Source organism: Adiantum capillus-veneris, chromosome 25, assembly GCF_014529385.1.
Source record: "Adiantum capillus-veneris isolate H3 chromosome 25, ASM1452938v2, whole genome shotgun sequence".
NCBI classification, from domain to species: Eukaryota; Viridiplantae; Streptophyta; class Polypodiopsida; order Polypodiales; family Pteridaceae; genus Adiantum; species Adiantum capillus-veneris.
This window is the reverse complement of record NC_140955.1, coordinates 27860287-27982182: the sequence shown is the minus strand read 5'-3', so window position 1 is coordinate 27982182 and position 121896 is coordinate 27860287. Positions and strand designations below refer to the sequence as shown.

The following is a 121896-nucleotide window of genomic DNA, read 5'->3' as shown; positions in this document are numbered from 1 at the left end:
TGAAACTTTTCAAATAGATAATGGTCTACTTAATGTGTACAAGAATCATACGATAGAGCTCTTGAAGATCTAATATATAGCCGATAGTAATACCAATCAGGTCACTGTAAATAGCTCAAAGTGTCCAACATACCAACTTGCGAGCTACCTACCAAGAGATACAGCCATGGTCTCATCATGACGTGTGGAAAATAAATGTTCCCAACATCATGGTACATCTATCTACCAAAGGGATATGAGTTATGCTCAATATTGAGACCTACACATATATAAAGATGCACCAACACAATTAGTTTTGCAGAGAACATAGAGTGGACTCGGAGAGAGAGTTGAGACATTGTGAGGCATGACATCATCTTGTATAGAGAGTTGTTAGCCCGGAAAACACACTCATTGTAATCAAGGTTTTATCCTTTGGCTTGGGTTTAAGGGTTAACCATTCAATCTCTCAAGAAGCATCTATATTGTGTCATATGTTGGTGACCTCATAGATCAGGTCAAGTCTAAGCCGTTGGCATAAGGTAGGCTCCCATATACCTAATAGAAACCTCCAACCAAACATTACACCATTCGGAAGTAAGTAATTCTCAAAATGTTAATCAATTATTTCACAAAAAAGTGCCCTTAGGCAAAAATCTATAATAGAGTGTTGATATAGAGGCAATGTACATATAACTTTGCTTCCAAAATGGGACATTCAAGTAGCCTTCTTCTTCCGCAAGTTACACAACCTTCCACAAGTAACCTCCTTCTTCACAACCTACAAGTTTCATCAAAGGAGATGTAAGGAGACATTTTCCCCTTCCTCATACAGATTTTTTTAACTTCCTCTACCAATACTCGAGTTAGAGAATAAAGAGGGGGTCAAAAAGAGTTGTTAGGAGAAGTTAGAGAGTTAGATTTTTGAGGGAGGAAATAGCATCTTCCTCTAAGCATTGGGTCCATAGACCATGCCTTTAAGGTTACCATGTAGAGGTAAGAGAATTGGTGAGTTCTTCCATCTTAACTTCCTCAAGCGCCTCCAGCATCATAGCCCAAAAAAGCATGAACCCGATGTGGGTAATCACTAAGCTCTAGGCTCACCCAAGAAGCTAGGATCAAAAGAGGTAAAATTTTGATGGTTTATCTAGGAAGAGTAGCTCTAGATGATTAAAAGCATACCGCCCTACTTTTCTAAGAAGTTAGTGAGTTATGCACCCTAAGATGAGGAAGAGCCCAGTTCTTCATGGATGTTTTTCACCACCACCATCTTTCTTACTGATCTCTTTCATTGCTTTTAATCCCTCTAGAATCCTTGTCCATAGTGGCAAGGAGCCTAAACCAATCATTCAAAGTGAAATAGAAACAAGGACTGAGAATCATCTGCGATTTCCTTAGAACCCTCAATATCTGAGATACATCTAATAACCAATAAGCTGGCCTTAGAAATAGGCTCAATAGGAAGACCAAGTCCTTGTAAAAGCAGGATTATCTAAAATTTACACATCATATACATCAAGGTATTGATTTAGGCAGCTATGTCCTACTATAGGTTTTAAATAAAGCTCTTTTCTAGCTCGAACTATCTTTTCAGAGGTCTTTTTATGCTCCACATCATTGGAAATGATTTTCATCCTGACAATCAATCTGTAACGAATAAAATCCTAAAATAGTGGGAAAGAAAAGGTGAAGGTGAAAGTAGGAATAAGTGTCCAACTAACTGACATAACCAACCTATCAACAAAAGATATTATGGTTGTGTGAGGGATACTTTCTCAAGATTAGCAAGAACCTACCTTAAAACCAATCATCTCTTAAGGCACTATGGTTGTCAAGTATCAAGGCCAATCTAGAGAGAGCCTGGATTTCCAGTATGACAATCGAACTCGTCAACCTTGCATTCAAGAATGCATGTTGCTCTCTTCTAACTCAAATATAACTAGCACAAAAGAACATATACTGTCCAAAGAAACCATAGATCAGAGACTAATATTAAAAGTGTTTGTATAAAATTCTTAGTATCAAAGAGTATTGTAAAAGGTAGTATGAACGAACTATCATTCTAAGTAAAGAGGGAGCATTTCTTGTCCATCCTACTAGGGGTACTTTGTATAACAACCATTATTTCAGGAAAAAGGTGGACTCTCACTTGCACCCATGCAACCAAACAAAACATTCAGATAGGCTGGGCTACTTACGAGAGGTGTATGCAAATCCACTCCAATTAATATCCTTCACTTTTAAAAATGACAACAGCTCATCAGTTAGCCAACCACCACACAGGTTAGTAGTAGAAATCAACAAGGTACCCTACCCTGCACAAGAAGTTAGTTTAGGCAGAAAGTTTCAGATCCAAAAGTCTATGGGCAGCTTTCAAAGCTAAGCAATGTAGCCAATACCTGTGACAACCAATGGTTAGAGATAAGCAAAGAGGGGATTTAGCATCAGAAAACATATCCCTCCATAGTGTTACCCACATCTATATAAAAGGGTGTCATGAGGACATGGCAACTACCAACCTTCGTTGTTGGTTTCTTTCTGATGATTTTCGCTTAATTTTTGAGACCCTCTATTTGAAGTTGCAAATGGCCGGACATTGTATGGCCGGTGTGAAACAGTAGTTTCACCCGCAATTCGAGTAGTAAAAGGGTGTCTAGGCTCAATTCAAAGTCATCTAGGTCCCCTCGCCGCACTTAAGAACCATAATCCGCACATTATTTAACAATGGGCCCGATAAGATAATGGAGGATAGAGAGTGTTGTTAAGTGTTTCATTGGGAGAAAAGCCTATAGATTCACACTACTCAATACGTGCATAAGAATTTCCAAGATAAACAAAAGGGTCTGTGTGAATTATGGCATTGTGCACGGAGTGAAGATGAAGCCATTGTTGCATTGATGTTGGGGGTACCATTGTAACATAGCGCTAATGATCAACAATAATTGTCAATCCAAAGGGATAAGCTATCCGACTAAGGGATGGAAACACTCACCATTTAGCGAGCTAATCATGGAAATACGAATGAAAACTCTATGAAATGGGATTCTTGGTCTATGAAGGAGCTAAGCCATGATGTCTGACAATCTACACATCCACTTCTCTTCACCTCAAATCAACCCAATTACACACGACACACACATCACTAATCATATCATGCATGGTCCCAGTGGTAAAAGATGGTCAGATGACCAATGAGAGTTCAATCAAAGCATCTCCTAAAAATTAGGAAACTGCTATTTTGAGCCATGAAATCTGTTCGCGTCATTAGCTCCGGAATGACAAGAGGAACATTTCATTACTCTGCTTCTAAGTCAACTGAGCAACCGGTGAGATATTTTTAGACCCAAAAGTCCAAAGCAAGGAATTAATGCATGAGTGCCACTTGGCACGTTTTTGGGCACTTTCCAACTTAAGAGAGAGAGAAGCGTTAAAATAAAACGTGGGCTGCATTTTTCAACCATACGGTGGATTGTTGCAGGTACCAAAGCTACTATGTGCAAGCTTTCCCTCTTATGTACAGTGTAGTGCAAGAAGTGATGTCCTACATACACACTCTACACTGCTCTCTCTCTCCCTACGTACAGTAATGTGATGCCCCACAAGAGGGCTGTTCATTTGACCTATGTACAGTTGTGTGGTCTTATGCTTCTGTGCCAAGGCAAGAACCTCTTCGAGTAGGAACAGGAGTAACTAACTGCTACTCCAAAAGCAAGCACCCGTGAGGGTGATAAACTCACTTCATAGGTCCATTTTCAGCGCTGGTTATGCGCTGTTTTTGGACTGTTTTGCAGCCGTATGGATGCCAGAAGCATTGGGAACAGTGCCCCACTGTTAGAGGACAGTTATTGGACTGTTTAGGGCTGAAAACAGGGTAAAAACCAATAAATACAGCGAGCTGTAATTACTGTTTTTGGGTTGAAAACAGAGGGTTTATGTCTTTGGAAGCGAGTTCTAGCAGGGGATTTGTTCAGGGCAAGTTTTGGGGCCGTTATGCTACCGAAATTTTGCCAAAACAGGTGTGATCTAGTTGGATACAGGTAAAGATCCCAAGGACTCTAGTTTTGTAACTTTAACCTCTAAAGGAATAAAGAAATACCGAAAGGGGCACCAGTTTTTGGGGCCTACAGGTTGTCGGCGTCTGCTCGGAGCATTCTAGCTTCTGAGCCGTGTGTGCTTTGAAGTGTCTCATTACAAGTTTTTATTTGCAAAGTTTCTCTTTGTCCTAAAGTCTAAAGTAAAATTGCGGGTGAAAGCCTGCGTCTACCGCCCTACGGCCGGTTTCATGGTTCCGTTGCCCGAACATAATCGCTTTTTCCTCAAGAACTGAGCCTCAGTTGGTTTCGTGAAGACACAGAGTATAGGAACGCGGGATTACACTATGGCCGACAAAGGGAAGGGCATTATGGAAGAGGGTTCCTTTTCGAAGGACAAGCAGGATATTCCTACAGTGTTTGAGGTTGGCGAGAGTTCACGGCAACCCCGGTATGTTGATGTGAATGCTCGACCAGTACAGGGCTTTATGACTGGGCAACTTGAAGATAATGCATTTAAGACTCAGTTAGTTGCCACCGTCAACGTGTTTTCCCGACTCGTGCAGAACCCAAGGTTTAATGAGTTTTTGCAAGCGCCACCACTGCCACAGCAATCAAGGCAACTTACACAACCCGTAGAGCCTGTTGAGGCTCAAGCCCAGGTACTTCATGCGTCCCAGCAGAATAAGGAGCACTGGCATGTTGCGGAGTCAGGGGCTCCAAACGGGTTCCTTCCGTCCATGAACAGGTGGTTAGGACGCCTATTCTACAAGCTTTGTCAGTTCAGCCCGCCACCTTTCCAACCCCGCATGTTGCGTTACAAGGACAGGGAACCAGTTTCCAGGAAATGCATCAGGTTTTTCCACCACCCACCGTACATCTTGGGTATCTCGGAGGTGGATCAGTGTTTCAGAGCATGGTTGGTTATATGCCTATATGCTAGGAACAGTGTTTGGGGGTATGATGCCAAACCCCATGTATGGTAGCATCAGCATGCAGCAAGGCTTTCAGAGCAACCAAGGCCAGTTCGGGCTGCCACAACGTAATTTTGGCATGGCTGGTTTTTCTGGACAACAGCCAGATATGGCACCTATGATGCAAAATGTCAATGGCCAAGACGCAGCGATGACCCTATCACAGTGCCCATGTTGTAGACAATTCCTTATGACAACTTGGGGGTATTGGAAAAGCCGAAAGCTTACAAAGAAGGTGGTGCAGCTGTAAAGTTTAGCACTTTCAGCGGCTTTGAGGATAAGGCAAAGGCTCTTACTTTCCTCCAGCAGTTTGATACAGATTATGCAGGAGGGAATTTTACAGAGGCCTCTAAGGTCACGAAAGTTGTCACTTTCTTGAAAGACAATGCGCTTATATAGTGGACGACCCTCTTGATGCAAGGACAGGCACCCGCCACATGGGTATACTTCAAACAAATATATGCATCTGCCTGGCTGTCAAATGAATTTGAAGCCGATGTCATGACGGATTGGCACCAACTCACTGCAGCTACTTGCAAGAGCCTACAGGAGTACAATCGGAGGTTTTGTAAAGCGTTGATTTCAGTAACCTCCTACAAGTTTGTGCCACTGACAGAGCAGATTGAGAAGTATTGTTGTGGGCTGCCTAAAGGGCTTCTTGATTACTGTACAAAGAACAGAGTGGCTACTCTCACTCAGCTTATGGAAGTTGTAAACATTGGTCTTGCCTTGTTAAAGGGAGAGGACAGTGGGTTTCCAGGCAACGTGAAAGGGAGGCAACAAAAGAAAAATTCAGCGAAGAAGCCCTTTGTGAAAGCGGCTCTTGAAGCATCAGAGGGGTCAAAAAAGGACAACAAGAATAAGGACTCAACCAAGACTTCTGAAGTGCCGCCAAAGAAGCCAAAAAGGAAGCCTTCTGTGCGCAAGTCGCTCGAGGAAAAGGAGGTCTGGATGGCTGAAATTGATTGCTTTTACATGCAAGCAGCCTAGAAGCCCTTTGTGAAAGCGGCTCTTGAAGCATCACAGGGGTCAGAAAAGGACAACAAGAATAAGGACTCAAACGAGACTGCGGGCAAAGAAGCCAAAAAGGAAGCCTTCTATGCGCAAGTCGCTCGAGGAAAAGAACGTCTTGATGGCTGAGATTAAATGCTTTACATGCAAGCAACCTAGTCACTTTGCTGCAAATTGCTACGGCAGGTTTGGTGCCAGATATGGTGGGTGATAGCCCAAACACAGATGCCAGCGAGTTATGCAGAGCATGGATAAAGTCACAGATTAGACAACACTCATCTTCTTTGATCCAGGTGCCAAAGCAAACTTTATCTCACCAGAGTTAGCTATGAAGCTAGACATCATAGTTGAAGAGATGGGATACACGACAGAGGCAAGGTTGGCATGTCCTGGCTACTCAGAGTGTGTTACTCCCATCATTGGAAAGTTGCATCTACATATTTAGTCGTATGACACAGAAGAATTCTATATCATGCCATTGGAAGGGTGCGTTGCTAGGAATTCCGTGGATGTTCCGAACACATGGCGTATTGGATGTCTGCGACAAAACAATCACCCTTCAACATAGGGGCAAAACTCATGTTTTGGATGTAAAGCTCAAAGGGGAGTCTGTCCCTATTGTATCTGCTTCGGCTATCACTTCTGTAATTAAAGATCATCTTTCTGTGTACTTGATCTTTGCAGGTGATGTTTCAGATAATTGTCAGTCAAATTTATTCTGTGTTAGATAAAGAAAGGTCAGCATTTTTGCGAGAGTTTAATGACTGTTTTTCTGATTCATTGCCGTAGCAATTGCCGCCGGAGAGGCCTCAAAACCATGCAATAGATTTGGTGTCAGGGTGTAGCCCACAAAACAGACCTCCCTACAGGGTTAGTGCGGCGCAGCAGAACGAGATTATGAGCCAAGTAGAGGAGCTTTTAGAGAAGGGATTGATTCAGCCTAGTTCTTCACCTTTCTGCTCCCCAGTGCTTTTAGTGCAGAGGAAGGATGGCTCTTGACGCATGTTGTGAGATCCCCAACCCACCATTACCAAAATTGAGATGGGGTCCTTGACAGGTCTCTAGGCCTAATAAAAATCAAAGTCTCTAAACAAGAAAAATTCAAAGAATAGACCTTTACCATTGACAATGGCTTGAGTCTATAGCCCTAGAAGAAGACCTAGTCCTGTCTCGCAGCAAAAACGGGACAACATTTTAAAAGTCCAAAACTATTTCAGCCCTATAACTTCCACAAGTTGGGCCGAGATATCCTAAACCAACGCTTTTTTCCCCCTAACATATATGAGGGCACAGCCGCTGGTGAACTCCTCTTCCAATTAGAGGAGTTTACTAAATGCTTTTAGTGCGCCGGAATGGATAGTTACCTGACTAATCAGGTCCTTCCGTCCATGATTGACAACCTTAGTCAATCCCCACTTACCACCCCGCACTCACACATGATCCTTTTCTTTTATAATTACTATCACATTGTTTTAACATTTAAAATAATGGTTTCTTTTAACTTTCTGGCATAGTGATTCCTTCAATCAAGTATTAAGACAGCATTGAAAAGCATTTCTTTTACCAAACAGACATCTTTAAACTTAAAACAGGGTATTGTCCATCAAAAATATTGACCATAGTAACTATGACCAATACTCTTCTTGTCTCAAGACCGCCTAAGGGTGAAAAAACGGCACCATTCCTTGTTCACAATCCGGGGTGGATAAACCCCCACCCAAGGTTCGCGGGCGGCTCCCCTAGGATAAAAACGGTATCCTAACTTATGTAGAAACATCAACTCTCACCAGTAGGCCTACTACTAGCCCGGCTTCGTCGTCGTGTGACACTCTAGTTCTTTTTGGAGCTCCGCTCTCATCATCAGATGTAGGATTGGCTCGGGTCATTTTAGGTGCCATAACTTCTTATCCGTGGATAATCAGCTAGAGGTTTGCTCTCTAGTGATTTTTTAGTAGAGTTCTCCCTATGTGAGAGAGAAATGACAAGGACTGTCACAAAGTGATGACGTGGCGGACAGTAGAAACCCTAATTTCTGCCAAAAACCCTAAAATTCATGCAAACCCTAATTTTTGCCAAAAACCCTAATTTTTTTTTAATTTTTTTTTTTGGAAAATGATGAGCGACGCGAATTTTGCTGTTGCTTTTTTTTTATAAAAAAAAGAGAAAAGACTCTCAAGAGAGAGAGAGAACTGATGCTTTTGATTTTAAAAGCTTTTGGGGCTCTGCTTTTGGGCATCCCTTGTAACCTTTAAATTAGTGGTGAGGGCCTCACTTCTCAAAGCATCTGGACGCAGAGTCTGAGAGTGAAACCCTAACCGCTCTCTTGTACTTTGATGATTGATTAATATAAAAAGAAATACCGAAAGGGGCGCCAGTCTTTGGGGCCAATATCTCTAGGCACGGAACTCCACCGGGCCAGTGCAAATCTATTGTGATCTATGAATTGTTTTGAAGTGGTTATTTGGTGCTGTCGCGGTTGATTCTTGACTTGGAGTGTCCAAGTTTGTTACAGTGGTATCAGAGCACGGCCGATTTCTCTTCTACGGGAAATCCGATCCCCGAATTTTTTTTTCCGCGGCACCTATGGCTTCAGGCAATGATCAGTCGACTCCCTCTGCATCTGGAGATGCGGGCTGGGATCACAACGAAGATTCAGGCAGAGAGTATGGCCCGCCTTGGCCTACTTAGGCGGAGCGGCGAGAGATAGAGCGTCGCCAGTTGATCAGCGATGCAACAATGATGATGCTCAATTTTGCCAAGGAAGCGAAGATGGCAAAATATATGAACCAGACCTCTTTGGAAGAGGTACAGATGGAGTGGCAGAGAACCACAACACCACTCCCGAAACCCGCTCTCAAGAAACCTTCTGCCTCCAAGAAATATACGGAGAAGGAACTGGAGAACGTGGTTGATGCACGGATTGCTCAGCTTTTTGACACGCAAAAGAAAGCCAAAAAGCACGGCAAAAAGCAGAAGAAAGGCACTGACTTCCCGAGATATTTGGATCGTCGGTCGACATTTGACAAGGCAAAGAAATTGAAGAAGCGCGTCAAGTTTGAAGACCTACCCAGTTCTTCTTCTTCTTCTTTTGACAGTTCTTCTAGCTCCTCGGATTCGAGCGAAGAAGACAGAAAAGGTAAAAAGCGAAGCAAGAAGCAACGCTTTGGAAAGGGCAAGAGAAAGGCAAAGAAGGCTAAATCTCGCCCAGAGACTGACAGTTCTACTGAGGACTCGTCTACAGACAGCTCAGATTCCGATGACGGAAAGTTTTATGCGAACAAGAAGAATTTTTACAAAGCCAACCAGTATGACTTTCTCGAAGATAAAAGCAAGAAAGTTCGAGAGTTTAAGGAAGGTGGCCACTCGATCAAGTTTGATACTTTTCAGGATACTCAGATGCTTCGAAGGCTTTGTCTCTTATACAGCAGTTTGACATCGCTTTCGCGGGAGGACGCTATTCAGAGCACTCCAAGATTCGGAGAGCTGCCTCTTACTCTGAGGGGAATGCTCGTACTTGGTGGTCCACGCTTCTATTAAGCAAGACTGTGCCAGTTACATGGCTGAAATTCAAGAGGCTTTTTATTTCTTCTTGGTTGACTCAAGAGTTTGAGCGAGATATACGAGCTGCTTGGAACCATCTCCGGATGACCAAGAGCGATACAGTGAATTCTTATTGTGAAAGATTCTGGAGCTCTTTTCTACCCGCCTCTTCATTCAAGAAGATCTCGTTCAGAGAACAAATTGAGCGGTTTACCTTGGGTCTACCTACAGAGATCCGAGATCACTGCTTGGAACAGAAGTCAGCTTCTATTCAGGAGTTGATGAGTCATGCGAAGCGGGGCTTTGCCATTCACTCTGGCAGTCTGACCTACCCCACAGATGAGGCCATGACACAACGAGCCAAACAGACTTCTGGGAATGAAAGTAGAATGAAAAAGAGCAACCCAGAGAAAAAAAAAGGATGCACGACCCAAGCTTACTCCTGAGGAGAGAGCTCGCTTCATCAGAGAGGGGAAGTGCTTTGGATGCGGGAAACATGGACATATTTCCGCAAAGTGCCCTGATAAGGCACAGAAAGAACAGAATGATAAAGACAACGACAGGTCTGAGAGTTCGAGAGCAGCTGAGGAATGTGGCAGAAAAGGCAGATAGAAAAGCAGAACTGGTACCACATGGCATGGGACTTGCACCGAATCAAATGAATGAAAGTACAAACTTTGCCGTTTTTTTTTGGGGCAAAGTGAAGGATCAAGAAGCTCTTTTGAAGGAGCCAAGGCCAACTTCTTTTCACTTGGAATTGGCGGCTCGATTTGGAACTGCGCCCGACAGACTGACGCCACTGGCGGAGGTAGTTCGACTGGCACCCGGATGGGATGTTGCCATTACACCGAGCATTGGCAAACTTCGTTTGCAATGACAGGGGTGTTCAGGGCACGTGAGTGACGTTCTACTCGGGATCCCTTGGTACCACAAGAACTACGCCGTGGTTGACTACCGGGCCGAGAAAGCGACTTTGATAAATGAAGGGCTTAGAGATTGTACTTGATGAACTTCAGTTTTCTTACTCATTCTTTTGGGAGAACTGAACCATGGATAAAAGTTGAATATGTTTTGACCTGAAGAAAAGAACGCCAAGATTTTTTTCTCCACGCTCATGCCGATTGCTTTTGAGAGGGCCTGAAGATCATACCATTGATCTGATATCTGGAAGCACACCACCGAATTGGCCACCTTATTGTGTGAGCCGAGTACAGAATGAAAAGATTATGAACTCAGTGAAAGACCTCTTGGAAAAGGGTCTTGTCCAGCTTAGTACTTCACCGTATTGCTCTCCAGTGTTGTTGATTTTGAAGAAAGACAGATCTTGGAGAATGTGCATCGATTATAGCACTCTCAACGAAATCACCATCAAGAACAGATTTCCGATTCCTAGGATCGATGATATACTCGACAGGTTACAGGGATCCTCGTGCTTTAGCAGGATTGACTTGAAGAGTGGATATCATCAGATCAGGATAGCGCCAGGAGATGTCTACAAGACAGCTTTTCGGACGACTTTTGGGTTATTTGAGTTTTTGGTGATGCCTTTTGGCTTAACCAATGCTCCTGCGACATTTAACCGGATGATGGACAGGATTTTTCGAGAGTACAGGCTATTTGTTGGCACTTTCTTTGACGACATCATTGTTTTCTCCAAGAATGAGGCAGAACACAGAGATCATCTGCTTCAAGTCTTTCAGGCATTACGAGATCACACGTTAGTGATTAATGCAAAGAAAAGTGAATTTTTTTCCTACTAGAGATACACTTTTTGGGACACATTGTGTCAGCAGCAGGAGTGCAAATGGACCCGGCCAAGATAGAGACTATCCGTGATTGGCCCGATTTGAGGAATGTCCATAAAGTTGGAAGCTTCTTGGGACTGTGTTCGTACTACAGGCGGTTCATACGAAAGTTTGCAGAGGTTGCTTCCCCTTTGCATATCTTGACACAGAAAGGAGTACCTTTTTCGTGGGGACCCACAGAGGTGACTAGTCGCCTTTCAGACATTGAAAGAGAAATTGACTACGGGACCTATTTTGACTTTGCCGGACTTGCAGAAGTCATTCGAAGTATATTGTGATGCTTGTGGTCGTAGTCTGGGTGCGGTCTTGATGCAAGAAGGCCATGTCATAGCTTACGAGAGCCGTTTGTTCTCTAGGCCGGAGATGACAGCACAGATTTATGAGAAAGAGCTTTTGGCGGTTATCCATGCTCTTACTCAGTGGCGGCATTACCTACTCGGAGCGGATTTTATTGTCTTTACAGACCATCAGAGTTTGCGCTACTTCTTGTCACAGAAGCAGCTTTCGGAAAAGCAGATGCGGTGGGCGAACATCTTGTCACAGTTTCACTTCCAGATTGTCTATATGCAGGGACAGAAGAATGTGGTGGCAGATGCTTTGTCTCGGAAACCGTTGGTTCTGGCTATTTCCGCGATACATCATAGGAGCTTCGAGGATATGGTCGATCAGTGTGCCACAGATACAGATTTTGCAAATATTTTCACACGGATACGGGATGGGGAGACAGTAGCTGGATACTCCCTTCGGGAAGGCTACTTGATGAAAAAGACTATGTTGTGCGTTACACAGCCGTTGAGGGAAAAGGTTATGACTGATTGCCACTGTCCACCTTTGACGGGTCACCGCAGCATTGCTACCACCATGAAAGGGGTAGAGAGAGATTTCTTTTGGCGGAGACTGAAGAAGGATGTGGAAGAGTTTGTGCGCAGTTGCTTGGTATGCTAGAAGGTCAAGTTTGACAGGCATAAGGCACAGGGATTGTTACAGCCTTTACCCATACCCACCCACCCGCCCCTGGGAAAATATTGAAATGGATTTCATTTTTTTTTATCTCCCGAGAATACAGAATGATCACGATGATTTTCCGATTACATGGCACGCCTGAGACGATTGTCTCCGACAGAGACCCCAGATTTATGAGTTTGTTTTGGAAGGCAATTTGGGAGAACATTGGGACGCGGTTGCAGTTCTCGTCATCGTTCCACTTGCAGACTGACGGGCAATTTGAGATTGCCAATTCAGTGATTTTAGATTTATTGAAGTCTTGTATCTCGCATCAGAAGACTCAATGGGAAAAGAACTTACCTTTGGTGGAATTTGCCTACAATAACACGATACACTCTTCGACGGGGAAGACGCCATGAGAGATTGTTGAAACTGCTGCGAAGGTTCCATCCTTCCTGAGCACGAAAGATTAGAAATTTGAAGCGGATGAATATTCGCGAGATTTGGATACGGCTTTTGCCAAGGTTCACGAGACTTTACAGAAGTCTCAAGAACGACAGAAAAAGGCAGCAGATCACCATCGTCGCGACTGGAAACTGAAGGAGGATGATTGGGTGCTCTTACTTTTGAGAAGGCACGCCTAAGAAAAAAAAAAGGGAAAGGAGAGGCTTTTTCCAAAGCTTAGTATGTGATACTACGGACCTTTCCAGATTACTGACAAGATAAATGATGTCTCCTTCCGATTGGACCTGCCAGATACTTGGAGGATTCATAATGCATTGCATGTGAGTCTCTTGAACCCTGTTAAGGGTGATGTGCCTGATGATGGGGAGCCTGATGAGCAACCCGAAGTGGAAGAAAACGAGGAGATCCTTGTTCCTGAACAGATTTTGGCACATAATGATACGAAGAAAGGTAAAGTCCGAAGGCGGTTCTTGGTTAAGTTCAAGAACTTTCCTGCATTTGATGCGAAGTGGATGGAGGAGGAGGACCTAGCAGATACTCCTCGGATTGTGAAACTTTACCTCGATGTTTTGGTTTAGCATAGTCTACTCCAAACGGAACCCAGAAACTCAGCTTGGCCGAAGATCTGGTGCAGTGGGATGCACAAGAGGGGAGTCGCTCCACTCCTTTGTCAACAGATGCCTCGATTTTGATACTAAAGTCACTGATGTCTCTTTGAGCTTCAGGGATACTGAGAGCTGACAGTATTCTCCTGGATGACTTTATGAAATGGAATTCCTGATTATGATACTGATTTGTTCTTGACTTCTTGTGAGTGCAGGAACTGATAGCCGAAATGACTGCAGCATTTTGGTCTGATTGATCTCGAATAGACATGGTTGCAATAGGGGTTAGTCAATCGGACATCGTTGAGGTCCCGATTGGACCTAGATGTGATTGCTAGCTACATTGCCGATAAATCATGGTCTAAGATCCGAATGAATGTTGAATGTCATGTGATGTCCTGTGATGTCCTGTGATGTCCTGTGATGTGACTGTCGATTTTGTACATGTGCTAGATGTGTGTTCCTAGTACGTAGGTACTAACAGTCAGTGTCTGCTAAGACGGTTTATGGCTTTTGTCGGTTTTGCAGGCGTAATCGCGGTCGATTACAATGCTTTCAAGAGGGGGGTATGTCACAAAGTGATGACGTGGCGGACAGCAGAAACCCTAATTTCTGCCAGAAACCCTAAAATTCCTGCAAACCCTAATTTTTGCCAAAAACCCTAAATTCCGGAAATCGCGGAGGCGGATTATTTAAAAAAAATATATATTTTTTTTTTTTTGGGAAAATGATGAGCGACGCGAATTTTGCTGTTGCTTTTTTTTTATAAAAAAAAGAGAAAAGACTCTCAAGAGAGAGAGAGAACTGATGCTTTTGATTTTAAAAGCTTTTGGGGCTCTGCTTTTGGGCATCCCTTGTAACCTTTAAATTAGTGGTGAGGGCCTCACTTCTCAGAGCATCTGGACGCAGAGTCTGAGAGTGAAACCCTAACCGCTCTCTTGTACTTTGATGATTGATTAATATAAAAAGAAATACCGAAAGGGGCGCCAGTCTTTGGGGCCAATATCTCTAGGCACGGAACTCCGCCGGGCCAGTGCAAATCTATTGTGATCTGTGAATTGTTTTGAAGTGGTTATTTGGTGCTGTCGCGGTTGATTCTTGACTTGGAGTGTCCAAGTTTGTTACAAGGACTCCGAGTCTGAGTGAAATTGTAAAGTAAGGGGTCCTACTTATAGGTTTTTGGGCACTCATAGGCTAGAAATGGTAGTAGCTTACATCCCAAGGCAGCCCGACATCTCACCTACCACCCCCTGCTGCTATTCATGTCCCTGGCAGGTAAGTGATCACCCCTCCCATCACCTGTCAGCTTTAAAAATCAAATTTGCTAAATTTTGACCTATTTTTTGCGTACTTGGTAAATATCTGAGAGACCTTAGTAAAAGTCTATGATTGAATGTTTACTACAACCATCCAATTTTTATTGGTAATTTAATTTACATTGAATCTTCCGAAGGGACTAACGGGGTGAGTTTTGGTCCGAACTTAATTCTGAAAATTTCTAGCCCTAGGTTTGTTGTGCTTAAGATTCCAAAAATACTATTTTTAACTGCTTTTAAGATAGTGCTTTACCTGTTTGTATGTCCAATGCTTTCCACTAGAGCTTTAAGTTGATTCCTCTCTAGCTAGAAAAGTGGAGACCTTACACATGTCTATTGATTACCGTGCATTGAACAAGAATACCATCAAGAATAGATTTCCTATCCCAAGGATTGATGATATTCTTGACCATTTAGAGGGTGCTACAATTTTCAGTAGGATAGACCTTATGAGTGGGTACCATCAGATTCGTATAAGGCCAAAGGATGTGCACAGGACTGCGTTTAGAACGACATTTGGTCTTTATGAGTTCTTAGTGGCATTATGCCATTTGGTCTTACAAATGCTCCTGCCACGTTCAATAGAATGATAGACGGGATTTTCCGCTCGCATCAAAAGTTTGTTGGCACATTCTTTGGCGACATGATAGTCTACTCGAAGAATGAAGAGGAGCATAGGCATCACTTGACCATTGTGTTCGAAGAGCTGCGCAATCACAGATTGCTTGTCAATCTTAAGAAAAGTAAATTCTTCTTAAAAGAAATCCAATTTCTTAGCCACATAGTGTCAAAGGATGGTGTCTGAATGGATCTCGCAAAGGTTGAATCTATTAAGACATGGCCAGACTTAAAGACTGTGCATTATGTCCGAAGCTTCTTGGGATTGTGTTGATACTATAAAAGGTTTATCAGGAATTTTGCAGAGATAGCTTCAGCTCTTCACGCTTTGCAAAAGAAAGAGGTCACTTTCAGATGGACCCAAAGAGAGATTTCAACTTTCAATCTCTTAAAGAAAAAGTTGACTTCGGATCTCCTGATTCTTTTACTAGATCTCCGGAAGTCATTTATGGTCCAGTGTGACGCGCGTGGCAATAGCAGTGGAGCAGTGCTAATACAAGATGGTCGGGTAGTAGCTTATGAGAGCAGAATCTTGCAAGGGCCAGAAAAGACTATGCAAATCTATGAGAAAGAGTTATTGGGTACTACGCTCAAGTTCTCGTCTTCGTTTCATCCACAAACTGATGGACAGTCAGAAAAGGCTAATTCTATTGTCTTGGATCTGTTGAAATGCTATGTGTCAGATAACAAAGGCAAGTGGAAATAGTATTTGCCTATGCTTGAGTATGCATACAACAATACGGTGCATTCGTCAACTAGCAAGGCACCTTTTGAGATTGTTGAAGGCGACAGAAAAGTTCCTCCCATTTTGCATACAAAGGACAAGATTTTTGAGGCAGATTAATATGTTGAGAACATGGATGAAATGTATAAGAAAGCAAAGTTGCCCTGGAGAAGACTCTGGCAAAACAGAAAAGGGATGTTGATCGTCACCATCATGAATTACTGTTTTCACCTGGTGATTGGGTGCTTTTACAGTTTGACAAGCAAGGTTAAAGAAGATGAAGGGCAAGGAAAGGTTATTTCCGAAGCTCAGCATGCGTTAGTATGGGCCTTTTCAAGTGCTTGATAAGATCAGCGATGTTGCTTATAGGCTAAAATTGCCTGACGCTTGGAAGATTCATAATGCGTTTCACGTGAGTCTTCTAAGACCCTTCGTGGGTGATGTGCCAGAAGATATGTCAGATGAGGACCAGCCAGAAGTTAAGGAACTTGATGAAATTTTGGTTCCTGAGCAAATTTTGGCACAAAAGGAAAGAAAAGGTAAGCTACAGGTTGCAAGACGCTATTTGGTGAAGTTCAAGACTATGGATGCAAAGTGGATGGAAGAGCATGAGCTGTTACAGTCACCAAATGTATTGCAGCTTTACCTTGAGGCCTTTAGGTTACAGCCTACGTATGCCCCCACAACGTGTGCAAAGGAGGGGTAATGACAGAGCTAGTACATCAAATATACATATGGATTCAATGTAATAGAAGTGTGCATTGCTCTTTAAATGTTCACTTCTATCATAAATGGAAATGCCAAAAGTTTGAAGGTCTCATTGAGTCATTTGTATCTATTTCCTGTCATCTTTCTTGCGGATGCATGCGATGATAGAAGAGTGCTGACAACACAAGATCATCAATGGCATGTATTTATGATATGCAATCGAGAACGTTTGCGATTTCAAGAGGGGGGTATGTCACGAGGACCTGGCAACTGCAAACCTTAGTTGTTGATTTCTTTCCGATAATTTTCGTTTAATTTTTGAGACCCTCTTTTTGAAGTTGCAAATGGCCAGACATTGTATGGCCAGTGTGAAACAGTAGTTTCACCCGCAGAAGGGAAGTTGGTCGGCACTAGAATTCAAGTAGTAAAAGGGTGTCTAGGCTCAGTGCAAAGTCATCTAGGTCCCCTCGCTACACTTAATAAGTTGATGGATACTAGGAAATTAACTCCATAGAGGCACACTGACAAGGTGGGGTCACCTAGAGAAAATCACCCGAGAACTAGGCTACGTTGCATTTTTGGACGTGGTCCCAGTGGTGAAAGATGGTCAGATGACAAGTGAGAGTCCAAACGAAGCATCTCCTAAAACTTGGGAACTGCTATTTTGGGCCATGAAATCTGTTCACGTCATTAGCTCCGGAATGACAAGAGGAACATTTCATTACTCTGCTGCTAAGTCAACTAAGCAACCGGTTGACATATTTTTAGACCAAAAGGTCCAAAGCGAGAAATTAATGCATGAGTGCCACTTGGCACATTTTTTAGCATTTTCCAACTTAAGAGAGAGAAGCGTTAAAATAAAACGTAAGCTGCATTTTTCAGCCATATGGTGGATTGTTGCAGGTACCAAAGCTACTGTGAACAAGCTTTCCCTCTTATGTACAGTGTAGTGCAAGAAGTGATGTTCTGCACACTCTACACTGCTCTCTCTCTCCCTTACATGCAGAAATGTGATGCCCCACAAGAGGGCTCTTCATTTGATCTCTGCACAGTTGTGTGGTCTTATGCTTCTGTGTCGAGACAAGAGCCTCTTTGAGCAGGAACAGGAGTAGCTAACTGCTACTCCAAAAGCAGACACCAGTGAGGGTGATAACCTCACCTTACAGGTCCATTTTCAACGCTGGTTATGCTGTTTTTGGACTGTTTTGCAGCTGTATGGATGACAAAAGCATTGAGAACAATGCCCCATTGTTAGAGGACAGTTCCGGGACTATTTAGTTCCGGGACTGTTTAGAACTGAAAACAGGGTAAAAACAAGTAAATACAGCGAGCTGTAATTACTATTTTTGGGCTGGAAATAGAGGCTTTATGTCTTTGGAAGCGAATTCCAGCAGGAGGATTTGTTCAGGGCAAGTTTTGAGGCCGTTATGCTACCGAAATTTTGCCAGAACAAATGTGATCTAGTTGGATACAGGTGAAGATCTCCAGCACTCTAGCTTTGTAACTTTACCCTCTAGAGGAATAAAGAAATACCGAAAGGGGCGACACTTTTTGGGCCTGCAGGTTGTCGGCGTCTACTCGGAGCATTCTAGCTTCCAAGCTGTGTGTGCTTTGAAGAGTTAATTCCCGTTACAGGTTTTATTTGCAAAGTTACTATGTGTCCTAAAGTCTAAAGTAAAGTTTCGGGTGAAAGCCTACGTCTACCGCCCTACAGGCCGGTTTCAAAGGGTATTATCAGCTTTAAAGTCCAAGGGCAAGAAAAAATTGCCAAATATTATAAAATAATAGCCTATAGGATTTGTTCAAGAGCTAGCACCCTGTCTAGCAAGCAGCTATCCAACATGGGTTGCAAGTTCCCTTGTTTGAGGGCCACATATGCATTTTGGTGAAGTCCAGAAAGGAAAATTGGAGATAGCCCCTTTGTACCCATCTACCCTCAGACAGAGTCCAACAAAACAAAGCAGTCCACCATATATCAATAGGCCAAGGAAGTGTCCTCATCAGAGGAGTCGGCAACCAGAAACGAGACAAAAATTTGCAGATATCACATCACATCCATGTTCTTGAGTTAACCTTGAGTAAACAAAAGCTGAGATAAAGGTTCTGAACCACAAGTTAGGGGTAATGGTCAAACATATGAAACCCTTTAGACTGTATCCTCAGTTGTATAAGAAAATATTTATGGTCAAGTATTCACACCTCAACACCTCAAAAATCTGTGGGCATCTTCTAATACTAGGTCAGGTGCCTATTGTTCAAACTATGCAACACCCAACATAGCCAAGTCCAGGTTCATCAAACACCACAAAGGAAGCCAGAGTCCCTAGGTTCCTCAAGAAAACCCAACCATAAGTAATGGTTATTCACAAAATACCTAACGAGTATAGAGAGGAATCTTCACAATTATGAGGTAAAAAGATCCACTCAACACAAATCTGGTTCATAGCCATCCAACAACATGAAACACCTCCATTATGAGATAAGTAGACCCATTGAGCACAAATCAAGTTCATAACCATCCTAACATATGAAAATCATCCTAATGCAAGGGACAAATAGTGAGTATCTAATTAGTAGATCTAGGAAAGTTAAACCAGAATCAAACAATGCTTAGCCAGTTCATGCATACCTCATGCTTAAGTGAAGCATTATGAATTGTAAGTGTTTATACCTTTGGCCAAAAAACAATCATCCAACTCTTCACTGTCAAGGTACATCTATCTAGAGGAAGCCATCATTTGACAGGGCTAAAACTGCCTGCAACAGCAAAGAGTGTCCCATGAAGAAGCGACCAAGTATTTTAAGATTGCAGTTTGCGGCATGAAATCGAACCCATTCTCTTATGATAAAGGATAATGAGTACACCAGTACATGATTGTAAATCTAGAATGGGGCTACCATTACTATTCTTACCATTCAAACCAGCCTCAAGCACAGTGAAGCTCCATTGTCTTTTTTCAACTACTACAAACAGTACTTTTTCTAAAAATTCGTAAAACAGTTAAACATTCTCGCATCGGTGCAAATTAATGTAAGAAGTTTAAGTAGGTTCTGTCATTTAGAGAACAAGGACAACAATATCAAGAAACCTGGAGTACCTGAGCATTGGAGCAGGCCACCATCTCTCCATGTGCTTCCATGTGTACAAGCAGTAGTGAAGTGAAAGGAGTGAAAAGAAAACAAGTCTAAGTGAGTACTAGTGTAATCACAAAAATAGGGACAGATTTTTGTAACACATCTATAGTAGTCATCAGAGAGGTGTCGACTTGCAGGTAGAGAGAAGGCCGCCTTTGTAGCATAAAACCCAGAAGACAAGTGAGAGAGCCGATCCAGGAGGGACAGAGCCAGTTTGGTCAGAGTAGGAAGGGCAAGCCCGGTGGAAAATAAGGGCAAGTGAATAATTCACACCAAATAAAGGCCCTAAGGCAAAAGGCAAAGAGCGAGTGAAGGGCATGTTCACACAATGTGAGGACCACAAGCAAGGCGTCCCACTATTAGAAATTTATCCAATTCTGATATCCTCAGTTAATCTTCCCAATTGAGTAATAATTTTATGTGAAGTCCAGATTGTAAGAATATGTGTTGTACGTTAAGAAGAGAATAAGCATCTCCAGTTTGGGGAGGGGTGTGTGTGTGTGTGTGTGTGTGTGTGTGTGTGTGTGTGTGTGTGTGTGTGTGTGTGTGTGTGTGTGTGTGTGTGTGTGTGTGAGAGAGAGAGAGAGAGAGAGAGAGAGTCAACCTCACATGTCCATCTAAGAATACACCTTACTCGCAAGCCAAAATCCAATTGTGACTGATGCAAGAGCTATGAGTATGTGAGCCACATAATGGCTTAAGCTCTGGACTGGGTTCTGTTGAGACTTGTGGGCTGCTTTTGTCTTCGAGACCGTATCTGTCTCCCACGTCACCCCTTTTTTCTTCCTATTTCGTACTCTCCCTGGGCTTTGCAGATCTAAATCGAACTCCCTCATCTTGCTACAATCTGAAGGCTGCTGTTCAACAGCCTCCATTTCCTTCAGTTTATTCGGATCCTGCACATTGCAATTGGAAAAAGAGAGAACTCAAAACCTATGTTTGTCAAACAAAGACAGACTAATGATTAATACTCAACCCAACCAAAAAAAGAAAGAAACCCTGCAACCCGCCATTGGGTATGCTAGTTCCAAGCTTACCAGTTCTCTCACCAGGGTCTCTGGATCGTTCACAGAATTCTGGGTATTCTGCACCTCCAACTTTGACTTCAGCAGCTTCCCCTCAAGATCGGCTAGTTTGCTTTCAGATAGCCTTGAAGCAGCTAGTATCTGGTCAATTTGTCTCTGGAGACTCCCAAAACAAGAGAATAAGCAATCTAAGCTTCCTCTTTATTATAAAACTCTGATTGTTCTACTTCGTCTTATAAGAACCTAATTGCCAAAATAAACTTCAAGGGAATTAAAACCTGGTGTTCTTCACTTGTGATAGAGTTTTCCAAAGTTTGCTCAAGTTGAATTTTCAGATGCCTAATTTCAGCATTTGAAGTCGTTTCTTTCAACGAGGCTTCGCTAGCTGAAAGCTCTGCAGCTTCAACCATCGCATGCAGCTTCTCCTGTGCACTAGCAAATTTCTGTGCTAAATTTACCTTTTCTTGCTCCAAGGTTTCAGCATTGACACAAGCATCATGGGCTTTCTTCAGTTGAAATTTTAAGTTTTCGACTTCGTCCCTTAAAATTGACTCTTTCAAGGAGCATTCTTCGACCTGCTTGGCTGAAATCTCTGCAGCTGCAAGAGCCACGTGCAGCTTCTCCCGTGCACCGGCATTTTCCTTTCTCAAGTCTTCATTTTCTTGCATGATTGTTGTTGTCTGACCGACATTCAAAACCAAAGTCAATATCTTGCCCCAAAAAAGTATGCATTTTCAACAAACTTGCAAGCTAATCAGCATGTGTTCGATGAAGAAATCTAAGCATGTGTTCGATGAAGAAATCTAAGGCAAAAACCTGTTGCTGTAGCTGTAGCCGCTCTCCTGCAAGTTGATCATTGAGTTCATTTAAGGTCCTCATTGTACTCTCAAGCTGACTAGTTGTTGCATGCTTCTCTTCCTCAGTTCGAATCAACAAAGCTTGCAACTCAGACCTGCCTGCTTGAAGGTTCGTAATCATACCTCTCAGCTCCTTTTCTAGAACAAAAGCTCCATGTAAATCAATTTTTCCCTTTTCCACCGAAGACTTGTGTTGATGCATGCTGGATTCTAGTTCACTTCTCTCTGCTTCTAGCTTTAATGTAAGAGCTTCCAGCTTTACCAATTTCTCTTCCACAGACGTTTGCTCTTTACTCACCAGCATCTCTCTTTCTGATGCACTCTTCAAATCAGACTCCAATGTTCGAATGGACAATGTCAGCTCACTTATTTTGTTGGTGAATCTATTAATCTCCTCTTGCCTCTCTGAAAGCACCCTGTTAAGCTCATCGATTTTTGCAACATACTCCTCAGAGCTCTTTTCCAGTTTGGCAATGCGCGTATTTTCTAGCAGCAGACTACCGTCTTCAGCTAGCCTAAGCTGCTTCTCCAAGTTAGTAACTTCGTTTTGTGAATCCACTAGGCCAGCCTCCAGTGTGGCAACCTTAGCATTCACAACAACTGATTTACTTCTAAATTCTGTGATCAATCCCTCCAGCTCCATAACTTTCACACTCAAGGTGTGTGCAGTACTCTCCTGTTGAGAGCATTTATCTTCAAAGAGCTTCACTTTTTTAACAAGTTCACCTTCCTTGTGCTGTAGGCTTGCCAACTCAACCTCTAACTCACTCACCTTGTTCCTTGCACCATCACCGTCAAGTTTGGCAGCAGATAGTAAGTCCTGCAGCTGTGCAACCTTTTCCTCCAGTTGTGGCACAGTAGCTTCCAACGTTTCCAGCTTCAACTGAAGTTCAAGCTGTATCTTCTGCGAGCTATCTTCGACTTCTTGAAGGTGCTCTGCAGACCTTGCTTCTTTGATTGTCAAATTGGCCACTTGCTGCTGTAAGCTGACTGTAGCCTCCTCACTTGCTCTCAGCTGCTCCTCTGTGGTCTTTAGCATACTTTGTAAGTGTTCAACTTGCAGTTTTGCTGTGTCTGCATTCTCCTCTGCTATTTTGAGACTGTCTACCTGTTTGCTTATCATGTCCTCCATGCTCCTTAGTTGTGCTTGGAGTTCCGATGCACCCTGCTCAGATTTGCTTTTCATCTGTTGTAGACTCTCCATTTCAAGCTCCAAATCAGCAACCTTCCCCCTAGCTACCTCCACTTCAGACCTAGCAGCCCTTAGGGAATTCAGCAACTCTAAGTTTCTCCCTTCTAGTTTGGCTGAAGATTTTTCAAGGGCCTCACATCTCTTCTCGTGATCCTTTAGCGTTTCCTGATCTTCAAACTGTTTCTGTCTCTCCTCCGAAGCTGTTGAATGTTCTGATATTTTTAATTTTAGGTTGGTATTCTCCGTCTGCAAAAGCAAAGCTGCTGCTTCTTTTGCTTTGATATTGTCTTGAGCACTCTTGAGCACTCCCTCTAGAGTAAAGACATGTTCCTTCAATAGCAACACACTTTCTTGACTCTTGCTCTTTACATCTTGCAACTCTAGCTGTAGACTGCTATGCACCTTACTGAAACTCTCTAAGGCCTCCACTTTTGTGGCAAGTTCAGCCTGGCAAGCATCAAACTGTTTTGAAAAATTTTCCTTGGTCTCCTTTGCTTGATCATTCACATCCTCTACCTTCTTTTCGAGCACACCAATTGTTTCTTTTAAGGCATCTTCCTGGCTTACGAGTTCTTCATAGTCCTGCTTAGCACTTCGGAAGTGCCTTTTCAGATCAGACACTTCGTTTTTTGAAGCATTGAGTTCCTTGACAAGACGATCACCATCAGACTCTAAAACCTTTATCTTGTTTTCACCAATCGAAATAGCACTCTGTAATTTGGGCTCAAGAAAAGAAATCTCTCCTAACTGTTCCTTTTCACACTCTACCAATTTCTTCTCTGCAGCATCTATATCAATTCTTTCTTTAGCTCCCGTTTCCACATTTTTAGGCTCAACATCAGGCAAATTGACCAAAGGCAACTTTGTATGACCATCATGAACTTCTCGTGGTACTTTTTCTCCATCTTTACCAACCTGATTCGATACCTGCAGTACTGAATGTACTCCCTCAACTGCTTCCGACTTTGATTGCTTTTAATAGACAATGAAAAGATCAAACCCAAAAAGAACCTACTGCCATGGTAATTTGATTGAAAAGAGAGGCTTACCTCAACTGCCCCATCATCAATACAAACTGCAGGAGGCACGCTTGCAGCTGAAATTTCATTCTCGGATTCCATGGCATAGGTAATGGTAATACGATTCTCTGTTTCACTCACACACACACACACACACACACACACACACACACACACACACACACACAAAAAAAAACAACGTACATAAATATAAGCTTAATTCAATGAGTCCTGCTTTCTGTACACATAACACCAACAGGGTAAACACAATCACTCAAAACATTCTAGCAAGAATTATTACCAGATTTATTGAACGTGAAGAAACTCAGAAAAGGATCTTCCAATAATAAACACCTCAGGCAACAAGATAAAAGAGTAACCCATCTACTCTCAAAAGCTAGCGTTGGGATCTCCAAAAGCAGCCAACATAATTTGCAGAAATCCATACAGCCTGCACGTGGCACCAATAGCGCAAAACGCAAAAATTCCGTTTTGTCCTACCACGTCCGCATGTCAACGCATTTTATGGAAATCCTCCTTAGAGTTTTAGGGTTTTAGGCCCCACGGCCAATGCCCAGAAGTTCTTCGAAGTTCAGCTCTTCGGTTTCTCTTGTCCACTCAGCCATTTCTCTTCTAGTTGGGCATGCCACGTCATCACTTTGTGACATTCTGTCACAAAATGCTGACCTGTCAAGCCACTAAAGAACGGAGCCAACCTCCAGATCCCGATCGAGGGGCCTAAACCCTAAGAAAAAGTAGAAGCAGAGGTAGAAGAAGCAGTAAAAGAAGTTTTACCAACTTGCAAAGTCTTGCCGAGTGGCTTATTTTAAAGAAGAGTTCCCACCAACTTATGGGACCCTGTCTGATTGGGCCTAGGGGACCTAAAGGCATTAATATAAAGCAAGACCACACGCACACGCACACTCAATCTCTGCTACTAATGTGGCACTATAGGGACGCCCGCAATTTGCAATAACATGCTGACGTGGTAGCTGTACGGTTTTCGCGTTTTGCGCTGACAGGCGTTGACGTGGCAGTGTACGGAATTCCTTATTTTGTGCTGGCAGCTTTTGGGCAAGATGCTTTTGGACCATATGCTTTTGAGTTTGAAGCTTTTCATGTAGCTATTTTTCATAAGCCAAAGGCCTTTAAATATGTGCAAAGGGCTCAATCTCTAGCACTCTCCGAGTGAAGGTGCAGAGCACGAGTACCGGCGTTGTACCTTGTTCAAGCAATACTGAGAAATACCAAAAGGGCGCCAAGGTTTGGGGCCAGTGCTCTCTCAAGGTGGAACTCAGTCACTCCCCATCTCGTGTCGTGCATCTCTTTCAGTTCGATTGTTATTTGAAGTGCTTAAAGTTATTCAGTCTATTATTTTCCATTGGCACGTGGTGCCCGTCCTCGTTACAGATTCCCCCCTCTTGAAAGAATTGTAAATGCCTTCAATTACGACTGCAAAAACAACCAAAGGACAAAAACTTTCTTCAATAGACACTGACTCTATGTACTCATGCACCAGACTCCACCAATCCAGCAGTTCTACGAAGACATCAATCACCGATCAATCACATTTTTGTCCAGGGTCTCACATACAAATCTTGATCATTGTAACCATTTAGCAATCACATCCAAACCACACTGATCTTTTCACAAATGTCTTGATCTACTAAATCTTGTTACTATCAGATTCATATCTTTTCTTTTCACATTTCAATCAAGCAAACCATGCCCATGACTATCCCCACAAGACAGTACATCCACATAGCATGGAGTCCACAAAGTCACACACTTAGTTCACACTAAACACCATGTTTTCAATCATTCAATCTATCCATTTCATTTCGTCTAGAACTCTTGATGCACCTAGGTCACTGTGCAGTCATCTCATCCTTGTAGAACTCTTGATACACTCACAACAATATCGAGTCATCTCATCCAGATAGACATCTTGATGCACTAGAAACCCATTCAATTCATTTCTCATTCACTTAGCCATCACGTCCAGGTCTCCGATCTCTAACAAATGTCTAGATGCGCTAAGTTCAAATCATTCATCAGACAAAATGTTGCAGACATTTCATCTTTCTCTACATGTCTCTAACAATACACATATAAAAGAGCACATGTTTTTAGTTCAATCAAGGAAATTTCCAATTCAGTGCACACAATTCTTAAAGACATCCCGCATAATACTGTCATCTTGTCAGTACCCTAAAATCTCAATGAAAAATTAGTGATTTTATTCAATCTAGGCAATTTGTGACAAAGGAGTGGAGTGGCTCTCCTCTTGTGCAGTTCACAACGCACCAGATTCAACTTGCTGATTCATCGGTAATTTTTGGCATAGACACTACTAATTGCCCAAAAGCTCCAAGGTACAGCTCTCTCTGAAGAGAATTTGCGAGGTTCCCTTCATCCACTTTGCATCGTGGGCCAAAAGGTACCCTTGACCATATTATCCGGTGGACCTAGCTTACCTTTCTGTTCTTTTCTCGTACCCTGTGACCTATTGGTAGCCCTGCGGGCCTCCCTGTCCTTGGCACCTCAATCTGATCCGAGGAATTCTCTGATCTACCAGCTCATTTCTTCTACTTTCTTTCCTTGTGCCCTAGAACCTATGGCTACGTAGCCTCACTAGCCTCCCTTGTTCATTGGCACCTCAATCTCAATCGTCGCACTATCATCTGATCCCCTTTCTTCTCTTGAATCCTCTGATAAACTTGCATCTGGTTCCCCTGATTCATTCTCTTCACTAGAAGACTCTTGCCCAGGTGAGGTGGATACTATCTTATCCGTAGGATAAGTCAATGAGCCGGCATGCATTCCAAATCCTTGCTTAGCATGTCCCATTGTCTCTAAATAGAGTCGAACTTCTGCTCTTACACAATACTCTCAAATCTCTTTTGGCAAACCACAGCAAAACCACTCAATTTGGTCCCTCAAAGTAATCTTCCGAAACGAAGACACTGGCAAATAAGTATCCCTCTGGCAGTAATCATCCAATGTATCTTTCTTAGTCATTCTCAAATGATGCCAAGCTGTGATGACATCTCTTTCATATTTGTTTGATATGCATGTTGACGTGAAAATTTTCTTGAACTTTAACCACGTCACAAGTGCTTCTCTCCGTAACAACAAAGTAGACCATCGTGTCTATGCATTTCCTTTCAAACAAGATACTGCCCTTCGCAACTTGGAGTGTTCCGTGAATCAACCTCCAGAGAAGGCGACATCAAACTGTTGTACTGTCACCAGCCAGTGGCAATTCCATTTTTGTTTATTTTCTCTTTCTTTGGGGAATTTCGTTTGTTTTACCTTTTGGAAACACCCCTCTGGAAATCTAACTGCCCTGCATTGCATAGCCAGTGTGGAACCGTTCAGAGAGTCCAGGCCTGAGGGCTAAAGAGCACTAAGGTTGGACAAGGACTATGGTTAGCCAAAGTGGGGGTCATTGGCCAGCCAAAGCGGAATCCTTTGCTACATAGGCTACATTTCAGTTCTGGGTGTGGCTGCAGTGTACAAAGAGGGTTAGATGACCTAGAAGAATGTAATGGCAGAAACTCCTAAATTTTAGGGACTGCTATTTTTGGACGGCAAAATGTCTTCGCGTCATTACGTGCAGTTTGACATGGGGATCATTTGGTTACTCTGTGGCCAAGTCAACAGAGGCTGCAGGTGAGATATTTTTAGACCCGAGGGTCTAAAGCGGGAAAATGCACAAATGAGTGACACTTGGCACTCTGAGGCCAGTTTACTACTTAAAGAGAAGGCAAAAATGTGATTTTCAGCTGTGAGCTCGTTTTTGAGTGTTGTCACAAGTGGGAGAGCTTCAATGGAGTGCTAGCTTACCCTCTATGTACAGTGAGGTGCAGGATGTCATGACCTGCACACCTCTCACTGCTCTCTCTCTCCCCTATTCTTTATGGTTATGCCCCTCTAGTGGGCTCATCAGATTGACCAATGTACAGTTGTGTGGGTTCATGCGCGATTGCCGAGGCAAGAGCCTCTTGCACAGGTACTGGATTAGCTAGCGGCTAATCCCCCGCAGGTACAGGTGAATTCGGAGAAGTTTCACACCCGAAATCTTGTCCGATTCAAAGGGCAAGTAGCCCTACAGGTGCGGGAGCTCGAGGTCTTGCTACGGATGCGACCGGCACGCGAAACGGAGCCCGCAACAGAGAATTACAGCCTGCTGTGTATTTTTGCAGGTTTAGGGTTTTGGCCCTAAACGGACCCTAATACCCCCATGAGGTTCGGGGACGCAAGGGGACCGTTGTACAAGTGATCTGGTGCATTTTCAGGGCAGAAAACAGAGAATTCAGCGTGCTGCAGATTCTCGCCAGGTTTTGCAAAGTGTCTGTATGCGTCAGGAAAGTCATCTAATGCGTGGGGATACTGACTGTGAAGGGTCATAGTACAGTTATGCTGCCGAAATCGGGCCAGAACAGAAGAAATTCAGCCCAGATTGTGCGGGGCAGCTTGTAGGGAACCACAGCTTTTATTCCCTTTGTTAAAGAATAAAGAAATACCGAAAGGGGCGCCTAATTTAGGGGCCAGTCTGGTGTCGGTCTTCGCATACAGATGCATTCTAGCATCTATATCCCATTCCCCTCTCTTGTGTCATTATAGCACAGGTAGAATAGACGACTAATAATGGGTGAAAGCTACTAAATCAAGGTTTGAAGTAAAGTCTACCGCCCTTTTTGAAGTTAACAGGCCGGTTACATGTACAAACTCAAGGGCTCGATGGGTGTCTTGGTAGCCTAAAAACGTCTCAAACCTCACAGCCTGACCCCCTTCCTTGAACTCCCTGGTCTTCTTGCTCATCTATTCACTGTCACAAGAGGACGAGCTCTCCTCCTCCGAATTGCTAGATGGCCTCCCATGCCTTCTAGACTTTTTCAGAAATCTGCTTTTCTTACTTTTCTTGCTTTTTCTCCGCTTGTTCCGCCTTTTCACATCCTCACTGGAACTACACGACGACGAACTGTCGGAACTCTCTGAAGACGAAGAAAGATCTGAGCCATCCTTGAAACGAGCACGCTTCTTGGATCTACTTGCTACCTCGAAACTCGACTTTCGGCTAAAATAACCGGGGAAATCCACCGATTTCCTCTTCTTTTCCAAGAGTGCTTCAAGCCTTTCATTATCAAGTTCATCTTCTTGTCAAGAGCTTTGTCCAACTCTTTCTATGAGTACAACTTCCGCTTTTCCGTACTCGTTTGTCCTTTCAACTTCCTTCTCGACCTCAAAGGACAATCAATGGCCTCTCACCATCTCGCGTGAATCTCATCTATTGGATAAGCCTTCAAATGCTTCACATATTTCAGGTTATGGGAGAACTTCATTAATCTTTTCACACGTGTCAACCTGCAGTTGACTTTTGTACTCCACTCTGACAAACTTCCTCGCCGAAAACTTGTCCGAGTCTTCATTCTTTTCTTCAGTTCCACGCCCGATTTCAAACTTTTCTTCACCTTCCCACTAAGAGGTGTTATCTCTGTCACATTCTCCACAAGAACCCACGTGTACTCTTGGGTTCTTCATTCTTTTCTTCAGTTCCACGCCCGATTTCAAACTTTTGTTCACCTTCCCACTAAGAGGTGTTATCTCTGTCACATTCTCCACGAGAACCCACGTGTACTCTTGGGTTCTTCATAGCTTATGCCTCTTAAGACAAAGTGATGAAGACGGGAGCACGCCCGATGCGCGATGAACTAAGGGTAGAAGCGGCTAATAAATCCAGGGCAAGAACATGAAGGTTCTTTTACAAATGAAATCTTGATTGCTCTGTTAGATTCTCCTCGAGAACCTGTGTGTGATGTTGTCACGGGGACAAGCACCACGAGCCAACAGTAAAGAACAGACTGAGCAACTTTAAACACTTCATATAACAACTAAACTGAAAGAGATAGACGACACGAGGCGGGGAGTGGCGGAGTTCCGTCCCAAGAGAGTATTGGCCCCAAAGGTTGGCATCCCTTTCGATATTTCTTTATATTGCTTGAACTTAATACAACACCGGTAGTACTCCAAGGCTCATATTTGAAGGCCCTTCGCTATGAAAAGCTACAAACTCAAAAGCATCAAGCCCAAAAAGCGTGCAGCTTAAAACATGGAAATCCGTACACCTGCCACGTCATCAACAGCAACGCAAAACGCAAAAGCCGTACATGCTGCCATGTGGCACTATCAGCGCAATATGCGGAATTCCGTACAGGTCCACCACATCATCAAGTCTTTATGCAAAGAATTTGGTGTGGGTCCTGCTTTATTTAGGTCACTTGGTCCCTATCAAACGGAGTCCCATAAATTGGTCGGAACTCTTCTTTATAGACGGGCCACTCGGCACGACTTTGCTAGTTGGTGAAACTTCTTCTTTTGCTTCTAGGGTTTAGGTTCCTCAGCAAGAATTTGCATGTTGGCTCCGTTCTTCAGTGCCTTGACACATCAGCAGTTTGCGACATCTATAGAAGGGATTGGATCCTCCGTAGAAGACGAATCTTTCTAAGCTCTGATACCGCTGTTACAAGCTTGGACACTCCAAGCGAGAAATCAATAGCTAACAAGCCGTACACTCCAAGGACTTGGCATGTAAGGTGCAACGGAAGTGAATGTTGAACTTTGCTCAAGATGAGTGCTCCGAACTGTGCTCAAGGGTTCCTTTTACTTACGGAAGGGAGAGCCTTCCGTTCCTTTAGTAAGAGAGTGCAAATGATCACAAACAAAGTGAATGACACTGTGAATGAAGGTGCATGAGACTGAGAGATAGAGAAGAGAATACGACACCGGAGATGTTGGCAAACCCTCTTCCAAAGGCCCCACCCTCGATGGCGAGAGCGATCTACTTATTGATTGCAAAATCTGGTACAATGGCTGATGCAAATCTAATGGGCTATGTCGAGGTCGACGCTGTGGACGATGAGGACGAGACTAGGGCTGAAAATTGAATGCTTCGAGTCGGTAATTGTGGCACCAAGTCGAAGGATGATCTGCGAAGGAAACGCCAGCTGTTGGGTTCTTGTTCTTGCTGAGAGTGGGCCTGTTGAGCAATGCTCCTGATGCCTCCTCTACCAGAAAGTGCTAACTCGGGGTTGCTTATATATTATCTTAGCAAAATTGCCCTACCTAGTTCCCAACAAAAGTCACTTAATAAATAAGTGAAAAATGTCAAAAAATAGGGAAAATAGGTTTAATGCTCTCGAAAATTCCCTTGATGGATTCTGATGGATTCTGATGGGGATGTTGATGATCATGCTGTGTGCAACCGGAGGATATGCATCTACTCTAAGTGACTGGTCATGCACGGTCTACGAACAGACTCACAAAAGTGCTAGATCACTTCCTATCCTAGACTGACTTGACTAAACTGACACATAGGGTTGGATGTGTCACGTGACATCCCCTCCTTTTCAAAGTGAGGTACTGGTACCGAACTATATGGCGTTGCGGGAGATCGCCAATAGCATCCGGAATCCTGGAAAGGACTCTTCGCGGCCCACTCTGATGTGTGGGTCGTGCGGTACTTGAACTTCATAAAGGTCTGCAATGCTTGGTTCTCTGGGCCGTGCCGAAAGCGACACAAAGTCTTTTGTGGCTCCTTCAATGCTTCAACTTCGTCTGGAGTCATGCTTCTTCCTTCTTCAAGAATCGTCATGGCTGAAAATTCCTGAAACCACTTTCAACACAAAAACATGAACATACCTATTCCATGTAAAGTGACTGGAAAAAATCTTGTCTTCCTAAAAGACTGTACATGCAATGTAGATGAACAAATAGACGGAGTGTCAAACTGTTCACCACACACACGCAAACAATGAGATCGACTCTTGTCTTGCTGATCTAAATCAATCAACTGTGGCAATTCACAAGGGAAATGCCCATGCTTGGTGCTCATACTTGCTTGTGCTCTTTCTACGACTGTGTCGTGCCAAAGAAGAGACATGGAATGTGACTTCCTTGAATGCATACTTTTCAACTTTTCATGGATAATCCGCATACATCCGTGCTCATTCATGAGTGAAACGTGCTCAACGTACAAGATGTCATGCCTAGAAAAAGGGATTATAGAAAGACGCTGACTAAAATACAGGAAACGATCACGAATGAAACACTCAAACAATACGTGTTGACTAATCATTCAAACACATAGTACTTCCTGTAAGGGTTCTTTGGACCTAGGCTCGAGAGCCAAGATCGATTCGTCGTGTTTGATCGAATCTGCCTGGGGGTTTGCTGTGGACCTCGACTCAAAAGCCAAGATCGATTCTTCATGATCGATCGAATCTGCAACGAGGTTATCTTCGCTAGAAAAAGCATCAACTAAACCATCATCCTGGTGAACAATCACGTCTTGATCATACAAATCATCATGCTTGTGAGAAATCACATCTTGATCACCATGCAAATCATCATGCTTGTCCTTATCATCCAAATCAGCATGCTCATCGTTATCATGCAATTCATGTGGGTCATGCTTGGGAGAAGACGAGACCAAAAGCGTCTCCTTTTCCTAAATCCGTTCAATCTTCGCCTGCACATTAGAAATGAGAGATGGAGAATGAACAACTTGCTCTCCACGAATGACAATGTGAGTCACTTTTGGCATTGAGAGTGTGTAACAGACTTGGACACTCCAAGTCAAGAATCAACCGCGACAACACCAAATAACCACTTCAAAACAATTCACAGATCATAATAGATTTGCACTAGCCCGGCGGAGTTCCGTGCCTAGAGATATTGGCCCCAAAGACTGGCGCCCCTTTCGGTATTTCTTTCTATATTAATCAGTTCAAAGTACAAGAGAGTGGGTCGGGATTCACTCTCGACTCTGCGTCCAGATGCTCTAAGAAGTGAGGCCCTCACCACTAATTTAAAGGTTACAAGGGATGCCCAAAAGTAGAGCCCCAAAAGCTTCAAATCAAAAAGCAATTGCTCTCTCTCTCACAAAGAGTCAAAACTTGAAAGCGAAAGCATTCTCTCTCTCTTTCTCACTGCGTAGAGAAAAAGCAAAATTTGTGTCGCCCATCATTTTTATTTTTTAAATTTCAGCCTCCGCGATGTCCGAAAATTAGGGTTTCTTGCAGAAATTAGGGTTTTTGTTGTCTGCCACGTCATCACTTTGTGACATACCCCCCTCTTGAAAGCATTGTAATCGACCACGATTACGCCTGCAAAACCGACAAAAGCAATAAACCGTCTTAGCAGACGCTGATTGTTAGTACCTACGTACTAGGAACATACATCTAGCACATGTACAAAATCGACAGTCACATCACACGACATCACAGGACATCACATGACATTCAACATTCATTCGGATCTTAGATGATTTATCGGCAATGTAGCTAGCAATCACATCTAGGTCCAATCGGGACCTCATCGATGTCCGATTGACTAACCCCTATTGCAACCATGTCTATTCAAGATCACTCAGACCATAATGCTACAGTCATTTCGGCTATCAGTTCCTGCACTCAATAGAAGTCAAGAACAAATCAGTATCATTATTAGGAATTCCATTTCATAAAGTCATCCAACAGAATACTGTCAGCTCTCAGTATCCCTGAAGCTCAAAGAGACATCAATGACTTTAGTATCAAAATCAAGGCATCTGTTGACAAAGGAGCGGAGTAACTCCCCTCTTGTGCATCCCACTGTATCAGATCTTCGGCCAAGCTGAATTTCTAGGTTCCGTTTGGAGTAGACTATGCTAAACCAAAACATTGAGGTAAAGTTTCACAATTGGAGGAGTATCTGCTAGGCCCTCCTCCTCCATCCACTTCGCATCTAATGCAGGAAAGTTCTTGAACTTAACCAAGAACCGCCTTCGGACTTTACCTTTCTTCGTATTCGTATGTGCCAAAATCTGTTCAAGAACAAGGGTCTCCTCGTTTTCTTCCACTGTGGGTTGCTCATCAAGCTCCCCATCATCAGGCACATCACCCTTAACACGGTTCAAGAGACTCACATGCAATGCATTGTGAATCCTCCAAGTATCTGGCAATTTCAATCGGAAGGAGACATCATTTATCTTTTCAGTAATCTGGAAAGGTCCGTAGTATCGAATACTAAGCTTTGGAAAAAGCCTCTCCTTTCCCTTTTTCTTTCTTAGGCGTGCCTTCTCAAAACGTAAGAGCACCCAATCATCCTCCTTCAGTTTCAAGTCGCGACGATGGCAATCCGCTGCCTTTTTCTGTCGTTCTTGAGACTTCTGCAAAGTCTCGCGAACCTTGGCAAAAGCCGTATCCAAATCTCGCGAATATTCATCCCCTTCAAATATCTAATCTTTCGTGCTCAGGAAGGATGGAACCTTCGCAGCACTTTCAACAATCTCAAATGGCGTCTTCCCGGTCAAAGAGTGTATCTTGTTATTGTAGGCAAATTCCACCAAAGGTAAGTTCTTTTCACATTGAGTCTTCTGATCCGAGATACAAGACTTCAATAAATCTAAAACCACTGAATTGGCAATCTCAGATTGCCCGTCAGTCTACAAGTGGAACGATGACGAGAACTGCAACCGCGTGCCAATGTTCTCCCAAATTGCCTTCCAAAACAAACTCATAAATCTGGGGTCTCTGTCGGAGACAATCGTCTCAGACGTGCCATGTAATCGGAAAATCATCGTGATCATTCTCTGTTCTCGGGAGATAAAAAATGAAATCCATTTCAATATTTCCCCACGAGAAAGGGACTCCTTTCTGTATCAAGATATGCAAAGGGGAAGCAACCTCTGCAAACTTTCGAATGAACCGTCTGTAGTACGAACACAGTCCTAAGAAGCTTTCAACTTCATGGACATTCTTCAAATTGGGCCAATCACGGGTAGTGTCTATCTTGGCCGGATCCATTTGCACTCCTGCTGCTGAGACAAAGTATCCCAAAAAAAGTGTATCTCTGAAGCAGATGATCTCTGTGTTTTGCCTCATTCTTGGAGAAAACAATGATATCATCAAAGAAAGTGCCAACAAATAGCCTGTACTCTCGAAAAATCCTATCCATCATCCGGTTAAATGTCGCAGGAACATTTGTTAAGCCAAAAGGCATCACCAAAAACTCAAATAACCCAAAACTCAATCCTGCTAAAGCACGAGGATCCCTGTAACCTGTCGAGTATATCATCGATCCTAGAAATCGGAAATCTGTTCTTGATGGTGATTTTGTTGAAAGCTCTATAATCGATGCACATTCTCCAAGATCCGTCTTTCTTCAAAACCAACAACACTGGAGAGCAATACGGTGAAGTACTAGGCTGGACAAGACCCTTTTCCAAGAGGTCTTTCACTTGGTTCATAATCTCTTCATTCTGTGCTCGGCTCACACGGTAGGGTGGCCGGTTCGATGGTGTACTACCAGGCATCAAATCCATGGTTTGATCTTCAGGCCCTCTAAAAAGCAATCGGCATGAGTGTGGAGAAAAATCTTGGCGTTCTTTTGATGAGGTCAAAACATATTCAACCTTATTCCATCGTTCAGTTCTCCCAAAAGAATGAGTAAGAAACTGAAGTTCATCAAGTACAATCTCTAAGCCCTTCATTTATCAAAGTCGCTTTCTCAGCCTTGTAGTCAACCACGGCGTAGTTCTTGTGGTACCAAGGGATCCTGAGTAGAACGTCACTCGCGTGCCATGAACACCCCTGTCATCGCAAACGAAGTTTGCCAATGCTCGGTGTAATGGCAACATCCCATCCGGGTGCCAGTCGAACTACCTCCGCCTGTGGCGTCAGTCTGTCGGGCGTAATTCCAAATCGAGCCATCAATTCCATGTGAAAAGAAGTTGGCCTTGGCTCCTTCAAAAGAGCTTCCTGATCCTTCACTTTGCCCCAAAAGCGGCAAAGGTTGTACTTTCATTCATTAGATTCGGTGCAGGTCCCACACCATGTGGTACCAGTTCTGCTTTTCTATCTGCCTTTTTTGCCACGTTCCTTAGCTGCTCTCGAACTCTCAGGCATGTCGTCGTCTTTATCATTCTGTTCTTTCTGTGCCTTTTTAGGGCACTTCGCGGAGATATGTCCATGTTCCCCGCATCCAAAGCACTTCCCCTCTCTGATGAAGCGAGCTCTCTCCTCAGGAGTAAGCTTGGGTCATGCATCCTTTTTCTTTGGGTTGCTCTTTTTCTTTCTACTTTCATTCCCAGAAGTCTGTTCGGCTCGTTGTGTCATGGCTTCATCTGTGGGGTAGGTCAGACTGTCAGAGTGAATGGCAAAGCCCCACTTCGCATGACTCATCAACTCCTGAATAGAAGCTGACTTCTGTTCCAAGCAGTGATCTCGGATCTCTGTAGGTAGACCCAAGGTAAACCGCTCAATCTGTTCTCTGAACGAGATCTTCTTGAATAAAGAGGGAGGTAGAAAAGAGCTCCAGAATCTTTCACAGTAAGCATTGATTGAATCTTTCTTGGTCATCCGAAGATGGTTCCAAGCAACTCGTATATCTCGTTCATATTCTTGCGTCAACCAAGAAGAAATAAAAAGCTTCTTAAATTTCAGCCATTTAACTGGCGCAGTCTTGTTTAAAAGAAGCGTGGACCACCAAGTACGAGCATTCCCCTTAAAGTAAGAGGCAACTCTCCGAATCTTGGAGTGCTCTCAATAGCGTCCTCCCGCGAAAGTGATGTCAAACTGCTCTATAAAAGACAAAGCCTTCGAAGCATCTGAGTATCCTGAAAAAGTATCAAACTTGATCGAGTGGCCACCTTCCTTAACTCTCGGACTTTCTTGCTTTTATCTTCGAGAAAGTCATACTGGTTAGCTTTGTAAAAATTCTTCCTGTTCGCATAAAAGTTTCCGTCATCGGAATCTGAGTTGTCTGTAGGACTGTCAGTCTCTGGGCGAGATGTAGACTTCTTTGCCTTTATCTTGCCCTTTCTGAAGCTTTGTTTCTTGCTTCGCTTTTTATATTTTCTGTCTTCTTCGCTCGAATCTAAAGAGCTAGAAGAACTGTCAGATGAAGAAGAAGAAGAAGAAGAAGAACTAGGTACTCCTTCAAATCGAACACGCTTCTTTCGTTTCTTTGCCTTGTCAAAAGTCAACTGACGACCCAAATATCCCGGGAAGTCAGTGCTTTTCTTTTGCTTTTTGCGGTGCTTTTTGGCTTTCTTTTGCGTGTCAAAAAGCTGAGCAATCCGTGCCTCAACCACCTCTGCTAATTCCTTCTCTGAATATTTCTTGTGAGCAGAAGGTTTCTTGAGTGTGGGTGTAGTGGTTTTCTGCCACTACTCATGCACTTCTTGAAAAGAAGTCTCGCTCATATATTTTGCAAATTTTGGGCCCTTCGCAAAATTGAGCATAATCTTCGTTGCATCGCCGATCAACTAGCGACGCTCCATCCCTCACCGCTCCGCCTGAGTACGCCGAGGCGGGCCATACTCTCTGTCGGAATCTTCGTTGTGATCCCTGTCCGCATCTCCAGATGCAGAGGGAGTCGACTCATCCTTGCGTGAAGCCATAGGTGCCGCGGAAAAAAAATTGGGGATCGGATTTCTCGTAGAAGAGAAATCGGCTGTGCTCTGATACCACTGTAACAGACTTGGACACTCCAAGTCAAGAATCAACCGGGACAGCACCAAATAACCACTTCAAAACAATTCACAGATCATAATAGATTTGCACTAGCCCGGCGGAGTTTCGTGCCTAGAGATATTGGCCCCAAAGACTGGCGCCCCTTTCAGTATTTCTTTTTATATTAATCAGTTCAAAGTACAAGAAAGTGGGTCGGGATGCACTCTCAGACTTTGCGTTCAGATGCTCTGAGAAGTGAGACTCTTACCACTAATTTAAAAGTTACAAGGGATGCCCAAAAGCAGAGCCAAAGTACAAGAAAGTGGGTCGGGATTCACTCTCAGACTTTGCGTTCAGATGCTCTGAGAAGTGAGGCTCTCACCACTAATTTAAAGGTTACAAGGGATGCCCCAAAAGCTTCAAATCAAAAAGCAATTGCGCTCTCTCTCTCTCTCACAGAGAGTCAAAACTTGAGAGCAAAAGCATTCTCTCTCTCTTTCTCATTGCGTAGAGAAAAAGCAAAATTTGCGTCGCTCATCATTTTTTATTTTTTTTTCAGCCTTCGCGATTTTCGGAAATTAGGGTTTCTATTGTCCGCCACGTCATCACTTTGTGACAAAGTGAACATATTTTCCGCCCAACCAATGAGAGGGTTATGCTCACAAAACCATCGAATACCCAAAATCATATCACATCCTGAGAGAGACAAAAAAAATTCTACGAAAAGCAGCTTGTTGAACTGTATACAACACATCAAGGCACTCTTTCGTGATGAGAGAGTCCATACCGGGAGTGAAGCCAGAGACCTCGAGAGGAGATTTCTGACTAACCTCTAGGCGAGCTCTCTCAACAAGAGAGGGACTGATCACATCATGCATACTGCCTAGGTCAAACAATATGACAAAACGCCGCCCCCGTCATATGACCATAACATTTAATGAGAGGCTCATCAATGGGAGGGTCATGAGAAACTTGTGGCACACTCGTGTTGTCATTGATTGCATTGACAGAGGAAGGGGGTTCTGTGAATTCTTTAGATTCATTCGATTCAAGCTTAGGACATGCTCTTTTAATGTGACCCTTAAAGTGACAATGAAAACAACGACCTTCCTTAGAATAAGTGCTTTGCTCTTCCGACATGATGTATCCTCCTAAAATTCCTTGTGCTACCTTTTCATATGGAGTGAGCTTAGGTTTAGCAATTGTGGTAGCTTTACCCTTAGGTTCATTTTGAGAGTTCTTTTCTGAGAGACTATTGGAAGATTGGTTAGAAGAGTTACCGTTCTTACCATTCTTACCCTTCTTACCGTTCTGAGGGTTCTGAGAAGTCTGAGAGGTACTTGTTGAAGTCTTGTTTTCCTTAGGCTTTCCCTTGTTATGCTTCATCTCCTGTGCGAGAGCAATCGCTACCGCCTTGTTGAGATCGATTGGATAGAGCACCTCGACATCATACTTGATATACTCGTCCAATCCATAAAGGAATGCCTCCTTGCGCTCCGCATCCGATTTGCGTAATTGAGTGCCGAGCTGCAAAACACGATTAGAGAAAGATATAACTGGCATACCATTTTGCTTGAGACCGCGCCAATCGTCCTTCAATCGTGCAAGATACTGAGGTGGCATAAACCGCGCCCTGAGCTTGTCTTGGAAATCAGCCCAACTGAAGGAAAGGGGAGTGAATTTGTCGGCTTCCTCTAGGTGCGTGGCTAATTGTGCCTCTTGCAAGCCATGCGTGGTACCAATTGATGGCATCACCGGCAAGGTACATAGCTACTGTCAAAACCTTGTTATTTCCTATCTTCTTAGTTGTCGCAAAATAAGCATTAAATTGATGCAACCAAGAATGAATAACCGTAGCATCCATCTTACCATCATACTTACTGAAAGTCAACTTCTCTGTGACTTGGTTGTTGGAGTCCGAATCTCAGCTTGCGCCACTTGAGGAACTACCAACATCTTTGGCTGGTTCGGACTTCGAGGCAAGAACCTGTCGAACCAATTCTTGCGCACGTAGGTCTATCTGAATCTCATGATCGGCCTCCAAGGCCACTCGTCTTTCTTCGGCTGCCTCCTTTCTTTATGCTTTTCTTTCTTTTCGTGCATCACACTCGCGTTCCAAAGTAAAGCAGAGTCGCTTCTCGTTGTGCCAGCGCAACGCGATTTGCTTCTTATTGATGTGCCATCATGTCCATCATCGACTTGACCAAAGCCTCCATAGGATTTGGTGCAATCCCTAGCGTAGATGGCGAAGGGGGAGGGTCAGGAAAACCTCCATGGTGAGGAAATTCTTCTTCACTACTTTCATGCCCATCACCTCCATGCGAAGTATCCATTCCGCTTCGGGTGATGACCATACACTGTGATCTTTGGTTCTTAAGTTCACAAGGAACTTGGGTTCTTGTGGGTCTTGGGTTCTTGGGTTTTTGGGGGTCTTGAGGATCTTGAGTTCTTGAGGTTCTTTGAGCTTCTTGGGGGTCTTGAGGTTCTTGAGGTTCTTCTTTCGCTTGCAATCTGTGTTAGAGAAGAATCTTCTCTTCACCCAAGTTCTTCTCTTTTCCGCGGGCTCACCCCTTGGCGGCCTTGCGCTCACACCAAGGTTGCTTTTTCCCACCTCACGTCGATTGGCCCGCCGCTAAGCGCACAGTCCGCTCTCAATGAGTGAAACGAGGCGCAAGGGGAGGCTCGACAAGCCCTTCTTTCTTTGAATTCCTGTCACTCTTCAAAAACACGATTAGGAATCGACACGCCCAAGAAGTCTTGGGTTACGTGCGACCGCAACAAGCAAAAAAAAAATATTTGGTTCTTGTGGTTCTTTCCTTGAATGATACAGAACACTACCAAAGCTCCGATACCAATGTAAGGTGCAGTGGAAGTGAATGTTGAACTTTACTCAAGATGAGTGCTCCGAACTGTGCTCAAGGGTTCCTTTTACTTATGGAAGGGAGAGCCTTCCGTTCCTTTAGTGAGAGAGTGCAAATGATCACAAACAAAGTGAATGACATTGTGAATGAAGGTGCATGAGACTAAGGGATAGAGAAGAGAATACGACACCGGAGATGTTGGAAAACCCTCCTCCGAAGGCCCCACCCTCGATGGCGAGAGTGGTCTACTATTGATTGCACAATCTGGTACAATGGCTGATGCAAATCTAATGGGCTATGTCGAGGTCGACGGTGTGGACGACGAGGACGAGACTAGGGCTGAAAATTGAATGCTTCGAGTCGGTAATTGTGACACAAAGTCCAAGGATGATCTGCGAACTTGATGGCTGAAAACTCGCTGCTTCCTATGGCTGAAACCGCTGTTTCGTATGGCTTAAAAACACTGGACAGCAAGTGCAAAAACGCTGCCCTGCTCCGGTTCCAAAACGATAGACAGGCTATCATGAAAACACTAGGCATGCTGCTATAAAATGCTGGTTGTTGCTGTTCCAAAAACGCAGGTTCATGGCTGAAATTGTTGGTCTTCTAGGGCTGAAATCGCTGATTCACCAATACTGAAATGCAGAGGTTCTCTCTTGCTGAATTTCCTGGCTGAAATGCTCAAGCAAGAGCCAAGTGCAGGCTGAATTTGATGATGCAAAAACGCTGGTATGGCTGCTTGAAAAACGCTGGGTTGCTTGGTGGGAAACGCTAGTTGCTGGGTTCTTGTTCTTGCTGAGAGTGGGCCTGTTGAGCAATGCTCCTGCTGCCTCCTCTGCCAGAAAGTGCTAACTCTGGGTTGCTTATATATTACCTTAGCAAAATTGCCCTATCTAGTTCCCAACAAAAGTCACTTAATAAATAAGTGAAAAATGTCAAAAAATAGGGAAAAATAGGTTTAATGCTCTGGAAAATTCCCTTGATGGATTCTGATGGGAATGTTGATGATCATGCATGCAACCGGAGGATATGCATCTACTCTAAGTGACTGGTCATGCACGGTCTGGGAACAGACTCACAAAAGTCCCAAATCACTTCCTATCCTACACTGACTTGACTGAACTGAACCCTGGTCATGTTGTAGCTTGTCCACGGACACATAGGGTTGGATGTGTCACGTGACATGGCAAGCTTTCAAGAAACTTTTTTCCCGGAGCTAATGACATCCTTCTTTGAAGTGCAGCTTTTGATAGAGTGGGGCATCCTGAAAATGCTTACCACAGAAACCCTGCTAGATTACAACCAAAAATTACTAGACATCTATCTTCAGGTTTCTCTCAGTAACGGGAGGGCACAGCCTGCCAATGGGAGAAAACAGACGCGACAACTTTAAACACTTCAAAACAACCGAACTGAGAGAGAGACATACAAGACGGGGAATTGTGGAGTTTCACCCTAGGAGAGCACTAGCCCCACACCTTGGCGCCTCTTTCTCGGTATCTCTTTATATTGCTTCAACACAGTACAATACCGGTACTCGTGCACTGCACTTCCACGCGAAAGACTGCCAAAGTATGAGCCCTCTGCACATATTTAAAGGCCCGTGGCCTGAAAAGCACTTACATGAAAAGCTACAAGCCTAAAAGCATCGGATCCTCAAAAGCCTTGCGCTTAAAACTGTCAACGCAAATTTAGGAAATTCGGGTGCACGTACCACGTCAACAGTGCAAAACGCGGAAGGCCATACAGTCTACCACGTCATCAACCAACGCAATTTATATATCGACAGTACAACTGCCACACCAGCATGTTTTATGCTAATACTTTGTGTGTGTGTGTGTGTGTGTGTTGGAGTATTAATCTATATACTTTATTCACAATTTGAACAATACATTCAAAAAGAGACATGACAAAGATAAGTAAAAGTGATAACATACATATTTTTTTAAAAAAAACCTATGTACATTTGAAATAGAGTTTGATGTTTTATTACATCTAAGAATAAAAATGAAGTAGCAGCAGTAGAAGAAGTATCCCTACCAAAAATTATTCGAACAGCACTTGAATTCAACGATTAAAGAGGTCGGAATCTTTACCTGCAACCATCATGCAAACAAAAAATTCATCAGTATTTTTGTTTAGTCATGGAATGCAGGTATAGGACGAACCCGACAGTCATCCATGTCCCTCTTATCCAAGCATTCAAAAATTGTTTAATGATGACAAAAAAAATCTATCTAGAGTCGAGTTTGCTTATGGTAGCAAGGATAAATACTAGGATTGTTAGAATGTGATAGATAGGATTTTTACAAAAGGTTCTATTTTTTTTCCAAAACTTTGTCGAGTGTAGGGCAGGAAAAGTTACTATCCCTCATGGCAAGGAGATAATCCTATAAAGCATAGTGTATAGCTTTTTTTTAAAAACTATTAGCTCACGTAGTTCAAAATTGAACAACTATCTCTTATAAGTTTCTTTTAATGCTAGCAGATAAGTCGTACTCAGCAGTTACTGTATGAACGTTTCTTTTTTGACAAAAGGAAGATTCCCCCTTTTTTTGCATAAAGACATGTTTATGATAGCAAGCAACTGTTATCTCTCTGAAAAACTAACAGTAATGAAAATATTGGTAAATGATGCGTAAAGAAATTATAGTGTTATTCAATTAGAGATGTACACCTAAGTTAGTTAATTATTTTTCCTCAAAAATTAATGCAAAAAAGATGACGTCCTACACCTGAGAAGAGGAGGAGGAAAAAGCCAATGTTTTAGAATCCATTCGTTTTTCCTCCATGAGAGTTTGAAAGCCGCCGGTTCAGAGACCGCGTGCTTACCCACACCTTTGCCAAGTGTTGATAGTTTTTAGAGGTTTATGTAGTATTCGACTACTTAGGAATGATCGGCCTCTTCGGAAATTCTAAATCGATACTTTCATTATGGACTTAGTAATGATATGCCTAGCTTGGAACGCTACTCTCAAAGACTTGAGCATATATTACTACGCAGTAATGTGTATGAGTAAGCAAGAAAGCACGAGCCTGTAGCTATTGCAGAGCACAACATTATGTGTAGCTCTTTAAATAGCCTCACGAATATGTATACATTTGTGTGTGTGTGTGTGTGTGTGTGTGTGTGTGTGTGTGTGTGTGTGTTAGAAAAAAAAAATCTTCAATGCTTCCAAAAGCTATTTCGCAAAGCAGCACATTAGTCCATATGCCAGCTAAGAGATGTTGTTGCGACCTTGTGTGTGTGTGTGTTTGTGTGTTGGTAGTAGCAGTTCATGCATTGACTCATTCTGTAAACAACGGTTGCATATACTACATCCCGGCACGTTCAACCTCGCCAAAATGAGAAGATTCCAAGTAGTGTGTGTGTGTGCGTGTGTGTGTGTGTGAGCGCGCAGAGGGAAAGCGCTGTTGAAAGCAATTCCATAAAGTGGTTATCACCTACACGCAGGTCACAGAAGAAACGCCAAACCTGGCTCACTTAGTGCAGCTCGCCTATAAACCATGGCTTGTCATAGATCCAAAATTAAAAACTCATGGTCGAATAAGTACTAGTTCTATTGTGTTTCTTATACACTCCTTTTTTAACCATCAACCGTGCTCGGGAAAATTGTGTCTGAGCTTAATATCGTGCTGTTTTCAATTTCAAAAAATTGCCGGTTGAGGGCAAGGAGAAAGGAAAAAATTCCACCCCAAAATAGGGAAATGTCACAAACTACTGACGTGTTAAAGCCCTGAAAAATGGAGCCAACTTGCAGATCCTAGCCGAGGGGCCTAAACCCTAAGAAGAACAAGTAACAGAAGAAGAAGTCCTACCAACTTATGGGGACCCCGTCCAATGGGGCCCCATTGACATAAAGGAAGTAAAATAAAGCAGGACCCACACACACACTAACGCAAAAACTGATGACGTGGCAGCTGTACGGACGCTCCGCGTTTTGCGTTGACTATTGACGTGGCAGTTGTACGAAATTCCGTGATTTACGTTGACAGCTTTTTGGCATTGCTTTTGGACCATAAGCTTTTGAGTTTGAAGGCTTTTCCTGTAAAGTGCTTTTCATAGGCCAAGGGCCTTTAAATATGTGCCAAGGGCTCATTCTCTGGCATGCTTCCTAGAGAAGGTGCAAAGTCTTGAGTACCGGCTTGTACTGTGTTGATGCAACATAAAGAAATATCGAAAGGGGCACCGAGGTTTGGGACCAATACTCTCTGGGGTGGAATTCCGCCACTACGTGTCGCGTATCGTCTCTCTTTCTGAGTTGTTATCGAAGTGCTAAAAGTCTGTCAATCTGTTCTTTTCTATTGGCACGTGGTGCCCGTCTTGTGACAGTGGTATGAGAGCATCAGGCGTGTGCTTTTCTGAAAGCATATCAGTCCCACAAAAGAGCAAAACAGAGCAAATCAGAGTCTGTTGAAATCTTATTTGAAGGTCCCCACCCCGGACTTATTAGGCACTCCCACCCTTACTTCATCGCACATCGGACGCGCTCCCATCTTCATTGCTCATGTATTACAGAGGGCATAAGCCAAAAGATCACTTGCAACAGAAGGATCCAAGATTTGTTTCGAGTCACTGTTTTTCTCAAAAGCAGTGCCATATAGATGTTGATGTCTATAGCTACCAAGCTACACACTCCAAGGACTTGGCAAGCTTTTAAGAAAATTATTTTGCCCGAAGTTATATGGTTTCTCACATCTTCCTTCGGAGTGCAACTCCTGGGAGAGTGGGGTATCCTGAAATGCTTGCCATGGAAACCCTAGCATATTATAACTTGAAATTTCTAGTCATCTCTCAACAGGTGTCTCTTGTTGATAACCTCAGAGGTCCAGTGTGACTGCTATGTCTTGGGACTACCATCACCGCCACAGGAACACTGTCTGTCCAAGAGCTTATGGACCATGGTGCGGTCAGCTACGACCTTATGGAAGGAACCTTGTAACAGACTTGGACACTCCAAGTCAAGAATCCATCACAACAACAACACTTCAAAACAGTTCACAATAGATTTGCACTGGCCCGGCGGAGTTCCGTGCCTAGAGATATTGGCCCCAAAAACTGGCGCCCCTTTCGGTATTTCTTTATGTATTAATCAATGTTCACAGTACAAGAGAGCGGTTAGAGTTTCACTCTCAGACTCTGCGTCCAGATGCTCTGCAGAGTGTGTGCCCAAACCACTTATTTAAAGTTGACAAGGGTTGCCATAAGCAGAGCCCCAAAAGCTTCAAAATCAAAAGCAAACTCTCCTTCTCTCTCACACAAGCTCTCTCTCTATAGGGCTTTAAAATAAAAGCAAAGTCTTTTTCTCTCTCTCTCACATACACATTGCGTAGAGAAAAAGCAGGAAACTGCAGTCGCCCAAAAGCTTGGCAAATCTGCCGCAAAGCAGCCAGTGCAAATTTCGGGACTGCCGTACTGCCACGTCAGCATGCCAGTGCGTTTCACGGAAATTCAGCTGTTGCTTTTTAGGGTTAGGGTTTTTGGCACAAATTAGGGTTTGTAGGTTTTAGGGTTAGGGTTTCCAACATCAGTCAAGCCCTATTGGACAAACACGTCATCACTTTGTGACACCCCCCTCTTGAAAGCATTGTAATCGCCCTCGATTACGCTTGCAAAACAAACAGAGGCCATAAACCGTCTTAGTAGACACTAACTGTTAGTACCTACGTACTAGGAACACACATCTAGCACATGTACCAAATCGACAGTCACATCACACGACATAACAAGACATCACATGACATTCAACATTCATTCGGATCTTAGACCATGATTTATCTGCAATGTAGCTAGCAATCGCATCTAGATCCAATCGGAATCTCATCGATGTCCGATTAACTAACCCCTATTGCAACCATGTCTATTCGAGATCAATCAGACCAAAATGCTGCAGTCATTTCGTCTATCAGTTCCTACACTTAAAAGAAGTCAAGAACAAATCAGTATCATAATCAGGAATTCCATTTCATAAAGTCATACAGCAGAATAATGTCAGCTTTCAGTATCCCTGAAGCTCAAAGAGACATCAGTGACTCTAGTATCTAAATCAAGGCATTTGTTGACAAAGGAGCGGAGTGACTCCCCTCTTGTGCATCCCATTGCACCAGATCTCCGGCTAAGCTAAATTTTGGGTTTCATTTGGAGTAGACTATGCTGAACCAAAAGCAACGAGGTAAAGTTTCACAATCTGAGGAGTATCTGCTAGCTCCTTCTCCTTCATCCACTTCGCATCCAATGCAAGATAGTTCTTGAACTTAACCAAGAACCGCCTTCGGACTTTACCTTTATTCTTCATATCCTTATCTGTTCAGGAACAAGGATCTCCACGTTTTCTTCCACTTCAGATTGCTCATCAGGCTCCCCATCATCAAGCATATCACCTTTAAAAGGTTTCAAGAGACTCACATGGAATGCATTGTGAATCCTCCAAGTATCAGGCAGTTTCAGTCGGAAGGAGACATCATTTATCTTTTCAGTGATCTGGAAAGTTCTGTAGTATCGCATACTAAGCTTTGGAAAAAGGCTCTCCTTTCCCTTTTTCTTTCTCAGGCGTGCCTTCTCAAAACGTAAGAGTACCCAATCATCCTCCTTCAATTTCAAGTCGCAACAATGGCAATCCGCTACCTTTTATTCTGTCGTTCTTGAGACTTCTGCAAAGTCTCGCGAACCTTGGCAAAAGCCGTATCTAAGTCTCACATATATTCATCCGCTTCAAAAATCTTATCTTTCGTGCTTAGAAAGGACAGAACCTTCGCAGCACCTTCAACAATCTCAAATGGAACCTTCCCCGTCGAAGAGTGTATCGTGTTATTGTAGGCAGATTCCACCAAAGGTAAGTACTTTTCCCATTGAGTCTTCTGATCTGAGATATAAGGCTTCAATAAATCTAGAACCACTGAATTGGCAATCTCAGATTGCCCGTCAGTCTGCGGGTGGAACGATGACGCGAACTGCAACCGCGTGCCAATGTTCTCCCGAATTGCCTTCCAAAACAAACTCGTAAATCAGGGGTCTCTGTCGGAGACAATTGTCTCAGGCATGCCATGTAATCTGAAGATCTGGGCCACAAACAATCTCGCTAAGTGATCCGGCTTGACCGTTTTCTTTACTGGAATGAAATGAGCCTGTTTGCTAAATCTGTCAATAACAGTCCAGATACCATCGTGACCACTATGTGTTCTCGGGAGATCAAAAATGAAATCCATTGCAATACTTTCCCAGGGGCGGGTGGGTATGGGTAAAGACTGTAACAATCCCTATGCTTTATGCCTCTCAAACTTGACCTTCTGGCATACTAAGCAATTGCACACAAACTCTTCCACATCCTTTTTGAGTCTCGGCCAAAAGAAGTATCTCTCTACCCCTTTCATGGTGGTAGCAATGCCGCGGTGACCCGTAAAAGGTGGACACTGACATTCAGTCATAACCTTTTCTCTCGAGGGCTGTGTAACGCACAACATGGTTTTTCTCATCAAGTAGCCATCTCGAATGGAATATCCCGCTACTGTCTCCCCATCCCATATCCCTGTGAAAACGTCTGCAAAATTTGTATCTGCAGCATATTGGTCGACTATATTTTCGAAGCTCCTATGATGTATCGCGGAAATAGCCAGAACCAACGGCTTCCGAGACAAAGCATCTACCACCACATTCTTCTGTGTCTGCACATGGACAATCTGGAAGTGAAACTGTGACAAGATGTTCGCCGACCGCATCTGCTTTTCCGAAAGCTGCTTCTGTGACAAGAAGTAGCGCAAACTCTGATGGTCTCTAAAGATAGTAAAATCCGCTCCGAGTAGGTAATGCCGCCACTGAGTAAGAGCATGGATAACCGCCAAAAGTTCTTTCTCATAAATCTATGATGTCATCTCCGGCCTTGAGAACAATCGCCTCTCGTAAGCAATGACATGGCCTTCTTGCATTAAGACCGCACCCAAACTACGACCACAAGCATCACCATATACTTCAAATGACTTCTGCAAGTCCCGCAAAGTCAAAACTGATCCTGTAGTCAATTCCTCTTTCAATGTCTGAAAGGGAGTCACCTCTATGGATCCCCACAAGAAAGGACTCCTTTCTGTGTCAAGATATGCAAAGGGGAAGCAACCTCTGCAAACTTTTGAATGAACCGCCTGTGATACGAACACAATCCCAAGAAGCTTCTAACTTCATGGAAATTCTTCAAATCGGGCCAATCACGTATAGTCTCTATCTTGGCCGGATCCATTTACACTTCTGTTGTTGAGACAATGTGTCCCAAAAAGTGTATTTCTAGTAGAAAAAAATCACTTTTCTTTGCATTAATCACTAACTTGTGATCTCGTAATGCCCTCAAAGACCTGAAGCAGATCATCTCTGTGTCCTGCCTCATTCTTGGGGAAAACAATGATGTCATCAAAGAAAGTGCCAACAAATAGCCTGTACTCTCGAAAAATCATGTCCATCATCCGGTTAAATGTCGCAGGAGCATTGGTTAAGCCAAAAGGCATCACCAAAAACTCAAATAACCCAAAAGTCGTCCGAAAAGCTGTCTTGTAGACGTCTCTCAACGCGATTCTGATCTGATGATATCCACTCTTCAGATCAATCCTGCTAAAGCACGAGGATCCCTGTAATCTGTCGAGTATATCATCGATCCTAGGAATCGAAAATCTGTTCTTGATGGTGATTTTGTTGAGAGCTCTATAATCGATGCACATTGTCCAAGATCCGTCTTTCTTCAAAACCAACAACATCGGAGAGCAATACGGTGAAGTACTAGGCTGGACAAGACCCTTTTCCCAGAGGTCTTTTACTTGGTTCGTAATCTCTTCATTCTATGCTCGGCTCAGATGGTAAGGTGGCCGGTTCAGTGGAGTGCTTCCAGGTATCAGATCAATGGTATGATCTTCAGGACGAGCAGGTGTTAACTCGCCTGGTAGGCCCTCTGAGAAGCAATCGGCGTGAGAGTGGAGAAAATCTTGGCGTTCTTTATCAAGTTTAAACATATTTGTCCTATCCTTATCGCTCAATTCTTTCATAAAGATCGAGTAAACAAACAGACTAGATTTCATTAATTTAGAAATGGCCGAAGCCGATACAATAGGGATAGATTCGCCCTTCAGTTTAATATCAAGTACAATGGTTCTGCCCTTCTCTGTAGTCAATGTCGCTTTCCTCGCACGATAATCGACCACAACGTTGTTCTTGTGGTACCAAGGAATCCCTAAGAGAACATCACAACCCTCCAAAGGCATTATGAAAAAGTCCTCATGCCCCAAATACCCCTGACAATGCAACTGAAGTTTGACAATGACAGGTGTAATGGCTACGTCCTTGCCGGGTGCCGCTAGAACAGCCTCCGCAAGTGGTCCCATTTGATCGGGAGTGATCTCGAGCCGCGCCGCCAATTCCGGTGAAATGAAGTTGGCCTTGGCTCCTCCATCAAAGAAGATCAGGGCCTCTTGATCTTTCACTTTGCCCCAAGCTCGACAAAGTTCTGTACTCTCGTCCATGGTATTGGAATCGGTACCCACACAATCTGGAACCAGTCCTGTTTTCATCTTGCCTTTTCTTCCACGTTCCTCATCTGCTCTCGAACTCTCAGGCCTGTCGTCGTCCTTATCATTCTGTTCTTTCTGTGCCTTTTTAGGGCACTTCGCGGAGATATGTCCATGTTCCCCGCATCCAAAGCACTTCCCCTCCCTGATGAAGCGAGCTCTCTCCTGAGGAGTAAGCTTGGGTCGTGCATCCTTCTTCTCTGGGTTGCTCTTTCTCTTTCTACTTTCATTCCCTGAAGTCTGTTCAGCTCGTTGTGTCATGACCTCATCGGTGGGATGGGTCAGACTGCAAGAGTGAATGGCAAAGCCCCGCTTCGCATGACTCATCAACTCCTGAATAGAAGATGACTTCTGTTCCAAGCAGTGATCTCGGATCTCTATAGGTAGACCCAAGGTGAACCGCTCAATCTGTTCTCTGAACGAGATCTTCTTGAATGACAGGGCAGGTAGAAAAGAGCTCCAGAATCTCTCACAGTAAGCATCCACTGTATCTCTCTTGGTCATCCGAAGATGGTTCCAAGCAACTCGTATATCGCGTTCATACTCTTGCGTCAACCAAGAAGAAATAAAAAGCTTCTTAAATTTCAGCCATTTAATTGGTGCAGTCTTGTTTAAAAGAAGCGTGGACCACCAAGTTCGAGCATTCCCCTTAAAGTAAGGGGCAGCTCTCCGAATGTTGGAGTGCTCTGAGTAGCGTCCTCCCGCGAAAGCGATGTCAAACTGTTGTATAAAAGACAAAGCCTTTGAAGCATCTTTGTATCCTGAAAAAGTGTCAAATTTGATCAACTGTCCACCTTCCTTAAACTCTCGGACTTTCTTGCTTTTATCTTCCAGAAAGTCATACTGGTTGGCTTTATAAAAATTCTTCTTGTTCGCATAAAATTTGCCGTCATCAGAGTCTGAACTATCCGTAGACCAGTCCTCTGTAGAATTGTCACTCACTGGGCGAGATTTAAACTTCTTTGCCTTTATCTTGCTTTTTCCAAAGCATTGTTTCTTGCTTCGCTTTTTGCCTTTTCTGTCTTCTTCGCTCGAATCTGAAGAGCTAGAAGAACTGTCAGAAGAAGAAGAAGAAGAAGAAGAACTAGGTACTTCTTCAAATCGAACACGCTTCTTCTGTTTCTTTGCTTTGTCAAATGTCGACTGACGACCCAAATAACCCGGGAAGTCAGTGCCTTTCTTCTGCTTTTTGCCGTGCTTTTTGGCTTTCTTTTGCGCGTCAAAAAGCTGAGCAATCCGTGCATCAACCACCTCTTCTAATTCCTTCTCTGAATATTGCTTGTGATCAGAAGGTTTCTTGAGAGCTGGTTTCGGGGGTGGTGTTGTGGTTTTCTGCCACTGCGCATGCACTTCCTGAAAAGAAGTCTCGCTCATATATTTTGCCAACTTCGGGTACTTCACAAAACTGAGCATCATCTTTGTTGCATCCCCAATCAATTGACGACGCTTCATCTCTCGTTGCTCCGCCTGAGTAGGCCGAGGCGGGCCATACTCTCTGCCCGAATCTTCGTTGTGATCCCTGTCCGCATCTCCAGATGCAGAGGGAGTCGACTGATCCTTGCGTGAAGCCATATGTGCCATGGAAAAAAAAAATGGGGATCGAATTTCCTGTAGAAGAGAAATCGGCCGTGCTTTGATACCACTGTAACAGACTTGGACACTCCAAGTCAAGAATCAATCACAACAGCACCAAATAACCACTTCAAAACAATTCACAGTTCACAATAGATTTGCACTGGCCCGGCGGAGTTCAGTCCCTAGAGATATTGGCCCCAAAGATTGGCGCCCGTTTCGGTACTTCTTTATGTATTAATCAATGTTCGCAATACAAGAAAGGTAGGGTTTCACTCTCAGACTCTGCGTCCAGATGCTCTGCAGAGTGTGTGCCCAAACCGCTTATTTAAAGTTTACAAGGGTTGCCAAAAGCAAAGCCCCAAAAGCCTCAAAATCAAAAGCAACCTCTTCTTCTCTCTCACACAAGCTCTCTCTGTGTAGGGCTTTAAAATAAAAGCAAAGTCTTTTTCTCTCTCTCTCACACACATTGCGTAGAGAAAAACCATGAAACTCCCGTCGCTTAAAAGCTTGGCAAATCTACCGCAAAAGCAACCAACGCAAATTTCTGGACTGCCGTACTGCCACGTCAGCATACCAGCACGTTTCACGGAAATTCAGTTGCTGCTTTTTAGGGTTAGGGTTAGGTCATGGCAGATTTTAGGGTTAGGGTTTTCTGCATAAATTAGGGTTTGCAAGTTTTAGGGTTAGGGTTTTCAGCAGCAGTCAAGCTTTCCTCTCGGGAAGACACGTCATCACTTTGTGACAAACCTAACCCTAATTTTTTAAATGCAAGTTTCAGGATGGAAAGTCAATCAACTTTTCCAGCTCGACTACTGTCGAGACTGCTTTTTAAGTTTGAATTTTGTTTGAGAACTTGTTTGGTGTGTAGACATGTAGTAGTGTTAGTGTGTATACGCGCTTCACCAGGGGCACTTTTCTCCCACTGGGTTTTTTCCCCCTGGACATCCGGTGTGAAAGGACACCTTATCTCTTAGGGTTTCATATAAGCTTTGTAGCTCTGAGTTTGTACATACAATTATTATTCCAATACAGAGAGAGAGACTACAGAGATCTCGTACACAAGCTCTGTGTCTTCTCCTTCTCCATCTTCTTTCTACTCTGAGTTGCTGTCTTCCTTCTGTTTCCTGTTTCATCATCTTCAACAATTGGTATCAGAGCGAGGTGATTTCCAGAGCCTCTACTTGCGTTTTCGCGTCCGCGCGCGCAATCGCAGTTTTCAGGCAGTTTTCGGAAAATTTGTTCGTGGGAGCATCCTCGACGTTCCGGGAGTATTCTGACCAGGCGTCCTGGAGTTTTACCCCCCTTTCGAAGCCGTTCGAGCCCTCAGAATTTCGTTCTGAGCAGCGTAGCAGAAGTTACTTTTCCGAGGCGTTTAGATCAAGAGGGTGTGCTTTTTGACAGATTTTCTTCAGGTAAACAGTTCTTTTGGGAAGCAGCTTGTCTTAGCTTTGTGCTGAGATTTTGTGTAGAGTTTTGCTTGGATTGGAGAGGAGATTTGTGAATCTCTTGGAGGTTCTTTTGCTCTCTTGTGTGCATCTACAGTATGGCTCAATCTACGGAGAAAGAGATTTTTGGTGCGTTTACATCCGAAGACAAATTGGATGGTACCAACTATTCTCTTTGGTCTTTTATGGCCAAAAATGTTTTGGTTGGTAAAGGATTGTGGGATTATGTATCTGGAGATGAAGTTCGTCCAGGTAGCATTGCACCTGCCACGCCTGGTCGTGGTGCAGCTGTTGGTGCAGGACCCTCACAAGTCACTCCAGAGCAAAAGAGATGGGATACTAAAGATGCACAGGCTATGGCTGTGATTGCCTTAACCATAAAGAGGACAATCACACCACATATCAGATCTTGCAGAACTTCTGAGGATGCTTGGAACACTCTGCAAGCTATGTTTGGAGGAAGAAACGCTGCCAGAATAGAGTTTTTGAAGAAACAACTTGACAAAATACAGATGGACGAAGGTGACGATATTGTCGAGCATCTTACAAAAATCAGGGATCTTAAAGAGCAATTGCTTAGCGTTGATGAAGTGATTCCAGAGAAGGACTTGGTTTCCAAAACACTCAATTCACTACCACCATCTTATTTGACTTTTCAGACTTCTTTGACTCTGTCTTTGCGAGCTAATCCTGACCCTCTTCATTTTGAAGAGTTAGTGGCTTTGCTATTGCAGGAGGATCAATCACGTAAGAACAAGTCTTTACAGGTGGATGGTATGGATCATGCTCTTGTTGTACAGAACAAAAACAGGGGTAAAGAGAGTGCTCATCACTCCAAGTCTAGTGCAGGACAATCTTCAGAGAAGTCTAAAGGTGATTCCGACAAGTCCAAGAAGAAAGATAAATGTCACTACTGCAAGAAACCTGGTCACTACATTAGTGAGTGTAAAAAGCGAATTGCTAAAGAAAAGAAGAAAGAGTCAAGTTTGGTTGTTTCAGCTTCTGGTGATTCTTCTACAGCTAAAGAAGAGTCTGCAAACTTTGTGCAGGATTCTTATGCTTTTGTAGTATGTTCAAATTTTTCTGCTTACAGTGTTGACAAGACACAAATGATTTGGTACTTTGATAGTGGTGCATCCAGGCATATTACTTCAAGGAAGGATTTGTTTTGTTCATTGGATGCAGCTCCAGCAGGAAAGAAGGTGACATGTGCAAATAATGCTTCTTATCCAATCAAAGGTGTTGGTAAGATTTTGATTACCATTTCAGATGGTTCAGATTTATGCTTGCCAGATGTCTTATATGTTCCAGGGATCAAGAAGAATTTGTTGTCTGTATCCTCTCTTGCAAAAAATGGTCTTCGGGTCATTTTTGAGGATGACAGATGTGTTGTACGAGATCGAGAGAATGGTTATTCTCTTATCACTACAGGTACGCTGGAAAATGGACTATTTGTGCTAGATCATTATGAAAAGCAGATTCAGGTATGTATTGCAGAAACAAAGACTCAGGCCATGCAGGATGCTGAGTTGTGGCATGCTAGATTTGGGCATGTTAGTTATGGCAGTTTGATGACTTTACAACGTCATAATATGGTGCATGATTTGTCTTTATTGGAGATGCCACCAAGACATGTATGTGAAGGTTGCGTTCTTGGAAAGATGCACAGATTTGCATTTTCGCAGGATGGTTCAGTTAGAGCAACACGAAAGTTGCAACTTGTACACAGTGATGTATGTGGTCCTATGAGGACGCCATCTTTGGGAAACAGCCTTTATTTTGTGACCTTCATTGATGACTTTTCCAGGTTTTGTTGGGTGTATCCACTCAAAGCAAAGTCAGATGTGTTTGCAGTTTTTCAACATTATGTCGCCATGGTTGAAAATGAAACAGGTTGCAAAGTACAGACTCTTCGTACCGATCGAGGAGGTGAATACATGTCAGGTGCATTTAAGGATTTTTTGGGAAAGAAAGGCATTAAACACCAATGCACTATGCCATACACACCACAACAGAATGGTGTTGCAGAAAGGAAGAACAGGTCTTTAATGGAGACAGCTAGATGTATGCTCAAGGCTAAGAGTTTGCCTCATAAGCTATGGATGGAGGCAGTTGCTTGTGCAGCACATGTTTTGAACAGGTGTCCTACTCGTGCCTTGAAGACCATTACTGCATATGAAGCTTGGTATGACAAAAAACCTTCAGTCAGTTATCTTCGTGTTTTTGGTTGTCTTGCTTATGCTCACATCCCTCAGCAGTTACGTGGGAAGCTTGATGATAAGGCAATCAAATGTATATTTGTGGGGTACAGTAGTGGAAGTAAAGGTTATAGACTTTACAATCCTGCTACAAACAAGATTTTTGAAAGTCGTGATGTAATTTTTGCAGAAACTACTGCTCAACCTATGGTTGCTTTTGATGTACCTCATATGCAGACACATGATGTATTTGAAGGTTTGCTTCCTTCTTTTGTGGAAAATCAAGATTCACAACAGGTTGATAATCTTGATCAATCTTTTGATCAGCATGTGACACCTCATGATGTAGAGGAAATTGTGCGTGAAGAGCAAGAAGTTCTCAGGGAAGAAAGAACCTTGCCTAAATGGGTTCAGAAAACTTTGCAGGATAGCAAGTTGGATGCACCGTTGCCACGGAAAACACGTGCTGGTACTACTTTTGGCAGAGAGCAAGTAGATTTGGCTTGCTTTAGTACTCTTTGTGATGCAGATGAGCCTGATTCATTTGAACAAGCTTTAGAGTGTGTTCAGTGGAAAGATGCTATGCAGCAAGAAATTGATTCTATTCATAAGAATCATACATGGGATCTAGTGGACTTGCCTACAGGTAAAAAGCCTATTGGTACAAAGTGGGTTTTTAAGGTAAAAAGGAAACAAGATGGTACTGTTGACAGGTACAAAGCAAGGCTTGTGGCAAAAGGCTATGCGCAACAGAAAGGCATAGATTATGATGAAACCTTTGCTCCTACTTCTCGTGCGTCCACAGTTAGATCACTAGTTGCAATTGCTGCTCATCATGGTTGGAAAGTGCATCAGTTGGATATCAAAACTGCTTTTTTGAATGGTGATTTGCAGGAAGAAGTTTATGTAATTCAACCAAGTGGTTTTGTTGTAAAAGGTCAAGAGCAAAAGGTATGTAGATTGCGTAAAGCTTTGTATGGTCTCAAACAGGCTCCAAGAGCATGGTATGAGAAAATACATACTTATTTGATTGGCCAGGGATTTCAGAATAGTCCAACAGAAAGTACTTTGTATGTCAAAAAGAGAGATGGAGTTCTCATTATGCTAACACTTTATGTGGATGATATGCTTCTTACAGGCAATAGTGCAGATGAAATTGAAGCGTTTAAAGATGCTTTGAGAAAAACCTTTGAGATGTCTGATCTTGGTTTGCTACATTATTACTTGGGTATTCAGTTTGTGCAATCAGAGGATGGCTTATACATGTTGCAGGCAAAATATTTGCATAAAATTTTGGACAAGTTTGGTATGCAAAATTGTAAGCCAATCTCTACACCCGTAGAAACTGGATCAAAGTTGAGCATGCACGATGCTGGAGAACCTTTTGATGTACATACTTATGCAGCAGCGGTTGGTTGCTTGATATATTTGGCAGGCAACACTCGTCCAGACATTCAATTTGGGGTTTCACAAGCAAGCAGATTTATGCACAGCCCAGGTATGCATCATTGGCAAGCTGTGAAGCGCATACTTCGTTACCTTTCAGGTACCCCTAATCTTGCCATGTTCTTTCCAAGGGGGGATATGTATGGAAAGCACAGTTCTATGCAGCTTCTTGGTTACAGCGATTCAGATTGGGCTGGTGATTTTGACACACGACATTCCACAAGTGGCAATTGTTTTTTCTTGGGAAATGCATGTATATCTTGGCTAAGCAAGAAGCAACCCACAGTGACTACATCAACTTGTGAAGCTGAGTACAGGGCAGCTTTCACGGCAACAGTTGATTGTGTATGGATACGCAGGTTATTGGCAGATCTTTGTGAGTGTCAACAGGCACCCACTACCATTTTCACTGACAGTCAGAGTGCTATGGCAGTTGCAAGGAATCCAGTATTTCATGCAAGAACAAAGCACATAGAGGTTCACTACCACTATGTCAGGGAAAGGCTACATGCAGGGGAGATCACACTAACTTACTGTCCTACACAGGATAACATTGCAGATCTATTTACGAAGGCGTTATCACGAGAAAAGTTTGAAGCTTTCCGAAAAGCTTTGGGCTTACTCTCATACACATGATGATCTGCTACCTTGTACGGATTCACACTATCACTACAGGGGGGATTTGTAGACATGTAGTAGTGTTAGTGTGTATACGCGCTTCACCAGGGGCACTTTTCTCCCACTGGGTTTTTCCCCCTGGACATCCGGTGTGAAAGGACACCTTATCTCTTAGGGTTTCATATAAGCTTTGTAGCTCTGAGTTTGTACATACAATTATTATTCCAATACAGAGAGAGAGACTACAGAGATCTCGTACACAAGCTCTGTGTCTTCTCCTTCTCCATCTTCTTCCTACTCTGAGTTGCTGTCTTCCTTCTGTTTCCTGTTTCATCATCTTCAACATGGTGATCCTGTTTGGAATTTGTTTGAAATGGATGGTATCTGTTTTGAACCTGTCTTGGTGCCGATTTGAATTGTTTGACTTTGGTTTTGATACTTGTTTCACAGATTGGTGATTTATTCCCGGGTGCAGTAGTGAGAAGAATACTTGTTCATACTCATGGCTTGGACCCTTGTAGTTATTTGCAGGGGGAGTATTGAATGATTGAAAAGTGTAGTTTTTTACTCATGGCCCGGACCCTTGTGGTTATTTACGGGGGGAGTATTGTTGTTGTTACTCATGGCCCGAACCTGAATGGTTATTTACCGGGGGAGTATTAAGAAGTCTGAGCAGTGGTTACTCTCAGCACCTCCAAACGACGCAAGCTGTGGTCTGGGGGGCGCTTGGTTGTAAAAGGCCTCTATATCTCATGGACCAGACCTTTTTAGGTTATTTGCGGGAGGAGTGATGAGGGAGTCGTTGAACAGCTCATGGTCTGAACCTGGATGGTTATTTGCGGGGGGAGTGTTCATCGACGGCTTTATGTTTCTATGTCTTGTAACATGCATATGTGAGCATTTGTGTTGCATTGTGATGTGCCAACCACTGAATATTCCTAATTGGACGAGATTGCCTGGGTATGTAATTTTAGTGCATCAAGACACACGTGGAAGATCAATGCGGTCTGGGTGTGATGGCTAATTTTACTACGCCGGAATATCAAGAGTTCCGATCTGGACGAAATGAGAAGCCAACTCCTTGATCAAAAGTGCCAAAAGGAGAAGCTAACTCCTTAACAAAAAGAGAAAATTGATTGTCCCTCGGAATGACCCTCGGAAATTTTTGAGCTAACTTGAGTTGTTTTGCACATATGTTGTAATCGCGGACGATTACTCTCTTTCGAGAAGGGGAGATGTCACAAACGGCTGACGTGTCACAAAGCCCTGAAAAATGGAGCCAACTTGCAGATTTTGGCCGAGGGGCCTAAACCCTAAGAAGAACAAGTAACAAAAGAAGAAGTCCTACCAACTTATGGGGACCCCGTTCGTTGGGGCCCCAGTGACATAAAGAAAGTAAAATAAAGCAGGACCCACACACACTCACGCAAAAACTGATGACGTGGCAGCTGTACGGACGCTCTACGTTTTGCATTGACTGCTGACGTGGCAACTGTAAGGAATTCCATGATTTACGCTGACAACTTTTTGGTATTGCTTTTGGACAGAAGCTTTTGAGTTTGAAGGCTTTTCATGTAAAGTGCTTTTCATAGGCAAAGGGCCTTCAAATATGTGCTAAGGGCTCATCTCAGGCATGCTTCCTTAAGAAGGTGCAGAGTCTCGAGTACCGGCTTGTACTGTGTTGATGCAATATAAAGAAATACCGAAAGGGGCTCCAAGGTTTGGGGCCAATACTCTCTGGGGTGGAATTCCGCCACTCCGTGTCGCGTGTCGTCTCTCTTTCTGAGTTCAGTTGTTATTAAAGTGCTAAAAATCTGTTCAGTCTGCTCTTTTCTAATGGCATGTGGTGTCCGTTTTGTGACAAGAAAAATAGTGTAAAAACCATAAACTAAACCTAATTTTCTAAAATTTCCTCTTTGAAAACTCAAGGAAACGAACTTTGTATGTTTGGCAAAATGATTTTTTCCGAACACTGATCAAGCAATTTGAGCTAAAACCAAGTTACGAGCTTGTCTACCTAGCGATGAACCTATTAATGATAAGTGAAATTCTGCAGCTTTGTCTAGGAATAATAATTCCAGGTGATTAAGAATATACAAGACAGAATAATCAGACCAAATGATGCTTGATTCGCATGTTGCTTTTTTGTCGAGGAACTTGCAGGCACATTTGAATGGTAGTCTGCATTTGGCTGGGAGAAAGCCATAATACCCTTTATGCGCCCATAAAACCCAATATTAGTAGAGCATTTTGCAGGATCCAAAAAGTTCATAGTAAAGGGAGCATTGATTAACTCTCCTTTATTCAAGAATTGCGTATCTTTAAGAATATGAACCCTACGTTCATCCATGCAGGCAGCAGGCAAGTTGGCCAAGAATATCCATGATTCAAGTGAGATAGGTGCCAGAAAGCCTTTGTTGGGAAGCATCCAAAGTTGATTGTCCACATTTGTACCTTCAACCTCTACTTGTTTTGAAGGAAGAAATGGGAAACATTTTGACACTTTAGGAACCATTTCAAGAAGAGTGGACTCACTAAGCGAGCACAGTCATGTTGAAAATTCCTAACATCTTCAAGTACCACCGGATTGCAATTGAAGATACTGCTTGTCACATTGACAGTAGGAGCAGCAGGTGTAGTAAAAAAATCCCAGTTGAGTACTTTTTAAGAAAATTGGTTAACTCAGCACCTGAGGAGGAAAAGGTAGCAAGTGACTGTGTGCGAATTTTTTGAAGGAGAGAGTTTTTTTAATTCCTCTTCTCCTTCCTTCTTGTTTTTAACCAGAGCTGCTAAAAGTTTGATCCAATCATTAAATGAAAGGAGTTGCAGTAAAGAACCATGAGGATAATTCTCTAAATTTGTTGATCCAATAATAAGTTTAGATGCAATTGCATCCTCAATGCAACGTAGAACATAGACGCTCGCTTTGGAAGAAGCGAGCTCGATAGGAAATTCCAACTGGAGGGCAAAGGAGTCAGTTTGAAAAATAGATAAATCATCATAAATTAGAGACAAAGAGCTAAAGAAAGAAATACAACCAAATTTTAATTTTTTTTGGCAGCTCTAGCTTTGAAAGGTCTGTATCTATTTGCAAGGTACATCAAAGAACGCCTAAGGGTATGTTTGTATAAAATGGCACGAGCTATTCTTAATTTTTTACTGATAGCTTCTATAATTTTGAGAAATTAAGAATCCGCATTCGAACAGTGTATTTGTAGACTTGAGATACCTGACAAAAAGTGAACGAAAAAATTAAAAAGGTAATACATACAACCTTTAAACCAGTCAATCCAAGGACATAATGACTGTGTGTATGTATCCCAATTAGATAATTACGTCAAAACCTAATAATCTAATTCTTTTATGTATCTTTGCCATAGTCCTGGTCCTAAATTCTCAGAGCAAGTTATGCCCTTGTGCCTATGTGTGTGGGTTGGAGTATTAATCTATATACTTTATTCACAATTTGAACAATACATTCAAAAAGAGACATGACAAAGATAAGTAAAAGTGATAACATATTTTTTTTGTTTTTTTTAACATATGTACATTTGACATGGAGTTTTGATGTTTTATTACACCTAAGAAATAAAAAATGAAGTAGAAGCAGTAGAAGAAGTATCCCTGCCAAAAATTGTTCAAACAACACTTGAATTCAACGATAAAAGAATTCAACAACACTTGAATTCAACACTCGGAATCCTTATGTGCAACCATCATGCAAACAAAAAATTCATAAGTATCTTTGTTTAGTCATGGAATGCAAGTATAGGACGGACCTGCCAGTTGCCATCCATGTACCTCTTATCCAAGCATTCAAAAACTGTTTAATGATGACAAAAAAAATATATCTAGAGTCGAGTTTGCTTATGGTAGCAAAGATAAATACTCTAGACTTGTTAGAATGTGAGACAAGATTTTTACACCCTTTTAGAAAAGGTTTTGTTTTTTCTTCCAAAACTTAGCCAAGTATAGGGCAAGAAAAGTTACTATCCCTCATGGCAAGGAGATAATCCTATAAAGCATAGTGTATAGCTTCAAAAAAAACTATTAGCTTACGTAGTTTAAAATTGAACAACTATCTCTCATAAGTTCCTTTTAATGCTAGCAAATAAGCCGTACTCAATAGTTAGTGTATGAACGTTTCTTCTTTGACAAAAGGAAGATCCCCCCTTTTTTTCGCATAGTATTATGCATTTATTAACCAAGAAGACATGTTTATGATAGCAAGCAACTGTTATCTCTCTGAAAAACTAACAGTTATGAAAGTATTGGTAAATAATGCGTAAAGAAATTATAGTGTTATTCAATTAGAGATGTACACCTAAGTCGGTTAATCACATTTCCTCAAAAATTAATGCAAAAAAGATAACATGGTACACTTGAGAAGAGGAGGAGGAAGGATCCAATGCTTTAGAATCCATTCGGTTTTCCTCCATTAGAGTTTGAAAGCCGTCGGTTCCGAGACAGTGTGCTTACCCACACCTTTGCCAAGTGTTGATAGTTTTTAGAGGTTTATGTAGTATTCGACTACTTAGGAATGATCGGCCTCTTAGGAAATTCTAAAGCGATACTTTCATTATGGACTTAGTAATGATATGCCTGGCTTTGAACGCTACTCTCAAAGACTTGAGCATATATTGCTACGCAGTAATGTGTATGAGCAAGCAACAAAGCGCGAGTCTATAGCTACTGCAGAGCACAACATCATGTGTAGCTGTTTAAATGGCCTCAGGAATGTGTATACGTTTGTGTGTGTGTGTGTGTGTGTGTGTGTGTGTTTTACAGAAAAAAAATCTTCAATGCTTCCAAAAGCTGTTTCGCAAAGCAACACATTTGTCACATTAGTCTAGTATGCTAGCTAAAAGATGCTGCTACGACCTTGTGTGTGTGTGTGTGTGTGTGTGTGTGTGTGTGTGTAGCAGGTGGATTGTTAATCAGAAGGGATTATATTGGATATTTAGGAAATCCTTGGAGATTCTCTACTTCTCTGCACAAATGAGCTTAAATTCTGTGAGAATAATATCAAGGCAAAGAGTAATATCTTTGGTGATATCTGTGAAGATACAGTTAGAGGCATCAGATATCCATTTGAATTTATGTTTGTGGAATTTATATGTAGGAAATAGTACTAATAACCTGGTGTTACTAATTGAGTATCCAAGCTGTCCTAAATGTTTAGAGATCTTGTTAGAGATATTTTGCGGCGTATTGTTAGTATGACAGGATTCTTTACCTGATACTCGATCCCGAGCTGCTTTCCAAGCAAGGTATTTGCACATAATAGTAGGACACTTGGAGCTTTTGTCAAGCCCGACCACAAACCATTTATCTGAGATTAGTTGAAAATCAAGAGCTAGTTGAGGTGTAAGCCAAGAGCTATCAGAAGAAAGCCAATTCCTAGAAAGTAGAGAAATTTTATGAAAGAAGCCTTCCTTCAATAATTCCTTTAAGTCCGGTAGGACTGTCATCTCCAATCGAAGAGCACTGACAAGGTCAGCGAAGCCGCTAAGTAAAGCTGATAGGGCAAGGTAAGGGTTTTTTGGATAGTTAGGTATGTGATTGAGCCCTTTGGCCAAAAACTTACGTATTGTGACATTATCGATAATGCTGAGGTCCTAAGTACAGACATGGTTACCAATTCCTTCAAAATTCCTGCAGAATGAGGCAAATTGAATGCATGTACAGTAAGGGATTGTTTCTTGTCTAAAAAAGTCATTATTTAAAACTAATCCTTTTATAGGATGATGATATTTCCATCCTATGAGAATATTGTCCAGCAGTTTATGATTCCCAAAAAGTAAGTCAAAGCCCTCACAAAAAATATTTTTTGGTAAGATCCAATCGAGAAGTATATTGTGAAATAGACACTGTATGTAGATAGCACCACATTTCGAATCTTCTCTGCTAAGAACTCTTCTTCCACACAGGTTTGTAGAGACCTGCAATATATTCATGGGTTAGATTTCAGGGAAGTTTCTGATCGCAGGGAACCTGCCTCTCCCTCTTGTAAAGCTACAAGTTTTTCCTCGATTAGACGAGGAGCTAGGTATAAAAAACAAGGTGAAAGAGTTGGGAGTAGCCAAAGAGTTAGCTCTTTTCAGGGCAGGAGAATCATCATCTTCAATACAAGGTTTAAGCAGATTAGTGATGAACTTGACCCCTTTAAAGTTAGCATAAGTGTGAGGTATAGACCGGGCTCATCTGCTTTAAGCTCTTTCAGAATATCATGCATAAGACCACGGAAGATATCAAAGGCAATTTGTGCAATCACAATCTGCTTAGCCTGTCCACCTAGCCATGAGCAGATGAGGGATAGATGAAAGTCGACCGGTTTCTCTAGGAATAGCAAATCCAGATGGTTGAGGATAAACCATATTGCATGATCAAACCACATGATGCTTGATCCACAAGTAGCTTTGGGGTCAAGAAATCTACAAGCACATTTCACATAGGAACGGAAGATATTCCAGACGGACTCTGTGTAGAAATCTGGGTTACTTTTAGCAAATTCCATGCTACCCTTCGTACATATGTACAATCCAACATTTGAGGGGCATTTGGAGTGGTCGATGAGATGAAGGTTAAAGGGTGCTTTAATCAGTTCTCTTTTGTCCAAGAACTCTCCACCTTTAAAAATCTTGAGTTTACAGTCTTCCACGGTTGAGGTAGGAAGGTTGACCAAGTACGCCCAGGTTTCACTAAGAATAGGAGCCAGGAAGGCTTTGTTTGGCAGAACCCACAGTTGATGGTCAACTCCGAGAGATTCAATTTCTATTTGTCTTATTGGTAAGACAGGAAAAACATTAGAGATTTTTGGTACCATCTCAAGGAGGTTAACATCATTGAGGGAGCAAAGATTATTTTGAAATTCTTTTACTGCTTCTAGTGCTGCACTATCTCGACAAAATATGCCACCAGTTGGAGGGATGAAGGGAGTATTTGGAGTGCAGACAAACGAGGGGTTAAGCCCACAAAGTTTTCTAAGGAAGTTTGACAACTCAGCTCCAGATGAGGAGAACAAGGCAAGCTCTTGCTGGTATCGTGAAGCAAGGACAGAAAGTTGGGCAATATATTGGGACAACAAGGTCCAATGTAGCCAGAATTTTTACCCAATCATTAAATGACAACATATGCAAGACAGATAGTTTTTTATCCGAGACAAGAGCCGAATCATAAATAAGTTGTGAAGCATCCAAGCTGTTAATACATCTGAGGACAAGAGAGGAGGCCACAGAGAGGGGCTCCGAGGTTAGTTCCAATCCTTGAGATAAAGCAAGAGTCTGCAAAAACAATGAGGTCGGGTTTACTTTTTCTTGTCATAGTATGTAATACATAATTTGGCTTTCCTAGCAAGGAAAGGTCTAGTTCTAGTAGCCAAGGCATTCTTTGGTGTATTGTCTTTAAGGTAAAGCTTAATCTGATCAAGAATCTATGCATGATTCTCAGGATTGTGATTAGTACTCATGCGAGCTGTCATTCTATAACGTGAGCAATACTGAAACAGAGGTGACATAAAAATTAGCAAAGTGTCTATATTGTAATGCTTACAAACCTTCAACCGGCAAAGTCAGAGACTATGGTAGCCGTGAACAGGGAACCAGAAAAAGAGTCTAAAAGGGGCCACCTAACACCAGTCTACCAATGAAGAAATTACAGACTGTGGGTCCCAATTAGAGCTCCATTCCTAAGATAATTTCCTAGGCCAACATCCCGATTTCCCCCGAAAAGAAGAAACCTTATGTATAGGATGTGTGTGTAGCTGTTTAAATCTTAACTAATAAAACATAATTGAATTTTTACATTCAAAAGACAGTTGGCCAAGGAATAATGAACTGATATGTACAAAAATAACTCGGTATCAGAATTATTTAGGTACAATGATTGTAGGAAAGAGATCCTCTTTCAGTAAGATCAGTAGTAAAAGAACTTCCCCGTTCCTCAGTGAGCATTTCATTAAAGTAAGGTTGCTTGCGAAAGAAAAAAAAACCCTCCAAGATAAGATAGAGTCCTTACCTGCATCCATCCAAACAAGACAACAATGCAGTTAGCTTTGGATGTGTTTTACAGGTATTAATGAACCATATCAGTTGTTATCCATGTCCATCTTATAAGTTTTAGTTACTTTAGACAAGCTAGGTTATTCATTGGAACTGGTATGTTTAGCAATCTTTTCTTATTACTTTACAAATGAGTGTTACAGTCTACTTTCTAAATGGTGAAATCCATTAAGCGTCAAACTATTTCGAGAGCCATAGCTCAGTAGCTATGTAACCATATACTTACCTTCAGAATTAGTAAAACCATGGTATCAAAGGTACCCCTTTAGATAAAGGGATGTGAAGTCCGACTTACTTTTTGTCAACCAAAGGTATCAAATGAGGGTGATAACTACCTCGTTTTTTTTAATTAATCAATAAGATACCAGTATAACCGGTATAACCGGTTAGTAGAGTAGCAAGACTCCTTTTCCTTAAAGTGGAACCTTTTTTCAGAGCAATAGCTTGCACGCTATGCCAAAGCCGAAAAAAAACCCGCCATATACTTACCTTCATCATCCCAAGATATCCATAAATCATTAGCAACTTTTTAGGAACAGTAGTGTCCCAAGAGGTTTAAGAACAGTAGCTCGGTTATTATGCCAAGAGCCCAAAGCAGCTGTTTACATACTTACCTTCAAAAATTAATAGACCCATGATTTCATAATACCAGCTATTGGCATCCCTTTAAACAAAGAAAGGTAATGTCTGGCCATGTTCCTGCAAGGTATCAATCATTTTTTCCATTCAATGTAACAACATAAGATACCAAACGAATATCTCCTTTTCCCAATGAGTAGACCAATAAAAAAACTCATAACCAGTAAAGCCCGCAATTGCAAGGTCCTGCAGCGGCTATAACAGAGTAAAAAAAGTCCTCAGCCAAAACCAAGTTACGCAGGTATTGCCTACACTAATATAGTTGACGAACAACAGTCACCTTTTATGCATAAGAAGTTACTAAGACCAAACCATATCAGTACCTAGGTGTAGCAACCGTTGAGAACAGCGAAGTTATCAAGCCAAACCAGCACATATACACACATACACACAAATATACACATACACATTAACTCAGGCTGATGTCAACACATACCCCTATTTCCAAACCAAATGTTTAACCACATTTATGTCTGCAAAGGTAAAGTCCTGCAGCGGCTAAAAAACAGGGCCAATATAACAGCCTGTAACGACAACCAGCTCATGCAGGTGTTCCTTAATACAAAAACCCATAACCAGGTACTTTACTACAAAATGCAGGTAAAGTCCTAAAGCGGTAGAAAAAGCCAATATAGCAATCTGTATAGCTAACACCATTCACTCAGGCGTTCTCTCCATTGATACAGTCAACAAAAGAGGCCCAAAAACAGTTGCTCTTTATGCACAAGCAATCCCAAGGCCCACAACAATGCCCAGGTGTAGCAGTTAAGATTATGCAGCGGCTTTTTACAGAGCCGACCCCTAGATTACATGTAGGCATTCCCTTCAAAAAAACCATTATTTTGCTCAAATGCTAAGCCATATGGCTCAAACGTTTGTCTCTATGTTTAAGACAAATACACAGTGTATAACTCAAACGGCATCTTTCTTCGCTAGCCATGCATAATACTGCAACAACACTCAAAGCTTTGTAGTAAGGTACATGTGTTACTTGAGCTGCAAGCTCCATTTTAGCAAGTTCAGACAGTGGCGAAAAATGAGCGGAAAAAAAGACCTACTCGAGGGCTAAGTGAGGGCCAGAGTATGCCCTCACCTCAATTTATATAGGATGGCATGCACGCTCCCAGAGCCAGCAAGTTGAATGCAATCGGCCGCCCTCAACTGCACGAGCCTGTAGGCGCCATTGCCTGGGGAAGGCGATAGAGAGTGGACAGGGGCCGCCTACCCCATGTGATGATTTCACTTGATTCTTCACGCTTTGGTTAAGCGGGGGTAAAGTCCCCTTATAAGGCAGTTACCAATGGTATGGCAAAAAGGGTATCTTTATTATGCAACCATGGGGGGGGGGGGGGGGGGGGGGGGGGGGGGGGGTTTTAAACACTTATGACCAGTATACTAGTGTGTGTGTGTGTGTGTGTGTGAGAGAGAGAGAGAGAGAGAGAGAGCGCAGAGGGAAAGCGCTGTTGAAAGCAGTTCCATAAAGGTTATCACCTACACGTAGGTCGCAAAAGAAACGCCAAACCTGGCTCGCTTAGTGCAGCTCGCTTGTAAAGCCTGGCTTGTGAGACCCAAAATTAAGAACCTATGGTCGAATAAGTACTAGTTCCTATTGTGTTTTTTATACACTCCTTTTTTAACCATCAACCGTGCTCGGGAAAATTGTGTCTGGGCTTAATATCGTGTTGTTTCCAATTTCAAAAAATTGTTGGTTGAGGGCAAGGGGAAAGGAAAAAATTCCACCCCAAAATAGGGAAAATAGTGTAAAAACCATAAGATAAACCTAATTTTCTAAAATTTCCTCTTTGTAAATTCAAGGAAAAAAACTCTGTATGTTTGGAAAAATGATTTTTCCCGAACGTTGATCTTCAACATGGCATGTCGTAGAGACATCCATGAGATGTCGTTTTCTACACTTACTAAGAGACCTTATTGTTAGGTAAGTTTCTATAGGAAGCTATTGTCTTATTAACCTATCGTACACAATGAGGAGAGGTAGGTATACATAGATAAATTTCAGACGAATTTATCCAAGAATGAGTAACCACCAGTGGGGTTTAGAATAGATTGGTAAATCCCAGGTTCAAAGTTCAAAGCTAAATGTAGCAGTAGGAGCTATTACAATATTTGGTAAATAATGTGTGTGTGTATGTGTGTGTATGTGCGTGTGTGTGTATGTGTGTGTGTGCGTGTGTGTGTGTGTGTGCGTGTGTGTGTGTATGTGTGTATGTGTGTGTGTGTGCGTGTCTGTGTCTGTGTGTGTGTGTGTGTGTGTGTGGATCTTGCTTTAGTTCAACTGTTTGGGTCCCATCAGACGAGCAAAACACGAAATTTTCGTACACTGTCAGCACAAAGTCTGAGATCTACCGTACAACACGCCACATCAACCTCTACGCAATTAAAGCGTGTGAGTGTGTGTCCTACTTTATTTTATGTTTTAGGCCCCTCGGCCAAGGTTCTACAAGTTGGTTGGGTTCCATTTTGTCTTTAGGCCACTCGGTCAGTCTTCAGTAATTTAGGGTTTAGGCACCTCGGCAAAAATCTGCAGGTTGGCTACGGTTAGGATCAGGAAATCCTAACACCCTTGGTCTTCAATGGTTAACACCGCAGCAATTTGTGACAACGGCTGCAAGTCAGTCACCAAAACAATAACGGAAGCAGTTTCCAAACACATCGGCCAATTCTGACGCGCGCAACGATTTTTTCGAGCGGACCACAACAATATGTTTCTACAACAATATCTCCCTCCATGGATGTTCTAATCTCCAAGTACTTTCTCTTTTGATTCAGAGTTTTTCATGTTATTTAAATTTAATGCACGTAGATACCAGAGTGGTCGCATAAGTAATACGGCCAAACTGTAACAGGTATTGCTAGCCAATGGCTCTACTCATAATCCACTTTCTTCTCTTGTGGAAGATCATTTTAAGCTTGACATGCGCCTGTTGATCACCCTTAGGTGGTCCTTTGGCAACACATAGAGGCTCAGATTGATGGTATAAGGTTGTGCTTTGCTCGCACTCCGACTATAGTGCTATTCTGTAGTGAAGGAATTCATTTCCTCTATGACTACTGTACTTCACATGTTTCCTTCACTGGAAATCCATCGTTTTGTGGATTGGCTCTTGCTCCTACGATAATGTTTTTGCCAGTTAGCAATCTTGGTCCTCGATAACCTGATGGGTTCGCTCAATAAAGGATGATAAGATGGCTAGGCAATCCAAGCTTATCTTGCAAGACAATATTTGTTGCCTTGGATGGATGACCTTCTCGATCAACCCTTGGATGTCGATACTTCACCGAGATTGGTCTTTGGTCCGGTTACCATCAAATACGCATACACCTACGTGATGTCTCAAAATTCGTGTTTAGTACAGGGTATGGACATTCCCACGTTTCGGTCTTATCTGTTGGATTGAATGACCTCTTTCGTCCGTATCTAGGAAAGTAAATTGTCGTGTTCCTCGACGGCATACTTCTTTTATAGCCGAACACTCAAGGAACATTTGCAACACCTTCGCCTTGTCTTACGTAATTTACGTCGAGAGAAGTTGCATGCAAAGCAATCCAAGTGCGAATTTTTCCACACGAAGTTGTTGTATCTCGCCTTTGTCATCTCAGTTGATGGCATCCGCATTTATCCCGAAAAGGTACGAGTGGTCCAATAAAGGCCCATTTTGCGAACCATATGGCAAGTGAAATCTTTCCTAGGTTCTACCGGATTTTTTCAAAGAATTCATCAAAGACTTTGCCAAGATTCCCTTTACACGTTTAGTAACGGAAAAGTATTCCATTCATATTGGATTACTTTTCAAGTAAGGCAAAGTCTATGTGCCCAATGATGAGGATATTCGCAAGAGGATTTTGTCTGAGTGTCACAATGCTCCCAGCGCGGGACACCCTGACATACACCGTACTTTGATCTTAGTATTGGTCCCACATGAAAGCTTTCGTTGCGACATACGTGCGGGGATGCGCGCAGTGTTAGCTTAACAAAGGTGACCGTCAAAAACCTGATGGGTCTTACATCCTTTGAAAATTCCCGATGAGAAACGGACTAGCATTTCTATGGCCTTTGTAGTTGGATTGCCCTAGAACAATCATGGTCATGAAGCAATAAATAATGGAGGACATGCTTCGCGCACGTCTCCCATCCTCGATCTAGTTGGGAGCATTATCTCCCACAAATTCAATTTGCTTAAAACAGTACTAAGCACTCAGTTATAACCCGTTCATGCTTATGTAGGATTATGAGCCCAAACCATCGATCGCTACTAGACTCATGGGGGTCAAGGTGCACTCCAGGCTCGTGATCTCCAGGCGAGAATGTGGATGTATCTTAAGATACCAAAGGATTCTAAAGCAATCCGTACTAGTCAATGTTCGAAATTATATTCACAACAGTGTGGGCCATTCCAAATCAAAGTTACACGAAATGGGAACGCGGAATGGGAGCAGGGGCTTCCAGAACGTTTTTGAAGGAAAGGGGGGGGAGGGGGGGGGGGGGGGGGGGGGGGGGGGGGGGGGGGGGGGGGGGGGGGGGGGGGGGGTATATAGCAGAATGACAACGGGGGCCGGAATGGTAAACCTAAAATATGCCATGGGAGCCCCCGTTCTTGACTCTTGAGAGCTTGAGGCTCGAGGGAGAGGGTTTGGAATCTGGATTATATAGGAGAGGATGGGAAGGATACCCGCTCCCCCAAAAAAAAAGGTTCAAACAGCACTGCCAAAACATTCTTGTTTTTTCAAAGAAGGACTAGATTTTTCAAATTTGAAAAAAATGGCGTTCCGATCCGCGCTGCGAGTTTCGCTGCCTATTCTAGGGTCCGTTCGGCCTGCCGTTCTGGTTTTTCTTGGGGACAGAACGATGTTCCGTTTCCATCTCCGATCGGAGGGAGCTCCACGCTTGGGAACGCATTCCAAGAACGGAACGGCCCTGTTCCGCCCGTTCCCTATTACACTGTTCCAAGTTATCAAGAAGATTAGTGATGACTCCTCCAAATTGGATCTACTCTCCAACATTACTATCCATCCCGTGTTTTAAGTTAGCCGCTTGAAGGAGTGGTTGGGACAGGATGCACAAGTTATTCCTCTAGAGGAAGTCGCGAGTTTGGGAGATACCACTCGTTACGTTCCACTGGAGCCCGAAGTTCTTGATCAAAGGGTCGAATGGCGCAAAGGCTTCGTTACCCCGAGTATTTGATCAAGGGGAAGCATTGACCCGAGTCGACTGTTACTTGGGAATCAGTACAATCATTGAAGACAAGAAGGATATTGTTGAGGACAACAATTCAAAATAAGGGGGGAAGCGTTACATCCCCAGACATCAAGATGGGTGCTTGAGTTATGTCCGACCAAGTGTGAACATGGCCCTAAGGTTAGGGTGGTTAAGGAATCCTATAAATTGGACCCTTGGCTCATTTGTGAGCCATCTTGTATGCTTGGACTCTATGCCCTTGGCAGCTCTATTGTAACAAACTGCTGACGTGTCAAAGCCTAAAGAATGGAGCCAACTTGCAGATGTCGGCCGAGGGGCCTAAACCCTAAGAAGAACAAGTAACAGAAGAAGAAGTCCTACCAACTTATGGGGACCCCGTTCGATGGGGCCCCAAGTGACATAAAGGATTAAAATAAAGCGGGACCCGCACACACACAAAAACCGACGACGTGGCAGATATCCAAAAATTACGTTGGCATGATGACGTGCTAGGCTACGGATTTCCGCGTTTTGCGCTGGCTGATGACGTGGCAGCTGTACGGATTTCCGTAAATTACGCTGACAACTTTTGGCATTGCTTTTTGGACCAGAAGCTTTTGAGTTTTGAAGGCTTTTCACTGTAACTATTTTTCAGGCCAAGGGCCTTTAAATATGAGGTTAGGGCTCATTCTCTGACATGCTTCCTGGAGAAGGTGCAGAGTCTGGAGTACCGGCTTGTACTGTGTTGATGCAATATAAAGAAATACCGAAAGGGGCGCCAAGATTTGGGGCCAATACTCTCAGGGGTGGAATTCAGTTCCGCCACTCCGTGTCGCGTGTCGTCTCTCTCTTTCAGTTCAGTTGTTATTGAAGTGCTAAAAGTCTGTTCAGTCTGTTCTTTTCTATTGGCACCTGGTGACGTCTTGTGACAGTGGTATCAGAGCATCAAGCGTGTGCTTTTCTGAAAGCACACTGGTCCCACAAAAGAGCAAACAGAGCAAACCAGAGACTTTATCTGAGGTATGGAGGTATGCTCACCCCCCGACACCGGGCTTATTAGCCACTCCCACCCTTATTTCATCGCGCGCGCTCCCGTCTTCACCGCTCATGTCTTACAGGGCATAAGCCATTAAGATCACTTGTAAGAGAAGGATCCAAGATTTGTTTCAAGCTGCTGTTTTTCTCAGAGACAGTACCATGCAAATGTCCATAGCTACCAAGCCGCACACTTCCAAGGACTTGGCAAGCTTTCAAGAAAAAAAAATTTGCCCGAAGTTATATGGTTTGTGACATCTTCCTTCGGAGTGCAACTTCTGGCAGAGTGGGTATCCTGGAATGCTTGCCATGGAAACCCTAGCAGATTATAACTTGAATTTCTCGACATCTCCCTGTAGATGTCTCTTCACGATCAGATGACCTTGGAGGTCCAGTGCGATTGCTATCTTGGGACTACCATCGCCGCCAAAGAAACACTGTTTGTCCAAGAGCTGATGGACCATGTTGTGCTCGGCTACGACCCTATGGAATGAACCTAACCCTAATTTTTTGGTGCAGGTTTCAAGATGGAAGTCATTCAACTTTTCGAGCTCGATTGATGTCGGAGATTGCTTTTTAAGTTTGAAATCTGTTTGAGAACTTGTTTGGTGATCCTGTTTGGAATTTTTTTGAAATGGATGGTATCTGTCTTGAACCTGTCTTGGTGCCGGTTTGAATTGTTTGACTCTGGTTTTAATACTGGTTTCAATGATTGGTGATTTTACTCCCGGGTGGAGTAGTGAGAAAAGATGTTTGAGAATGCTTGTTCATACTCATGGCCCGGACCCTTGTGGTTATTTGCGGGGGGAGTATTGAATGATTGAGAAGTGCTGGGGGGAGGGGGAGTTGAATGGTTGAAAAATGTTGTTTTTTTAACTCGTGGCCCGGACCCTTGTGGTTATTTACGGGGGGAGTATTGTTGTTGTTACTCGTGGCAGGGACCTGTGTGGTTATTTACGGGGGAGTATTAAGAAGTCTGAGTAGTGGTTACTCTCAGCACCTCCAAACGACGCAGACTGCGGTCTGGGGGGCGTTTGGTTGTAAGAGGCCTCTATATCTCATGGCCCGGACCTTTTTAGGTTATTTGCGGGAGGAGTGATGAGGGAGTCGTTGAATATCTCCCAGCCCGGACCTTCTTAGGTTATGCGGGAGGAGTGTTCATCGGCGGCTTTATGTTTCTATGTCTTGTAACATGCATATGTAAGCATTTATGTTGCATTGTGATGTGCCAACTACTGAATATTCCTAATTGGATGAGATCGCCTGGGTATGTAATTTTAGTGCATCAAGCCACCCGTGAAAGATCAGTACGGTCTGGGTGTGATGGCTAATTTTACTACGTCGGAATATCAAGAGTTCCGATCTGGACGAAAGGAGAAGCTAACTCCTTGATCAAAACAGTCGAAAGGAGAAGCTAACTCCTTGATCAAAAGAGCAGAAAGGAGAAGCTAACTCTTTAATAAAAAGAGCAAACTAATTGTCCCTCGGAATGTCCCTCGGAAATTTTTGAGCTAACTTGAGTTGTTTTGCAGATATGTTGTAATCGCGGACGATTACTCTCTTTTAAGGGGAGATGTAACAAACTACTTACGTGTCAAAGCCTAAAGAATGGAGCCAACTTGCAGATGTCGGCCGAGGGGCCTAAACCCTAAGAAGGACAAGTAACAGAAGAAGAAGTCCTACCAACTTATGGGGACCCCGTTTGATGGGCCCCCAAGTGACATAAAGGATTAAAATAAAGTAGGACCCGCACACACACAAAAACTAATGACGTGGCAGATTTTCAAAAATTGCGCTGGCATGATGACGTGGCAGGCTGTACGGATTTCCGCGTTTTGCGTTAGCCGATGACGTGGCAGTTGTACGGACTTTCGTAAATTACGCTGACAGCTTTTGGCATTGCTTTTTGGACCAGAAGCTTTTGAGTTTTCAAGGCTTTTCACTGTAACTACTTTTCAGGCCAAGGGCCTTTAAAGATGAGGTTAGGGCTCATTCTCTGGCATGCTGCCTGCAGAAGGTGCAGAGTCTAGAGTACCGGCTTGTGCTGTGTTGATGCAATATAAAGAAATACCGAAAGGGGCGCCAAGGTTTGGGGCCAATACTCTCACGGGTGGAATTCAATTCCGCCACTCCGTGTCGCGTGTCGTCTCTCTCTTTCAGTTCAGTTGTTATTAAACTGCTAAAAGTCTATTCAGTTTGTTCTTTTCTATTGGCACGTGGTGCCCGTCTTGTGACATCTATCCACATATCCGTATCGGTGTGGGCTTTGTGGTATGGTGGTAGAGGCTAGCACATTTGTTGCAAGCTCCCAAGCTCAAGGGTGAGCCCGTATTGGCTCTATGGTTGGGAGGTAAGTCTCATGTCCTCCCTCTATGCTCATTTATGCATATGGATTGTGTCATGTCATGTGTGCAAGACGGATCCAGCGAGGGACTAACACAGAGGCTTTTAGTATCAAATTATGTTCTCAAACCACTAGCCCTAATTACCTTCAGAGTAACGCTCCTTTGCCTAGCAAGAATCGGCTACAGGAAAGCGAGAGAAGATTTAAAAGACAAAAGAACTCTGAAAAGCGAGCAGATCGAGTAGAACGAGTATGTGTGTATAATAATATACATATTTATTTATTTCTATTTATTTCTTTATTTATTTTTATTAATATTTACATATACACCTACGTCTACATACGACACACTACACGTGTACAGTTATACTATAATTAGATGTGCATGTACCTAATTATATGTATGGATGTATGTATGTATATTTATGAATGGCATACATGCCCATAACTCTAGACTCCATATAGAAAGCAGTTTTTAGTTTGTGTTTCGTATATTTCATCGGAAGGTTTCACAAGTTTCAAGGTTTCAGGGCTTCATACCCATGAAACGGTTTTTATGTCATGCTTAAACCGTTCAAGGCTTGAAACATTTCACCTGTCTAGACCCACCGAAACATGTCTCATGGCGACCATGCTCCTGACGGAAATCGCTAGAGAGAAATGCTGGTGTAGAGAGAGAGAGAGAGAGAGAGAGAGAGAATCCCAAGATGCTGGCTAGTGCAAACAACACACAATGATTATACAAAGGGGGGGTGGCTCCCTATAAAGGGGGCATCACGTTAAATGTTAGGGAGAGATTCTAGTTCCTAATTATAAACTTACGTGATAGCACTTACTTAAAAGCCTCTATAGAAGGCATCTCCTACTACATTCTTGCTATCAACATAGAGAGGAAGTTGGCCCATCTCATCTGCTTTTATAATAATTTCCTTTAGGTGAGGAAATATCTTGGACTTAGGCAATCAATCTTAAAAATCAAATCATCCCTGAGAAGGCAATGTTCCCAAACGGAAAGTGCACGTATCGTAGTGATAAGTTCTTTCTCATAAATAGAAACATACAGCTTGTATCGAGGCGTATTCTTTCAAAGCAATAACATGCCCTTGATTTAGTATTGTATTGATGAAATTTTCTAGAGGTATCACAACGTACTCATTTAGATCTGAAATTGTCAAAATATGTCCATGACTTTAAAGGTACTTATGCTTGTTGAAAACTCCCTTTTGGCCTCTTTGCCGAGTAAAAGGAACCTTCTCCTTTGTGAAATCATGGAGAGATCCTCGTTTGAATCATCTATAGTATGAATAAAACCATGTAGGTCATATTTTGTAGGAGAGGAGCAGCTACATTAGAAATCCTCGTATCAATCACCTTTAGTATGAACAAAACCGTGCAGGTCATATATTGTAGTTTGTATAGTTCAATAATTGACTATCTCAATTTTAATTGGATCCATTCTCGCTTGGTTGTGAGAGACTCTATGGCCTAAATGATAAATCTCCAATAAGAAGAATTCACATTTCTTTTCATTAATTTGAAGCTTATGCATGCGTAACTCACGGAAGATTATGTTTAAGTGCCTTCAATGTTCTTCTTCAACCTCTGAAAAGCCTAAGATGTCATCAAAGAGCACCCTTGTGAAGTGTCTATGAGACCTCAATATGAGATCCATCATGTGGCTAAAGGTCATTGGTGCATTAATTAAGCCAATAAGCATCACCAAGGACTCATCGAGTCCTAAGATTGTGCACAAAGTTGTCTTATGCACATCTTCAAAATCTATGGGTATCATCTACATAGCAACTAGGTATGGGACGGGACATATAATACGTCAAAGTATAATACGCGTAGTAGGCATCTTTTTCAAGGACCCTAATAAAAAAAACATGATTTTTATATTATAGAATTTTCTTCCATAGCCCTACACATAAGTTAGTTATGACATATGTATAATGAATTGTATGGCATAATACAAAAATACTCACTAACCATGAGACCCTTCTCTAAAACCTTGATGACTTGACTTAGTATCTCTTCTTGTTGACTTAGGCTCACCCAGTTAGGGGTTGGTTTGGAGAAGAATTTAGAACTCCTAGGTGGCAGATCAATCCCATGATCTTTCGAGCGTTTGTGTGGCACCCATGTAGGTAGAAAGTCTATGAAACAATCTTTATACTTATCAAGGAGCTCAATCCTACTTTGATCCTTAACTTGAACGCAAGCGTTTTCCACTCTCGTGCAAAAATTTAGTGGCTGTGAACTGCCTGATAAACAAGAGTGCTGTTGAAGCATCTCTCCGACCATTGTAACTATCAAACTTGACATTGTCTCCAAATTGTTTTTCTTCTTCTGTGTAGCTTGCTGCTTCATGTTCAGCTTTGCTATGTTAGCCATGACTGTGGAAGTAGTAGAAGCAAAAAAATCTGGACAATAAAGAGACAGAAATAGAAACTTCATGTTGATGTTGCAGAAGAGAGAGAGAAGGATTAGAGTCAGCGGTCTGATTTCTTCTTCGGTTGCCTTAAGCATCTCACTCTCTTGGTGTGTGTGCACCTTTCTCTTGTTGTTGCTGCCCGTGCTTGAGCATCTTGCATCTTGTTGTTGTTGTTGTTGTTCTTGCTCATCTCTCCGTGCTTGAGCATCTTACTCTCACACCGTCTTTAGAGATGGCCAAGTGATTGCGAAATAGAGGAGCAAGGGCCGAACCTAATAGACAAGAGACACAAATGGTGGAGTTCAACTCTGAGAAGCGATAGCGCCTCAACTAAGCACAATTGACAATGTTTCTTTTATTTTATCAATCAATGTCAAAGTTGCAACTGTCAGAGCATACACACACTCCGTCTAAGTCTTCCACACAGTTCCAGTCCAAGGGCTAGTGGCACTTCTATCCTCCTATTGCAAGATCATATGCCATGCATGCCTCACTATATCTCCGGTTCATGAAATTGTGATACAATTTGTCTTAAGAGCAAAGAGCATTACTTGTTCCAACCTACATGTGACTGAGCACAACCAAAACCTAGCATATATAACTCCTTAATCACAGAAAAAAAAGGAAAGAAGATTAACCTGCGTAGAGCAACAAACTCTGCAGTTGACAGTCGACTAGCCAAAAGCGCAAGCAAAGATGCGCAGCCTGCACCCACCTTCTCTGCAGTTATCTGCTCCTGCTGCAAGACCACCCAACAGCTTCATGACCCAAAGCGTGGCTCTCTGGATCTCTCCTTCACATGTGTCTCGAGGATGTGGAGCTTCCCTCCCATCAAGATTTTATGCCGTTTCTTTGCAAGAAGTCTCAAGCCCTCGACTACCTGCCACAACAGAAGAAGAAAATCGCCGCGCACGGCAGTCAACTGAACTAGGCAGACAATGGGATGTGTAATAAGCGAAGATTCGCAGCTCACTGATTTCTTTGACTCGGGCAATGAGCGATAGCGCTGGTAGGCATAGTTTACCAAACTTGAAATTAACATATTGCCTCTTATTTGGAAATTTCCATTTCCCACCTTCAAAACATACATTATGTGTGCACCAGGGGACTCTCTCTCTCTCTCTCTCTCCAAGGCAGCTGAGGGAGCCCTTTGCTCTCTATCACAGGCAATGGGCACTTGTACCGAAAATGAGGGCAGAAGCGATGGGGGTAGTGATCGCTTGAGCAGAGGGGCAGAGCCTAAGGCTTGTGAATTTTACTTTAATTTTTTTGGGGGGGGAGGCATCTCATTGTACTAACATCTAGACGGTTCCAAAAAAATGCAAATTGGGTAGAATCTTTTGGGATTCCACTCGCTTTCTCTTCTATCTTCCAACAAGCCTCTAGCAGGTGGAATGGGGCCATAGGACAGCAATTGCGCAGCTTTGCCACTTTGCTAGCTCGGGGCTCATCGCCAGTTGTGTGCTCTCTATATCTCTCTCCCAAAGCTTCTCTCTCTCTCTCTCTCTCTCTCTCTCTCTCTCTCTCTCTCTCTCTCTCTCTCTCTCTCTCTCTCTCTCTCTCTCTCTCTGGCAACGAGGCCCCAATCTCGTCGCATCCTTGTGAGGAGGGAGGAGAGCAGCAAGCTGCTCGGATGAACATGTTTAGGGCCGTAGGGACTCTCTCTATATCTCTCTCGTGTGCAGGAGTCCCTGCTCACTGGCTCGCTCTCGGCTTGTGCGTGCGCGACCATGCTGCCTTCCTCTCGCAGTGTCGGGCCCGTTGCCTTCACCTTGTGTAGTGCTCAAGAGCATAGTCAACAAGGTGTCGGTTGTTAGCAAGTTTTTTTTTTTTTTAATGCCATGTGGTGGGATTTTTAAATTTTACTAACCTATATACAAACCTCATGGTCTGTTGGTAATAGAAAATTTAAATTTCAAAGATACACTATCATACTGGAATCTTTGCAGATTCCTCCTCTACATGTTCTCTCAACATCAGACCCATAACAAACCAAAAATGCCATGTCGTCAAGCCAGACTTGAACCCTGGTGCACAAGGGAGTAAATCAGACACATTCACCCCCCCCCCCCCCCTGTCTCTCTTGCTTCGCCTCCAGTCAATCTGCCTCTCCTACCTGTTGGGGTATAGACGTATGTGCTTTGCTCGACCGTCCAGTCTATGGCACCTGCCCACTGATACCTTATTCTTGTGTATATATACAAAGAATAAGGGGCAGCTCATAGTAGAGTCTTGCTCCACCCACACACTATGTACTCTCTTCTTCTCTCCTTCCCATATGCACACAACACCGTGCACGCACGCATCCGCATACACACACTCTTCAACTGGTATCAGAGCTTTGGTGATGCGTACGTGACGGCTTCTTGGTGAGATGGAAGTGACGGAGCTCAGCTATGGCGGCTTGAGCTCCATGGCGGTGCATCCGGCTAGACGGTGTCGGATCTGAGCTTAGACATGTATATTCAGCTTGTATAGAGTTTGTGTAGCAAGTCAATGCTGAATTTGCAAAGAAACAACAGGAACAAGAAGTGTTGCAGCTCGTTTTTGTTGTTTTTGACTCCGAAACAGTATTGTTTTGCATATCTCCGTCACACAAAGTCGGATGGATATGATCTAGGAGTTTAGATTGGGATTTTGGCGCATTCCGAACATGATTCTTATGTCCATTTTTTGAAATTATGATCAAAATTACAGCAAGTACAACAACAGCAAGTTTATGTTGCGTTTTTGGATCGAAAATGGATGTTTTTTTATTAAAAAAAATTAATGTTTTTGGCATATCTCTCACACCCAGACTCAGATATATGTGATCCAGGATTCTACCCTTGGGTTTTGGCACGTTGTAGACGTGCTGGTCATATTAAAAAAAATTAGAATTTGAGTGCTAATTTTTTTACAGTAGCCTATTATCAATCTCGACATATCAAAGTTTTGCAGTTTGATTCCTACATTGTAGAGAGTGATGCGGTTTGCATCTTTGGCTATGTATAACACACTGTGGTGTCTATTTGAGAGAGAATTTACTTTGTTTTTCATATGCAAGTGATGCTTTGGGATGTGATTTTTGGATTGTTACACATCTGGATACGGTTTTATGCGCATTGTATGATTGTGTGGGCCATTCCAGAGAGCTTTTTTAGCACAGTTCCGTGCAGTTTCATGCTATGTATGTATTTTGTGGATACCACTTGAGCTAAGTGTAGCTTGTAGGTAGCATGTACATGTTCATAGAGCCACTCATTTAGGAGTGAACCAGTTTGACAAGCTTTTGGCAGTACATGTAGACCATTTGTGGATCTACTTACTGAAACACTGAGTGTTTGCTTTTCATGAAATTTGGTGAGATTTTTTGAGTTTTTACTCATTTTACATGGATAAATCTGTCAACTTTTCCCATATTATCGCCATGGTTTATACATATCCTTGGTTTGCTCTCTGATGGTTTACTGATCGAGTTTACTCTCACTCTAGCAGTTATCTACAATTTTCTAGCTTGCGGTTTGCGTTGAGTTTTGGCTCATTTTGCAAGGAAACTCTGTTCAATTTTCCCCATCTTCTCGCCATAAAAGTTTACAGTGTTATGCCATATTGTACAATGGTCGATATATTCCCGAGTGTTCACTCCCACTTTGATAGGTATTGTCAGCTTGGACATAGTTTGGTGTTCTTGTACCCACTCTCGCACGAGTGAGATTAGTGTTTGCTTGTGTGGCTACATATAGATAGTCACACGTTTTACAGGTTTTTGTAGGCGATTTCTCTTGTGGGATGCGTTTTGAGCTAGTTTGTTCGCAAAGGTCCCAATGGGAGAAGTACTTACCTTTAGTGAAGTATGTTTAGAATAACACAGTACATACATCCACAGGAAAAGCACCTTCTGAGGTAATTGAGGGAAGATCAAAAAGTCCCCTACTACTTAAGGTACATGGGAAGATCTTCGCTGCAGATGAATATAGCCGTGACCTACAAGAATATTTTCAAAAGATTAAAGATGTTATATCCATCTCATAGCAAAGGCTTTTAGGCTGCTGCTAACAAGCACATAAGAGCCCTGACCTTTAAAGAAAATGATTGGGTCTTGCTTAAATTTCCCAAGGCTCGGTTAAGGCACACGACGGGCAAGAATCCTAAGGGACACCAAAAGTACTATGCTAAACTAGCAAAAAGGTACTATGGCCCCTTTTAGATTCTTAAGCCAATCAATGAGACGACTTATCAGATCAAGTTGCCCAACCACTAGCTCATACACAATGCTTTCCATGTGAGCCTGTTAAAGCCTTACCAAGGAGAGCCACCTCAAGAAGCAACCATAGAAGACCCACCGGAGATTGAAGGCGAAGAAGAGGTACTGCATCCCGAATCCATTCTCCGACACATAGACAAGGTATTAAGAGGCGGTAAGATTCTTCTACGGTATCTTATTAAGTTTAAGTATTATCCTTTTGAAGATGCTAGATGGGTGCAAGGCATACAATTAAAGGATAACCTAAACCTTGTCAATGCTTACAATGGTTCCCTAGAGTAAGCAAATATAAATATGTTTTAAATGATCAATGTTTTTGTCTTATAAGACTCTCTTTTTCTTTATTGTGCACAAATGTTAAGAAGTATGCATGCTTAGTATCATGTTTGTGGCGACGACGTCTCCCAAACACCAAGTAGAGCTTGTCACTCTACTATGGAAGATTGATACGGACTAATATGCAGACATGCTTGCGGCAGCTAAGTCTCTCAAGCACCAAATGGATAAGTCATCCATCTTGGAACGATGTAGTAGGGTAAAATAGGGATCCTCTACCCGCTAGCAACGGACTAATGACTAGGCTTTATCTTCTCTACTTGATAGTCGAGAACGACCATGATATCAAGAGAGAGATAATGTCATAAAAACCTAATATCTACTTTCTCCAAATGATCTTCTCATATTAAACTGATCATTTAATATAGGAAAATACCAAGGGGGAGCAAAGGTTGGATATTGGAAAGGCTGTCAGACCGGTCTCAACAGGGGATCCAAAAGACGGGAATTGGGGATCCAGATGCGGATGGTCTGCTAAAGAGCAAAGTACATCAATGGGTTTAAAAGACCTCTAGGTTTAACTCCATTAAGACTTCCATAGGGCAAATTATTAAATTTTTACTCTAAAAGTCCTAGGCCATGGGAACTGGTCTTAGTGACTAAAGTGTTGGATACTAAAGTCGACGAAGTCGCTACAACAAGAAGAGAAGAGAGTGGGCGAGCTGGTATGAGACATAACACACACAAGCTTACCGTTACACCTAAAGCAAATAGGACACATGTCAGGCATGCAACAAAACCCCCAATTTTGCATGAATCCTATTGGATGGACAAAGAGGTGGACCGATAATCAATTTCTTATTTTAGAAATGCTTGATAACAGAATCAATGAGAATTAATCTCCCAAAAAGACTATTGGACAGTCAAAAGATCCAAAGGGAAAAAGGGTGGACACTTGTCACAAGGCTCTTGACCTGGCATCTCAAATGCTATTGGCTAAGCTTTTCAAGGGCCAATAGGAAGCCAGCATGAGTAAAAAGCTTTCTCAAATGCTATTGGCTAAGCTTTTCAAAAGCCAATAGAATGCCAACAAGAGTAAATTGGAGAAGGGGTCGCCCAAGAAGAGAGAGAAGTCTCACTTTTGCCTAACACAATTACACACACACACACACACACACACTCACACAACTCATGTGTAGAGAAAGAAAGTCATCTCCTTCTCCAAGCTTTAATGGAAAGCTCATCTTCTTCTCCAAGTTTTGAGAATGGATGCCTACGCCAACAACTCTTGGATATGGAATGCAAATCCAACCAAGAGCCAAGCTTCAATGCCATGCTTCTCTCCTCTATTATCTAATTACTAAGCTAAGCTAAGCTACAAGAGTAATTAAGTGAGGAAATACTTCTTTCTTGTAAGAATACTTCTTCTTCCTCTACATCTAGTCTCATACCCTGCTAGCTCTCACCATCTTTGAAGGTGTGTGAGGTCTTGGGTCTGAGACCGGAGGGAATTGATGTTATGTGTTATCACGTGTAAGTTTGGTGCATGAAGCTTCCATCTTCATTGCACCAACGAGTTTTTACCAAGGAACACAAAAAGAATTGTATTGTACAAAGTCTCTCTTAATGGGAGAAGCTATAATACAAATGCCTAATGGAGGGGGGGGCGGTCCATGTAAATCCGGTCCTCAATAGTTGTCAATTTTTCTATTTCTCTCCCTCTTTCAAGTATTGTTATGCCAAACTAATTAGGTGTTATGATAATGTTGCTATCTCCAACCAAGCACTCTTCTATGCTCATTAGGAACTTGCTCTTAATGAAATGCTCACTATGTTAAGTTATTTTTTGCTATTTACAAGCTATTTAGACCATTGAATGTTACAGTGTGCCGCACATAGTGTGTTTAGATTAATGACAAACTAATTTGCATTTTTATTTATTTATGTGCATGTTTATGTGCATGTTTGTGTGTGCGCGCGCGCAAGAGAAGAGAATGATAGAGCACTCACATGTGGCCTATTTGTCCAAGAAGCAAGTGAATGAAGTCACCTTGAAGGCCATGATGATGATTCCAAGTGCTTACTCATCTTTGCTTTGTTGTTGAGCATTCAAGATTCATGTCCAGGTTTCCCCTGAATAGGATGGTGGTTTTACAATGCTCTAGAGGTTCTTCTACATGAAACATTCCCTTCACTTTTGTTTGCCAAGTGAGAAACCCAATGCCGTTAAATTTATCAATGTTCTTGGTGGACATTCCACACGTAGGGCGGTCTTACAAACGAGATTGTAGTGTTTGAACTCTTGGACAATTTTGGAGTCCTAAAAAGCTAGTGGAGGGTAATAGCTCAAATTGTGCATACACACTAGTTTTGGTTACAACCAAGGAGATAAATTTATCATCAATACAAGAAAAGGGAATATTTTAGCATCACTCTTTGAAGTGGAGTGAAAAAGACTTCAAAAATTAGTTGATTAGAATGCTTAATGTGCTTGATAAATTTTCTCATTCTATACTATGTGAATGGAGGGAGCATTAGGTCCTAATTGTAGCATTGACTAATCCAATAGCCCATGGGCAGAGTTTTGTGATTGAGGCTTAAGAGGTTTGAAGCTTCTGTGGTGTGGGAATAAGCTTTGGATAAGGACAGAGACCGTAAGTCAATTTAAATCTACCTTGGTGCCATGGGAACAATGCCCTTGGGTAAATTGAATCAAGCCAAGAAGAAAATGTCAAAAGATTTGCATCAAAAAAATCTCTTGCTGAAAGTAGTTCCTAGTCTTCAAAGAAGCATCAAAGAGCTTCTTTGGCTTTTAGGCCACACACCCACACATATTCAAAAAGGGGGGTTTTTATACCATGTGCTTTTGAGGATTATGCAGGCGAGGTCCCATGAATACTTTTTATGCATTGAAGAGCTCCCCATTTCTTCAAGCAAAAGGCGCACACACACATTCAAAGTGTGCACACATGTAAACACACTTAATCAAAGCCTTGATGAGTAGAAACTTGAAGAAAGGTCATGCATAAAACTGAAGTTTTAAACAAGGTGGGCATATTTAAGTGTGCACACACACATAAACACACTTATCAAAGGCTTGATGAATAGAAACTTGAAGAAAAGATCATGCATACAACTGAAGTTTTAATCGAGGTGGTTGCATTTGATGCTTGGCCAAAATTGGCATAAATTAGTACAATGGAAATATTGTGGAAGCCTTTATGCACACACACACACATGTCCTCAAACAAAGGAGAAAGTGAGAAAAAAAGCAGCATACATATTATCAAGAAAATTCCAATGTAATAAAAAAATCATGCAATCCTAATGCTCGATCCAATCATTGCTAATCATTGGCAAGGGTAGTGGCCATATATACATGCCAAAAGAGAGATAAGTGAAGTTGAGTCTCAATCAGCCTAAAGAGTTAGATTAAACTTAGTGCTTATAGAGAGAGAGCATTAAGTCTAGCATACAGATCTAACCATTGTATTGAGGTACTAATTACGTGTTAGCTCTAATACCACGAGTTAGTCCTATCATGGTTAGGCCAGTGTGTCATTCGTCATTGTGTGAGCACCGTGGCAATAGAGAGAGTAGATTATATGGAGAGTGTACTCAACACTATAAAATGGGAAAAATAGAAGTTTGATATAATGGCTTTATATAGGCTTCAGATGGTTGTGTAAGTGCCAAGCCTTTTCTGTTTCTCTAGAAGTGAACTAAATAAATCTTCAAGTGCAGGGATATAATATTTCTCTTTGAACATACTTACACTATTATCAAAGCTACTTGGTAGATCTTTAAGGAGGATGGCTATTTTTTCATCGTTTGGAACTTGTACCTCAACAAAAACAAGTTGAGTTGAGATACTCTTAGCTTTGTTGAAAAGGCTAGCAACGTTATCTTGATCTTGCATAGCGAGACCATAAAGTTAATTTTTGGCGGCTCATCTTAGAGTGCTTACCTCAAGCACCAAATAAATCCTCTAGGTTTTTTCAAGCATGAAGACCGAGCCTAGCATCATCAATGTGGTGGATGAAGTCATTCTCAAGGGCTGTGATGATGATTCCAAGTGCTTACTTATCATTGGCTTGTTGTTGAGCATTCAAGGTTTGTCTCGAGGTTTTTCCCAAATGGGATGGCAGCTTTACAATGCTCTATATGTTCTTTTCATGAGCACTCTCTTTACTTTTGTCTGCCAGGTATGAAACCTGACGCCATTAAATTTTTTGATGTTCTTGGTGGGCATTTTGTGTGTAGGGCGGTCTTACCAAACAAGTTGGCAGTGTCTGAACTCATGGAAAATATTGGATTGCAAAAAAATGATGGATTGTAATAGCTCAAATTGTGCATACACAATAGTTTTGGTTACAACCAAGGAGACAAATTAATCATCAATACATGCAAAGAGACCAATTTAGAATCAACCTTTGAAGTGGAGCGAAAAATTCTTTGAAAAGTGGTTGATTGGAATGCTTGAAAATTTTCTTTTTCTTTGATTAGAGCATTAAAGCCTAAGTGTAGCCAATAGCCCATGGGAAGAGGTTCTTGATTAAGGCTTAACTGGTGTGGGAATGAGCCTTGGATAATGATAGGGATTGTAAGTCAATTTAAATGGACCTTGGTGTCGTGGGAACAATGCCCTTGGGGTAAATTGAATCAAGTCAAGAAGAAAACTTCAAAAGATTTGCATTTTTTTTTTCTCATAAAAGTAGTTCCCAACCTTCAAAAGAAGCATTACTTTCTCCGTTCCTGCCAAACAGACAAAAACCTATCTTAGGGTAAATTTTCAGTTCAACGTTTTTTGAAAACAACTTTTTTTTTTCAACAAAAAAAAAACAAGGCTAAATCCCGCCACGTCAAGAATAGTAGGGGACTTTATAAAAATAAAAATAAAGGCATTGTATGAATTTTTAATTTGACATTTATTTGAAACGAATCTACCCCTAATGAACGAACAAGATCTTCTTGAGATTTTAGGCCACACACCTTAAAGCTTGCAACATGCCTTACTTGCCCTTCCTCCAATTTTCATATACCTACACTGTTGTATCTCTTCAATTGGTTTTTTAAAGGTGGTCATTGATTACATTTCTCAAACCTATAATGTTTTAATTAAGTGGTGATCAAGGTGGTTTAATTCATTCATTTATGTCCAATTCCATCTACCGGCACACATTCAAAGAGGGGGGTTTTTAATGCCATGTGCTTCCAAAGGTTAGTGAGGGTGGACCCCACAAGTACTTATGTATGCATTGAAGAGCTCCCATTTTTTATGCCATGTGCTTCCAAGGGTTACTAAGGACTCCCCTTGTCTTCAAGGCTACACAAACATGATGTTCAAAAGGCACACACACACACACACACACATATGCTCAAAGTGCACCCGCACACGCGCGCGTGCACACACACACACACACTCAATCAAAGGCTTGATGAGCAAAAATTTGAAAAGATCAAGCATAAAATTGAAGTCTTATTCAAGGTGTTGGTGTTTGATACTTGGGCCAAAATTGGTATAAACTAGTACAATCGAAAGTGTGTGGAAGCCTCTATGCACACACATACATACCACGGTTCAATTTATGTCCTCAAACAAAGAAGGAAGCGGGAAAAACCATAGCAACGTACATATAATCAAGAAAAGTACTACGAGAAACAAAATCACACAATCCTAATACTTGATCTAATCACCACTAATCATTGGCAAGGGTTGTGGCCATATAATCATAACCAAAATAATCATAGAGATTCCAAAGGCAAAGTACATGTTGTAGAAGAAGAAGATGAAGAAGGGAATTCCAACAATGTTTACTATGAGGATGTATTATAATGGGTTTAGACACTACCCCAAAACCCAAAGGTTGGTTTTAAGACCTACCCTCTTGCACTAGATTCATATTCAGAGCCATATATAGTTACCCAATGTAGCCCATGTTAAACTCCTTGATTAGAGTCTATGTGCTTTTGTGTAAGCTTCAACTTATTGGGGCATCTTTAGGGGAAAGCCTTTAGCTTACACTCTATATGTGACCAATTCCTAAAACCAAATATACTATCATGCACCACTTTGTGCATGGATATAACCTCCTACATAGAGTTTCCTAACACATGCATCTTACTCATGCTACACATTATTGACACATGCTACACATTATACACACATGCTACTCATTGTAGCCACATGCTATTTTCCCTTTTATACATGTGCATATCCCTTTCACCATTTATTATAACCTTTTGTCTTGATATTATATAAGGCCATTATGCTAAAGTTGTGAAATCTCTCAATTTAAATCAATCAAGCAAGGTTTATTTCATTGTATTGAGTACACTCTCCATCTAATCTACTTTCTCTAGTGCCTTGGAGCTCACACAATGATGAATGCCACATTGGAGGACTAACACGTGTAATTATAGTTATTACATAATTAGTACCTCGCTATTACAATGTTTAGATCCCTATGCTAAACCTAGTGCTCTCTCTTTCTAAGTACTAAGCTGAATTGTAACTCTTTAAGCTAATTGCTACTCAACTTCAATTATCTCCAACATTGGTCTTTAGGTACGTTTGTACGGCTACTACCCTTACTAATGATCAGTGATGATTGGATTGATATTAGGAATGTGAATTTTTTTTTCTACATTGGACTTTGCTTGATTATATGTACATTGCTTTTGTTTTTTCAACTTTGTCCCTTTGTTTGAGGATATAAATTGAACTTTGGTATGTATGTGTGTGCATAGAGGCTTCCACAAGCTTTTGATTGTACTAAATTTATGCCAATTTTGGCCAAGCATAAAAAATATAGTGTTTGTGTAACTTTGAAGACAAAGGGATCTTCAATGGATAAAGAAGTAGTTGTGGACCCCACCTTCAATAACCCCTGGAAGCACATTGCATAAAAACCCCCTTTTGAATGTGTGTAGGTGTGTGGCTATAATGTCCAAGAAGCTCTGTGATGCTTCTTTTGAAGGTTGGAAACTACTTGTAGGAAGAGATTTTTTAAAATATAAATCTTTTGATATTTCCTTCTTGATTCAATTCATCCCAAGGGAGTTGTTCCCATGGCACCAAGCTTTATTTAAATTGACTTGCAGTCCTCACCCTTATCAAAGGCCCAATCCCACACTAGAAAAGCCTCCCATCCCTTGAGCCTCAATCAAGAACCTCTTCCAGTGGGCTATTGGCTTACTCAAATGCTATACTTAGGCCCTCATGCTTTGTTCACACAATTGAGAAGCAAAAAATGTTTCAAACACATCAAGCATTCTGATCAACCAATTTTGAAAACCCTTTTCACCCCACTTCAAAGGGTGATGCTAAATTGGTCTCTTTGCTTGTATTGATCAGTAATTTGTCTCCTTGGTTGTAACCAAAACTATTGTGTATGCACAGTTTGAGCTAGTAGGTTCCATCATTTTTTTAGCACTTTAAAATTGTTTTAAGGGTTTAGACACTACCAACGCGTTTGGTAAAAATGCCATATAGGCATAATTTCCACCAACAGCATTGATAAATTTAATGGCACTGGGTTTCACACATGATAAACAAAAGTGAAGGGAGTGCTTATGAAAAATAACTCCTAGAGCATTGTAAAGCCACCATTCAATTGGGAGGGAAAACTTGACACGGACCTTGACTGCTCAATAACAAGCCAAAGATGAGCAAGCACTTGGAATCATCATCACGGTGCTTAAATATGACTTCATACACAGCTACATACGCCCTTCATGCTTGGCAAACCCTAGAGTATCTATTTGGTGCTTGAGGTAAGCATTCCAAGACGAGCCTCTAAATTCAACTTTATGGTCTCACTATGTAGGATCAAGATGTTGTTGCTAGCCATGTCAACAAAGTTAAAGGTATCTGAACTCAACTTGTTTATGCCAAGGTACAAGTTTCAAATGAAGATAAAATAGTCATTCTTCTTAAAGCCTTACCAAGTAGCTTTGTCAATATTGTAGTTGTTCTTGAAGAGAAAGATCCTACCCCTGCACTAAAAGACGTAATCAACCCACTTCTAAAGGAAGAGAAAAGTCTAAGGGCATTGGTAAATATACTTGACTTGATTCAATTTACCCCAAAATAATTATTCCCATGGCACCAAGGTCCATTTAAATTGACTTACGGTTCTAGCCTCTATCCAAGCCTCATTTTCACACCACTCAAGCCTCAATCAAGAACCTCTCCCATGGGCTATTGGCTTTCTTGATGCTACACTTAGGCTCCACACTCTGTTTGCACAACATAGAAACAAAATAATTTTCAAGCACATCAAGCATTCCAATCAACCAATTTTCAAAGCCTTTTCCACTCCACTTCAAAGCGTGATGCTAAATTGGTATCTTTGCTTATGTGGATCATTAATTTGTTTCCTTGGTTGTAACCAATGTGTATACACAAATTGAGCTATTACTCTCCATCATCTTTTTAGCACTCAAAAATTGTCCAAGAGTTCAAACAGTGTCAATTCATTTGGTAAGACCGCCCTATACACACAATGTCCATCAAGAACATTGAAAAATTTTAATGGTGAAAATTTTCACATTTAGAAGATAAAAGTGAAGGGAGTGTTGGGTATGGGCTCGCCTGCTGCTTGTCATCCACCTGCGCACAGCCCCCCCCCCCCCTCGTGCGCGCCCAGCACGCTGCTGCCCCTATTGCTAGCCACTCGCCCATTGCGCCCGCCAGTAGCCCATCCTCTCATCGCACTGCCCTTGCTGTCCACTATCCGCACGCTGCCCACTGTCATTCCTAGTCCCCTGTTCGCTCCATTGTTCATGCGCTGCCCACTGACCCCCCTTTCGCTTGCTGCCATCTTGCCCATCTTTTCCCCCCTTCGTTCATTACCACTGCCCCGCCTCCCTTTCCGTTTTGTTCACTGTCATCCTCCCCTTGAAGGCGTCGTTTGACCTGCTCCGACGATTCTAGATTCTTAACATTACTTGTCGAGGTTTTTGCAGAGAGACGTCTTCTTTCACTCCTTTTCCTCCACAGCAGCAGACATAGATGGAGGCTCATGCTCCACCCCAAAGGGACTCACAAGAAGCGCCCTCGCTCGACCATGCAGAGCCCACCATTCGACTTGCTCTTTTGCTGACAGAGCAAGCAAGCCTCGTAGCAGAGGTGGAATGCCTTTAGGCGACTTTCATCATCTGCAAGATTCTTGGCACCAAACCCAACAGAGGAGAGCTGCGTGATCTTCTCCAGGCTCGTCTTTTGCAGAGGTGGGCAAGATCTTGGATGTTCAATTCCTCGAATGTGGCTACTATCAGATACAGTTCAAGACTTTTGAGATGGAGTCCAAGGTCATCACGATGAGCCCCTTGGCCATCTAAGTAGTTCGAGCCCACTTTCGACAGTGGATGCATGGTTTTGATCCAGCTACATATATTCTGGTAGAGGAGGTAGACCTTCCCATCTCTGTCCACTTTCCCAGTTTGAGGAGGGAATACCTGCCACTCTTGTCTAGGATAGGCTCAGAGATTGGGACTGTCCTGGAGACACCTCGCACGACAACCTCTGTAGCTGCCAAGGCGGCCAGCATCCTCTCAGTATGTGTTCTGGTTCGGGACACTCACACTCTCCCGAAGGTCATCCTATGACCTCGCGTGAGTGGGGTTAGTTTAGTTAGAGGGTGGAGTATTTCGGCCTCCCGAATCAGTGTTTCATTTGCAGACAGATGGGCCATTTGGCAAAGTCCTGTCCTCGCAGAAGACATCAATCCACAGCGCATGTGCAAACTCCCAAAGTTGAGCAAGCCCATCAGCCAGACACACAAGACACATAGTCTGGTACCTCGACTGAGACCAATGAATAGACAACTAACGGTTGGTAGCAGGTGCCTGCAGCCGTCGACAGGGGGGGGCTCGCCCCACGGCTCCTCCCTGGTGGCCGACTTTCAGCAGCACTGGGTTCCGAATGGGAACCGTTTTGACCCCCTTCAGCATGATCCGCATGAGGAGGCCCCGTCCACTTCAGTTCCTCCACCTCCACCTCTTGCTCCCTCAGATGTTGTTGCTCCACCTCCCTTGACTCCTCCCCCTCCCCCACTTCCACCTTCACCTCCCGCCCCTCCTCTCTCCCCGATGGGGCCCACAGCCTCATCTCTTGACCCCTCCTCCACTCCTCCTCAGACGCAGGGGACTGGACACGCTTCTTTCGCGAGGTGTTCTCTTGGTAGTACTTTTGCTATGAGCCATGTGGCTCAAGAGGATAGTTGCACATCAGGCCGTCCTTATTGGTGCATACTTCTCCCTTTGCAGTAGTCCCTAGAGGTTTGACTAGCTTCAACATTCACAGACGTTGAGACTTCTTCGACTACAACTTCACTCGGTTTTTGGGTGACTCTTCTCCTAACGTGGAGGAGGCTAGCTTTCGAGTCCACATCCTCTTTCTTGTAGCTAGAGGCATTGAGACTTTGGACACAACGGCGGGTTTCTCCTTTTGTGCTGTGTGGTAGAGATCTCACAGAGTGGACCCAACACACAGTTCTTGAGTGGCTCCAAATTTAGGCTACTGAGTTCTCACACAGCACATGGGACTGAGGGTTGACAGATCTGGTGCAAACACTTTGACCTCTTTCCAAGTTCAACGTGACGCTTCCGTATGCAGCAGGTTGCAGGCACATTGTTGTGCATTTGTTTGCTGACACTCAAAACCCTCCTTGTTAAGTATTTGTGCATAAGGATTCTTGGACAGAGGATGTAGGCCTTCGGGCTGCATGCTCGGCTTGGGCCTGGGCAGGATAGTCACTTATTTTGTGCTTGTCTAGAGGTCGTTCAGATGCGGATTACTCCCCATCCAAACCGGCCTCAAAGATAGCAAGTTTGGTTGCTACGACAACATCTATTTTCTCCCATTGAATCCATGAGGATCATCTTGTGGAATGTGCAAGGATTAGGAGGGCCCCAAATTCAGCGTTAAGAGGGGTCGGATGTGTCAGGAGCTTCAGAGATGCCTTGTAGGTGGTGAGATTGACATTCTTATGCTACAAGAGCATCATCTTTGTGAGATCCACATTAGACAATGTGGTCATATTTTGCATGGTCGCTATGAGACGGTTTGATCTGCTGCATTTGGACCTGGAGCCTTCCATGGTGGGGTATGTATGACTATTGCGGATTCTTTGTAGTAGGCCATTGTGGGCAGAGGGATTATTGTGCTAGGCAGGGCTCAATGGATTACTGTGCAGGTTCAGGGTTGCCTCATGGGCTTCCTAAACATCTATGTGCCCAATGTGGCAAGTGCACGTGTAGAGTTTTGGGCTCATATTGTAGAGTCTCTGCCACCGCCGCAGGTAGGGCAATGGTGCATTGGCGGTGACTTCAACATGTTGGAGGACCCCTCTAACAGGATTGGAGGTAGCCATACTACTGTGCATGGAGTCGAGTTGGCAGCTTGGGAGAGGTTATGTACGACTCTACGGGTTTCAGATGTGTGGCAACATTCTAGCTTTGTGAGGCCACCAGACAGCCTGGCCTTCTCTCATTTGGACCGCAGAGTGGGAGGAGTGAATCTATCTCAGATAGATTGATTCTACACTAGTGACCACTTATGTGACTTGGGTGGGTTAGTTTGCATTTTGGCTGGGACCTCTTTTTTGGACCATGCACCAGTGATCCTCATAGTGACAGATAGACAGAGGAGGGGGAGCACAATGCTTCGCATCCCTGAGAGGGTCTTGCTAGACTCTGCTCTCAGAGACAAGGAAGCAACACCTCGTCAAAGATGCTCCTTCTCCTCTCTCGCCAGGAGTAACATCCAGACAATCCTTGGTTGGAGAAGCAGTTACAATAGGCTCGCCAGGAGCTTGCCAGCACAGAGGAGAGGCGTTAGGAGTTTTCTTTTCATCGACAGGCATCTCAATGGACCTAGGTGGATAAGAGAGTGACAAGGGATTTCTTTGAGACAATGGGGCCCCGACAAGTGCATGCCAGGGTCAGCCAGTTCAGGAGGCCCCACGGGTCAGTTGCATCAGATCCAAAGGACATGTGTGCAGTTGCCGCTGACTTTTATCGTGACCTGCTATCAGCAGAGCCTCACTTAGAGCATCGGGATGCATGCATAGAGGAGGTGTGGGCACAGATGCCTTATCTTATGACTGAGGAGATGTGCCAGAGGCTTGAGCTGCCTCTATGGTTAGAGGAGCTCCATGTGGCCCTCAGAGCAGTTCCATGTTGGTAGCTGTCTAGGTGAGGATGGTTTGACTCCAGCTTTTTCTTAATGTACTAAGATGTGCTTGGCTTAGATCTCTGTAATTCTTTTCAGTACATCCTACACATAGGAGAGATGCCTGACAGCATGAGTGAGGGCCTGATTTACCTCATTCCCAAGGAGGGCGGCTCCTTGGATGAGATTCGACGGTGGTGGCCCATCATCATCCTCAACTCAGCCTACAAAATTCTTGCCAAGGCTCTGAGTTTGAGGATACAACCACTTCTAGAGAGCGTCATACATGGGACACATACAGGTTTTGTCAAGGAGGGTAATATCCTTGACAACATCTTTACTTTCTGGGAGGCATATGCCCTCGCGCGCCTCTGTGGTGAGGATATGGTGATACTTCTTCTCAATTTTCAGAAGGTCGACAATAGAGTTGACTGGAACTTTTTGGAGGGCACTCTATGCAGGATGGGCTTCTCAGATGCCTGGATCAGAGGTGTGTCAGCTCTCTACAAATGGGCACACAAACAGGTACTTTTGTCAGGTGGTAGAGGAGATCGTTTCATGCTCACACGTTTGGTTAGACAAGGCTACCTTTTGCCCCCTTCCTCTTTCTGTTCTATGCTCAGGTGATGAGGAGGTTTTTGGTTTCACAGCAGGTTGGTCTATGTGGCTTAGCGCTTCCTATTCGGGGAGATGAGCTACTAGACGTTGAGTTTGCAGACGACTCAGTCTTGTACTTGGAGGGCTAGGAGGCCAACCTTCACAGGTGTGAGAAGGCTCTTGAGACCTTTTGTTGTGCATCAAGCGCATTGATCACCTAGAGAAAGACAATGGCTTTCTTGGTTGGTAGTGCTCCTACGCTTGATTGGCTACCAGGTGAAGGTTTTAGATGGATTCCCCTAGGGACTGCAGTTCGATACTTGGGCTGTCAGGTTGGCTTGGACTTGTCTCCGAAGCAGTAGGTTGCTCCCCTACTCCTGTCCATCAGGAGGAAGTTGTTACATTGGAGCTCCGCACGACTTTCTTTGGCAGGCAGAGTTGTGGTGGCTTACCAGGTGTTGTTGGCTACTATGTGGTACATCACTTCTTGTTGGATCTTTTCAAGTTCCTACATCAGCCAAGTAGAGAGGCTAATCAGGAACTTCCATTGGTCAGGGCATGACTCTCAGATAGCCCGGGCCAAAGTGGCCTGGCAGGTCATCACTCTTCCTTGTTCTTAGGGAGGGTTAGGGATCATAAACCCAACACAACAGAGTAGAGCTTGTTGTCAAAGGATTACTTCCATGAGAGGAGCCCTGGAAGGAGTTTTTGCTTCAATGGCTTAGTGCTAGATTGCCTCAAGCTGGAGGCCTCTGCCGACCTTCGACCAAATGGATTCACAGAGATGCACAGAGTTGGCATGAGAAGGAGACTGGAGGACCGTTTTGCTGTGAGTCTGCTCCGCTCCTGGGAGCAGCTGTGGAGAGGCCTGGAGTAGCATCAGCCTACTTACATGGAGGAGGGCCTAAGACACAGTCCCTAGTTTGGAACCCCATGGTCAGCACTCAGAGAGGCCACTTGGTTGGTAGTAGGCCTCATGTTTCTTTGTGTCCCATGGCAGAGAGTCCAACATGCACTTTAGGTGATTAGCTATAGTTTTCAAGCTTATTAGAGGAGCTTCAAAGCATCCACCTTTAGGGCATGAGAGGAGTGTAGAGCATGTGTCAAGACATCACACAGGTAGTACCAATTGAGTGGCTCACACCTCTCAAGTCAGCAGCACCCAAATGGATTGGAGCCTTCACGTGAACGGAGATTTGTATCGTAGTTTGGGCTTGCTCGAAGACTGTCCCCTCCTTGTTCTCTGAGCTATAGGGTGTGGTTCATTTACACCAAGTTTTAGTAGAGGCCCCATAGGTGACAGAATGCTGGTTTCAATGGATTCGAGTTGTGGACATCTGTGGGGGGACTTGTGTCATAGATCCTGACCCAGCAGCTCTTGAGACCTGGCCACTGGAGGTTGGGAGTGTTGTCCACGGGCACGAGTGCATTGGGATCTTGAAGAGTGGTTTTGGAGGGACCCTTTCTCCTCAGCCAACCATCCAGGCGTCCCTTTCTTTCAGTACACTCTTCGTCTAGGACGTCACATAATGACAGCACACAGAGAGAGGCTCGTCCTGCTGCAACACCTCATTTGGTAGGAGGAGGGTCTCACAATTGAGTTCTTGTTAGCTTTTTGGGTAAGGCTTTGGGACTCTAGAGAACTGTGGCGAGTCACTTTGTTTCAGTGGCTAGTTGCACATCGAGCTACAACAGTTGGGAGATGGCTTGTACATAGTGATCTCTTGGCAGCATGTGCAGCTTATGACCATCCTGTGGAGAGTCAACACCATTGTCTTTGGTATTGTCCTTTGGCACAATAGGTTTGGCTTCGTGTCCTTTGGTTGACGCCAACTCTTTCCACGGCACACCAATACACTTGGGGGGCAGCTTCTTGGTCCACTCTCACGGGCCCGACACTTCAGTTTGAGCTATCCTCCACCAGCAGGATGATAGTGATGCAAGGGGGTTGACCTGCACCCTAGCCTGATACAAAGCTTATTTCATAGGAGTGGTGCAGAGAGAGAGAGAGAGAGAGAGGGGTGTTGGGAGCTCATTCGTGGCCTGACACTTTGGTTCATTTGGCGGGCCCGATGCTTTCACATCTTTGAGGCTCGCCTTGTACCAGTAGTAGCAGAGTCTGTTTGAGATCTTTTGGCTAGAGCTGGTCCATACTCTTAGAGGACAGTTTGAGAGACTCCAAGGCAACTCCGACCACATGCGGGAGCGTAGAGAGGCTTTCCTTCGACTTTGGAGTCCTGGGCTTTTCTTCACCATGGTCCAGGGTGTGTTGAGATGGCACTACTATCCACTTGTGTGGCTTTTCCCTCCTCCCATCTCTTGATTTAGCCTCATTGTACATGGTTTGTTTTTTCATTGGGAGAGTCTCCCCCTTATGATTATTGTAGCCCTCTCTAGTAGAGGTGGTTGTAGCCCTATGGGCACTTTCATTAAATATTAGAAGGATCTTTTTTTCAGGAAAAAAAAAAGTGAAGGGAGTGCTCATGAAAAAAGATCTCTGGAGCATTGTAAAATTGCCATTCCATTTGGGGGAAACCTTGACACGAACTTTGAATGCTCAACAACAAGCCAAAGATGAGCAAGCACTTGGAATCATCATTTGAAGATGACCTTTATCCACCACATCTATGATGTTGCATCATCTGCTCTTCATGCTTGGCAAACCCTAGAGCGTTTATTTGGTGATGGAGGCAAGCACTTAAAGATGAGCCTCAAGGATCAACTTTATGGTCTCACAATGCAAGATCAAGATGATGTTGCTAGCCTTATCAACAAACATAAGAGTATCTCAACTCGTTTATGCCAAGGGACAAGTTTTAGATAAGGATAAAATAGCCATTCTCCTTAACGTCCTACCGAGTAGCTTTGAAAATATTATAAATATACTCAAAGAGAAAGATTCTATCTATGCACTTGAAGAAGTAATCAATCCACTTCTAGAGGAAGAGAAAGGCTTGGCACATACACAAGGTCTCAAAAGAATGTGATGGTTGTAAAAGGTAAAGGCTACTCACATTGTGGCAAAATCAACCATAAATCACAAGATTACGTCCGCATTAAGGTGTTCCCTCATTGCAACAAGAAGGGACATGCACAAAACATGTGTTTTTTCAGACAATACCAGAATAATCATAGAGATTCCAAAGGCAAAGTACATGTTGTAGAAGAAGAAGATGATGAAGAAAGGGACGTCAACAATGTTTACTATGATGATGTATTGTAATGGGTTTAGACACTGTCCCAAAACCCAAAGTTTGGTGGTAAGACCTACCCTCTTGCACTAGATTCATATTCAAGGCCTATATATAGTTTCCCACTGTAGCCCATGTTAAACTCCTTGATTAGAATCTATGTGTTTTTGTGTAAGCTTCAGCTTACAGGGTCATTTATTAGGGAAATCTTTTAGCTTACACTCTATGTGCGATTAATTCCTAAAGCCAAGCAAGCTAGCATGCACCCCTATGTGCACGGATACAACCTCCTAAATAGGATTCCTAACACATGCTTCTCCTCATGCAACACATTATAGATGTATGCTACTTGTTGTAGGCCACATGCTGTTTGCCATTTTTCACAATTGGTGCATATCCCCTTCACCATTTATTACCACCATCCATCTTGAGTTTATATAAGGCCATTATGCTAAACTTGTTATTTTTTTTCTATTCCAAATCAATCAAGCAAGGTTAATTTTATTGTAACCACTACACTCTCCATCAAATCTACTATCTAAAGTTCCATGGTGTTCACACAATGATGAATGCCACATTGGCTTATCCACCATTGGATTCACACGTGGTATCAGAGCTAACACATAATTAGTACCTCCTTCTTACAATGGTTATATCCCTATACTAAACTTAGTGCTCTCTCTCTCTCTCTCTCTCTCTCTCTTTCTCTCTCTCTCTCTCTCTCTCTCTCTCTCTCTCTCTCTCTCTCTCTCTCTCTCTCTCTCTCTCTCTCCCCCCCCCCATAAGCCTAAGCCTAGTGTCTCCTCTCTGTGGGTGTAGGGTAGGGTAGCGCCCAAGTGGGAGGGTTAGTCCCTCATCCCTGCCCGACCGTCCTCCTCAGTCCATGGTCGCGTGCCACCACTGACCTTTCCTAGTGCTTGCTACTATCCAACCACAGAACAAGTGCCGAGGTGTGAGCGCGACAAAGCTCCGCTAAGGTCTGCTCGCTGTCATCCGGTCAGAGAATAGGGTAGAGTTTTCCTCATGTCACTGTTCCATCAACTTCGTCTCTGCTCCATAGTTCAAGGTATGTCTGCAAAACAAGACAAGATAAGTAGTAGCCCAAATTTTTTGACACCGTGGTGACCCCGCCCGAGCTTTGCCACCATCTTGGCAGCACCAAGCAGAGCGGATGCATTGGGCAACTTCAGGCAACCCTTGACAGGGCGATGGAAAAAAACCGCGACCTCAAAGCACGTCTTAGTGTGCTTGAGGGGCATTTTGACACCATGGTCAGGCTCGCCACTAACAAACTGAAGGAAGTTGAAGCCAAGGTTACCCAAGCTCACACAGTTGCATTGACCAAGGTCGAAACCTGTGTGAAGGCAAAGTTCCGAGAACGACACCTTCAAGAAGAAAACACACTCAAGGTCCGCATTGGGGGCCTACCCCAAGCATGGGACAAGTGTGAAGACGACTTCTCTGAACGCATCAACTTCCTTAACAAAACTCTCAAGCCGATCCATGTGGACTATGACATGATCAAAAGCATCACCAACAAGCTCAACCACAAAAATACACCAAGCGGACATGCCATCCTCGAGTTCGAGAACAAAGGACAACTCCGGCTACATTAACAATCGCGGCTCCTCAAAGGCACTAGCTTTTGGATTGCCGAGGAGCTCACCACGACACAACTAAAACACAAAGGTAGCGAACTCAAGAAAGTGCACACAGCAAGAGCCCAAGGGAAGTGGGCAATATATCGCGGAGGAAAGGCCCGCATACAGGAGTTTCAGTCTCCTAAGCCTCCTACCACACCACTGGATACCGCCCCCTAGCCCCATAGTTCCCATTTACTCTACTTTATTTTGTTTTGTATTCTATTTTGTATTGCACCCTAAGGTTGTCCCACCTATCCACTAGATCTTACCCTAGCCTTACCAACCCTTTTTTGGTCGCACATGCTAATGTAACAACCATTACCCTCTACTTGATGAGAGGAGACATCCTTTGTACGCATGTTTTGGTCCCATAGGTCATATTTGACCTCCGTGGACGATAATGACATCTAGCTATCTCTCTCTCTCTAAGCTGAATTGTAACCATTGACAATGATTAGCATTGATTGGATTGAGTATTAGCATTGTATGATTTTCTTTTCTACATTGGACTTTCTTTGATTATACGTAAGTTGCTTTTTTTTCCCACTTTCTTCTTTGTTTGAGGACATAACTTGAACTTTGGTATGTATATGTGATTAGAGGCTTCCACAAGATTTTGATTGCACTCATTTATGCCAATTTTGGGACATAGATAAAATGTACATATTATGAAACTAAACTTGCTTGATTGATTGGAATAAAAAAGGAGAGAGAATGCAAGTTTAGCATAATGGCCTTATATATGCTCGAGATGGAAGGTGGTAATAAATGCAAGAAAGTAATATGCACCACATAAAGTAGGATGGGGCCTACAAAAACATAGCATATGGCTATAGTGTGTAGCATGTGTGCATAGAATAAGAAGCACATGTTAGGGAACTCTATGTAGGAGATTGTATGCATGCACATAGTGGTGCATGCTAGCATGTTTGGCTTTAGGAATTGGTCACACATAGAGTGTAAGATAAATGCTTACCCCAACATTAGAGCTATTGACTCTTACAATTATTGAGATTCATAAATAGACAAAATTTCTTTTTTGCTATGTCTCTATTGGGATAGAGATCTTGAAGCAACTTAGTCCGAGAGATTTAACATTGATTAAAGTTCATTTTAGACTTGAAGGGACTCAAATTTCTTGTAAAAAATAGAAAGCCTATACGGAAATAAATTTTTTATCCTCCTCTAGATTCTCTTATTGAAGTCGGTTTGGTCTAGCTCACATGCAAGAAATTTAGGTTTCATCCTTGGATGAGGTTCCCCAAGTGTCACAATAAAGAAGATCTTTAATGCATTTGTTTTTTTCCCCCATCATGCCAACAAGGGATTTGCTTAGTATCTCTTGCATATAGGTGTTCTTCCCTCTCCACACCCGACCTTATTTTAGAAATAAATGATTCTTGGAGAGTGCCAAAATTTGGATGTACCTCTTGAACACCTAATTAGAGGACATGCCTTATGGGCTCTATGGATTCTTCACAAGTCGTTTCTCTTATGTAGGCATGTTAAAATCTCACATCAAGATGCCACCAGATTTTGCTTTGAGATAATTGAAGAGGATCTTGACCAAGACAATGGGGATGTTCATGGGGTGGTCCAAGGAGCCAAATGGCCAACCTAACTAAAAAAACTCTCTAGAGTCTATTCAATCAAAACTAAGAATAATTGAAGCATGTTCCTTTTTCTACTTTCTATTAAAATATGAATCCAATGGCTTATTAGCATTATAATTACATGAGGTTCCAACTTGTCTTAAGCAAGGCATGTGGATGGAAGTGAGTGGAGAAAACTTCATGTAACTTCCATGGTTATATGGACTCCTCAGCCAGCCTTGAAAGTTCAAGAGAAGTTTCCTTGCTTGATTGTCTATACATGATGATGAGGAAAAAGCCATGTGCTCTAAATGACACTTGCACGGTAGGATGCTAGTAATTGTGGGTACGAATCTAGGGATGGAGGTGGAGCATGACTTGGAGATCTCTCTTCTCCTTGAATGTAATAAAGTTTCCTTGAATTGACGAGTACTAAACACAACAACAATATTTATTGGCCCAATTTTACCCAAATTTATACCTTGATGGCCTTGATATCCCTGGTTGGTGATCGCATTGCAATTTAGTTGTGTTGGTAAGAATAAGAGGAGTTGTTGAAGAAAGATAAGGAGAAGATTAGAGGTACCTAACAAATTGGGATGAGTGGATGACCATGATTTTAAAAAAATATGAATAAGGAGAATCTCCATGATTTCACCTCCATGTGTAAAAGCTTTTGCATTGCAACCAGATTAGCTGCAATTTGTGCGTGTGCATGGCAAAGGGCACTTCAAAAGTAATCTAATTAAAATAGAAGGGTGCCATCACCAATATGTGCGCCAATTTCGCTAACTTCACATAGAGCTCGGGCTCTGGCTTTGCAAATCTTGTAGGTGAAGGTTAACATCTTTGAAATATTTTTAGGGTCTAGGTTAAGATACTCTCTCTCTCTCTCTCTCTCTCTCTCTCTCTCTCACACACACACACACACACACACACACACAGGTGGAAGGTCTCATGATAATCTCTCTCACATGGACACCCTCCATCTTCTTTGTATAGGTTTCCAATTTCCACTTGGCACCCATCTCTGCCCTAAACATAGAACAAGGAATCTCTTGGGTTAATGATTTTTGTTTTAGAAGAGCAATAGGTACTCCATGCTTTCTCTGACACTAAGTGACTTGCCACGCGAGGGGAGATACTATTGGAAAAAGGTGAAGTGATCCCTAAATTGACTACTTGTACCTTCCCACATATAGAGGATGGGAAGATAATAATCTTTAACCCCTCCCTAGAGCTTGACAAAACATTTTTCCTAATTGAAAAAAATAAGGACACACTTAAAACTATTCCAATTTTTAGATAAAAAAATATAAAATATTTATTGGTATCAACACTAAAACTTGTACGAGTTTGTCGGTTTTCTTCAAGGCAAGCTCAAGATCTAGCCGGGTTTTTGCAGTTTTAGTTGCTTAGAAATACACTAAACTTGCAAAAATTGCCCCTCTCTGTGGTGCCCTACTTTGTTAGCTATCTATCTCAATTCAAAAAATTGGCTCCTCCTTCCCCCACATGGCACATGCCTACCATTGCTTTGTGCAACCACTTTTCTAATTGCCCAGCGTATTTTCCCACATCAATGATTAAATGACACTTTTTATAGCCCAACAATAGTAGTGGCCTATGTGTGCATGCGGTTTCTTTTTTCCATTTTTGTGGTTGGTGAATATCCTATAAGCATCACACATTTTGTTCCCACAAAGCTGCGGTAAATGCAAGGCAAAAGCAATATTTGGTCTACAAGAACATAGACAGAAAGAGCATGGTGATGACTCAAAAGCAACGAATTTGTCTTCTGATAGGATTGAAGGTGTATTCTGAGAAGAAGGATTTGTACCAAGTCAATAGGATACACACTCAGGTCCACAACATTGGGTTACTTCAAAGAATACAATGAACAAATTGCTTGTCAAGGGCTATGGGAGAAAGATGTGCTTGGTGGTGCTTTCATCAATATGTATGCCAATTGTGGCTTGTCGATGCGAAGGGAACTCTCCATATGCAATCACCTACACTGGACTTACGAAAGACCTTCAATGAGATTTTTAGTCAAGGACACCACATATGCTTGCACCTTGAAGCCATGTGCCTAGATGTGCTTGGCGGTGCTTTCATTAATATGTATACCAATTGTGGTTTGTGAATGCAAAGGAAAATCTTCAAATGCAATTACCTACACTAGCTTTACGCAAGGCCTTCACATAGGTGAGATAATTCACGATGAGATTTATACTCTAGGGTACCACCTATGCTTGCACCTTGAAGGGCTGGTCGAGGAAGCTCTGAAGTGTTTTTGTTGAATGCATCATGGTGTAAGGGAAGAATATGGAATTATCCTAAACAAAGAGCCATACGCTTGCATGGCTAACCTTTTTGGGCTAGCAAGACATTTTGATAATATGAGAGTTGTCACAATGATGCCGTCATCTAAGCATCCTCCAATTTGTTTGGGTTTTTGAAAGCCTATGGCCTCACACAAAACCTTCACACAAGTGAGAAGTTAAGTACTAGTCCATGGTTGTTGGAGAAACATGTTGTGGTTGGCAATGATTTGGTCGATATGTATGCCAAATGTGGTGCCCTCATGAAAGAACAAGTAGTTATTGAGATGAGTTTTTAGTGTGAATGTCGTCTCTTAGAGCACGTTGATTGCAATATATACTTAGCATGGCTACGACAACGAAGCCCTGGGTTATTTATTTCGGATGCATAGTGAGGGTTTCTTGCTAGACAAAGTCTCCTGGAGTGCTCTTCATACCAAACTAAAAGCCTATTCTCAAAGAAAGAATTGTACCAAGCTAGTAGGATACATAAGGAGCTAGGGTACTTTAGTGTATTGGTGAGTGTTTATACCAAATGTGACGCCCTTAGAATGCATACAAAGTCCTCGATGGCTTCTTGTATGGAATGTCATCACTTAGAATGCGTTCACTGTGAGATTTTTCCAACATGGCTATGAAAGGGAGCACTAAGTTGATCGGCGAGGAAGCTCGTGGCTGGTTTAAGGAAAAGTAGCAAAAGAAACTTCGGCTTTATGCGATAGTGGAAAGATTGACCTTCACATTTTAATATTCTTGAGTTTTGACTCAATAGCGATCACTTGTCTTGTGAACATAGGGGGTGATGATCGCAAGGTGCAAACATGTTGGCACACCTAGCATGGTTATGATGAGGAAGCTCTGGGATGGTTTAAGGGAAGGCCTCACTCCAAATAAAATCACGTTCAACATGGTTGTGGCGATGAAGTTTTGGAGTGGTTTAGGGGAAGGCCTCTCCAAACACTTTTGCTTGCACCATGATGTGGACTTACACAAGATGCTGCTACTTAGGGTTTGTTGTTGTAGAAAGATGTGCTTGGCAATGCCTTGTTTAATATGTATGCCAAATGTGGAGCTGTCACAAAAGCACAAAAATTTCTTGATAGGCATCCTTTCTGGAATGTGGTCACTTTGAATACATTGATTGTAGGATATTTCAACATGCATGTGACAAAGGAAGATGTGGTTTGCTTTACCCAAGCGAGCGAATTCATGATGAGATTGTTGGTTGGAGAAAAAAGTTGTGCTTTGGAATGAACATATGCCAACTCTCATGCCCTTAGGAAAGCACATAAAGTTGTTGATGAGCTACCTATCCAAAATTTCATCTCTTGAAGCGGGATGTGTGCAAGGTAGCCTTTCTCCAAATACAAAAGCACATAAATTTCTCGATGAAATTCCTATCCAAAATGTCATCTCTTGGAGGATGTTGATTGTATGATATGCCCAACATGGCTTTGGCATATAAGGAAGTTGTGGGTTGTTTTAACCAGATAGCCTTTATAATGGAAATGGCCTATGAACTTTGAGAATTAAGAGAATTAGGGTGAGCATTTTCATGAGACTATTTTGAGAACATAAAGGGTGAACTTAATTAACAGCAGCAACATAGCCATTATACTTAATTAACTTGGCATGAACAATACTTTTGCAAGAGAGAGAATTAGAGATTATGACAACAGTTGAGGACCGGATTTATGTGGAGCCGGTCCCTCCTCCAATAGGCTTTTGTATTATAGACTCTGCCACCATCAAGAGAGACTTGGTACAATACAATCTTTGTGTTCCTTGTGACCTAGCTGATCCAATGAAGATGGAAAGCTTCATGCATCACGAGCATAACATAAACTTGGTAAAAGCATTAACCCATCCCCGGCCTCAGTCCCAAGGCCTCAAACACCTTCAAAGGTGGAGAGAGCTAGCAGGGAATGAGGTAGGGAGGAGGAAGAAGAAGCATTCATAGTAGAAAATCCTTCATCACTTATCATCACTTTTCTTGCTTAGCATAGCAAAATAGCACAGTGATGAAGATGAAGAAGATGGCAAGCTTAAGCATTGAAGCATTGTAACATTTAATGGTCTAAAAAGCTTGTAAATAGCGGAAAATAACTTAACATAGTGAGCATTTCATTAAGAGCAAGTTCCTAATGACTTATCATCACTTATCATCACTTTTCTTGCTTAGCATAGCAAAATAGCACAGTGATGAAGATGAAGAAGATGGCAAGCTTAAGCATTGAAGCATTGTAACATTTAATGGTCTAAAAGGCTTGTAAATAGCGGAAAATAACTTAACATAGTGAGCATTTCATTAAGAGCAAGTTCCTAATGAGCATAGAAGAGTGCTTGGTTGGAGATAGCAACATTTGCATAACACCTAATTAGTTTGGCATAACAATACTTGAAAGAGGGAGAGAAATATAACAATTGACAACTATTGAGGACCGGATTTACATGGACCAGTCCCCCCTCCATTAGGCATTTGTATTATAGCTTCTCCCATTAAGAGAGACTTTGTACAATGCAATTCTTTGTGTTCCTTGGTAAAAACTCGTTGGTGCAATGAAGATGGAAGCTTCATGCACCCAACTTACACATTATGACACATAACATCAATTCCTCGTTGGTCTCAGACCCAAGACCTCACGCACCTTCGAAGATGGTGAGAGCTAGCGGGGTATGAGAGTAGATCTAGAGGAAGGAGTATTCTTATGAGAAAGAAGTATTTCCTCACTTAATTGCTCTTGCAGCTTAGCTTAGCTTAGTAATTAGATAATAAAGGAGAGGAGCATGGCATTGAAGCTTGGCTCTTGGTTGGATTTGCATTCCATATCCAAGAGTTGTTGGTGTAGGCCTCCATTCTCAAAACTTGGAGAAGAAGACGAGCTTTCCATTAAAGCTTGGAGAAGGAGATGAATTTCTTGCTCTACACATGAGTTGTGTGAGTGTGTGTGGAATAATGCCTTTACAAATCAGCCCCCTCTCTCATCTTGGTCGACCCCTATTGCAATTTACTCATGCTGGCTTCCTATTGGTCCTTAAAAAGCTTAGCCAATAGCATTTGAGCAAGCTTTTTACTCTTGTTGGCTTTCTGTTGGCCTGTGAAAAGATTAGCCAATAGAATTTGAGAGGCCCAGTCAAGAGCCTTGTGACAAGTGTCCACCCATTTCCTCTTTTGTAAAAGCTCAGATAATTAATTTAGTTAATTAAATTTTTATTGGACCTTTTAGTCTTCTGGCCAATAGGAATTAAGCAAATTTGTGGACTGCTTATTTCTCATTGGACCTTTTGACTATCTAATAGTCTTTTTGGGAGACTAATTCTCGTTGGTTCTTTTATCAAGCATTTCTAAAATAAGAAATTGAATTTACACTAGCTGAGCCCTCATTGGTCCACCTCTATGTCCATCCAATAGGATTCACGCAAGAATTGGGGGTTTTCCTGCATGCCTGACATGTGTCCTATTTGCTTTGTGGAAAGTGTAATGTGTGTGTATGTGTGTGATTCCCAGTCTTCTATCATCTTCCTAGCTCGCCCCCTCCTTTATCTTTTTGCTGGTTGTCCTTTTGTTGACTACTAGAGTTAGCACTTTTAGTCACTAAGCCAAGTTCCCATGGCCTATGACCTTTAGAGTACAAAAGTTGGAACTTTGCCCCATGGAAGTCTTAATGGAGTTAAACCTAGAGGTCTTTTAAACTTCATTGATGTACTTTTCTCTTTAGCAGACCCTCCCCATCTGGATTCCAAATTCCCGTCTTTTGGATTCCCTGTTGAGATCGACCCGGTAGCCTTTCCAATATCCAACCTTTGCTCCCCCTGGTATTCCTATATTAAATGATTAGTTCAATTGAGAAAATCATTTGGGGAAAGTACATATTAGGTTTTTATGACATTACCTCCCTCTTGATATCATAATCGTCCTCGACTATGAGGTAGAGAAGATAAAGCCTAATCATTAGTCCGTTTGCTAGCGGGTAGAGGATCCCTATTTTACCCTACGACATCATTCCAGAATGGATGACTAATCCATTTGGTGCTTGAGAGACTTAGCTACTGCAAGCATGTCTGCTCATTAGTCCGTATCAATCTTCCATAGTAGAGTGACAAGCTCTACTTGGTGTTTGGGAGACGTCGTCGCCACAAACATGATCCTAAGCATGCATACTTCTTATCATTTGTGCAGAATAAAGAAAAAAAGAGAGTCTTATAAGATAAAAACATTGATCATTTAAAACATATTTACATTTGCTTACTCTAGGGAATCATTGTAAGCATTGAAAAGGTTTAGGTTATCCTTTAATTGTATGCCTTGCATCCATCTAGCATCTTCAAAAGGATAATTCTTAACACTAGAATGGTAACCTAACAGGACATAAAAGTGTCCTTTCAGGGTTTAGGGAAAAAATTCCAAAACCATAGTAGATCCACTCATTTTGAAAAATCCTTTCATGAGCTTATAGTTCACTAACTACTTCATATGGAAAAAATGAGAAACTTGCAATTTTTCTCATCCTTTGGTCACTACAAGCCTCCAAAGTTGATGGACCAGTGCATTTTGCCCAAAACAGCAATTTCTTACGGTTGATTGCATATAAATAAGAGTGGGGATTTTTGTAAGACATGAGATAAAATGCCCCGTTAACTTCAATGGGTTGGTGACCAAAACATATGGTTTCTTTTATATCACTAAATTTTTTTTGGGCAAAAAATTAGGTACAAAAAAGTTGCATTTTTGCCATTCTGCGGACCTATCATCAAAGTTTCTATAGTCACGCTCAATACAAATACTATACACATGTTTTCTTAGTTCCCTTTGGGCCTTTGGATTCAAAAGGAGCCATGGATCATGTCAAAAGTATAATGGATCTCTTACAATTGCAACCTTGGGGGCAATGATAAAGTGCTAAATACAGCAAACATGAAAAAATTGGGTTTAGCATTATGACCTCTAGAAAGCCATAGAAACTACTCAATATCTAACCAAGTTTGTAGTCTATGATTAGATATGGTTCCTACCTACAAAATACACACAATTATCCTAAGAAACTAGCAATATTGAGAAAGTTATACTTGCTACTCTAAAATGTATCGTATTCTTCAGCAGTCAAAAAACTCAACCATCATCATATACTATGCTATATAGCATATTAGGTCCCCCAAAACTCAAGGAAGATTAGCTTTATGTTATACATTACACTTACACAATCAAAATTGAATTTGGATATCAAGAAAGCCACCAAAAAAATCATAAAAGTGCTAATTTTGGCCAAAAAACAAGGTTATGCAATTCTTGTAAATTGGTCATAACTTTCAATTTTAACACATAGCTCTCCCTACAAGCATCAAAACATGTTGAGAACTATGAAGGCTTAACCTCTAGCCATCTAAACCTTACAAACATGAAGTTTAGAGTGGTATATTTGCCAAAATTGAGAAAAAGCTAAAAACAGGACCCGTTTTTTCACACAATTTAGGTTCAAAAATGTTGTGCAAGAGTAAGGTTAATGGTGAGATCAATAATCCCAAAAAAATGCTCAGTTTTTTTCAGCTCATAAGGCAAATTTGTGGATATATAGCACCTAGAAATTCATTTTCATACTCTTCAAATAATTCAAGCAAAATGGTCACTTAACAGGACACAAAAGTGTCCAAGGACATAAAAGTGTCCTGTTACCATTCTAGTGTTAAACTTAGTAAGATACCGCCGAATAATCTTACCTCCTCTCAATACCTTGTCTTCGTGTTGAAGAATGGACTCTGGTCGCAGTACCTCTTCTTGGTCTTCAATCTCCGGTGGGTCTTCTATGGTTGCTTCTTGGGGTGGCTCTCCTTGGTAAGGCTTTAATAGGCTCACATGGAAAGCATTGTGTATGAGCCAATGGTTAGGCAACTTGAGCTGATAAGACATCTCATTGATTGGCTTAAGAATCTGAAAGGTGCCATAGTACCTTTTTTGCTAGTTTAGCATAGTATTTTTGGTGTCCCGTAAGATTTTTGCTCATCGTGTGCCTTAATGGAGCCTTGGGAAATTTAAGCAAGACCCAATCATTTTCTTTAAAGGTTAGGGCTCTTCTGTGCTTGTTAGCAACAGCCTTTTGCCTTTGCTGTGAGATGGATATAGCATCTTTAATCTTTTGGAAAGATTCTTGTAGGTCGCGGCAATATTCATCTGCATCGAAGATCTTCCCATGTACCTTAAGTAGCAAGGGACTTTTTGATCTTCCCTCTATTACCTCAAAAGGTGCTTTTCCTGTGGATGTATGTGCTGTGCTATTGTAAGCATACTCCACTAAAGGTAAGTACTTATCCCATTGGGACCTTTGATCTACTTCAATGACATAAGATTTTAGTAGATCGAGAATTGTTAGGTTAGCTATCTCACTTTGGCCATCCGTTTGCGGGTGATAGGCCGAAGAGACATTTAGCCTTGTACCTAAATTCTCAAAGAGACCCTTCCAAAAATGGTGGTCATTCTAGAATCTCTATCCGACACTATTGACATTGGCAAGCCATGGTACTTAAAGATTTGTGATATAAAGAGGGTTGTCATTTGATCGGCCTTAATAGTCTTTTTGACATGTATAAAATGTGCTTGTTTGCTGAACCTGTCTACTATTGTTTATATTCCCGTATTCCCATGGATAGACTTAAGCAATCCATGGATATGCTCTCCCAGGGTGAATTAGGGATTGGCAAAGGTTGAGGTAAACCAGGTTGCTTCCCTCAATCAAACTTCAGCTTTTGGCAAACCACACATTTTGAAACATACTCTTGTATGTTCTCTTTCATGGTAGGCCAATAGAAGTACATTTCTATCCCTCTTAGGGTAGCTTGAATCCCTCTATGCCCCGCATATGGAGGAGCATGATATTCGTACATTACTTTCTTATGTAGTGAGTTAGTAACGCATAGCCTATTACCATAGAGAAGATAACCATCTTGTAGGGTAAATGGTTCCTCTTTCTTTCCTAGTGCAAGGTGTCATTAAATATCTAATATCTAACCAACCCAAATGATTTTCTCATATTAAACTGATCATTTAATATGGGATAATAAACGGGAACAAGTGTTAGAATATAGACATGTGTTGACGGATCTATCTCAATATGAGGCCAATGGTAAAGGGGCCCAAATGAGAGATGGTCTATCAAAGAGCAAGGTTAACTAATGAAGCTTAAATGACCTTAGGGTTAGCTTCATTAAAGACCTCCAATGGTTAGTGTTAAAAGTCCTTTGACCTTAAGTAATCTAGGGCTGAGCTTGACGTGGGAACCCGATCTAAACTTAAGCAAGCTAGGGCTGTGCTTGAGGTGGGAACCTTAAGCAAGCTAGGGCTGTGCTTGAGGTGGGAACCCAGCCTAAACTTAAGCAAGCTAGGTCTTTGCTTGAGGTGGGAACCCGACCTAAACTTAAGCAAGCTAGGGCTATGCTTGAGGTGGGAACTCCACCTAAGGTGCTTGTCATGCTTGATGACTAAGGTACTTGAGGTACTTGTCACATTTAATGAGGAAGTTGCTTGAGAAGCTTCGTATGCATGGTGGGTAAGATGCTTGAGTCAAAAAGAGAACCTACACACTTAATGAGGAAGTTGCTTGAGAAACTTCCTATGCATAAAAATCTCAAAGTTAGGGAAATTCTAAAAGAGCACATGGGACACATGTCAGACTCTCACTAAGGTTAACCACATGGTGTGCTTGAATGTTATTGGTTGGGCTAAAGAGGGGTCCAATGAGCTTCTACTTCCATCTAACAAATATCTAGATATTTTCAAGCTCTCTCTCTCTAAGAGGTAAGGAGGACACTTGTCAAAAGACTACCTATGTACTTGACTGCATGCTGCATGTGATTGTCTAGGGGGAGAGGGGTCCAATGAGCTTGCAACATGCAGAAAGGTCACCACTCGCCCAAAGCAAGGAGGGGGGGTGCTAGGGGGATATACTCCACACACACACTCATTTGCAAAGCCATTCTCACTTGGTGAAAGTTGAGGAACACCACCTCCTTCTCCAAGCTTGTGAGAGTGAAAGCCTACACCAACACTCTTGGCTATGGAATGCAAATTCAACCAAGAGTCATGCTTCAATGCTTAAGCTTGCCATCTTCTCCATCTTCATTACCATGCTATTATGTATGCTAGCAAGAAGAGTAATGATAAGTGACGAACTATTTCTTTCTCCTATGTAATGTTTCTTCTTCCTCGTTTCTATCCTCATTCCCCGCTAGCTCTCTCCACCTTCGAAGGTGTTTGAGACCTTGGGACTGAGCCTTGGGATAGTTAATGATTTCTTCAAGTTTATGTTATGCTTGTGATGCATGAATCTTTCCATCTTCATTGCATCACCTAGGTTACAAGGAACACATAGATTGTATTGTACCAAGTCTCTCTTGATGGGAGAAACTATAAAAAAAATGCCTATTGGAGGGGGGACCCGCTCCATATGAATCCGGTCCTCAACTATTGTCATATTCTCTAAACTCTCTCTCTTGCAAAAGTATTGTTCATGCCAAGTTAACTAAGTACCATGTTTATGTTGCTACCATCAATTAAGTTCAACCGCTATGCTCACAAAGAATCTCTCAAAAAGTGCTTCACCTAATTTCCTAATTCCCCTACTCTCAAATTCATAGGCAATTTAGATTAGACAAGGGCTGACATCACATTTTAAAATCGGGATCGATAGCGTACTCATATATCCTAGAGGATAGATCATTGTGAGTTGCTATGGAAATTGCATTTACTCTCGGTCATCTTGAGAGTGCATTGGCTAGTTGATTATGCTTGCCAGCAATGTGAGCAATATGAAAATGAAATTGCAAAAGGAAATTTGCCCACCTCATTTGTTTGTCAGAGAGCTTGGTCTGCGTCATGAAGTACTTAAGGCTTTGGTGATCCATTTGCAGAATGAAAGGAGTCCCCAATAAATAGTGCTTCCACGTGTCTAGGACATGTAGAACTGCTAACAGTTCCTTTTCATATATGCCTAGAGCTTGCTCAACTGGGTCGAGCCTTTGACTTTCATATGCTATGGGTGTGCCCTTCTTGGAGCAGCACGGCTCCAAGGCAATCACCACAAGCATCACATTGGAACTCAAATGGCTTTGAGAGATTCGGTAGTGTAAGCATAGGTTGAGAGATAAGCTTCTCTTTAAGCTTTTTGAAAGTAGTGTTCTCCTTGGTAGTCCATGCATACTTAACGTTCTTTTTTGTTAGGTCATGCAATGGTCCTGCTATGAGTGATAATTTTTCTATGAAGCATCTATAGTATGCACACATACCTATAAAGCTTCTTAATTCATACAGATTCCTTGGATTAGGCCATGATTTTATTACTTCTAACTTTGATGGATCCATTTGGATGCCACCTTTAGAGATAATATGACCTAAATATTGAATCTCTTGTAAGAAGAATTCACTTTTCGTTTGATTTATGTAGAGCTTATTCTCTCGCAGAACTTGAAAAATTACATGGAGGTGCTGTTTGTGTTCCTCCAAGGAATTGGAGTACATGATTATATCATCAAAGAACACTCTAGTGTAATTGCAGTGAGGCCTAAAGAGCTTCTCCATCATGCGGTTGAATGTAGCTCGTGCATTGGTCAAGCCAAAAGGCATGTAAATGAATTCGTAGAGACCAAATGTAGTGCAAAATGCGGTCTTTACAATGTCTTGATCTACTATCCTTATTTGGTGATGGTCACTTTTTAGGTCAATCCTACTGAGAAGTAGGTCGATCCTTGTAGCTTATCAAATAGGTCTTCTACCCGCGGAATGGGAAACCTATTTTTGATAGTGATCCTATTTAGTGCTCTATAGTCGACACACATACGATATGTGCCATCTTTCTTTTGCACTAATAAAACTGGTGAAAAAAATGGAGATGAACTAGGCCTAACCATTCCTTTCTCAACCAACTCATGCACTTGCCGCATAATTTCCTCTTGTCGAGCTTGAGAAACTCGATAAGGAAGAGCCATTATCGAAGCGAATGAAAGCATCATGTTCTCTTACCTTTCCCCAAGCATGGCATAGAGGAGATCCTTTGCAATGAGCATCTTCTTCCTGAACTTCAATTATGGAAGCTCTAGGAGGTTCATTGCATTGTGTGTTCTTTTATGGGCAAGCACGATAAGCATGCCCTTGCTCCCCACATTTGAAACAACGGTTATCCTTGCGATAATGCTCTAGCTCTTCACGAGAGAGTCTTTTTTTGCCTTTGTAGACTCCCTTCTCCTTAGCTTTGTTGTTGTTGAAGTTGCCCTTGGGAAACTTTTGGACATGGTCCTTCACCTTAGGCTTATTACGGTCTTTGCTTTCCATGGGCTTAATATTTTTCTTAGCACCTTGTTGGAAGTGGATTTGTGAAGCCACCATAGTATGGTGTATGACCGCTGGAATAGTGCGAGGCCTTTGGGAGTTGACATACTCCGCCATATCTTCAGATAAACCCGCACAAAATTGTTATTTTTGTTCTCCAAAATCTATCTTTTTGTAGATAGTGGCTTTGAGATGTAAATCCCAAAACTTGTCTACGTATTTGTGAATAGATTTGTAAGGGAGAGAGCTTCAAGATTCACCATTTCGGTGAGCACTTTGTCTTTGGCACCGCTAGCCAAAAACTTTTCATAATGGAAGCTCTTAAAGCTTTCCATGTTTGTGGAGCTTCACCGTTTGCTCGTAGGCTAGACCGCCATTGCCTCGCGGGCTTTTGGAGATGCATGGCTACATGACATATCTTAGAGGACTCCATGAAGCCCTCATCTCCGAATGCCGCATCAAATTGTTGAATAAAGGCCAAAACTCTATCCGTAGCACCAAAGGTGCCTTCGTAGGTAAGAAAAGAGATACTCTTTCCTCCCTCCTTGGACTGTTTGAGCTTGGACGACCTCTTCCAAGCGGCATAGGATTTCCTATGGCCTCTCCTTTTGAGTTCTTTGGGAGTTGCACCATCACTTCCTTTAGAAGAGGAGGAGGATGATGAAGATGGAGAAGAGGGTGACCTCTTTCTCGCCTTTTTCTTCTCATACTTCCTTTCTTCCTTCTTTGAATTATGGTGAGAAGGACTATCCGATGGTCTTCTCCGTTTAGGGGGTGTTGGAGAGCATTTTGCCCGCCGTCTTCGTGGTGTCATTTTCGCCGAGGTGGCGGGAGATTCACTTATTTCTCGTTCTTTTGGTGGGGGCTCTACCGTTGAGATTTGGGCTCTCCTTTGCGAGGGAGTTTCCGCGTGAACTTGTAAGCCTTTGGGTCCTTTGTATGGGTCCTACTCTTCTCTCCCCGTAGAGAGCCCTCTTTTAGTAATCTCACTAAGAGCTTTCGTAGGCACTCCCTCTTCTAGGTAAGGAGATTGGAGAATCCCATGAATGCGTAATTGTTGTTGTACTTCACCTTGGAGGGATGGGTTGCCCAGGGCTTGTTGAAGCCTAGTAACAAGATAGCTCACAAGCATAGGGGCATCATTAGTAGCTTGATCATTAGCAAAATCAAAGCCATCAACTTTAATTTCACTCTCTCTACTATTGTTAGCCATTCTAACTAAGTTTTAGGTGTAAATTTTTACTTGTACTTTGGCACTCCAAGCCCTAGTTGCTACTCCTCTTTACTTTCAAAGATAAGCACTCAAGCATCTATACCCGTGGCTTGAAATATCATTAATTGCAAGGAATAGAAGAGAGGGTTTATCATAGCCCAGTCGGCACCGGTTCCTGTCAAGCTTCTAATAGCTCAATAATGGTTAAGCCATAGGCAAGCCCCTTGGGACTCCATTATTAAGACCATAGCTCTCAACGGTGTTACCCCGTTAACTGCACGAAGCAGGCGCACCTCAAGGATAATACATCTCTATTTTACTTACCCTCATGCAATTAATAATACCCACAGTTTGTAGCAAGCTTGAGGACCTCTCTTCTTGAGCAAGAAACGAGAAAATAGCTTTGATACCAATGTAACATTTAATGGTTAAAAAGCTTGTAAATATCGGAAAATAACTTAACATAGTGAGCATTTCATTAAGAGCAAGTTCCTAATGAGCATAGAAGAGTGCTTGGTTGGAGATAGCAACATTTGCATAACACCTAATTAGTTTGGCATAACAATACTTGAAAGAGGGAGAGAAATATAACAATTGACAACTATTGAGGACCGGATTTACATGGACCGGTCCCCCCTCCATTAGGCATTTGTATTATAGCTTCTCCCATTAAGAGAGACTTTGTACAATGCAATTCTTTGTGTTCCTTGGTAAAAACTCGTTGGTGCAATGAAGATGGAAGCTTCATGCACCCAACTTACACGTTATGACACATAACATCAATTCCTCATTGGTCTCAGACCCAAGACCTCACGCACCTTCGAAGATGGTGAGAGCTAGCGGGGTATGAGAGTAGATCTAGAGGAAGAAGGAGTATTCTTATGAGAAAGAAGTATTTCCTCACTTAATTGCTCTTGCAGCTTAGCTTAGCTTAGTAATTAGATAATAAAGGAGAGGAGCATGGCATTGAAGCTTGGCTCTTGGTTGGATTTGCATTCCATATCCAAGAGTTGTTGGTGTAGGCCTCCATTCTCAAAACTTGGAGAAGAAGACGAGCTTTCCATTAAAGCTTGGAGAAGGAGATGACTTTGTTGCTCTACACATGAGTTGTGTGAGTGTGTGTGGAATAATGCCTTTACAAATCAGCCCCCTCTCTCATCTTGGTCGACCCCTATTGCAATTTACTCATGCTAGCTTCCTATTGGTCCTTGAAAAGCTTAGCCAATAGCATTTGAGCAAGCTTTTTACTCTTGCTGGCTTCCTATTGTCCTGTGAAAAGATTAGCCAATAGCATTTGAGAGGCCCAGACAATAGCCTTGTGACAAGTGTCCACCCATTTCCTCTTTTGTAAAATCTCAGATAATTAATTCAATTATCTGAATTCTTATTGGACCTTTTAGTCTTCTGGACAATAGGAATTAAGCAAAGTTGTGGGTTGCTTATTTCTCATTGGACCTTTTGACTGTGCAATAGTATTTTTGGGAGATTAATTCTCATTGGTTCTTTTATCAAGCATTTCAAAATAACAAATTGAATTTACACTAGTTGAGCCCTCATTGGTCCACCTCTATGTCCATCCAACAGGATTCACGCAAGAATTGGGGGTTTTCCTACATGCATGACATTTGTCCTATTTGCTTTGTGGAAAGTGTAATGTGTGTGTGTGTGTGATTCCCAATCTTCTGTCATCTTCCTAGCTCGTCCCCTCCTTTGTCTTTTTGCTGGTTGTCCTTTTGTTGACGACTAGAGTTAGCACTTTTAGTCACTAAGCCAAGTTCCCATGGCCTATGACCTTTAAAGTACAAAAGTTGAAACTTTGCCCTATGGAAGTCTTAATGGAGTTAAACCTAGAGGTCTTTTAAACTCCATTGATCTACTTTGCTCTTTAGCAGACCCTCCCCATCTGGATCCCAAATTCCCATCTTTTAGAACCCTTGTTGAGACCGATCCAACAGCCTTTCCAATATCCAACCTTTTCTCTCCCTGGTATTTTCCTATATTAAATGATCAGTTCAATTGAGAAAATCATTTGGGGAAAGTACATATTAGGTTTTTATGACATTGCCTCTCTCTTGATGTCATAGTCGTCCTTGACTATGAGGTAGAGAAGATAAAGCCTAATCATTAGTCCGTTTGCTAGCAGGTAGAGGATCCCTATTTTACCCTACAACATCGTTCCAGAATGGATGATTAATCCATTTGGTGGCTTGAGAGACTTAGCTACCGCAAGCATGTCTGCTCATTAGTCCGTATCAATCTTCCATAGTAGAGTGACAAGCTCTACTTGGTGTTTGGGAGACATCTCGCCACAAACACGATCCTAAGCATGCATACTTCTTATTATTTGTGCACAATAAAGAAAAAAAGAGAGTCTTATAAGACAAAAACATTGATCATTTAAAAAATAATTACATTTGCTTACTCTAGGGAATCATTGTAAGCATTGACAAGGTTTCGGTTATCCTTTAATTGTATGCCTTACATCCATCTAGCATCTTCAAAAGGATAAATCTTAAACTCAATAAGATACCATCGGATAATATTACTGCCTCCCAATACCTTGTCTTCGTGTCAGAGAATGGACTTTGGTTGCAGTACCTCTTCTTGGTCTTCAATCTCCGGTGGGTCTTCTATGGTTGCTTCTTGGGGTGGCTCTCCTTGGTAAGGCTTTAACAGGCTCACATGGAAAGCATTGTGTATGAGCCAGTGGTTGGGCAACTTGAGCTAATAAGCCGTCTCATTGATTGGCTTAAGAATCTAGAAGGGGCCATAGTACCTTTTTTCTTTTGGAATCCATTTAGAAAAATAGACAAGTCTAACTCTTCTTGATTCCTACCCTTTTCATTTGATAAAAGATTAGCCTCATTTAGAGATTCTTTGACCAAAATCATGTACGCAAAAACTGAGCTTTTCATTGACTTATCAAAAGCAGGTGAATTTACAATGATATAGTACTTCCGGACTCACTAGCATCTATATACACGCTCTTTTCCCTATGGGTGAAGTAGATTCTCCTTTTAGGGAATTTCATGTTGACAACCATGCAATTGAACCATGGTGCCCCTAGAATAACATCCTCATGTTGGAGAGGAGAGATGAAAAAGTCTTCTTTGTCGATGTAGCTTTAGACATAAAGCCTCAACTTCCCAATCAAGGGAGTAAGGGAGACTTGGTGTCCCTTGAAATCTCCATTGGCAGTTACAATATCTCCCATCTTGAAAGCTTGAATGCCCAGCTTACTAGCCGACTCCGTTGATATGAATTTGTGAGTAGATCCATGGTCAAACAAGATGAAGGCATCATGCTCCCTTAACTTTCCCAAAGCATAGGAGAGAGGTGATCCTTTGCAATGAGCATCCTCCTTTGGAGCTTCAATTGTGGAAGCTCTAGGAGTCTCATTGCGGGCATTCTCTTGGGGCAAGAACAATAGCCATGTCCTTGCTCCCCACACTTAAAACAGTTGTGGTCCTTACGAAAAGATTCAAGCTCTTTAGAAGAGAGTTTTTTTAACCTTTCTAAGCTCCCTTCTCCTTGAACCAATTGTTGTTGTTGTTGGAGTTGCCTTGGGAATAATTTTGGGCATTGTTTTTCCCCTTTGCATCACTTTTGTCTTTGCTTTCCATGGGCTTGGCATTCCTTCTAGCCCCTGGTTGGAAATTGATGCGTGAAGCAACCATAGCGTGGTGGATTTCAGTGATAGAACCAGGCCATTGAGAGTTGACATACTCGGCCATTTCTTCAAGTAATCTCGAACAAAATTGCTGCTTTTGCTCGGTGAAGTCTATTTTTTGAAAGATAGCAACCTTGAGATGTAAATACCAAAACTTGTCCACATATTTGTGGATAGACTCACTGGAGAGCAGCTTCAAAATTCGCCATTCGATAAGCACTTTGCCCTTTGTATCACTTGCAAGGAATTGCTTCATGATGGAAACTCATAGAGTTTTCCATGTCTTTGGGGCTTCACCGTTGCGACGAAGGCTAGCCCACCATTGACAAGCAGATTTTTGGAAGTGGATAGCTACATGGTGTAGCTTGGAGGACTCCGTGGAGCCCTCGTCTCCAAAGGCCACATCAAATTCTTGTATGAAGACCATTACTTTGTCGGTAGCACCAAAGGTGCCATCATAGGTGAGAAAAGAGATACTCTTTCCTCCCTCTTTGAGCTTCTTGAGCTTTGGGGACCTTCGCCATGCAGGGTAAGATTTGCGATGTCCTCTCCTCTTGTATTCTCTAAGAAAATTTTTGCTGCTTTTGTCGAAAGAGGAGGAGGAAGAAGAAGAAGAAGAACAAGAAGAAGGTGACCTCTTTCTTGCCTTTTTCTTCCTTTGTTTCCTCTGTTCTCTTTGGAGTGACGAGGAGAAGGACTATGGGTTGACCGTTTCCTCTTGGGAGGAGTTGGCGATCGTCTAGACCGTCGTGTTCATGGAGCCACATCTTCAGAGAAACTTAGAAATTTGCTTCTTTCTTGTTCTTTGGATTCCTCCTCTCTTATGGGAGAGAGTCTTCTATTGGGAGTTGCATCAAGAGGCCTCCTAAACTCTCTCTCCTCTTGGAGAGGAAGGGAAATCCCATAAGCACGAAGTTGTTAACTTTGGCTTGTAAAGCAGGGTTGCCCATAGCTTACTGCAACCTAGTAACAAGGTAATTAACAAACATGGGGGCATCATCATTAGCACCTTCATGTGCAAAATCAAAGTTATCAATGTTCATTCTACTCTCTTGGTTATTGTCAGCCATGCTAATTAAACTTATGTATAGAATTACTTTGTGCTTTGGTACCCTCAAAAACCTTGGTCGCTGCTCTTCTTTACCTTTGAAAATTAGTTCTCAAACATCCACACCCGTGGTTTAGAAACTGTTGATTGCAAAGACTAGTGGAGGGGGTCTAACATTGCATGTGATTATGGTTCCTATTGAGCTTGCTTGTAGCTCAATAATGTTTAAGCCAAAGGCAAGCCCCAAGAGATTCCATAATTTAAGACTATAGTTCCCAACGGTGTACCTTGCCTTCTCAACCAAGATAATAGATCCATGTCCCACTTACCCTATTGCAATGAACATGTCCAACCTTTCATGGACAACTTAAGGACCTCTCTTCTTAAGCAAGAAAAGAGAAACCAATATCTTTGATACCAATGCAATGGAAATGGCCTATGAACTTTGAGAATAGTAGAATTAAGAGAATTAGGGCGAGCATTTTCATGAGACTACTTTGAGAACACAAAGGGTGAACTTAATTAGCGGTAGCTGTTGGGTTCAAGCCCTCGTTTAGTTATTTTGGTGTCAGTCCGTGGAAACAAGCCCTTATGGCATGCAGGAAAGCTTTAGTCATTTTTAATAGTTTACATGGCAAGCATTGCTTTATATTGTAAGTAACAAAAGAAATCAAAATATAGTGTGAGTTGTTTTTTTTTTGTTCTCCAACTGTGTCGAATTCTCTCTCTCTCTCGCTCATATCTGCACGCTCCTCTGCCATAGCTATGGTGATTCTATAGCAACAGTTAAATCTCCAGATTGCATGCATTTTTGCATGTCTAATGTTAGCTATATATATTTACAAAGGAAATAATGAATCGTAGCATTATTTGTCCATGAGCTGTATTGACTCTCATCTCTTCTCTCTGTGTGTGTGTGTGTGTGTGTGTTTTTTATGCACCTTCTCCCTCCATGCCATGGCTGCAAGGCTTCACCATCCTCCATAGCCTAGCAGTAGCAACATATAACCATTATACTTAATTAACTTGGCATGAACAATACTTTTGCAAGAGAGAGAATTACAGATTATTACAAAAATTGAGGACCGAGTTTATGTGGATCCGGTCCCCCCTCCAATAGGCTTTTGTATTATAGATTCTCCCATCAAGAGAGACTTGTTACATTACAATCTTTGTGTTCCTTGTGACCTAGATGATGCAATGAAGATGGAAAGCTTCATGCATCACGAGCATAACATAAACTTGATAAAAGCATTAACCATCTCCGGTCTCAGTCCCAAGGCCTCAAACACCTTCAAAGGTGGAGAGAGCTAGCGGGGAATGAGGGTAGGGAAGATGAAGAAGAAGCGTTTATAAGAGAAAGAAATAGTTCCTCACTTATCATCACTCTTCTTGCTTAGCATAGCATAATATCATAGTAATGAAGACAACAAGCTTAAGCATTGAAGCATGGCTCTTGGTTGGATTTGCAAGATATGGAAGGTGTGGGTTGTTTTCACCAGATGCAAAGGGAAAATCTTTCTTCAAATGCAATCACCTATACTTGCACCTTGAAGGCATGGAGACTTGCAGAATACCTTTCTCCAAATACACACCTATGCTTGCACCTGGAAGGTTTGTGGCCTTACGCGAGACCTTCACATGGGTGTGAGAATTTACGATGACATTGGTCGTCACAAGCCATTAGAGAAAGATGTCGTGCTTGGCTGTGCTTTGGTCGATATGTATGGAAATCACAAAAGCACAAAAACTTCTTGATGGACATCGTCTCCAAGGTCTTGTCTCTTGGAATGCATTGATTACAAGATATGCCCAACATGGCTGAAGCAAGAAAGATGTGGGTTGTTTTAAGTAGATGCAAAAATAAGGGTTTCTATCTAGACAAAGTCTCGTGGAGTGCTCTTACAAACAAATATGCCATGACTTTCTCCATCTGCAATAACCTATGCTTGCACCTTGAAAGCATGTGGCCTTGTACAATACAACTTTCCACATGCATTCAACTATGCTTGCACCTGGAAGGCCCATGTCCTTACACAAAATCTTCACATGGGTGTGAGAATTCACGATGAGATTGCTAGTCACAAGCCATTGAAGAAATATGCCATGATTGATATGTACAAGAATCACAAAAGCACAAAAATTTCTTGATGGACATCCTCTCCAGGATTGTTGTCTCTTGAAGCACATTGATTGCAGCATATGCCCATCATGCATGTAACAAGGAAGCTCTGGATTGTTTTAAGCAAATGCAAAATGAAGATTTCTCGCCAAACAAAGTTTCTTGGAGTGCTCTTATAGACGGATATGCAAGGACTTTCTCCAAATGCATTCATCTATGCTCTCACATGGAAGGCTTACACAAGACCTTCACATGGATGTGACAATTCACGACGAGATTGTTGGTCATGGGCTGCTAGAAAAAGATGTCGTGTTTGGCGGTGCCTTGATTGATGTGTATGCCAAACACAAAAACACGAAAAGCTCTTGATCGGTATCCACTCGGGGATGTCGTCTCAAAGAGTGTATCGGTTGCGAGATACTTTTAACCACATGCAAAGAGAGGGCCTTTTTCCAAATGCAATCACCTTTGCTTGTAATCAAGATGATGCCATCATGTGATCATCCTCCAGTTCAATGGGCTCTTTGAAAGCCTGTATGGCCTCACACAAGACTCTCACACGGACTTTTCTAATAGGAGCAGGCCAGGAAGCATTTCGGCAAGCTCATGCACAAAGCTATAGCCAATAACATTGTGTTAGTTATCAC

The 121896-nt window shown here is 42.4% G+C and overlaps 1 protein-coding gene across 13 annotated transcripts; it reads right to left on the bottom strand.

Moving 5' to 3' along the window:
- Positions 1-240: 240 nt before the first annotated feature.
- LOC147424621 (uncharacterized) lies at positions 241-77615 on the bottom strand. 13 transcript variants are annotated; one of them, XM_086500758.1, is made up of 9 exons: positions 76957-77081; positions 23980-24077; positions 21698-23857; positions 21160-21561; positions 20894-21037; positions 20609-20752; positions 20461-20526; positions 19393-19478; positions 241-760 (listed from the first exon to the last, which is right to left on the bottom strand). In XM_086500758.1, the coding sequence occupies exons 1-8, from the start codon at positions 76988-76990 to the stop codon at positions 19443-19445; spliced, it is 3084 nt and encodes a 1027-aa protein (XP_086356884.1). In that variant the 5' UTR covers positions 76991-77081; the 3' UTR covers positions 241-760; positions 19393-19442. The 13 variants fall into 13 exon arrangements, with proteins under 13 accessions (XP_086356884.1, XP_086356872.1, XP_086356873.1 ...); XM_086500746.1 differs by having other exon boundaries at positions 20461-20752; positions 21698-23902; positions 76957-77080; XM_086500747.1 differs by lacking the exon at positions 19393-19478 and having other exon boundaries at positions 20461-20752; positions 21698-23902; positions 76957-77080.
- Positions 77616-121896: the final 44281 nt, after the last annotated feature.

Bases quoted from the DNA above. Each gene is read 5' to 3' on its own strand.
- LOC147424621 (XM_086500746.1), bottom strand. From the start codon at position 76,990: ATGCTCAAGCACGGGCAGCAACAACAAGAGAAAG. The intron at 24,078-76,956 runs GTGCACACACAC...TGAGTGAAACAG, and splicing joins GCAGCAACAACAAGAGAAAG to AGAATCGTATTACCATTACC. The intron at 21,038-21,159 runs GTTTTAATTCCC...GGGAGTCTCCAG, and splicing joins TCACAAGTGAAGAACACCAG to AGACAAATTGACCAGATACT.